At 44.5% G+C, this 144,179-nt stretch overlaps 2 protein-coding genes across 4 annotated transcripts; one reads left to right on the top strand and one right to left on the bottom strand.

The window, feature by feature from the left end:
- Window positions 1–248: 248 nt before the first annotated feature.
- IL12RB1 (interleukin 12 receptor subunit beta 1) lies at window positions 249–103,048 on the top strand. Of its 3 annotated transcripts, none has more exons than XM_069976667.1 (15): window positions 249–414; window positions 45,199–45,331; window positions 57,813–57,985; window positions 65,352–65,506; window positions 66,016–66,082; window positions 67,156–67,269; window positions 68,873–68,955; window positions 69,839–70,043; window positions 81,083–81,247; window positions 84,013–84,102; window positions 87,848–88,003; window positions 96,186–96,329; window positions 97,651–97,735; window positions 98,198–98,285; window positions 102,647–103,048. In XM_069976667.1, the coding sequence occupies exons 2-15, from the start codon at window positions 45,201–45,203 to the stop codon at window positions 102,998–103,000; spliced, it is 2,010 nt and encodes a 669-aa protein (XP_069832768.1). In that variant the 5' UTR covers window positions 249–414; window positions 45,199–45,200; the 3' UTR covers window positions 103,001–103,048. The 3 variants fall into 3 exon arrangements, with proteins under 3 accessions (XP_069832768.1, XP_069832766.1, XP_069832767.1); XM_069976665.1 differs by lacking the exon at window positions 249–414 and adding an exon at window positions 34,897–35,100; XM_069976666.1 differs by lacking the exon at window positions 249–414 and adding an exon at window positions 34,897–35,100 and having other exon boundaries at window positions 67,159–67,269.
- Window positions 103,049–118,287: 15,239 nt separating this feature from the next.
- RPL36 (ribosomal protein L36) lies at window positions 118,288–126,008 on the bottom strand. Its single transcript, XM_069977961.1, has 4 exons — window positions 125,910–126,008; window positions 122,918–123,011; window positions 120,736–120,870; window positions 118,288–118,418 (listed from the first exon to the last, which is right to left on the bottom strand). Exons 2-4 carry the CDS (start codon window positions 123,008–123,010, stop codon window positions 118,329–118,331), a joined length of 318 nt encoding a protein of 105 aa, XP_069834062.1. The 5' UTR covers window position 123,011; window positions 125,910–126,008; the 3' UTR covers window positions 118,288–118,328.
- Window positions 126,009–144,179: the final 18,171 nt, after the last annotated feature.

Below are 144,179 nucleotides of genomic sequence, written 5' to 3' on the forward strand. Positions count from 1 at the left end.
TTTTCTAGGCAAATATTGACTTTGCAAGTAATTGCTGTTAAGCTAATCACTCTTTATAACATTCTGGAGTATATGCAAACTAAATAAAAACTAAAGCAGTAGACTTTGTAAAAATTAATATTTGTATCATTCTCAAAACGTTTAGCCATGACTGTACTTATTTAATGAATCAGCCATGGCAACATCATGTGGCATAGAGTTCCATAGTCTCACTGCTCTTACACTGCTCTTTATTGAAGTGGAGTGACTGTGCCTGGAGGTTTGAGCGCCAAGGAATCCACCATTGTTGCAAGGTCATTTGGATTTCAGTCCTGATCCCACATCCAGGGATATCGGAAGGTGGAAGGCAGCAGCCCTCCTTATATACCTACAAGCCTACATTAGAGTCGTGCCTGATACGTACGACCTAACCAGGTGAGTGTGCATTTGTGTGAATTTACACATACACATCTCACAGGGTTAATCCGCCTGCACATGCAGCGCCACTGTGTTTCCTTTTCTTCTTTTTATGTACAATGCTCTTACAGTGAGGAATCCCTGTCTGTGTGGTGGTAAAACCTTCTTCACACTTGTCTTTCCTGTTCCATTATATTTATAAAGTAAAATCTGTGTGCTAAAAGACTGCGATTTTTAAAAAAATTTACCTAACTAAATGTGAAGCAATTCTTTACACTGTAGTAGACTAAGTTATTGTTGCTCAATAATGTAAAAATTGCATAAAGTTTTAAATTTAAGCTATTCACCGTCCCCTGGCCAGGTGTAAAATTTACTCATGATTTTATTTATGAGAGATGCACTTCTAAACCCACAGGAGGGGTCACCATCCTCTAGGGTACAACTTGTCCACTGCAGGGATCCTTCTCCACTATTCTCAGGACAGTTACCAAAGTCATTAAAGGGGAACTCCGGGTAGAGGTTAAAAAAAATGAAACTTCTGCAGAAGCATAATGCATTACTTACCTATCTATCCCAGTTTTGAAACTACCAAAAATCCATTTGTTTGGGGGGGGGGGGGGTTGCTCTGTATTGTGTTTCTGTTCTTCCTGGTTTGGCATTTCCCAGAATGCAATGCTTTCCCTCAGCTGACCATCACAGCCCTCACCTATTACAATCAGAAAAATTAGTGCTGCACCTGCTTCTGACTGGTCTGAGATGGTGAATCAGTCAGGGGATTGGGGGATCCAGCCAAGCCTCCTGTGAGATCACGCCCTGCCTCCTGTCTGCATCATCAGCCTGATCTCAGCAGACACACACAATGTGAGACAGAGTCATGGAAGATTTGTCTCCTAAGGGGGGATAGCAGAAGGAGCAGGAGACAATGTGAATTGGCACATAGGCCATTTTTTTCACTTCCTGAATTTCTATTAGCTACCAGTGTGACAGAACCGTACCGACAGAACCGCTGAGGCTGTTTTTCTCCTTTAAAGAGCACATGTAGAAAGCACCTCATGTTCATTATTGGATTCCATTATGGTCTGCATTAGCATCAGTGACATTGACAAAGCATCAGAAGAAAACTTGGCTGGAGCTTCTTATTGACTTCCTGGAGAAAGAAGATGCAGGCGGTGAATTGTTGTATCAGCCAGTGAGGGACACTGCATCCACTGTTGCTGAAGTTGTCACTAAGAGCCCTTTGATTTCATTCAGATCCAGGCGACACCATGTTGGTATCTTGGTAACCAAGACTCAACAAGTTTCTTGGTATACAATAAATGGCCACTCTTTTATGCAAGTTGTGATGTTGACATAATTCCTGGTTTGAACTCTATAAACTGAATATTACAAGGCTGTAGTTTTTATACTCTAAGAAAATGTAGGACATGCATAACCCTAGTATTAAAGTGGGTGCATATGCTGTATACAAATGCAAACCCCCCCAAAAAGAGACTGTATACTATCTAGGTGAATTGGCACACCAATCAAATGGAATGGTAAAATTACTTTATTCAAGCAGGTAAAAACCTAACAATGAGAAGGTCCCATATAAGTGTTTTTATATGGGACCTTCTCATAGTTAGTTTTTGTACCTGTTTGAATAAAGTACTGTATACTTTATTCCATTATAGTACTTTATAATTTATTCCAGTTTTATTGGTGTGCCAATACAGTATCTAGTCTCTTTTTTGGGGTTTTAAAGCGAATGTACCGTGGTATGGTCCCTTTTTTTCCCCGAGCATCAGCCAGGCATGAAGCACTGGGGGTGGGCCTGCCGGCCCCCAATGTTACAATCTCCCTTTCCCTCTGTGACACAACTCCTTTGATTCTAATGGAGCTGCATAATAGAGGGGAGGGGGTTTTGTCACACTAGGGGACGGCAGGCCCTCCCCCAGTGCTTCATGCCCGGCTGGTGTTCGGGAACCGGGCAGGGCATCCCTGCCCTGTTTTGAGTGCACCCATATACATATAGAGCCATGTAAAGTTTCAATGTTTATATAGTCCTGTGAGACCAACTGTGTGTATAAAGTGCCCAGTGTAAAGCAGAATGGTAATTTATAATTATATCTCTCCTATACTGTCCCAAATACATTACATGTTCCCCTAAAAAAATAAATAAATAAATCACGCACACACGGTACTCACAAAGAGTTAAGGGTATATGTCTTGTGGGTGAAATTAATGGAAAACATAAAGTTCACGCTAGAGTGATATGAAAGTGGGGCATTTAAAGGGAAACTCCAGTTAAAGGAGAAGTCCAGCAAAAAAATTTTATTAAAGTATTCAATTGCCCCCCCCAAGTTATACAAATTACCAATATACACTTATTATAGGAAATGCACATAAAGTGCTTTTTTCCCTGCACTTACTACTGCATCAAGGCTTCACTTTCTGGATAAAATGGTGATGTCACGACCCGACTCCCAGAGCTGTGCAGGCTGTGGCGGCTGGAGAGGATGATGGCAGAGGGATGCTCAGTGTCCCTGCAGTGCCCTGTGTCCCTCAGTGTTCCCCTGCCATCATCCTCTCCAGCAGCCACAGCCTGCACAGCTCTGGGAGTCGGGTCGTGACATCACCATTTTATCCAGGAAGTGAAGCCTTGATGCAGTAGTAAGTGCAGGGAAACAGTATTTTATCAGCATTTCCCATAATAAGTGTATTTTGGTGATTTTTATAACTTTTGGGGGGCAAAACAATACTTTAATAAAAAAAATTGCCGGACTTCTCCTTTAATCTAAGCTTGTGTGTAATAGGTTTCTATTACATGAATGGGGACATTTTTCTGTGGTGTAGAATCATTGTGCCACTACTGTGTAGAAGTTTCTTCCAGTCAGCACTGAAGGTAGTTTCTACAAGGTTCCTTGTACTCCCTTAGGGTGGGTTCACATTGAGGAATCCGAGTGGAGAAGTTTCGGCGGATTCCGTCACTCGTCCTTGCCCATCCCATACACTCAATTCTATGAGCAGGCGAATTCCGCTGTCCACCAAAAGAATTGACATGTCGCTGACATCACACAGTGATCGCGTGTCCAAGGGCTGAGAAACAACAGCCTCTCCTGAGTAGTATAGGAGAAAGGAGACACTGTTTCATCTCACACACATCTATCTATGTAGATGAATACTGTAGATAGATAGATAGATAGATAGATAGATAGATAGATAGATAGATAGATAGATACTGTGTTTACTGTTCAAAGCAGAACTGGAGGGAACCAGTGGTGGACAGATACTACAAGACAGAGTACCTGCTAGTTGGTTCTGAGGTGCAATGCATGCTGGGAGAGGTGGGAAAGGTGTCAAATAATTGGTGGGGGAGTTGGTGAGTGCACCTATATGCCTTTTGTGCATTTATTTATTTTTAACCTATCTCTGGAGTTCCCCTCTAAATAGAAGCAGCAGTGGTGACTTCCTCATTTAAAACAATTTATTGAAACAAAGGACAACACCAGTGGCAGGTATATCCCAACAAAACATCTCTATAACTTGTCATGTGCCCTTGAGCATCAATTACAGCTAACAATGACGTCTCATGCTGTTCATAAGTCTGTGATACAAAGAGATGCAAGCAAAAGCATCTCAGCAGATGTAGCTGCGCAGTGGAACTTCAAACGAAAACCACCAGCGTATTGCTATAAGAACTCTGGATGTATTTATGCAGTGTCCAGGAGCGGGGTCCACTGTCTTTTCTAGCAAGTATAGGTCGTATACGACCCTAAGTCGTTAATCGTTAAAAATTGCTCCGTGTAATAGGACCCTTACTTTACCCAGGTCCATAAAGACTTATTGGCACACCTGTCCTGGGACATTTTAAAAAGATCTCATGATATACTGTAAGCGCAATATGTTTATTATAGTATATTTATGCATATTTCCTACTTCAGTGCTGGAATTTATGAATGTACGCTATATTTATTCCAGACAGCTTGAAAATCATGAATGAAATCCACAGCCTACAATGACACAATTCATTGCATCTACTGTATTCTGTTTCCATTCTCTGTCTCTTGCTATTTATGTCAAGAGGAGCAGAAACCCTAGAGGCTTGGCTGTTCCCACCACTGCCGTTTCTAGTATGCTTTTTAAATTTGATGAGATATGTAGCTCTTAAAGGGGTTGAAATTCTACCTAGAAAATGGTCATTTTGATCATCATATAGTAATCAATAATAGGCTGCAAGTTCTATAACAGATTCTAGTGGCAGTACACCTTTCCAAATACATCTGTCGAAACCTTTGGTTGCTAGTGTGAGTTGTGTTGCAATGTCTGTAGATTTAATTAGGTGAAACATTTGAACTATCTGGGGCACTACTGTATGTATTTCAATACAAATGTAAACGTATCTGTGAAATGCGCACCTGTTCAGACTTCTGCGCCATCTTACGGACATAAGGTATGATGGAGAAGGCTTTTTCGGCCATGGTTTCTTGTTGTACACATGTCTGAACATGGCTCCAGGGGCGTAACTACCACTGTAGCAGACATAGCAGCTGCTATGGGGCCCACCACATCAGGGGGCCCCCCCATTGCCTGCTCTTGCAATATGCTGAGCCCCCTAAACTGTCATCATTTGCAGCACTAGGAGGCCAAGCAGGCTTCCGAGGTTTTGCAAATGTCCCTTTAACTGCAAGCACTCCTGATGAGCGCTTGCAGGTAGGACTAGACTTGACAGCTAAGTAGTCCGTCAGGAAGGAATGAAGGGGGGCCCAATTGAAAAGTTTGCTATGGGGCCCAGCCATGTCTAGTTACGCCCCTGCATGGCTCTATTCCCTCTGCTATGGTAACTGAATTTCCACCACATCCATCTCTTCTCCTGCTCAGTTTCCTCTGGCATTCTAACAGTTAACTTGGGTTAAGCTTCTCCTGTTCCTTCTGTGTGTGGCTGGGATGTCACAGTCTGGTCCAATCATGTCTTCATTGCTCACAAAATAAATAGTGACAAAAAGCAACAATCCTAAATATCCTACAGTTCCACGAACAGGACAAATTACGATATATATGCATTTATAGCTTTATTAACTATTAACTATTGCTGATGTCCCGCGCAGTAGGAATGTATATAAATGTTCCTGCTGTGAAGGAGTTTTACTAAGTAATCTATATTGATCGCAGCTTGACTGTGGGAGTTCCCGACCCATTTCTCTGACAGGTGGGGGTATAATACTTATTGCCATTCAGTCAAATTGGCGATCTTCTCAAATAGTGTGTTTACACAGGGAGGTTTGTAGTTATAAAGCACTATATAAAGACCAGAAGCGTAACTTACATGCCGGAAATTGCTAGCCAACTGCGCTGACAGACACCTTGATGAAGGAGGACAGAGTCAAAGAGCGCATGAGCAGGATGGGGGACGCTGGAGGGGGGAAGGAGGAGGCGTGGCTGAGCTGGGAGAAAGAAGGAGCGCCATAACATATAGGCCACAAGCACAACACAATCACCAGCCTCTCTTTACAGGAGATGGGACACAGCATCCAGCAACAGTAAGAGAAACCAGGAATGTCAGGGGATGCATTACTGGGGACCAGGGATGTCAGGGGTTGTCATGATGGGAACCACCAAAAGGAGAGATCGAGGCGCTTTCTAGTGTAGTATCCAAGCACATGTTAGTAGAGGCTACAAAAGGTGAACAGCAATATGCTCACCTGGGCGAGTTGTGCTAAGCATAGGCACAACTCTATTGTAGGCTTAGAGAAGCTCACCGCTGCCAGCTCTGGGTGTCTCAAGGTAAAACCAGGAGATGCAGGATAATGTAGAGGTTTCCCAGCAGTAGCCATCTGGGACAGGAAGAACTTGGATGAGTCCGGCGCAGGTGACATGCACAGTGGTAGCAAATGCCGCTTAGTATATAACCATAGGCGGTATATTACAGTGAAGAGTTATTACAAGCAACGCGTTTCGGCTCTGTAATAAGGCAGAGCCTTCCTAAGGTAGTCTCCTGCTGTGCCCCCCATAGTGTAGCTCACCCGAACCTCAGTAACCGAGGTAACCAGACAAGGACACAATACCTGATGCGTCCAACAAACAAACCATAGTAATTAAAACCAAAGTCTGCCCTGTAGGTCACAGAAGGAGTAGGTAAGAATTAAGTAGGTAAGAATTAATACTTCATAAACACCAATAACACCATTTAAATTACTGAAAACATATAAATGTATTAAAATTAAAACAATACAGAAATTAATATATATGAAAGTAATATACATGAAAGCTGCGCCGTCAGGTACCGCTGACTGAGGGCGGCCAATGCGAGGTGTGGGTCGGGCCAGGGGTCAGAGGCCGCGGCTTCTGCCAATCCGGCGCTGGCGGCAGCAAATTTCTTTCAGGGCTAGGCAGAATTCATTCAGGTCTTAGTCCCCGAATGATTATGCCTAGCGACGCCACTAGTGTGGCTCCTGCTGTTCAGTTGGTCACTGCTGTATATACATATATGGGTCCTGCTGGTCACTGCTGTGTGTGTATATATATCTTGATAAAGATTTTGTGAGGAAATCAAAACGCTGCTTCTCTGTACCCTGCACTTTTTTTTTTGCAATAAATAACACCTTTTTCACGTATGCTCGTGTTCTGTGTACCATTGCTTTGTATATTTTGGGATCTCAAGTCAAGGGACTAAGGGCCTTATTCCACCGGACAATTATCGTTCAGATTATCGTTAAATCGTTCGAATCTCAACGATAATCGTTCGTTTGAATGGCAGTTAACGATTAACTACCGAACAAGAAATCGTTGATCGCTTTATAAGACCTGGACCTATTTTTATCGTTGCTCGTTGCTGCAAACGTTTGCAAATCATTCGCATTGAATAAGACGTCGTTCGGTCGTTCGCAGTAGACACGAACGCAGTAGCGAAGAAATAGCGAAGAAAAAACTATCGCAAATACGATCATAAGTAACGATTATCGTTCCATGGAAATGAGTGAACGTTTTCAGGTATTTCGCAATAGCGTTCGTTTGAGATCGTTAATCGTTAACGATTATGCGAACGATAATCGTCTGGTGGAATAGGGCCCTTACTCTGTACAGCATCCGCTGCATTTGATCTGGAAGTGCAGCTTTCTCCTACCTCTCTGTCTATCTATCTATATATATGTGGCTCCTGCTGGTCACTTTGTGACTGCTGTATATATATCGTATATATATAGCAGTGACCAAGTGACCAGTAGGATATATATATATATATATATATATACAGCTCTGATATGCAACAGCTGGAGGGCCTGAGTGTGACATCCTTGCTGTAGTCAGTGTATAATGGAGGTCACCCAGCTTCTCTAATATTCTGTCGTCAGTGTCATGGAGGTCACCCAGCTTTCCCAGTATCTTGTAGTCAGTATGATGGAGGTCAACCAGCTTTTCCAGCATTTGTACTCAGTATGACGGAGACTGCACATGGGTCTGTACTAAACAGAGGAGGTAGGAGTGTACTACACATAGCAGGGCAATACAATACAATACACAATACAATACACTACAGAGAGGAGGGGAATACAACAGAGAGACCTATACTACACAGGGGCTGCCTAGAGAGGGGTACACTACAGCAGAGATATGTATAGAGTTTTGTATAGAGATGAGGATAATGCTGGAGCGAGGAGCTCTCTAGCAGATCCTGTGGAGACGATTCGTGGTCGGAGAAGTCTTCATGATGGCCGGACCCAGATGTAGGCCCAAGAAAAAGGGAACAACCTTGAATATCAAAAATATCGTCTGCAATTCATGCAGTGAAGCCGCCTCCTGTGAGTCACTGAATGATGCTGCTTCTTCCTAGTAACCCCAACCTTGATGAAAGCCCCCTTTCCTTCCCTAGAAACTGCCCTGCACCTCTGCCCCAATAGTGCCATTTCCAATGAGTTCAGCTCCCTTTCCCTGTCAGAGCGCTTGAAGTGTTTTACCTCCCTTTTGCCATTGCTGCTAGGGCCACACAACAATTGTGGCTAGGATAGGAGACACGTAGCCATTAATCATTGCAGGTATGCATGTATCATGCTGTAGCGGGGGTAAGGTGGGTCACTCTTGTGGGTCATAAAGCCAAAGGCCCACCACATCCACTAACTTGCTAACTTGTATCCACTTATAGAGCTCCTACCATGTTAAATGCTCTCCCACCCTCTACTGCTTAGCCCTTGCCACATTTTCACAAGTGCCACCAACACATTTGATTCCCTTGCTGTACCTGCACCATCATGTAGTTGCAATTGCAGATATCTATACACCTTATGCTAAAGTAAGTTAAAGAGGTACTCCAGCAATTTCTTTCTTTTTTTCCCCCCTCAATTAAAGTCACACGATATATATAGGTTAGTGTGGTCATTATCCCTGCTAAATTTCAATAACTCCAAAAGCGGAGAAGGGGGAAGCATATACAAAAGCTAAGATCGTGTGGAGTAACCCGCTGGGGAGGTAGATGTTAGCGGTACCCGGGCTGCCACTGTTAGATTTTATGTTCACGGTATTGGCACGAGGGTGCAGGGCTAGACCACGGGAACTTGAGCAAGCTGGACCCCAGGACAATTCTCTGTTGCCCTTAGTCAAGGCACCAATAACTAGACCAATGCCAGGGTTCAGAAACAAAGGGAGTTGTGCGTTTATTAACACAGTGGTTGTCAATAGCAACAGTCTCTGGATGCAACCAGTGACTTGAATACAAATGAGGAGATGGGTGATGTTGCAACAGGCCATAGTGTGATAGTGTCACTTTGAGAGGAATCTTAACGGAGGATGAGGGAAGTAGTTTCCTGAGAATGATGCTGGGTAAAATGATACTGAAGAGAATACTTGCTGTTGAGGACAGTAACTGTACTGGGACACTGCACGTGGTTACCCAACCCTTAATCTTGCAGGAAACAATAGCGAAAATTTTACCTCTGCTTGGTGCAGACGCTTTTTAACCTCTGCAAAACTTGCTCTCTGCATTTGCGTAAGTCTTGAGAAATCTGGGAAGACCGCTACCTTGTTACCATTGTATTGTAAGTCTCCCAGGTTCCTCAATTTCCTCAGAATCATGTCTCTATCCCCCGAGCACAACACTTTGGCAATGAGGGTACATGGCATCGCACCAGGGGGAGGAGCTTTTGCTGGGACCCTATGCACCCATTCTATCCCAAATAAAGCTGATAGTTTACCCTCTCCAAAGAGCCCCTTTATCCAATTCTGAACACATTCTGGCGCATTCTTTCCCTCTGACCCTTCCGGAAAACCAACAATCCTAAGGTTGCACCATCGGGATCTATCCTCTAGGTCTTGGAGTTTCATCCTAACTTCCAGATTATCTTTCCTTAAGGCATCTATTTCCTTCTTGGATTGTGAATAGATGGCATTTCTTTTTCTATACCAATTACCTTATCTCTTACTTTATTCAGGTCTTCTCTAATCAAAGTAATATCAGTGGAGACTTGTGCTAATTGTACCGATAACCCTGAGATTGCTTTCACGCAGTTTTGTACTTCATAACACTTAAACACCCCTAATCCTGGGCCTACAAGTAGAGTACCTTTCTTTAGGCCAGTAGTCTCAAGTTGTATGTAACTGTCCTACAGATGGGATCACATCCGCGGGAGGGATCGCAGCTGCGTTACGTTGTGCCGCTCATGCCGCCCGGTTTGCCGACATCAGTTAATTTGCTCCAGCAATTTCAATTTTCTAAATTAAATGGTTTCAGAAACTTATAAGAATTTGTAAATTACCTCTGTTTAAATTTTTTTTTAAGCCTTCCCATACTTATCAGCTAGATAGATAGATAGACAGACAGACAGACAGACATAGATAGATAGACAGACAAAGATAGATAGATAGATAGATAGATAGATAGATAGATAGATAGATAGATAGATAGATACGCCCCTTTTCTCTGTAGTACGATGACCGATTGTATCTGGGGGTCTTGTGTGCTGAATGGCTTTTTATAAAAGCTTGTTCTGTCCTCTGCAGGCATTCACCTGGTATTGCAGGGCTTCTAGGTTCACTGCATTCCCCAATGTGTTTCCCACAAAATAAACCTCCTGCTGGGTGCGTAGCTGCACCCCCAAATATGTTGCTTAAGAAGTAAACCCCCTGCTGGGTGCGTAGCTGCATCCCTAGGTATGTTACCCCAAAAAATAACCCCCCCCCTGGTGAGTGCGTCGCTGCACCCCTAAATATGTTGCTTAAGAAATAAACCCCCTGGTGGGTGCGTAGCGGCATCCCTAAATATGTTACCCCAAAAATTGAACCCCCTGTTGGGTGCGTAGCTGCACCCCCAGATATGTTGCTTAAGAAATAAACCCCCTGCAGGGTGCATAGCTGCATCCCCAGATATGTTGCTTAAGAAATAAACCCCCTGCTGGTTGCGTAGCTGCATCTTCAGATATGTTGCTTAGCAATAAACCCCCCTGGCGAGTGTGTAGCTGCACCCCCAAATATGTTGCTTAAGTAATAAACCCCCTGGTGGGTGCGTAGCTGCACCCCAAGATATGTTACCTAAAAAAATAAACCCCCTGGTGCGTGTGGAGCTGCACCCCCAGATATGTTGCCCCAAAGATAACTCAGCTGGGTGTGTAGCTGAGTTTGTGTTCCAGTCTGGGTGTCCTAAGCACCTCCATAGGGGAGTACGTAAGATGCTCGGCATTTCTAATGCACCTTTTATACAGCACTGTCCTGTCTTAGTTGCCATGTCAACATAGAGCCAAAAGTTTACAGCTAGCCAGCAAAAATGTTCTGTGATGATGTCATCAAGGCTGTGATGACATATATACAGTAGCTGCATACATAGACAAGCAGTTTAGTTGCAGCCAGGCAGCCAACCCGGTAGGTAACAAAGGTAGGTAGTTAGCAAGGAGATGCAGGTAGGTGCAGTTCAAACCGATTAATTTTGATATTTCGGAGACGAATCTATGCCTCTGCATACAGTTAACGTCGTGAGAAGTTACCAAATTTTTTTTTTTTTTTTGAATAGTTACTAATTTGTAGCTATCTATATGGATGGATGGATGGATGGACGGATATACAGACAGAGATAGATAGATAGATAGATAGATAGATAGATAGATAGATAGATAGATAGGCAGCTGCATGGGTTTATGAATCTATGGTAGAGAATTTGCAGTGTGAATGGGGGTGTGGTAAAAAAAAAAGGGGGCTGGTGTTGCTAGGTAGGTGAGACAAGCGAAGTAATATTAGATATGCAGTGAGAAGCGAGAGCCGCCCACCACCAGAGGAACTCAAGCGTGCCCGCCGTGCATTGTCTGATGTGGCTTGTGTGGCATCTCCTCAAGAAGTCGCAATAAGCATTGCTACTTGCCAGTAGCGAAATTAGGGGGGGTGGGGGGGGGGTGTCGCTCCCGGGCCCACTCAGGCTAGCTATTGCTTTTGCAGACAGCCTTAACACATGTCTGTAGTGGCCCCCAAGAAGGCAACTGCACATGGCAATAGTGGGTCCCCTGCTCCTGAGAGGCCTAATCAGCTGTCGGTCGCTGAGCTGGTTCTTCTCCCTGCTCTCTTCCTCCTACACGCTGCTGCTGGCCCCTCCTCTCCCTCACTGGCCTGCAGAGCGTTCTATGAGGAGGAGGGAAGACAGCAGCTGCAGGGATCCTGCCGCCTATGGCTGCCAGGCAGGGACTGTGAAGACATCCAGCAGCAGCTCTGACAGTGAGTGAGGCTAGTGAGTGAGGCTACTGAGTGCTGGAAGTTGGCAGGTACTAAGTGAGGGAGTGAGGACTGTGTAAGAGGAGTGACTCCAACCCCCCCCCCCCCCCCCCCCGCAGCCACCCACCCACATCACTGACACAGCAGCAATTTCTATTTAGCAGTGACCAAATGACCAGGAAGGGCCATATATGTGTGTGTGTGTGTGTGTGTGGCTCAGGGGTGTTGCTAGGGTCTAAAAACGGGCCCTCTAAGTGCCGTCGTAAGCGGTTAGAGACGGAGCCCAGTGCAGAAGCTAGTAACCCCCAGTGACCGCTCTATTAGCCCCGCTCTATTGCCGCCACTCATAATAACTGCGGCTAAGCAGACACAGGCAGCCACCTGCCCTAGGCCCTTGTATAGGTTACTGTCATCGGTAGTGGTGTACAACACTGCCCAGGCACCTCCTTCATAGCTCCCCCTGTACACACAGCCTCTGGGAGGTCTGCCCTAGCTCGTATCCTCTAGGCCAGTGTTTCCCAACCTTTTCTACCACAGGGAACTCCTATAAGATAACGTTCTACAAAATCCAAAAAACCTCATTTAATGACTCACAGGTGACGTCGTTTTTGATCTGAGTTGTTTTCTTTCCCTTTTCCTCTCCATCCGGCCCAGACCACCATGATGATTTCTTGTAGCTGCAATTTATCTCTTCAGAACCTGCCAGACAAACATATTTCCACAGTTTTCCTTCAACTTCCTTCCCTTTTCCCACCTATAGGCTCTTATACAGTAATAATTCCCCTGCTTCGTGTTAGTGAGTAGGTAGGTGTGTTGCCCCCTGTATGTAGGATTCTCTGCTGTGCCCCCATATAGTAATAATGTCTATTGTTGTGCCCCATAATAATGATGCCTTCTGCAGTGTTATCACACATTGTAAAATGCCCCCTGTGGTGCACCCTTATACAGTAATAATGCCCCCAGTGTGCCCTCCATAGTAATAATGCCTCCTGCTGTGCCCCTATATAGTAATAATGCCTCCTTCTGTACCCCAATATAGTAATAATACCTCCTGCTGTGCCCCTATATAGTAATAATGCCTCCTGTTGTGCCCTTATATAGTAATAATGCCCCCTGCTGTGCCCCTATATAGTAATAATGTGTTCTGCAGTGGTACCTCAGTTCTTGAACTGCTCGGTTCACAAACTGCTTGGAACTTAAACATTATTTTCAAGGAAAGTTTGCTTTGGTTCTCAAACTCTGCTCGGTTCTCAAACACTTTTTGGGCCCCCAGTCTTGAAGTACTCGGTATCTGAACGTTTTTGCCGCGTGGATGGTGGGTTGTGAGGTGGTGGGTGGGTGGTGGGTGTGGGTGGTGAGTTTAGCACTGGAGATGTTTCTCATACAGTACAGTACTGTATAAGATTCCTGGAGTGCATATAGTAGTAGTACAGTCAGTGCGCCACCATCTCCCATCGGTTACAGTGCTTGGATAGGGGAGACTCTATATAGTAAAGGATGAGTGAGGAGTTGGTGATTTCTGTACTATAATTGCTGATTTTGTTGAATGTTTCTTGTGTATAATGTCCTGTACAGTATAGTGGTGTTCTGTTATTTACTGTAGAGAATAAACTGGACACTTTTCAATATAATATATGGGTACTGTGGGTAATTATTGGTTGGTGCTGGAACCAATTAAACAAACTTACATTATTTCCTATGGGAAAACACTGCTCGGTTCTCAAACTGCTCGGTTCTCAAACTGCCTCCCGGAACCAATTAAGTTTGAGAACTGAGGTACCACTGTATATATGAAAGTACAGAATGAATTAGCAAGACAGCAAATATCACCCTTTAGCAGCATTGGAGTACAACTCCCATCATGGAAGTTGCTTCAGCAAATGATGGGAAAGTAGTCCAGAATCAGCTAATTCAGGATGGACCATGCACAGTAGTATCAGCGCACAGGATTAAAACAGTCCGATGTGCTGTTTGTTTGGTGAAGTTTATAACAAACAAAACAGCACATCGAACTGTTTTAATTCTGTGCGCTGATACTACTGTGCGCGGTCCATCCTGAATTAGCTGATTCTGGACTACTTCCCCATCATTTTCTGACAGCAACTACCATGATAGGAGTTGTACTCAAATGCTGCTAAAGGGTGATCTTTGCTCTCTTGTTAAATCATTCTGTACTTTCATATTTATTGTTTTTAATTTCTGTATTGTTATGATTACTTCTACTGCTTCTAAGAACTACACACACACTACCCCACCTGACCCTCACCCCCCCACAAACACACAACCTCACTAGACCCCCTCCATACAAGCATACTACATCACCTGACCCCCCCCCCCAACACACACACACTACCTCACCTGACCCCCCTTCACACACAGACACATATCTTAGTACATCTTAGCCCCATCTTAGCACACCCACCCCCTAAACACACACACGTTACCTCACTTGACCTAAGGTGAAGGAGCACTGCGGGGCAGGAGCTTGCCGGGAGACTTCCTGGAGAGAGGAGCGCGGCTGGGCTGGGCACAAGAGAGGCGGGGCCAGAGCGTGGCGCTGCGGCAGGTGGCCGTGCACGAGTGATGGGTGACGTCACTGAAGCTGCACCGTCAGGAACCACTGACTAAGGGCTGCCAATGCGAGGTGTGAGTCGGGCCAGGAGTCAGAGGCCGCGGCCACTGCCAATCCGTCGCTGGTGGATGATGGCAGCAAATTACTTTCGGGGCTAGGCAGAATTCATTCGGGGGTTATGCCACTAGTGTGGCTCCTGCTGTTCAGTTGGTCACTGCTGTGTATACATATGTGGGTCCTGCTGGTCACTGCTGTGTGTGTACAGTCATGGCCAAAAGTTTTGAGAATGACACAAATATTATATTTTCACATGATCTGCTGGCCTCTGGTTTTTATGTGTGTTTGTCAGATGTTTTTATCACATACAGAAATATAATTGCAATCATATTATGAGTAACAAAAGCTTATATTGACAGTTAGAATGAGTTCAGGACCTCTGCAATTCTCCCTGGCATGCTCTCAATCAACTTCTGGACCAAATCCTGACTGATAGCAGTCCATTCTTGCACAATCGATGCTTGCATTTTGTCAGAATTTGTTGGTTTTTGTTTGTTCACCCGTCTCTTGATGATTGACCACAAGTTCTCAATGGGATTGAGATCTGGGGAGTTTCCAGGCCATGGACCCAAAATCTCTCTGTTTTGTTCCCTGAGCCATTTAATTATCACCTTTGCTTTATGGCAAGGTGCTCCATCATGCTGGAAAAGGCATTGTTGATCGGCAAACTGCTCTTGGACAGTTGAGAGAAGTTGCTCTTGGAGGACATTCTGGTACCATTCTTTATTCATGGCTGTGTTTTTAGGCAAGACTGTGAGAGAGCTGATTCCCTTGGCTGAGAAGCAACCCCACACACGAATGGTTTCAGGATGCTTTACAGTTGGCATGAGACAAGAATGGTGGTAGCGCTGACCTCGTCTTGTACTGTATAAGATTCCTGGAGTGCATATAGAGTACAGTAGTAGTACAGTCAGTGCGCCACCATCTCCCATCGGTTACAGTGCTTGGATCGGGGGGACTCTATACAGTAAAGGATGAGTGAGGAGTTGGTGATTTCTGTACTATAATTGCTGGTTTTGTTGAATGTTTCTTGTGTATAATGTCCTGTACAGTATAGTGCTGTTCTGTTATTTACTGTAGAGAATAAACTGGACACTTTTCAATATAATATATGGGTACTGTGGGTAATTATTGGTTGGTGCTGGAACCAATTAAACAAACTTACACGGAGGGGGAAGACAGCGGGAATTATTACCGAGGGTTCGGTTTCATACAAACCCGAACCGAACTCGGTTCGGACCATCCCTAATCTCCGGCCCTGTCCTCATCAACACCCACACCTAAGTTAATGGAGCAATCACTGAAACAATGTTAGCTGGTCCTTTTAAGGCAGGGCTGCAATGATGTTGAAATGTGTTTTGGGGGATGAAGTTCATTTTCTAGGCAGATATTGACTTTGCAAGTAATTGCTGTTAAGCTGATCACTCTTTATAACATTCTGGAGTATATGCAAATTGCCATTTTAAAAACCGAAGCAGTAGACTTTGTAAAAATGTATATTTGTATCATTCTTAAAACTTTTGGCCATGACTGTAGTAGAAGTAACAGTAAGACTTTAACCTCTTAAGGACCCATGACATACCGGTACGTCATGGATCACTGTCACCTAAGGACCCATGACGTACCAATAAGCTTGTCCTTTAAGAGGGCACCGCGGACCGGCCGCATGCGATCAGGAGAGATGGCCTGCAGAAATACACTGCAGGCCATCTCTCCCTGTCGGCAAGGGGGGTTATTAAACCCCCCCCCCATGCCAACGATCGCTGCTAATGGCTGATCAGTTCAGATCAGCCAATAGCGGCGATCGGAACCTTTCCGGGCCATCGGTGACCCGATGACCCCGAATTACTGTTAAAAGTAATGGTGGCCACATCCCGATTACCGTGACCGATCACGGTGATCAAAGTCCCCAAAAATGATAAATACCTGCTCTGGACCCCTCAGCTAGGTAGCTAGGTAGCTAGGTATTTGGCCATACTCACCGGATCCCGGGGTCCCGATCGGTGTCTTCCGGGTTCCGTGACGTCATCTTCTTCCGTTAAGGTCTTCGGCCTTTTCCGTTGGCCCTCGGATGTCTTCGACTTTTTTTCGGCGCTCTGCTGCCCTCTAGCGGCTGAAAAGTGTGATACACTTATCAGCAGCTCGAGGGATGTTCAGCATGTATTAAATGTTTTGTTTTTTTTTTTAAAAAATTTTTTGTATTTTCCTCACCCTATCGCCGCTGAGTGCTGATCTGCATCGCACGTAAGTGCGCTGCTAATCAGCAACTCCTCCTTTTTGGCGTAGGGTGTTTTTTTCTATATCCTACTGCCACGGTCTGCTGATAAGTGCGGCATTTATCAGCAACACCATTTTTGGCGTAGGTTTTTTTTTATACTGAATGTTAAAAAAAAAACGTAAAAAACACTACATTACACTACACTACATTGAATAAAGTTTTACACTACACCACTACATACCCCATATACCAATCCCTATATAAAAATGGCCCCCAGGGCATTTTCTGTGTCGGACGCATACGCTATTATTGCCTCTGACAACGAAACAGCCAGTGAGGATGAATGGGGGGGATCCTTCTTTCATTCATCCTCACGCTGCCCCCCAGACACGTCTTTTCCGCCAGTACCGTCCCAATAAGAGATGACGGAAATTTTACAAACTCTGTGAGAGTATCTCAGGGTACACTAACAGATTTAGGGTACGTGCACACTGCGGAATGGCGAAGGATAACCCTTTGTGCATTCTGCAGCTGGCACCCGCCAGCGGACTGATGCAGGCTTGTGTCTCCACCCATGTCATAGACTCCATCCTATGCATGGGCGGATTCCATAGTCCGTCCAAAGAATGAACACATTGGACGGAGAGCGGAATCCGCTTGTGCATAGAATGGAGTCTATGACACGGATGGAGACACGCACCCGCATCAGTCTGCCGGTGGGTGCCAGCTGCGGAATGCACAACGGGTTATCCTTCGCCATTTCGCAGTGTGCACGTACCCTTAGAGTGTATGAAGGAAGGGACACCCGAATCCAGCCCCCAGATGCGCCCCCCCCCCTCCTCCGAGTTAGTGGGAAGATCGTTCGGGAACTGATCTTCCCACTGCTGGATAAAGGTTACCACCACCTGTACGGGGATAACTTTTATACCAGCTCCCCCTCTTCCGGTCCCTCAGTGCCCGAGCTAGTGTAGCTTGCGGCACGATCCGAACATATCAGAAGCAGTAATAAAGCCCTAATATTTAGCAGCCATGAAGCAGACCCAGCGCTTCTGGATATGAAGGACCCCGTATTGTACCAGGGCAACATTTTCCAGGTGACGTCCCCCACACTGGAAAACAGGAGACCCCAGAAGAAGTGCAGAGTGTGGCGTAACAGGGGGATCAGGAAGGACACCATTTTCCAGTGTGACACCTGTCCTGATCACCCCGGCCTCTGCATACTGGATTGCTTCAAGGCGTACCACACGTCATCTACATTTCTAAATTCTGTCCCTTATTCCTATTTCAGGGGTCACGTTGATCCGGGGATTATTCTGATCGCCATTATGGAGTCGGGAAGGAATTTTTCCCCTGTGATGAGGCTACTGTCTGCCTTACGAGGGGTTTTTTTGCCTTCCTCTGGATCAACACAGGTTGAATTTGATGGACTCCTGTCCTTTTTTCAACCTTATAAACTAATAATTGGCCTAATACCCCCAAATAAATTAGAATTGTCCCTTTTCCCCAGCTAAATAGGTATGGCCGCCATTCCCATTAGAGGATGCCATGATGCAATTACAAAGCCTCTGTGCGTCCAGGACAGTAGAAACCCCCCACAAGTGACCCCATTCTGGAAACGACACCCCATAAGGAATCTAACAAGGGGGGGCAGCGGGGATATGGCCCCCTGGTGACGGCCACATTTGGGACGTGAAAATGAAAAAAATGGTATTTTTTATTTTCACGGCACATGTTCTACATATGTGCCTGTTACCAGTGGGATCCATATGCTCACTGCACCCCTTATTAGATTCCTTATGGGGGGGTCACTTGTGGGGGGTTTCTACTGTTCTGGCAGCACAGGAGCTTTGTAATTGCGACATGGCCTCCATCCTCCATTCCAGCCTCTAAATGACGCTCTGTCCCTTTGGTGGCTTGCCCTGTGCCCATATGGCACATTATGTCCACATGTGGGGTATTTTCGTACTCAGGGGAAATTACCCTATACGTTTTGCGTTTATTTTCTTTTTTAACCCCTTGTGGAAATGGAAAAAAATCAAGGCTAGACCAACATTTAGTGTAATTTTTTTTTAATTTTTACTCTAAATCATTGATCTTGTCTTGATTTTTTCATTTTCACAAGGGGCTAAAAGATAAAAAAAAAACACAAAATGTGTAGAGCAATTTCCCCTGAGTATGGAAATACCCCACATGTGGACATAAAAGCGCCATGCGGGTGCAGGGTAAGCCTCCAAAGGGAAGGAGCGCCATTTGGTTTTTTGAGGCTGGATTGGATTTCGAGGGGCCATGTTGCATTTAAAAGGCCCCTGTGTTGCCAAGACGGGTTGAAACCCCCCACAAGTGACCCCATTGTGGAAACTACACCCCTCAAGGAATCTAACAAGGTGTGTAGTGAGCATATGGACCCCACTGGTGACGGGCACAAATGTGGAACAATGTGGCGTGAAAATGAAATATTAAATTTTTTACACTATAATGTTGGTCTAGCCTTAAATTTATCATTTTCACAAGGGGTTAAAATAGAAAAAAAACCCACAAAATGTGTAGAGCAATTTCCCCCGAGTCCGTAAATACCCCACATGTGGACATAAAGCTCCATGTGGGCGCTGGGCAAGCCTCCGAAGGGAAGGAGCGCCATTTGGATTTTGGAGGTTGGATTTGGCTAGAATGGATGATGAACGCCATGTTGCATTTACAGAGCCATCGTGCTGCCAAGACAGTGGAAACCCCCCACAATTGACCCCATTCTGGAAACTACACCCCTCAAGGAATCTAACAAGGGGTGCAATGAGGATATGGACCCCTTGATGACGGGCACATTTGTGCCGTGAAAGTGAAAAAATGAAAATTTTCACTTTCACGTCACATTTTTCCACATTTGTGCCCGTCACCAGTGGGGTCCATATGCTTACTGCACCCCTTGTTAGATTCCTTAAGGGGTGTAGTTTCCAGAATGGGGTCACTTGTGGGGGGTTTCCAGTGTTTTGGCAGCACAAGGGCTCTGTAAATGCGACGTGGCCCTTGAAATCCATTCCAGTGAAATCCAGCTTCCAAAAGCCAATTGGCGCTCCTTCCCTTTGGAGGCTTGTCCTGCGCCCGCTTGGCACTTTATGTCCACATGTGGGGTATTTCCGTACTCGGGAGAAACTGCGCTACATGTTTTGTGTTTTTTTTTTCCTTTTATCCCTTTGTGAAAATGAAAAATTGAAGGTTAGAACAATGTTTTAGTGTAAAAAATACTTTTGTCTTTTTTCATGCCATATTGTTCGGAAAATCTGTGAAGCACCTGTGGGGTCCAGATGCTCACCGCACCCCTTGTTACATTCCTTGAGGGGTTTCGTTTTCTAAATAGTGTCCCTTTAGGGGTGTTTTTTAGGTTTTGGCACCCCAGAGCCTTTGCCAACCTGAAGTGGTACAGTCAAAAAAGACCAAATATAACGGAGCCATTGAAATTCACTAGGCGCTCCTATATATCTGAGGCTTGTGGTTCCGTCAAACAATGCAATAGGGCCCCATATGGGGTATTTCTTTAAAGTGCAGAAACGGGGCAATCAATATTGGGGTGCATTTCTCTGGTAATAGGTTTATAATTATGAAAAATATTGGATTACAATAAAATCTCTGCACAGAAAATTAAAATTTTCAAATTTCTTACACACTTAGCTTTTATTTCTGTGACTCCCCTAAAGGGTTAAAAAAACTTTCTGGATGTGCTTTTGCAGAGTTTTGGGGGTGCAGTTTCCGAAATGGGGTGCTTTGTGGGACTTTCTAACATACAGTCCCCTCAAATACACTTTAAACCTGAACAGGTCCCTAAAAATATCTGATTTTGAAATTTTACTGAAAATTTGGAAATTTGCTGCTAATGTTTTACGCTTTCTATTGTCTAAAATTGCCAATGTTATTTAATATATAATTTATGTGGTATAACCATTTTCTGTATAAGCAGAAAAGTTTTAAAGTTGGAAAAATGCATTTTTTCACAATTTTTTTACGTTATTTTATTTATTTATTTTTTTAAAGATTCGTTATAAGTATCGACTCCAATTTACAAGAAATGTGAAGTACAATATGTCACGAGAAAACAATCTCAGAATCAGCCGGATAGGTAAAAGCATCCCGAAGTTATTAATGAATAAAGTGACACTGGTCATATTCATAAAATTTGCTCCGGTCCTTAAGGCGATTTCAGGCCCCGTCCTTAAGGGGTTAATCAATGGATGACATTTTTTGTAGAAAACCCTCAATAGATTTGACGAAGAGGGTTCCCCTCAAAACACCTCATTCATTGATGAAAGTCTTACTTATGTCTACTACAACTCCTATCATCCTACCATCACTCCTATAATCCTGGATTAGCCGATCAGCCCCTAAGTCTCAGGTATCTCCTGCACAACTGGACTGTGCAAACTTTTTCTCATCACATACATACATACATACATACACACAAAATGAGATACTGCAGAGATACACAAATATACACAACACACCTTGCATTTATACATACATCTAATCATACTAACACACACACAAATAGACACATGACAGACACACAAACATAGATACACAGATACAAAAGCATGCAGATTACATATATATACAGTATAATTGTAGAAGTTTCCCAGCAGTAGCCGTCTGGGACAGGAAGACCCTTTGATGAGTCCGGCGCAGATGGCTTGCACAATGGAAGCTGATACCGCTTAGTATATAGCCATAAGCAGTATATTGTATAGACAATTTATTACAAGCAACGCGTTTCGGCTCTATAATAAGGCAGAGCCTGAGGAAGGCTCTGCCTTGTTATAAAGCCGAAACGCGTTGCTTGTAATACATTTTCTATACAATTTACTGTGCATGCTGTTCTATACAATTTACTGTGCATACTGTTCTATACAATTTAATGTGCATGCCACCTGCGCCGGACTCATCAAAGGGTCTTCCTGTCCCAGACGGCTACTGCTGGGAAACTTCTTCAATTATCCTGCATCTCCTGGTTTTTCCTCGAGACACCCAGAGCTGGCAGCGGTGAGCTTCTCTAAGCCTACAATAGAGTTGTGCCTATGCTTAGTACAACTCTGAGCATATTGCTGTTCACTTTCTGTTGCCCATATTGACATGTGCTTGGATACTACACTAGAAAGCGCCCCGATCTCTCTTTTTGTCATATATATATATATATACAGTAAAATATCTATAGAACTACATTAGAACTCACATGTTAAGCAGGGCAGGAAGCTCTATGGAGTCCTCTTGTCTCCATCTTCCCTTCCTCTTCTCCCAGCCAGGCCGGCAGCCTGCAGCCCCTCCCCCTTCTCTTCTGCACCGACTACATACATAGGAGCAGGAGACAACAGACATCACTGCAGAGGGGAGGGGGCCCTGTTGCTGCTTCTCTTGGCATCTTCCTGGTGACAGGCAGGAAGAGAGCAGGGCCGAGGCTGGGAGCCAGGACACACAGAATGCAGGGGGAGGGGAGGGCCAATGATTAGTTCACAGAAACAAGGGGCCCTGATGCCACTTGTTCTTTACTCACCCAGGCCGTGTGGGAGCCAGCAGGGGGCCCCTTGAGCTCTCCATACTAGGCAGCATCAAACGATAGGACCCTCTCTGGCCATGGCCATGGCCATGGCCAGATGTTATCTGGGAAATATGAAATGCCATACCTACACTGCATTATTTGCCAGAAAAATGTGTGATGGGCATGGATGTTTTTTTTCTTCTATTTTATACTTCCATTCTTCAACAGAAACCCTTGAATCACACAGGGCTGTGGAGTCGGAGTCATAGAGTCGGAGCCAGAGCTAGTTTTAGCTGGAGTCAGAAAAAAATGTACCGACTCCAGCTTTAAAAAAAGAATCTTAGAACAATTTAAAATTGAGTTTTGATATGAATTTTTGCTCATCAATATATATTATGAGCAACATTCTAATAGGGCACTGGCCCTATTAGATAGGGATGATTAAGGAAAAGTTGTCAGTGACTATTTGGCAGTTTGTTTCTGAGCTGGAAGAGTCCATTGTGTGTGTGGGGGGAAGATCTGTGCTGTTCACTTCCTGGATGCTGGATGACTGTATATGAACAGCAGTGTAATATGAAGATATCGTGTGTAATATGGAGGAGGACAAGACATAAGTAGTGTAGCAGTAACCTCTCTCCTCAATGTGGTGTTTTTCTTCAGTGTTCTATGACTGCAGCTGTGTGTGTGTGTGTGTGTGCAGTGGCGTAGCGGCAGCGGTCGTGTGTGAGTGTGCGCTATGGCTGCAACAGGCTGTGTGTGTGTGTGTGTGTGCTATGGCTGCAGCAGGCTGTGTGTGTACTATGGCTGTAGCAGGCTGTGTGTGTATGCTATGGCTGCAGCCAGTACACAAGGGGAAATATTACCGCCACACCACAACTATCACCACCATATTGTTACTGACCAAATCCAGTATACTAAATCCAATAAAACACCGTACCTGATAACAAGTAACAAATAATTCCACCACATACTGACTAATACCACCACAAACTAACTAACACCCCGCTGCTACTGACTAATACCACCACATACTGACTAATGGTCTTTTTACATTGATAGTTCGTTTTTGCCCGATAGCGATCGAATTCGAACGATAATCGTACGTGTAAACGCAGCAAACGGCAAAAAATCGTTCATTTTGATCTTTCAACATGTTCTCAAATCACCGTTGATCGTTCGCAAAAAATTTGCAGATCGTTCAGTGTAAACAGTCTTTCAGCGATTTCACCTATGTGTGAGATAGGCTTAAACGATCGCAAAACGATCGCATAGTGAATTTTCCGTACGATGTATCGTTCCGTCTAAACGCTGATCATTATAAAAAACATTGTTCATTCAAAATCATTAATCGTGCGATCGGGCGAATTATGTAAAAGTACCATAACACCACCGCTGCTACTGAATAAAATCCTCTGTACATAGACCAATATCACTTCATACAGTCATATAGAGGTGGACGCACTGTACACAGGCTCTATACACCATATACATTACAGTGCAGTTATATCAAGTGACTCACAGGGGACGTCTTCTCTGATCGGAGTTCTTCCCTTTTCATCTTCTCCATCTGCCCTGGGCTGTTATGAGATTTTCTCCGAACCACGAATCCACAGAATCTGCCAGACAGACATATTAGGCTCCTCGCTTCTCACCATCCTCATCTTTCTACACACTGCACATCTGTATTGGCCCCTTTACACCCTCATTTAGTAGGTAGCCTTGACACTATGTGACCCCCTTATAGTACATGCCCCCCTCTGTGCATGCCCTATTGTATACACCCCTGTGTAGTCCACCTTATAGATGGCCCCCCAATGTTTAACCCTTATAGATGGCCCCCCTGTATTGTTCCTCTTATAGATGCCCCCCATGTTATCCCCCATATAAATGGCCCCCCATTTTATCCCCTTTACAGATGCCCCCCATGTTGTCCTCTCCTCCTGCGCCTCCATCACCATACTACTACCCCTTTCATCCTCCTGCCCCTCCATCATCATACTACAACCACCACCTCCATCATACTACTACCACCCCTTCATCGTCCTCTTGTTCTATCATCATACCATTACACCCTCCATCATCCTCTTGTTCCATCATCATATCACTACACCCCTCATCATCCCCTTGTTCCATCATCATACCACTACACCCCTCATCATCCTCTTGTTCCATCATCATACCACTACTCCCCTCATCATCCTCTTGTTCCATCATCATACCACTACACCCCTCATCATCCTCTTGTTCCATCATCATACCACTACTCCCCTCATCATCCTCGTTTCATCATCATCATACCACTACACCCCTCATCATCCTCTTATTCATCATCATACCACTACACCCCTCATCATCCTCTTGTTCCATCATCATCATACCACTACACCCCTCATCATCCTCTTGTTCCTTCATCATCATAGCACTACACCCCTCATCATCCTCTTGTTCCATCATCATCATACCATTACATCCCCCATCATCCTCTTGTTCCATCATCATACCACTACACCCCCATCATCCTCTTGTTCCATCATCATACCACTACACCCCTCATCATCTTCTTGTTCCTTCATCATCATACCACAACTCCCCTCATCATCCTCTTGTTCCATCATTATACCACTACACCCCCCATCATCCTCTTGTTCCATCATCAACATACCACTACACCCCTCATCATCCTCTTGTTCCATCATCATCATACCACTACACCCCTCATCATCCTCTTGTTCCATCATCATCATACCACTACACCCCTCATCATCTTCTTGTTCCTTCATCATCATACCACAACTCCCCTCATCATCCTCTTGTTCCATCATCATACCACTACACCCCTCATCATGCCCTTTAACCCTTAGGCGACCCTGGACGTACCCTTACGTCCAGGGCTGACTCCCTGCGTTCAGAGCGGGGCCGCGCGGCGGCCGCGCTCTGAACTGCCACGATTCCGGGTGCCTCATGTAGCCTGGGATCGCGGCTATTAGCGGGCACGGTCCGATCGCCGTGCCCGCTAATCAGGTAATCGGAGGCAGCTGTCAAAGATGACAGCTGCCTCCGATTACCGGCTGCATATGATCGGTGGTGGTATAGTGGGGAGATCGCTCCTCCGGGACGTTGTCCCGGAGGAGCGATCTCCGATACTGAAGCCGGCCGGGGACCGCTCCAAGATGGCGCCGTCCCCGGCTCGGCACTCGTTTGTTTCCGGCTGCAGCAGAGATCTTAATGAGAGATCACAGTGTATATACTAGAAGTCCCCCAGGGGGGCTTCTAGTATATGTTTAAAAAAAAAAAAAGTGTTGTTAATAGTAAAAAGCCCCCTCCCCTAATAAAAGTCTGAATCACCCCCCCTTTTCCCAGGTTTTAAGTAAAAGTAAACAAATAGATAAATAAACAAACATGTTTGCTATCGCCGCGTGCGTAATCGCCTGAACTATTAATTAATCACATTCCTGATCTCGCACGGTAAACGGCGTCAGCGCAAAAAAAAATACCAAAGTGCAAAATTGCGCATTTTTGGTCGCATCAAATCCAGAAAAATTGTAATAAAAAGCGATCAAAAAGTCGTATATGCGCAATCAAGGTACCGATAGAAAGAACACATTATGGCACAAAAAGTGACACCTGACACAGCCCCATAGACCAAAGGATAAAAGTGCTATAAGCCTGGGAATGGAGCGATTTTAAGTGACGTATATTTGTTAACAATGGTTTGAATTTTTTACAGGCCATCAGATACAATATAAGTTATACATGTTACATATCGTTTTAATTGTAACAACTTGAGGAACATATATAACAAGTCAGTTTTACCCCAAGGTGTAAAAACACATACCCCCCAAACAGTGGCGTCGCTAGGCAGTTTTATTCGGGGCTCATGCCCCGAATAAAATGCCTGCTGCCCCGGATCTCTTCTGCCCCGCTCTTGCGAGCCAGATGCGGCTCTTTTGGTGGCCGCATCCGGCTCGCAGATTGCAGCTGCTGCTGTCCTCCTCCTCACCTACTGGCCGCCCGCAGCGCCCGGACACGCTCCTCCATCCAATCAGCGGAGACCGGGAGTGTGGGGCCGCTGTGGTGGGCCGTGGTGCACGTATCCAATCAATGCGTGCGCTACGGCCCACCGCAGCGGCCCCACGCTCCCGCTCTGAGCTGATTGAGTTGTAGGAGCACCTCCGGCCGCTACGATAGGTGAGGCGGACAGCAGCAGCCGCGATCAAGAAGGAGGTGAGCAGGCACGGGGGGAGAGAAAGGGGCGAGAAGCACAGGGGGAAAGAAGCAAGGGGGGAGAGAAACGGGAGAAAAGCATGGGGGAGAGAAAGAGGGGAGAAAAGCATGGGGGAGAGAAAGAGGGGAGAAAAGCATGGGGGAGAGAAAGAGGGGAGAAAAGCATGGTGGAGAGAAAGAGGGGAGAAAAGCATGGGGGAGAGAAAGAGGGGAGAAAAGCATGGGGGAGAGAAAGGGGAGAAAAGCATGGGAGAGAGAAAGGGGAGAAAAGCATGGAGGAGAGAAAGAGGGGAGAAAGGGGAGAGAAACAGGGGAGAATGTAACAGAGAAGAGAAATGGGGGAGAGAAACAGGAGAGAAAAGCATGGGGGAGAGAAACAGGAGAGATAACCATGGGGGAGAGAAACAGGAGAGATAACCATGGGGGAGAGAAAGAGGGGATAAAAGCATGGGGGAGAGAAACAGGGGAGAAAGCATGGGGGAGAGAAACAGGGGAGAAAGTAACAGAGGAGAGTAACAGGGGAGAAAGCATGGGGGAGAGAAAAATGGGGGAGATAAGCATGGGGGAGAGAAACAGGGGAGAAAAGCATGGGGGAGAGAAACAGGGGAGAAAAGCATGGGGGAGAGAAAGAGGGGAGAAAAGCATGGGGGAGAGAAACAGGGGAGAAAAGCATGGAGGAGAGAAACAGGGGAGAAAGCATGGGGGAGAGAAAGGGGAGAAAGCATGGGGGAGAGAAAGAGGGGAGAAAAGCATGGGGGAGAGAAAAATGGGGGAGAGAAACAGGGGAGAAAAGCATGGGGGAGAGAAATGGGAGAAAGCATGGGGGAGAGAAACAGGGGAGAAAGCATGGAGGAGAGAAAAATGGAGGAGAGAAACAGGGGAGAAAAGCATGGGGGAGATAAACAGGGGAGAAAAGCATGGGGGAGAGAAAGGGGAGAAAAGCATGGGGGAGAGAAAGGGGAGAAAAGCATGGGGGAGAGAAACAGGGGAGAGAAACTCAGAGGGCCCGGGCCCCGGATGTTTTAGGACCCTAGCAACGCCCCTGCCCCCAAATAAAATAAATGCTTTTTTTAAATTTCAATTTCACCACACCTTGAATTTTTTTCTGGTTTTGTAGTGTTCTTTATGCAAAAATTCAGCCTGTTATTGCAAAGTACAATTAGTGACGCAAAAAATAAGGGCTCATATGGGTTTCTAGGTGGAAAAATGCAAGTGCTATGGCCTTTTAAACACAAGGAGGAAAAAACGAAAATGCAAAAATTTAAATTGGCCGGGTCCTCTAAGGGTTAAAACAAAAAAATCTATACTCACCTATATGGTTTCTGTAGTCACGCGCGCTGGCGGGGCTTCCCGTGGCAGGGGCGTGGCTTCCCGAAGCAGGGCTTCCCGGGACCTGGTTTATGGCGACAACGCGATGCTCCCGGCACCTGAAGTACTTCCCCGGCACACACACAGCTCCCTGGTGTGTGTGCTGCCGGGGACGGTAACGGGGAGCCGCAAGTCAGCCGGGGCCCGTCCCAGTCTGCCTCTTGTGATCGCAAGCAAAACATTGCTGGCGGTCACAAGAGGTAGTGGGAGGCGGCAGTGCAAGGGGGGGCCTCGGGGCCCCCCTTGGTAGCGGCCCAGTCGCAGCGGCGACCGCTGCAACCGCGGTAGCTATGCCACTGGCAGGCTGTAGGTGTGTGTGTTTGTGTGCTATGGCTGCAGCAGGCTGTGTGTGTGGGTGCTATGGCTGCAGCAGGCTGAGTGTGTGTGCTATGGCATGCCCCCACACCCACAGTGACCGTTCTATATCACTATGTGTGACTTTTCTATATCACTATGTGTGATCCCCTCTATATTACTATGGCTGACATCTATATTACAGGTATCTGGCATTGTTAGCAGTGTTTCTGTGTGTATGGTGAATATTTAGTTAGAAACATAGAAGATTGTCAGCAGAAAAAAGACCACCTGCTCCATCTAGTCTAGTTGTGAGTAGTTCAGGACATGGAGGCTGGAGACTGGCTGCATCCACTGTACACACACAGGAGAATCTGCTTTATATATTTTCTTATTCCCTCAGAAGTCGCCCCAGGATCATGTAGGACATTAGGGAGAAGCTGCTGAGCCAGTGTGATAAATAACTCCCCTGGTATATGACTGGCCATTTATGAAGGAGCAAGAGTCGGCATCGGAGTTGGGAGTCGGAGTTGGAGTCGGTCCTGATAAAATTCATGTGTCGGAGTCGAAGTTGGAGTCGGAGCTGCGGCTTACCGACTCCACAGCCCTGGAATCACATGATGAATGAAAAACAAGAAAAATTCAGGTAAAAAAGAATCAAAAAACACACAAAAAAACGGAATCATAAAGGCTGAAAAGGGGAAAATATTGTGCAATTTATTTTAGCCCCCCAAATTAAATAAACATGCTGAACAAAACTTGTCTGAAGGAATCCGTACAACTCAGATCATGATATAAAAGTTTTGACATATATAGGTAAAATGTTACATTAATGGTGCATCTAGCTTTAGTGTCAAAAATATAGGTTAAAACTGAAGAATGTATGATATTTTCCATTCAGATCGACTTTCTTTGTCAGGGTCTAGTGGTACCTTTTCTTGAGAACTAGGACAAGCAAACAGATACACAGCCAAGAACAGGAAAAATACAGACAGCACCTGCTGAAAGCATTTCCTTAGTTGGTTTATACTCTCCACATTGTGTTACAAAAACATCTGCTCTCCGGCTCGCTCTTTCCTTTTCTATGATTTCATCAACAATGATTGTGGAATACAAAAGTTAAAAGTTGGAGAACAGGGGCCAAAATTTTCTATGCCTTATGTGTCAGAATTAGCTCCACATGCACCAATATTGTGGCACATAAAATGTCAGATGCATTTATTATTGAGTGTGCACCAGAAAGAATGGTAAAAATCCATCACATTAGGCACTTTTCAGTTTTTCTTACCACAATTAGACCAGACACTCTTTTGGTGCCTAAAAATTGCACAGTATAAGCCAAGACAGAACTGGTGAAAAAAACGACACCTTATTAGCACATAAACTCCATGTATATGCACAAAACATAAACATCAGGTGGACCAAGTGCTGGAATACTGGAGATTTTTTTAATCAGATGGTTTTTTATGTTTTTTTTTTGTTTGTTTTTTTACATAATAAGGTTACATTTTCACCCTAACCACTTTTTTAAGCCTAATAATAGCAATCTAACAGTTAGCTCTGCAATTGTTGGCACTGTGGGTTGGATCCAACACCTCGCAATGAGCTTGCAAGCCTGATATAATATCGTACAAATAGCCAACTCCACTCCGGATGGTTCATCATCACTGGTAACGACAGTTCAGTGTCTCGGCACAGATAGTAATACCGTACACTAGAGATGAGCGAATACAAATTCAATCGAGTAGGTTTTCAATCGAATATTGCGGTATTGGAAAGATTCTAATACAATCGAGTAGTGTGTCGAATATGCGGCAAACATTCGAAAGCCCTCCCATCGCACTTGGTGCTTTTTTTAATCCAATCACCATGCAGGGAGGCTGTGAGGGACCCTGGGAGTACGCACACAGCGCAAAAACGGCGTCTACCCTCATTGGATGGCTGAACCACATGACCTAGAATATTTAAGACTTGACTTCCGCCTCTCGACCGCAGATGCACTTTCAACCTAGTCAGGGAGAGTTCTTCGAGCAGGGAGAGATAGGTTTTAATAGCGTTTTGGTTAGGCAGGCTTACTATAGAACCCAAAAGTCCTTTTCAGGGCTAATATCCAGCAAAAAAGTCATCTCTGGAGTCTGCATCCAAAGCACTTCTCAGTGCTATGAAATAGATGATATAACAGCAGCAGCAGGTGTATTCATTCCAGTACCCTGTTTGTACAAGTGACTTATAGTGTCCCTGGTTTAGCCCACTAAGGGCACGTTAACGTTATACCTATTGTGCCAGTAGCCCAGTAAAAGGCACGTGATACCTATTGTGCCAGTTGCCCAGTAAAAGGCAAGTGATACCTATTGTGCCAGTAGCCCAGTAAAAGGCACGTGATGCATATTGTTCCAGTAGCCCACAAAAAGGCACGTCATACATACTGTTCCATTAACGTTCGTGCAGCATGATGCATGATACGCACGAATAATATGACGCTCTACAGACGCACATTGGAATCATGTATGTAACGCTGTGCAAGAAATACGAACTAAGGCTATGTTCACACAGTGTTGTTTTCACCCGGCCGGACACATACGCCTGAAACTACGGCCGTAGAAATACGAGCATACGGGCTAGTCGTTAAACTACAGCCGTTGTTTAAATTTGCTTCCTAGCATGTTTCTAAGCAGGCTGACACAGGTCATTTAAATACTGCGCCCAGCCAAGGAAACCACCCAGAACATTTTTTACATTAAAATCAAGTTTAATTCGGAGGTATATGTTTTACGTTCGCGGCCGCATTGAAATCCACGGCCGTTGTTGGAGCATTACCGGCCGGAAATAATTGACATGTTCATTTTTCACGGGGCCGTATAAACAACGGCCATTGTCTGATACGTAGTGCTCATTGTACGACCCTAGTTCGTATATATTGCAGCCAAGTATATAAACCTCAAAACAACGGCCGTAGTTTTGCGGCGAGGACTACGGCCGTTGTTTTACGTAGTGTGAACATAGCCTAAATGTGTGAACATTGCCATAAAGCTTTCGCAAATATTTTTCCTTCACAACTGCGGAGAGTGGCATTATACTGCGTTTTTGGGTTGTTGGGTGCACCCAGGCATGCTCCCCCTAAAGTCCCAGTGTCATTCTGGAGGTGTTTGCATCGTTAAGGGAGGTTTCATGGGGACTTGGTGACCTCCAAGTGGTCGAATTTTGATTTCCAAGTGCTGAAAATTTTTTCCCCATAGACTATAATGGGATCGAAATTCGTTCAAATAGTCGAATCTCGCTGCCTATACGATTCGAATTCTCGAAATTCGAATATTTCACTACTCGCTCATCTCTACCGTACACCCTCCTGACATGTGAGACATGTGAAATCAGAATGTACGCTCATTCTGCAGAGGAATTTGGGTGTCCTGTATAGACAATTTATTAAGAATAACTAAGAAGTTCGATGTGATTCCAAAACCGCTAACTTGAGGGAGATTTTTTAAATAGAAGTAATTTACAAATCTGTATAACTTTCTGACACCAGTTAATATCCAGATTAACTGCTTTGTGCAGCACAAACAGCTGCTAGACGGACTGGGAGTGCTGGTTGGTTGTGTCAGGTATCTGATGAAGCCATGCTGACTGCAGCGTATACCAAAGCTGTTTGAGGTTGTGTGAAGAGGATCTGTGAAGTGAACATAATGATTGGGGGGTATGGGGAATTAGGCTAGGTTCACACTGCGTTTTCAGCATCCGTTTAACGGATCCGTTTTTTTTAACGTCCAGAAAAATAGGGTCAGCAACGTTTTTTGGTCCGTTTTGGTCCGCCAAAAAAAACGGATCCGTTTTTTTTTATAGTGGAAGTCAATGGAAAAACGGATGCACACAAATGAATCCGTTTTTTGCAATCCGTTTTTCATGCGTTTTTTGCAAAAAACGGATGCGTTAAACGGATGCTGAAAACGCAGTGTGAACCTAGCCTTAGGGGGCTTTGTGGTACCTGGAAGACTTGGTCATACTATTCCAACCAATGTCAGACTTTCCTAGACACATGTTGTATTGGCTTACTAGAAGATTCCATCTGAAAATAAGCATGTATGGGTGCACGTGCAAAGATTCTTACCCAAATGGGTTGAGAGTGCCTTCCACATGAAGATTGGGCCCGAATAATACCACAAAAAACATTTCCCAGACATAACACTGCCACCACCAGCTTGTGTTTTTTGCCTACCACACCAATGTCCATTGATTTGATGAAGCAGAACGTGACTCTGAGAAGAAAACCTTTTGCCAGTGTGTGATGGTCCAATTCTAATACTACCATGAAAATTGCCATTTCTGCTTATGCAAGTTTGATAGCAGAGGAGCAGCGCCCATCACTCTTCTTTGGAACCCCATTAGCTTTAAGGTTCAATGAATTGTTGTTTCAGTCCGCCCTCATGTTCTTTTGTAGCTGACGTTCACCTCACACATCAATGGCAAGTAATGTGCTGCAGTTTCCACATCGCTTATTCGTAATAGTGTCACTTCTGTGGTCATGATAAACTTTCAACAAAGCAGCACACAAACATTTTACAAACAGTGCAGTTTCAGTATATTTAAATTGTTTGTTTACCCCCATCCCTGGTGTCTAGTGGGGGGATCGTGAAGATCCCCTCATCTCACCCAGCCGGGCCCCAGCGTCGTACTGATGCTGATCCCAGTTTGGAAATCTATAGACCTGAGCTGCAGCAGCCCAGAGCAATACAGCACTTATCTAATTGATCAGTGCTGTATCGTGTATACTTCAAATGAATGTACATTTTTAGTAATAAAAAATCCCCTCCCCTAATAAAAGTTTTAATCACCCCCCTTTGCCCCATTTTATAAATAAATAACATATTTGGTATCGCTGTGTGCGTAATTAAATTATCACATTTCTGATCTTGCACAGTAAACAGCATAAGCGCAAAACCTGATTTTTGCTCACATCAAATCAAAAATTACCAGGGTTATAAGGATCAGAATAGAGCAATTTGAAGAACTTTTAGTTTTTTAAATAAAAGTTTTTTGTTTTGTTTTTTTAAATAAAATAAAAGTAACACAAGTTACATATCATTGTAAGTGTAACGACTTAAGGAACATAAATAATGTGCCAGTTTTACCATGGGTAAACGGCGTAAACACGAAATCCCTCTAAATAAAAAGAATTGCACTTTTTTTTAAATTTCACTGCACAAATATTTTTTCCCCCTGCATTTTATTTTTTATTTTTTGGAGCGTACTTTATGGAAAAAGTCTGTCATTGCAAAGTACAATTGGGGTCGTAAAAATTAAGGCCTTATGTGGGTCTGTAGGTGAAAAAATGCAAGCGCTATGGCCTTTTAAACACGGGGAGGAAAAAATGAAAGTGCAAAAATAAAAATGGTTTTTGTCTACTTTTTTTGAAGGCGGCCCTCAGGTAACTGATTGCTTTCCTTGTACGCTGGATGAGGGACCAGTGAGCCTCAGTGCTGTTTACTGATGAAAGTCGATTCATGTTTAGCAGAAATGATGGCCGCCAATGATGTTGGAAACATCAAGGAGAACGCTATGCATCAGCCACTGTTGTCTTTGGTGATGTTACAGGAAGGTGTTGTTACAATGTGAGCAGTTGTGTCTAGTGGTCGTGGTGTTACAGTGTGGGCAGCTGTATCTAGTGGTGGTGGTGGTACTGTGTGGGCAGGTGTGTCTAGTGGTGGTGTTACAGTGTGGGAAGGTGTGTCTAGTCCTTAAAAAATGCCATACACTGTGTGAATGGTAGAGGGACAGCTCATAGTATTCAAATAACATCAGTAATCAAGTCATTGTCCCTCTGCATTAACAACACAGGCCTAAGGTTGGATTATTATATTATTATATCCTTCAGGAAGTGGTGTATTCTTTCCAATCTGACACAGTGCTCTCTGCTGCCACTTCTGTCCATGTCAGGAACTGTCCAGAACAGGAGAGGTTTTCTATGGGGATTTGCTACTACTCTGGACAGTTCCTGACATGGACAGAGGTGGCAGCAGAGAGCACTGTGTCAACACTGGAAAGAATACACCACTTCCTGCAGGACATTAGCTGATAAGCTGGAAGACTGGAGATTTTTAAACAGAGGTAATTTACAAACCTATATAACTTACTGACGACAGTTGATTTGGAAGAAAAAAAACACACCGGAATACCCCTTTAAGGAATTTCCCACTTTTTACAAGTTTGACTATGACACAAATGAATTTCCTATATCTATAGCTGTGTGCTCTGTCATGAAGTAGCAATCCTATAATCATTCTGCAAATTATACCTGAAATGTCTTTTATGACTCAGAGTTTCTGTCATAAGAGAAGTAACATGTATCTTCTTATAAGATCATCAGGTGGATGACGCAGTGAATGAAGCCGCTTTCCTTTCACATCCCTGTTTGGATGGTTGTAGCATCCCACAGTTTGAAAGGTTTAATCGTCTTTGTGTACCTGTGGTTTTGAGTATGTGACAGCTGCCCTATATACACCTCCTCTCTCTGCAGAGACTTCATACTACAAACCACAGCTGTAAACTACCTATAGACTAACATCATTTTCTTACCTACATTCCCCAATCATAGTTTTAGTTGCAGTTTATGACAAATGCTGCGGCAGTGAATAGATGATCCTCTGGATCAGCACAATGTCTTATGGCAATATCACCAGAGCGTGAAGCTGGAAACAATGAAGTGGATTCAATTGCTGCCAACACATGCTGGTTCCAGAACTGGGATGAGTATTCTATATTGGCTGCTGTTACTTTGTTATACTACAGCGGGGCAACAGACAGGTAAGATAGTGTACAGACGCTACAGTGTACAGTCACTACAGTCTAAGTGTATGATATAAGTACATGTAAATGTATAATTTAAGTGCTAGAAAAGTATATTTATGTCATCCTAGTAGGATGTTGGGTGTTGGTCGTGATTCTGAGATAGTGTATGTATTTTTTTTAATCTGGCTTTGAAATATTGAATTCATAAAAAGTATCTGTCACTATAGGGAGTAGTAGATTGTGCATTGTTTACAGTAAATGTTCTACATCTGACCTAGATTTAAAATAACTTGCCTTCAATCGATGGCAAGTGTGATTCCTAACATATTTGTAAACCATTTAATTTACCCCTAAAAAAACGGTTCTAAAATCTTGGCCACTAGGTGTCTCCAATCTGCTGCCTCTCTGTTAGGGGAAATCTGTCTTTAGTAACAGCCTCAGCAAGACAGAACACAGAAAGTGGGGTTGGGGAATACCTTGTGCCCTGTGCAGTAGAGAGAGTGTGAGAGAGACAAAGAAGGCATGGGCTGTGTACCTGTAAAGGCCCTATTCCACCAACAGATCTGACGACAGATTATCTGCCAAAGATTTGAAGCCAAACCCAGGAACAGACTATAACCAGACAACAGGTCATAAAGGAAAGACTGAGATTTCTCCTCTTTTCAAATCCACTCCTGGGTTTGGCTTCAAATCTTTGGCAGATAATCTGTCGTCAGATCTGTTGGTGGAATAGGGCCATAAGCTTTAAGCTCCAGACTGAACTGCAAAGGCTTCCCTTTCCTCTGAGTAGCATCAGTAGAACTGTCCAAAGCAGGAGAGGTTTTCTATGGAGATTTACTACTGCTCTGGACAGTTCCTGACATGGACAGAGGTGGCAGCAGAGAGCACTGTGCCAGACTGAAAAGAACACACTACTTCCTGCAGGGCATACAGCAGTTCATAAGTACTGGGATATTTAAAATTTTAAAGAGAAATAATTTACAAATCTGTATAACTGGAAGACTGTATATACACATCTGTATAACTGATACCAGTTGATTTGGGGGGAAAAAATTCTCCCTTGAGCAGCTCCCATAGTGTCCTTGTCCACCATCCAGACACTAGAGGCAGCTTCATTACACAGCCCTGTGTCTACCTGGACCATTTTCTTAGCAGAAGGAAATTTGGTGTCACAGTAAGGGATTTTCACTAGTGGGTCAAGCCTATTAAATTATATTATACTATACTGCAGCTGCGAGTTTGCCTCATACAGCACAGTCATTTGAGCACCCCAGCTCCGCCGCGACTTCTTTAGTGAAGAAAATACACTGTGCAATCCCACTGGGAAGTTTGTATGTGGAAAAGCATCAATTAGCGCCACGTCACTAGGGACTGACATGTGGTTTTCCATTCAAATAGCATACATGTACTTCTCTTGCACAGGCTTCATGTGGATTTTGTTGCACTGATTTTCACCATGTTAACATGTCTTTAAAGCAAATGTACCAGTTTGATCCACATATTAGGCTTTTTATACACCTTTATGGGCACCATCGCAGTTTTCTAAATGTGTGAATGGGGTTGCTTGGTGCATCGGAGGCGGGTCCATCACCCCCAATGAACTAATATCCTCTCTACTGAGTGACTGAGGCAGAGCCAGGCCAGGGCCGAACTTGATTTAGAAGGGACATATCACCTAGTGGAGGGAAGGTCAGTGAAATGGGGGTACTGGGCCCTCCTCCACTGCACTGAGTGACGTCATTCGCAGATTTAGAAAATGGTGCAGATTGTACAAACTGGGTGGCTGATTGAAAAACGGTAAAACACCAGCAGAGTCAGTGCAGCAGTGACCATAGAGTTGTATCGAAAGCTTAGTATGTGTATTGCTGAGAAGGGGGTGGATGAAAAAAATGACATTGTCTTATCTCCCTGGCTTCAACGCTAGTGTCCGCATTATGTTGCTCCGGACCCTGGTCTCTGGCTGCATCCTCGCCTCAGACAGAACTTGAGATGTGACGTTGGCAGGATGTCCTGCATCTGCTGCTCAATGGCTGAGCGTGCCTGAGACATCATGTCCCAAGTCCTGTCTGAAACCAGGAAGTAGCCAGAGAATTGGGACTGGAGCAGCGTGATGCAGGAGCCAGGGAGGTAAGTGGACGTCATTGTTTTCATCCACCCCCTCCCTGGCGATACTGAAAAAATGCCTCCTGCTTGGAGTACCCCTTTAACCCTTTAAGGACATGGCCCATTTTCGTTTTTACGTTTTCGGTTTTTCCGCCTTGTGCATAAAAGGTCATAGCACTTGCATTTTTCCACCTAGAAACCCACATGAGCCCTTATTTTTTGCGTCACTAATTGTACTTTGCAATTACAGGCTGAATTTTTGCATAAAGTACACTGCGAAACCAGAAAAAAATTCAAAGTGTGGTGAAATTGAAAAAAAAAACGCATTTCTTTTATTTGGGGGAAATGTGTTTTTACGCCATTCGCCCTGGGGTAAAACTGACTTGTTATGCATGTTCCTCAAGTCGTTACGATTAAAACGATATATAACATGTATAACTTATATTGTATCTGATGGCCTGTAAAAAATGCAAACCGTTGTTAACCAATATACGTTCCTTAAAATCGCTCCATTCCCAGGCTTATAGCGCTTTTATCCTTTGGTCTATGGGGCTGTGCGAGGTGTCATTTTTTGCGCCATGATGTGATCTTTCTATCGGTACCTTGATTGCCCATATACGTCTTTTTGATCGCTTTTTATTACATTTTTTCTGGATTTGATGCGACCAAAAATGCGCAATTTTGCACTTTGGGATTTTTTTGCGCTGACTCCGTTTACCGTACGAGATCAGGAATGTGATTAATTAATAGTTCGGGCGATTACGCACGCGGCGATAGCAAACATGTTTATTTATTTATTTATTTGTTTACTTTTATTTAAAACCTGGGAAAAGGGGGGTGATTCAGACTTTTATTAGGGGAGGGGGCTTTTTACTATAAACAACACTTTATTTTTTTTTTTTACACATATACTAGAAGCCCCCCTGGGGGACTTCTAGTATATACACTTGGATCTCTCATTGAGATCTCTGCAGCATAGATATGCTGCAGAGATCCATGAGATCGGCACTCGTTTGCTTTCGGCTGCTGCAGCCGAAAACGAACGAGTGCCGAGCCGAGGACGGCGCCATCTTGGACGCGTCCCCGGCCGGCATCAGTAACGGAGATCGCTCCTCCGGGACAAGGTCCCGGAGGAGCGATCTCCCCCACTAGACACCAGGGAAACGTTGCCTCCGGTAATCGGAGGCAGCTGTCAACTTTGACAGCTGCCTCCGATTAGCTAATTAGCGGGCACGGCGATCAGACCGTGCCCGCTAATAGCGGCGGTCCCGGGCTACACGCGGCACCCGGGATCGCGGCACTTCAAAGCTTTGAAGTGCAAGTGAGGACATATGACGTACCGGTACGTCATATGTCCTTAAGAGGTTAAAGGGGTATTCCAGGAAAGAACAATCTAAAATAGTGGGTGGGTGATAGGCAGTGATTACCCTAAATCAGGCATTTCCAAAGTCAGGCCGGAGGGCCATTTGCGGCCCGCGTTCCGAACTTTTACGGCCCCCCAGGTATCCGGCTTGCTATTATCTGCCTGTGTTATAAAGCATATAGCATGTAGCATGTAAAATGGTCGGCCCTCGCACATGTTCACTTCATCAAATTTGGCACTCTTCGAAAAAAGTTTGGACATGCCTGCCCTAAATCAATAATGTCACAAAAGGAATAATGCAAAAGAGAAGCCTAGCCTAGAATCAAATTCTCCATTTTTGATATATGAGCCACTGAAGAGGGAACCCATGTGCAGTTCAAAAACGCGTTTGGCACTAAGATACAAGTCATAATTGCCATAACTCATAGGCTACAGTGCTGCACCAAGGGACTATTACAGAATATAGTTAAAATTGCCACGATGCATCCATTACTGCACTGTGACTCACCGGCATCAGGACCCAGTTCCATCACCGCTCACAAGTGGAAACGAGGCCGTGCAGGCGCACAAAGATACAGGAGGACCAAGAGGACGCGCTACCCATCATAGGAGAAGTGCCGTGCTGCAGAACGGAGGAGGATTCCGGAACCAATTTCGTAGAAGATCCCAGGAAGAGTGAGAAGTGCCAATGAGCACACAAGACTCCTGCATCCCCCCCTAGCACAACGAGCATATGTACGTAAATTACACAACTTATCCCCAAAGACCCGCTGTGACTTCTAGTCCGCCAGAGGCGGCACCACTGCTGCAGCAGGACTAAGGCAACACCGGGACATTGCAAACAGCGCTAGATTGCGCTCAGCACCACTCAGACCATTTCCCAGCTTCTTGATACAGAGAGCACAGCTCAGAGATCGTATTGTAACAATTTTTATTACAGCGATCTCTTTTTCATACGATGATTTGGAACTCATTTTATTTGTGATAACTTTAACATCATAACTCTCATGATAACAAGCAATTCATTACATATGGTGTATGCTTTATGTTTTATGTTTATCTATTATGTGCAACATATGAATTCTTCTATTTTTATCCATTAATTATTTGATTTAATGCCTAAATAAACCCTTTTGCACTAACAATATCATTCTCACCAATATATCCACACACGTATATTGCTTAGAGGTCTAGGCTTCTCTTTTGCAGTATTCCAGGAAAGATTAACTTTGGATAGGGGAAAAGTAAGAGATCACGGGAGGCACGACCTCTCTACCCTCTGCCGATTTCTTTTTTCTTTTTTAAACCCCAGCATTTAGGCATGAAATGATGGCCATCCCCCCAAAAAAGTATGTCAAATGGCCAAAAAAAAACATTGTGTGGTCTTAGCCTATGTTTCCGGTTGCTGCCTTTGATAGGATTTTTTATTTTTTTATGATACATACATAGCAAATGCATTCACTTTTCTCACATGTACCGCTAATGGTGTAATCTTCATTATCTAGAGCTACAACACAATAGTAAGTGTCATAATAACACCTTCTAATAATAGCAAGATAACCTGCTACCTTTTGTAAAAACACAAGCCAAAAGTTGAGATAATGAGAAGTGTGAAGATGGTGATCAGTGTGAAAAATCAATGTGAGGCGTATTTACACACACACACACACACACACACACACACATTTTAGTCCCATGGTAAATTTAAAAAAGTAAAAAATATAGTTCTAAAATAATAAGTATGAAGTGAGAGGGACTATGTACACCCGCATCCCATCTCAGGGGCATTTGCAGGATTTTCTAAAGGAGGAGGGGGTTCACAACAAATGATTCTGCCACACATATTATCATCCTACATTTACTAATTAAAAAAAAGACTATACACAACCAGGGGCCTTAATATAAGGGGTGCAGAAGGTGGGGTTGCACCTGGGCTGAGAAAGGATTAAAGCTGACAGGCTCCGTGCTTTGAGTTACACCTCTGTACACAGCCCAATATCCCCCCATACAGTGGTAGATACCAGTGCTACACAATCTTTAAAGGGTAACTATCAGCAGGTTTGTGCCCACAAACTGGCCGCTATCCCTCTTTAGCTCTTTTCCTGACATTTACAGCCCTGGTGTTCCTCTTTCTGTCCATCACGCCATTTCAGAGCGCAACACATATGCAAATAAGGTCCTTAAGAGCACAAGCCCCACAGAGCACCCCCTTGGCCTGTCCGCCACCCCTTATGCATGTTTATCTATGCATAATTATACCGGTCTCTGACAAGGGAAGACGGGGAGACATGTCAGAGACCGGAATAATTAGGCATATGCATGAACATGTGCCATGGCCTGGGATGCTTGGATGGTAACAGCAGGTAGGCTCTGGTGTTTTCACTGGGACACTTGTCACTTTGGCCAGGAGTGGCGTTACGTACCACCATACACTGGCACTGGGCTTTGTAAAGGGTAGCACAATATGTGGGTGCAGGTCCAGGTGCGACGGAGAATGAGTCAATGAGTCAACCAAACGATGAATTTACTTGAGAACTTCATTGTAATACACATTGTGGATAGGTTCACACTATGTAACTGTGCGGCTGTATTTTTTATGCGGCTGTAAATGTGCGGATGAAACTCCGGCCGTGGGAAAAAATAGACATGCGGCTCAAAACATACGGTCATTTACTTGGAAATCTGGTTCAACTAAAAATAACAAATAAAATCTTAAGAAAGTGATGCAAACACCTCTGGATGCATCTGGGAAAGCAGGGAACACAGTTTACATGAATTGCTATTACCGGGGTTTGCGATCCTCTGCACTAATGCCGATGTCTCTCATGGTTAATCTATTAATATAATAAAACACATTTTCGTTGTAATAAAGTGCCTTTCGTTGTTCAATAATTAAATTTAAACTAATCCATCATTTTGCAATTAAATATACTGTTAAAATAAATATATATATAAATAAATGTATATTTATATATACATATATTTTTTGACAGTATATTTAATTGCACAATGATGGACTCGTTAGAATTAAATTATTGAACAACGAAACTGAATTTATTTAATCGAAAATGTGTTTTATTAATTAAATATTAATTAGTACAGGAAGCTCCATAAGCCGTTAATTCATATTGCCGGCAAAAGAGCATTCTGTACTAATCATCACTTTACTTTAATGAAAACATCAAATGTTTCTTCTAATTATGTTATGACAATAGCATTATTAGAAGAAACATTTAGAATTATATGTGCGCTCAGCTGATTGGCTGATCGGCTCAGCGCACATATAATTAGCGGGTCCGCAGCACAGTGACTTCATTGTGCTGCGGACCAGCGAAGAGGACACATCGGGGTGAGTATAGAGCTCTCCCCACCCCCTCCCCAGCACTGCACCCCTCCCAGCAAGGAAGGGGGGGTCAGTTAACCCCTTCCTTGCTGGGATGGGTGCAGTCTGACATCAGTCTGGCCCCCAAGGGGTTAAGGGGGATGCAATACATCCTCCCTTAACCCCTTGGGGGCCAGACTGTAAGCAGCGATCTGTAAAGATGCTCCATACTGTAAAGAGCACAACACCGCTCACAATGATGGGTGTTGTGCTCCTGTTTGTGTGTTTTTTGTGTGTTTCTCCCTTTTTGTTTTTCAGATATCGGTATCCTGTGGATTACGTCGGATTCCGTGGACTACGTCGATGACCAGCGTTTTTTTTGTTTTTTTTTAATAAAATGGTCAATGAGGGGTGTGGGGGTGTTTTTATTTGAATAAAATTTTTTTTTTACTTGTGTCTTGTCTTTATTTCTTTACTTTATAGACTTAGTAGTGGAAACCGTCTAATAGACGGAATCCATTACTAAGTTGGGGCCTAGTGTTAGCCGGTATAAAATGGCTAACACTAACCCCCCATTATTACCCCAGTACCCAATGCCACCAGGGGTACTGGGAAGAGCCGGGTGCCAGTGGTCCCGGAGCGTCAAAATTGGCGCTCCTGGACCGGGCGGCAGCAGGCTGGTAAGATTTAGGCTGGGGAGGGCCTAAACCAATGGCTCTTCCCACCCTGGTGTTACCAGGCTGCTGTAGTTTGGTTTTTAACCCGGCTGGTTATAAAAATAGGGGGGACCCTATGCGTTTTTTTTTATTTATTTAAAAAAAAACGCATAGGGTCCCCCCTATTTTTATAACCAGCCGGGTTAAAAACCAAACTACAGCAGCCTGGTAACACCAGGGTGGGAAGAGCCATTGGTTTAGGCCCTCCCCAGCCTAAATCTTACCAGCCTGCTGCCGCCCGGTCCAGGAGCGCCAATTTTGACGCTCCGGGACCACTGGCACCCGGCTCTTCCCAGTACCCCTGGTGGCATTGGGTACTGGGGTAATAATGGGGGGTTAGTGTTAGCCATTTTATACCGGCTAACACTAGGCCCCAACTTAGTAATGGATTCCGTCTATTAGACGGCTTCCACTACTAAGTCTATAAAGTAAAGAAATAAAGACAAGACACAAGTTAAAAAAAAAATTTATTCAAATAAAAACACCCCCACACCCCTCATTGACCATTTTATTAAAAAAAAAAAAAAAAACGCTGGTCATCGACGTAGTCCACGGAATCCGACGTAATCCCCAGGATACCGATATCTGAAAAACAAAAAGGGAGAAACACACAAAAAACACACAAACAGGAGCACAACACCCATCATTGTGAGCGGTGTTGTGCTCCTTACAGTATGCAGCATCTTTACAGATCGCTGCTTACAGTCTGGCCCCCAAGGGGTTAAGGGAGGATGTATTGCATCCCCCTTAACCCCTTGGGGGCCAGACTGATGTCAGACTGCACCCATCCCAGCAAGGAAGGGGTTAAGTGACCCCCCTTCCTTGCTGGGAGGGGTGCAGTGCTGGGGAGGGGGTGTGGAGAGCTCTATACTCACCCCGATGTGTCCTCTTCGCTGGTCCGCAGCACAATGAAGTCACTGTACTGCGGACCGGCTCATTATATGTGCGCTCAGCCGAACAGCCAATCAGCTGAGCGCACATATAATTCTAAATGTTTCTTCTAATAATGCTATTGTCATAACATAATTAGAAGAAACATTTGATGTTTTGATTAAAGTAAAGTGATGATTAGTACAGAAAGCTCTTTTGCCGGCAATATGAATTAACGGCTTATGGAGCTTCCTGTAATAATTAATATTTAATTAATAAAACACATTTTCGATTAAATAAATTCAGTTTCGTTGTTCAATAATTTAATGCTAACGAATCCATCATTGTGCAATTAAATATACTGTCAAAAAATAAATATATATATAAATATACATTTATTTATATATATATTTATTTTAACAGTATATTTAATTGCAAAATGATGGATTCGTTAGAATTAAATTATTGACCAACGAAAGGGACTTTATTACAAAGAAAATGTGTTTTATTAATTTAATATATTAACTATTAGAGGCATCGGCATTCGGCATCATTGCCGGCCATTTTTTAAGTACTCCGTACGGACCGCCTGTCAATCCACAGCCGCGTTTCCAGCCGCAAACAATGGTCTAGTTCATTTTTTACGGGTCCGTTTACGATCGGGCCGTAGATTCATACATAGTGTGCACTGTGCAGCCGTATATCCTATACTTTCCAGCGTACGCATGAACCACCAAAAATACCGCCGCACAATTACAGCCACAAATACAGCCGCACACTTACATAGTCTGAACCTGGCCTTAAACTGTATGGGCATCTTTAGGATGCGCATGCAGTAAAGGGTCAGTTAAAACAATGAAACTGTCTAGATGAGTGCAGCCCTAGCCCGAATATTATTGTTTTATCAACGTGTCATAAAAGACTTTAGACACCTTAAAGGGGTACTCTGTAGAGATGAGCGAACCTCGAGCATGCTCGAGTCGATCCGAACGCTAACTTTCGGCATTTGATTAGCGGTGGCTGCTAAAGTTGGATAAATGTGGAAATCATGGATATAGTCATTGGCTGTATTCATGTTTTCCAGAAAACCTTAGAGCTTTATCCAAGTTCAGCAGCCCCAGCTAATCAAATACCGAACATTCAGGTTCAGATCGACTCGACCCCGAACCCGGTTCGCTCATCTCTAGTACTCTGGTAAAAAATATTTTTCTTTCAAATCAACTGATTTACTTCTATTTAAAAATTCCAAGTCTTCCAGTACTTATCAGCTGCTGCATGTCCTGCAGGAAGTGGTGTTTTCTTTTTAGTCTGACACAGTGCTCTCTGCTGACATCTCTGTCCGAGACAGAAACTGTCTAGAGCAGTAGCAAATCCCCATAGAAAACCTCTCCTACTTTTGACAGTTCCTGACATGGACAGAGGTGGCATCAGAGAGCATTGGAAAGAATACACCACTTCCTGCAGGACATACTGCACCTAATAAGTACTGGAAGGCTGGAGATTTTTAAATAGGAGTAAATTACAAATCTATATAACTTTCTGAAACCTGTTGATTTTAAAGAAAAAGAATTTCGCCGGAGTACCCCTTTGAACCTGGTGCACAAATTTATGATGGCAGACTATTGTACTAATAGATGAGCAGAGATATAACCATTTAATAAATGCATAATTTTCCCTGTTATCACACTATACTGTATAAGGTTCATGATAAAATAATCTAATTAGGTTTGTCTTTATAGGTATGAATAAAACAAAGAAGGCACCTGAAGATTTAATATGTTATCAGAATTACACATTGTATGATAACTTTTGTTACTGTAGTTGGAGAGCTGGAGAGGACTCACAGAATCCTACATACACATTGCAGTACTGGTATGTATTAATGACAGAGTAACCTTCATATCATTATATCCTCCTGCAATGTTTGCCTCCTTCACATTTACCTTTATTCATTTACGGCCAGTTCACACAGAGCAGAATTCCACGAAGGAACTCTCCGCCGCGGAATCTTACCAGCCTCAGTGTAATATAGTCTGTCTATGGGAGGGCTTGTGTGTCTCCACTCTCAGTGCCTCTCTGCTCAAAGAATTGACATGTCAATTCTTTGAGCGAAGAGGCGCGGAGAGATGTGGCGCATGAGCCCTTTCATAGAAAGACTTAATAAGGGTGCCTTCACACCTACCGGATCCACAGCAGATATCACGCTGCGGGTTTGCAGCGGAATCCGCTGCGGATCCAGGTAGTGTGAAGGTCTATGGGTTACATATCCGCAGCTGAATTTTCATTCCGCTGCGGATATGTAGCCTGGCCCCTTTAACCCCAGCAGCCCCGGCCCGGAGCATACATCACCTGCTCCAGGCTCCTGCTTGCTTAGGGGCCACCCAGCATCTCCCAGTGGTCAGCCAATCAGTGCGCTGCCTCACCGCAGCGCATTGATTGGCTGTCTGCCGGGAAATGCCGGGAGGCTCTGAAACAGGCAGGAGCCTGGAGCAGGTGATGTATGCTCTAGGGCTGCTCCCTTCCCGGAGCATACATCACCTGCTCGGCGCCGCAGCTGTGTAAAGCTCCCGGCTCCCCTCGCTCCTCATCAGCCAATCAGTGCATGGCAGCACTGATTGGCTGATGAGGAGGGAGGGGGGCTGGGAGCTTCACACAGCCGCCACGCCGAGCAGGTAATGTATGCTCCGGGCCGGGGCTGCGGGTGGCCGGGGGTTAAAGGGGCCAGGTCGCATATCTGCAGCGGAATTTAGCTGCAAACTCGCAGCGTGAAATCCGTTGCGGATCCGGTACGTGTGAAGCTACCCTTACACTTAAAGGGTAACTATTAGCAGGTTAGACAAATCTCTTACCTTCATCCTAGGTGCCGTTCCCATGCACTTAGTATAAATCCTATATAGACCAATATACTGTATATATATATATATATATATATATATATATATATATATATCTGCTTTATAACATATATATCTGCATATATATCATATATATCACATATATAGATACATATATATCTGCTCTATAACATATATATCTGCTCTATAACATATATATATCTGCTCTATAACATAGAGCAGTATAAGATGGCACTGTCTTGGTGTCTTGGTGGGGGTGTGGTGAACACGACAACCCCCCAAACTGTTAAAGAGCCTTATAGCCACAAAGCATCTGTCTTTTTGCCCAGGAAATGAAAATAAGTTCTGTTCTGTATTGTGCAACTGAAACAGGTTTGCAGTAAATTCTTAAAGGAGTACTGTCATTTATAAAATATTTGACATGTTATCCAGACATGCGAACATTTGAGATTGCACCAGGTCTCAGTCCTGAGCTCCGCTGCCATTTTAAACTATAACCAGGGGAAGCTCACGGCATCATGTTCCACTCCCCTGCATCTACACTTTTAAAATGTCTGGACAAGTCAAAAGTTTATAGAAATAAGAGTACCACTTTAAGATGTAATAGGTTTGGTGTACTGAGTCATTAAGACAGTAGCGCATGAAAGCTCATGAACTTTTCCAAATTTTTTACATTTCTGCATGAATTAAATTTATTAAGTAGATAATAGATCTAAACGGTTCTGGTAACTGCTATTTAGCCCTGCATAAATACGGGCTTGGAAGAATTGTAGCCCAAAACAGCTTCAATTCTGTTATATTAATGGGTTTCATCCCATGAACTGCCTGTGTCCCCCTCCCATCATCCTCTCCAGCAGCCACAGCCCGCACAGCTCTGGGAGTCGGGTCGTGACATCACCATTTTATCCAGGAAGTGAAGCCTTGATGCAGTAGTGTGCACTTTATGTGCATTTCCCGTGATAAGTGTATATTTGTTATTTGTATAACTTTTAGAGTACAATACAATACAATGCTTCAATAAAAATTTTCACCGGACGTCTGATTTTATTTTTCTTTTACCATTCCTTTGTAGAATTTTTATGCTTAAATACTGTGTTTTGGATTTTGGTCTAGTCTATTCACAAAATAGTGACTAAATAGCCTTCTGGCTTGTTCTGTTGATATTTAACAATCTGCAGATGGGCAGCAATGTTCTTTTTTGTGCAGCAGATTTTTTCTTGCAATCCTGCTATGCACACCATTGTTGTTGGGTTTCCTCCTAATGGTGTACTTATGAACATTATGTTAGGTAATTTAAGAAAGGCCTTTAATTGTTTAGAGGTCAGCTTGGATTTATTTGTAGCCTCATAGACCTGGCTCTTGACATAATCTTAGTTGGTTGCCCACTTCCAGGAAGGGGCACAATGGTCTTGGATTTCCTCCATTTATACACCATTGGTGGATTGGGATGTACTTGTGAAGTTTTTTAGAGATTGTTTTGTAACCTTTTTCAGCCTGTTGAGCATTTTCAGAACTCTCCAATGTTTTTGTTTATGATAGTTCCACACATGTTTTATCCATTTGACTTTGAGATATAGGGCGAGTATGTTTGTCCTGAGTAGTGGGTGCTTGCCGCATTAGGACTAGAAAACTTGTTGTGCTGTCAAACTGTGTAAACACTCTGTGACAGCAATGTGACAATAGCTATCATTGATAGCTCTAATGCTGTTTACACGATTACCGTGCGTATTTGATAATGGTACGATGATGATCAAATTCAAATGTTAATCGTACGTGTAAACGCAGCGAACGATCAAGTGACGAGCGAGAAATCGTTCATTTGATCTTACAACATGTTCTAAAATCGGCGTTCGTAAAAAGTTCGCAGATCGTTCCATGTAAACAGTTGTTCACCGATTTTACCTATGTGTGAGATAGGCTTAAGCGATCGCAAAACAATCGAAAAACGATTTTTCCGTACAATATATTGTTCCGTCTAAACGCTGATTGTTCTAAAGAAAACATCGTTCTTTCGATATCGTTAATCGTACGATCGGGCGAATTATAGCTCCGTGTAAACGCAGCATAATTCACATCCATCTGCCATGGGACGAACAGCTGTGATTGGTTAATCAATCCTAACTGTCACTAATGGTGCGTTTACACAGACAGATTTATCTGACAGATTTTTGAAGCCAAAACCAGGAACAGACTATAAACAGAGAACATAAAGGTCATAAAGGAAAGAGTGAGATTTCTTCTCTTCTCAAATCCATTCCTGGCTTTGGCTTCCAAAATCTGTCAGATAAATCTGTCTGTGTAAACGCACCATAAGCCCCACCTTAGTGACACTGTCCAACAATGATAAAAGCACACAGGAAAACCGGATTGTCCCATTGATTAAAAGGATGTAATTTGACCTTCAAATTAACTTCTACTCATATGGTTTCACATACTTTTGCCGCTCACAGATATATAATATTGGATCAGTTTCCTCAGTAAATAAATGACCAGATATCTTTCCCTCATTTGTTTGATTTAGTTCTCTGTATCTACTTTTAGTATATGTGTGAAATCCTGATGTAGTTTTAGATCTAATATATGCAAAATATTTTAAAAACATTCTAAGGGGGTTCACAAATTTTCTAGCACCACTGTATGTAGTATTGTGCATACATATGTGCATGTTGCATGCGCTCATTTCATTTGCTTGTCTCAGAAAGCTAAAACTGAAACAGTGGGTTGGTAAGAAAATGTATGAGTAGTTGTCGAAACAGAAAGAAATAGTAGAAATAGTTTAAAGGAAGTGGTTATAGGACTAAAGATTCAGTTTTTTTTTGTTCATGGTTCTTGTGGCTTCTAAATACATTTCTGAGAACAAACCTCACACATCTGCAGGCTGAACAAGCAAGAAAGACATATAGGGGTTTGTGCTACTAAACGTTTATAGCACTAACACATATAACACATGAATAATTTATACCAACCTAATCCATAACTGATACCTGATAAACTGATAAACGTAGTGTGGTTGGGGGCGCTCCAACATGCGCGATTAATTAGGAGTTCTATTTTAAAGTGACTGTCCAGTTTTGTCTGTGTCAGGGTTAGATGACAACCAGAAGAACTCAAAATAGCTACCAATATTCAACACCACTATGCTTAGCCGAGTCTAAGGGCCCTATTCCGATTAATAATGTAAACGAGAACCGATCTGCTAGATCACCGCTCGTTTACTGGGCCTATTCCATGGCCAGATGATCATTTAGTGACAGCTGCAGGGACATCGTTACCGATGTCCTTGCAGCCCTTGCAGCATACATTACCTAGCAGGGCTTCTCCTCCGCTCCATCTTCATACCGGTCCCGCTCGCAGCATCAACTCCGGAGTGGCCTGACTGAGCTGTCAGACCACTCAGCCAATCACTGACCGTGGCGAACCTGGCCTATGATTGGCTGAGCAGTCTGACAGCTCAGTCAGGCGGCACCGAAGCTGCTGCTGCGCGTGGGACCAGGATGAAGACAGATCTGAGGAGAAGCCCTGCTAGGTAATGTGTGTTGCTTGAATCGTCGGTCGCCCGCCGCGCATCACTATTCCACGCAGCGATGCGCGGTGGGTGACCGATGATTTTAGGTTTGGGCCTAAATAAACGATCAGCCGATGAAACGATCATTGGCTGATCTTTTTCTCTATTCCACCAAGCGATTATCGTTCGGTGGAATAGGCCCTAAGTCTCTTTGACTGCACCAGAGTCTACTGGCACAAGTCTAAAGTCCAAAAACAAACCCAAGGAACGTAGGAGGTCAGCAAAGACAAATTGACACACAGTCTACGAGGGGGTGCTGAAAAGTTCCTGGCTTTGGACAGAATTAATGGAGTCAAAGTTTTGAAAGTAACCACGTAAACGAGTGCCGATCTGCTAGATCAGCGCTCGTTTACTGGGCCTATTCCACGGCCCCGCTGATCGTGAAACAAGGGCTGCAGGGACATCGTTACCGATGTCCTTGCAGCCCTTGCTTTATACATTAACTGTCCGGGCGCAGGTCTTCTTCTCCCGGTCCCGCGAGCCGCAGCAGCTTCAGAGCAGGGCTGTCTGAACTGACAGACCGCTCAGCCAATCACTGGCCGCGGTGGTCCCGGGCAGTGATTGGCTTAGTGGTCTGTCAGTTCAGAGAGCCCTGCTCCGAAGCCGATGCTGCCGCGCAGGACCGGAAGAAGAAGACCTGCAGCCCGGACAGGTAATGTATGGTTCTGCTGAAATCGTTGATTGCCGCCGCGCACCGCTATTCAACCATGCAACCATTTGCCACCAGCAATGCGCTGGTGGCAAACGACGATTTTAGGTCTGAACCTAAATCACTGATCAGCCGATGACACGATTAACGGCTGATCGTTCTCTCTGTTCCACAGAGCGATAATCGGCCGAATCAGGCCGAATGGGGCCGATTCGGCCGATTATGGCTCCTGTGGAATAGGCCCCCAAGTGTGCTTCACTCATTTTTATTGGCATTGTCATCAAAATGACAACCTTTCAGGTGTTTCCTCAAGTTAGAAAACAGATAATGGGCCAGGTTAGATGAATAGGGAATGTGGACATACTTGAGACCTAGGGTCTTCAATTTGGCAGCCACAAATAAGGAGTTGTGCGAAGCTGCATTATCCTGCAAGAAAAGGATCCCTTTGGTCAACTTTCCGCAGCGTTTCATCCTAATTGCCTCAATCAGCTCTCCGGTTATACTGAAGCCCTGTTGTAGGTAGTCCACCAACAGAACTGCATTTTCGTCTCAGAAAACAGACGCTCTGACTTTTTTGCCTGATTTCTGGGTGCAGAACTTCTTATGTCGTAGGAACCCACTCTGGTGCCATTCCTTTGACTGTTCCTTGGTTTCTGGATAATAAATAAGGTTCAAATTAGATTATAAATTAGGTTTTCTCCTCAGTCATTAACCTATCCAAAAAGTCCTTTGTAGCATCAAATGGGCCCAAACAGCTCTGGACGCCTGAACTTGTGCCTCCTGTTCACTTTTCAAAAATGTCAACACCCTTTTTGCAGAAAGCAGCTCTAGGATATTGGTAATAATGAAACAAACACAGTCCCGGGAGATGCCCAGTATTTAGGATATATTTTTGGCTGATATTCAGTGGTCCTCAAGAATCAGTTTATAGACAGCATCTTGATGCTGGGTCTGTTAAGGGGTTCCCACTGCGGGGTTCATCTTTAATGGTGAAATACCAAGTCTTAAAATGAGAAACCCAGGCTTTAACAGTGCTATAGGAAGGACACTTCTCCCCCATTGTGACAGTGATAGTGCGAATGTCCCTTGCAGACTTTCCTTTGAGAAAAAGCTTTATGATTGGACCCCTAGCTAGAGCCTAGATTTGCTCAGCACCTGGGCTCACTTATTAGTCAGCCAGTCCTGGGTGCTGAGTGGCTGGTGACTGACAATAGTATGACAACAATAGTCAGCACCAACAGGATGGGCAGACCTGTGAGCATTAAGGGAGGTAAGCTTCAAGGAAAGCCCCAATGGGTAAGTACTTTACTTGCAACCAATACTAGAGAGAGCTTAGGAGCAGTGTTGAGTGGACTTGCTGTAATGTTGCCCAACTGTATGGGTTCAGCAACATTCTCCAAACCCAAACAATTGGGATTTCGAATCATGAATATAACCATCGGCCATAGGTTGTATCCATGTTTTCCAGGACTCCCTAGAGCACCATCCAACTTCTACAGCCTCCGAGAGTCCACTGCCGAGTGTTCGTGTTCAGAGAACGTTGCCAAACCCAAACAATTCAGCAAGTCCGCTCAACACTATTTAGAAGCTTTTCTGTATACAGTGGTCCCTCAGCATACAATATTAATTGGTTCCAGGATAACCATTGTATGTTGAAACCATTGTATGTTGAGACCAAAACTCTATGGAAAACTGGTAATTGGTTCTGAACCCCCAAAATGTCATCCCAAAATAAGAAACATATGAGAATAAGAAGCTAACTAAAATGGATAAAGCAAATACTTATATACAACAGTCAGAAAGTACTACTGGAAGCTGTAAATCACTTTCTTTGTAGAAAACGGGAGCATGTTTAGGGTCCTGTACAGATCACACAGGGTATCAGAAAAATAAAATAAAGCCACCCTTACCCGGTGCCCAAAGGAGCAACTCATCCTGGCGCAGGTAAAGAAGCAGTACAAGACATGTAGTATCACACCATACTGTAGGGAGGGGATACTAGACAGCCAGTCACTGCATCCACTTCAGTAAGGCTAGGTTCACACTGCGTTTTTGTAATCCGTTCTTTTCATCCGGTTTTTTGCAAAAAACGGATGAAAAACGGATGGAAATACCGGATGCATTAATGTGCATCCGTTTTGATCCTTTTTTCCATTGACTTCCATTGTAAAAAAAAAAAAACGGATCAAATCAGATCCGTTTTTTTTAACAGACACAAAAGTAGTGTCAGCTATGTTTTTGCGTCCGTCAAAAAAAAAAACGGATCCGCTTTGATCCGTTTTTTTTACAATGGAAGTCAATGGAAAAACGGATCAAAACGGATGGACACAAATGCATCCGTTTTTTTCATCCGTTTTTTTGCAAAAAATGGATGAAAAAAACGGATTGCAAAAACGTAGTGTGAACCCAGCCTAACACTGGGGTTTTACCAGTAAAATGGGCACTTTCATTGGTCTAGTCTCAAGTTATAATTGTCCAAAAGGGAACATTTTACATTGAAAGTTTTGTATCTTGAGGCCATTGTAAATTGGGGAACCACTGTATTATGAATTGCACTTAATTTAGAAAAAAAAAAAAATAAAAAAAAAAAAAAAAAAAATGTATATATATATATATATATATATATATATATATATATATATATATATATACATACATACACAGTTGTGCTCAAAAGTTTACATAACCTTGCAGAATTCTACCTTTTTTATGTCCTTTTTCAGAGAATATGAATAATAACACTCATAGTGGTTGGGTGAAGACATTTTTTGGTAAACTATTGTGTTTTCTCAAAAACATCCAAATGACCCTAAGTAAAAGTTTACATACCCTAGTTCATAATACTGTGTCACCTCTAACATCAATGGCAAAAAGCCTTCAAATCCTGTAAATTCCTGGAATGTCTTGGAATGAACTGCGTGCTTGAGATCTCCCTAGAGTGGCTCAATGATATTCTATCCAAGGACTTGATAATTCTAGTCAGCATTGTTCAAACTGTGATAAACAAATAAAAAAATCAGGGGCTCTGTAAAAACCAAACCACATTCAGGTAGAATAACAAAAAATTCGGCCACAACTGCCAGGAAAATTGTTCGGGATGTAAAGAAAAACTCACAAATAACAACAGCGGAAATAAAGGACTTTCTGAAAAAAGTGGTGTTGCTGTTTCAAGATGCACAATAAGGAGGCACTTAAAATGGGCTGCATGGTTGAGTCGCCAGAAGAAAGACATTAATGCTCAAACACAACAAAGTATCTTGAAGAAAAGATGAATGCAACACGTTATCAGCACATACTGAAGGCAAATTTGCACTCATCAGCCCAGAAGCTATGCATGCAATGTCCTTAGACATTCCAACATGACAACAATCCAAAACACAAGGCCAAGCTGACCAGTCATTGGCTACAGCAGAACAAAGTGAAGGTTCTGGAGTGGCCATCTTAGTCTCCTGACCTCAATATCATTGAGCCACTCTGGGAAGTTCTCAAGCAAGCAGTTCATGCAAGACAGCCCAGGAATTTACAGGAACTAGAGGCTTTTTGCCAAGAAGAATGGGCAATTTACCATCTGAAAAAATAAAGAGCCTCATCCACAACTACCACAAAAGACTTCAAGCTGTCATTGAAGTTAGAGGGGGCAATACACAGTATTCAGAACTTGGGTATGTAAACTTTTTTATTAGGGTCAATTTGATGTTTTTGGTTGTCATTATGATTTAAAAAGAGAAAACACAATCGTTTGACAATAAATAGCTTCACCAAACCACTAACCATGAATGACAAAAAAAAATCCGTCATTAATCATATTCTCCAAAAAAAGGACAAGAAAGCAAAAATTCTGCCAGGCTATGTAAACGTTTTAGCACAACTGTATATATATATATATGTATATATATATATATATATATATATATACATATACTCACCGGCCACTTTATTAGGTACACCATGCTAGTAACGGGTTGGACCCCCTTTTGCCTTCAGAACTGCCTCAATTCTTCGTGGCATAGATACAACAAGGTGCTGGAAGCATTCCTCAGAGATTTTGGTCCATATTGACATGATGGCATCACACAGTTGCCGCAGATTTGTCGGCTGCACATCCATGATGCGAATCTCCCGTTCCAACACATCCCAAAGATGCTCTATTGGATTGAGATCTGGTGACTGTGGAGGCCATTTGAAACCAGTCTGAGATGATTCTAGCTTTATGACATGGCGCATTATCCTGCTGAAAGTAGCCATCAGATGTTGGGTACATTGTGGTCATAAAGGGATGGACATGGTCAGCAACAATACTCAGGTAGGCTGTGGCGTTTCAACGATGCTCAATTGGTACAAGGGGCCCAAAGAGTGCCAAGAATATATTCCCCACACCATGACACCATCACCACCACCAGCCTGAACCGTTGATACAAGGCAGGATGGATCCATGCTTTCATGTTGTTGACGCCAAATTCTGACCCTACCATCCGAATGTCACAGCAGAAATCGAGACTCATCAGACCAGGCAACGTTTTTCCAATCTTCTACTGTCCAATTTCGATGAGCTTGTGCAAATTGTAGCCTCAGTTTCCTGTTCTTAGCTGAAAGGAGTGGCACCCGGTGTGGTCTTCTGCTGCTGTAGTCCATCTGCCTCAAAGTTGGCCGTACTGTGCGTTCAGAGATGCTCTTCTGCCTACCTTGGTTGTAACGGTTGGCTATTTGAGTCACTGTTGCCTTTCTATCAGCTCGAACCAGTCTGCCCATTCTCCTCTGACCTCTGGCATCAACAAGGCATTTCCGCCCACAGAACTGCCGCTCACTGGATGTTTTTTCTTTTTCGGACCATTCTCTGTAAACCCTAGAGATGATTGTGCGTGAAAATCCCAGTAGATCAGCAGTTTCTGAAATACTCAGACCAGCCCTTCTGGCACCAACAACCATGCCACGTTCAAAGGCACTCAAATCACCTTTCTTCCCCATACTGATGCTCGGTTTGAACTGCAGGAGATTGTCTTGACCATGTCTACATGCCTAAATGCACTGAGTTGTTGCCATGTGATTGGCTGATTAGAAATTAAGTGGTAACGTGCAGTTGGACAGGTGTACCTAATAAAGTGGCCTGTGAGTGTATATATATATATATATATATATATATATATATATATATGCAGTAAGTCCTCAAACTGCTCCTAGTGATAGCTACCAACAGTTTATGATTTAACTATTTAGCTGGTTACAAAGAGGCAGGGATTTAGAGATCGGTCTATGGATATATCATTGCATTATTCAGCACATTCAGCACTATGTGCAGCAGTCACTGTTTAATGAGAAAATGAGACATTTGGGAATAAAATGCAAGAAGTATAAATACAGTACAAGGTATATATGGTAAATAGAGATGAGCGAGTAGTAAAATATTCGACTTTTGAGAATTCGAATCGAATAGGCACCGAGATTCGACTATTCGAACGAATATTCAATCCCATTATCTATGGGAAAAAAATTATCGGCACTTGGAAATTCAAATTCGACCACTTGGAGGTCACTAAGTCCCCCATGAAACCTCCCTAGACGATACCAACACCTCCGGAATGACACTGGGACATTAGGGGGAGCATGCCTGGGTGCACCCAACACCCCAAAATTGCAGTATAATGCCACTCTCCGCAGTTGCGAAGGAAAAGTATTTTCAAACGCTTTATGAACGCTTACGGCAATGTTCACACATTTTGTTCGTTTTTCTTGTGCATCGTTACATACATGATTCCAATGTGCTGCTGCGATCTATGTAGTAGCACTGAGAAGTACTTTGGATTCAAAGTTTTTTTTTTTTGCTGTGTGGTATCACTTGCCCTCTGTGGGCTTCTGAAACAGTATGTATTGCGTGCCCTTAGTGGGCTTCTAAAACAGTATTATCACGTGCCCTTATTGGGCTACTGGAACAGTATGTATCACGTGACCTTAGTGGGCTACTTGAACAGTATGTATCACATACCCTCTGTGGCCTTCTGAAACAGTATGTATCACGTGTCCTTAGTGGGCTACTGGAACAGTATGTATCACGTGCCCTTAGTGGGCTATTTGAACAGTATGTATCACATGCCTTTTACTGGGCTTCTGGAACAGTATGTATCACATACCCTCTGTGGGCTTCTGAAACAGTATGTATCACGTGTCCTTAGTGGGCTACTGGAACAGTTTGTGTAACGTGCCCTTAGTGGGCTACACCAGGGACACTATGAGTTACCTGTACACACAGGGTACAGGAATGAATACACCTGCTGCTATCTCTGTCTAAGCACTGAGAAGTGCTTTGGATTCATAGATGACTTTTTGGCTCTATCTTGGGTTCTGTAGTAAGCCTGCCTGACCAAAACGCTACTAAAAACCTCTCTCTCCCTGCTCCAAGATCTTTCCCTGGCTGGGTTGAAAGCGCATCTGGGGTCGAGAAGCGGGAGCCAAATATTTAAGATTCGAGGTCATGTGGTTCAGCTATCCAATGAGGGTAGACGCCGTTCTCGCGATGCGTGCGTACTCCCAGGGTCCCTCATAGCCTCCCTGCATGGTGATTGGATTAACAAAAGCACCAACTGCGATGGGAGGGCTTTCAAATGTTTCCCGCATATTCGCCACACTATTCGATTGAATTTGAATCTTTCAAATACCGCAATATTCGATCGAATACCATCTTGATCGAATCGTATTTGCTCATCTCTAATGGTAAACTATGAAAGAAAAACCTCAATCATAGCATGCATGTCTTCCCTCTCTTAGTTTTAGGGTAAGGGGGAACTCACAGCATTTATGCTTTAAAATTTACAGCAAAAAAAACCCAGAGCAAAACCATGCAGATTGCGTTGCAGATTTCGTGATGCCATGTGTATTGTGCAAGTAAAATTAGCAATTTACCAGACAAATTTTTGAAGGCAAAGCCAGGAACAGACTATAAACAGAGAACATTTCATAAAATCCCGAATCCCATTCCTGGTTTTGGCTTCAAAAATCTGTCAGATAAATCTCTCTGTCTAAACACACCATAAAAGACATACGCTTAGTTCCATAACTTTATTATGGACTATAGTGCCTTTATATATGCACACCACAACTTTTCAAAACCATTCTGATCTTTATGCTTGCCCATTTTTCCTAGTTAGAATATATCAACTTCAAGAACTGACTGTTCACTTGCTGTCTTATTTATACAACCTTTTGAGTCAATGTTATTCACTTCACCAGTGGTTTTCATGTTCTGGATGACCATGCATATTGCATTTGTTTCCTAATTCTTCTCTCTTTCAGCCTCCACAGAGACGATACAGAATGTTCATATTTTAATGTGGGAAGTCTATCTTACATTAGTCTGAGTAATGACGTTGTGCACATGAGGGAAAATATTTCTATAGAAGTTATAGCTGAAGAAAACGGACAGAACTACATATCTAAACAGATTACTCTTATTTTGGACCAAGCAGGTAAGTACGACTAGTTTTTAGCATTTACCTGTAGTAAATAGAGAAGAAAGACCCACTCACTTTTATGTGATGAAAGTATATATCTATAGTCCTTAGTAATGAAAGGGGAAGCAGAATGTGGAACCAGCGATAGGAACAGCAGAAGTGCAGGCATGGTAAAGCCACATTAAACTGTTACCTGCCATATTCTATTAATAACACAGCTTTGTTATGTGGCAGAAGATTGATCCCCCTGTCTACATAACTATGAAATTACATAACAGAAGTACAAACGTTACAGACCCCTTAATGGGCCTATAAATATTAAAATAAAAGACAACAGACACTCCTTAACCCTTTGAGGACTAAGCCCAAAATGACCCAGTGGACCGCCTTAATTTTCATTTTTGCGTTTTCGTTTTTTCCTCCTCCCCTTCTAAGAGCTCTAGCATTTTTATTTTTATTTCTACAGGGCCATGTAAGGGCTTGTTTTTTTCAGGAATAGGTGTTATTGTAATGGTGCCTTTCATTCTACTATAACACGTATGACGGAACCCCCCAAATATTATTTATGAAAATATAAATTGGTGAAATTGTAAAAAAGAATGGAATATGGTAACTTTTGGGGGTTCCTGTGTCTACATAATGCCCTATACGGTAAAAGTGACATGATACCATTATTCTATAGGTCAGTCGGAACACAACCATATGCAGGTTTACACTAATTTATTAATGTTATATATTTTTTTTTTATGAATTCCTTTTTTTTGCAATTAATTATTAATAAAATGGCCCTACTGTGACTTTCATAACCGTTTTAGTTTTTCACCTACGGGGCTGTATGGGGTGTAATTTTTTTGTGCCATGATCTCTAGTTTTAACCCTTTCCCGCACGAGGACGGAACTGTACGTCCTCGCGCGGGCGCGGCGACCCCACTCCATACCGCGGCGGTCCCAGGTGCCGCTTGTAGCCCAGGACCGCCGGTATTAGCGGGCACGGTCCGATCGCCGTGCCCGCTAATACAGTAATCAGATGCAGCTGTCAAACATGACAGCTGCATCTGATTACCGGACGCAGCTTATCCCTGGTGTCTAGTGGCGGAGAGGAGCAATCTCCGTAACTGAAGCCGGCCGGGGACCGCTCCAAGATGGCGCCGTCCCTGTCTCGGCACTCGTTTACTTCCGGCTGAAGCAGCCGGAAGTAAACAAGCAGGGCCATATTTACCACTAGGCACCCGTGGTCCGGTGCCTAGGGCAGCACCTTGCAGGGGGGCAGCACCAGGGAGCAGGGGGACAGAAAAAAATATTTTTTTTGTTTTTATTTTTTTAGTTTCCCCCCTCCCGTTCAGACTTGCCAGTTAATCTGGTGTCTTTTCCAGGGGGGTGGGGGGGGGGGGGGTATGGTGGTATTGGTCAGGTCTGGAATCGCCAATAGGTGCGTGAAGATGGGGTGTCTTCAGGTTTAGTGCCTAGGGCAGCAGCAGCTGTTAATACAGCCCTGTAAACGAGTGCCTATCTCATGGATCTCTGCAGCATATCTATGCTGCAGAGATCTCTATGAGAGATCAAAGTGTATATACTAGAAGTCCCCCTGGGGGGCTTCTAGTATATGTGTATAAAAAAAAAAAAAAAAAAAGGATTGGTATTAGTAAAAAGCCCCCTCCACTAATAAAAGTCTGAATCACCCCCCTTTTCCCAGGTTTTAAATAAAAGTAAATAAATAAATAAACATGTTTGCTATCGCCGCGTGCGTAATCGCCCGAACTATTACTTAATCACATTCCTGATCTCGCACGGTAAATGGCGTCAGCACAAAAAAATCCCAAAGTGCAAAATTGCGCATTTTTGGTTGCATCAAATCCAGAAAAAATGTAATAGAAAGCGATCAAAAAGTCGTATATGTGCAATCAAGGTACCGATAGAAAGTAAACATCATGGTGCAAAAAATTACACCTCACACAGCCCCATAGACCAAAGGATAAAAGTGCTATAAGCCTGGGAATGGAGCGATTTTAAGGAACATATATTTGTTAACAATGGTTTGAATTTTTTACATGCCATCAGATACAATATAAGTTATACATATTATATATCGTTTTAATCGGAATGATTTGAGGAACATGCATAACAAGTCAGTTTTACCCCAGAGCGAATGGCGTAAAAACACATTTCCCCCAAATAAAAGAAATGCTTTCTTTTTTTCAATTTCACCACACTTTGAATTTTTTTCTGGTTTCGTAGTATACGTTATGCAAAAATTCAGCCTGTCATTGCAAAGTACAATTAGTGACGCAAAAAATAAGGGCTCATGTGGGTCTGTAGGTGTAAAAAATGCAAGTGCTATGGCCTTTTAAGCACAAGGAGGAAAAAACGAAAACGCAAAAATGAAAATTAGCCTGGTCCTGAAAGGGTTAAATAATACCATATTTGTGTAGATCGGACATTTAGATCATTTTTTTTCATAAATTTATATATATATATATATATATATATATATATATATATATATATATATATAATATAACAAAAAATCGTCAATCCTGGCACTTTTTTCCCTCTTTTCATTTACGCCGTTCGCCATTCGCAATGTCAATTGTTATATTTTAATCGGACAATTACGCACACTACAGTATATCAAATGTTTATTTATTTTTATATGTTTTATTTATATTATGGGATAGGGGGGTGATTTTAATCTTTATTGGGGGAGGGGCTGTGGGGTATTTTTTAGTTACACATTTTAAGTCCCCCTGGGGGACTTTTACCTTCAATCAATAGATTGCATACACTGATCATTGCTATGCCATGCTAAGTAATGTAGTTGGCTCGTCACTGAAGAGCCAAACAAAATAAAGAAATATAAGGATAGTACAAATACCTGTATCAATATCCGATAACATAATCAGTAACTTAAAACAGCAGCAAAACCATACTAGTTATGCCACATCCTGTGCCTTACTTCTCAGATGGTTTCTATAAGAAGAAAATAAAGGGATAAGAGCACAACACACCCAAACAGTTATGGGAGACTCGTCTTTTGGGGTCCGGCATTCTGGAGTATCTAGCCACTTTTCCCATATTTGTTCAAACTTATGTAGGCACTTCTTTTTAACATATACTCCTCTTTCCATTATAATTAAATTCATTCTGTTCAAGAACTCGGCTATTGTAGGAGCATCCTGTTGGATCCATTTAGAAGGTATAGTTTACCTAGCTTGAAAGAGCACTCTTTGTACCCCCAGAACAGTATAATTATTGAGTTGTAAGTCCTCCAGGAGCCCCAATACATAGCGCTATGGTGTCATTTTTATGGTAATGCCGAAGACTTGCTGTATTATATCTCTCACACCCCTCCAATAACTATCCAGTTCCCGGCATTCCCAAAACATGTGTAGTATGTGGGCCTCCTTCATATCACATTTTGGGCAATCAGAAGTTTGCCTATATCCTATCTTATGCATAATGTACGGGGTTTTGTATACCCTATGTAACATGAAAAGTTGTGGCATCCTCTGAGCTTCAGGGACCATTCCCAACGCCTCCTACCATTGTGAATCGTCAATGGGACCTAAGTCTTGTATCTATTTGTCTATATAGAGGTCAGAGAGCTCAACGGTGACTGTCAGAGGAGAGAGCCTGTGATGTTGCTGTAAATTAACTCTTTGTTGTCCTGTTTTGGTGCCTCTCTCCAAAGAAAAACCATGAAGACAGGGGGGAGAGCTTCAAACTGCTTTTTCATGATAAAAAAATCATTTTTCGGCTAATAAACCCAACTACAAAGTTTCTTAAAATCGCCTGGACTATTGATTTCTGGAAAAAAAATTTTTAATGACAGTCACACTTTAAGATAGTCAAATGAGACAATCGCTCCATCTTTCCAGACCTGTGCCAAAAAATAAATTCCCAAAGCTCTCCTCGGAGAAAATCCCTCCAACCGGAATAGTTCTGGTAGCCGTGGATTTCTCCAGAGAGGAGTAAAGTTAGTAAAGCCAGTTATCCCCAACAATAATTTTGTTTTATCCCAAACCCTGTTTAGCAATCTTAGAGTGGGCAATGGCCTGCCCTGTCCTTCAATGCAGGCTGCATCATCCGCAGTCAGCCAAGGTGTAAGACCACGGATTTATCCCAATTAATGGTCAATTAATGGTTAATGGTCATAATAGACAATATTGGGCCGATAGATTTGTCTAGCATGTATAGCATCATATCGTCTGCGTATAAGGAGATTTTTTTCCTCCCCACCCCCCAGGGAAACGCAATTATGTCTTTAGAGGAGCAAATAAGGGAAGCCAGAGGTTCCACGGCAATGGTGAATAAAAGGCCCGATAAAGGCCAACCTTGCCGTGTTCCCCTGTACAACCTAAAACTGTACTATGACCTCCTTACTGTCTTCCTAATCTAAATTTCTTAGCATCAATTATACCAGCATAGCTTATGTTGTTGGTCTGGATTAGGGATGGTACGAGCCGAGTTCGGTTCGGGGTCGTACGAACCCGAACCCTCGGTAGTGATTCCCGCTGTCTGCCCGCTCTGTGCAGCGGGTGGATCCAGCGGGAGGACCGCCTGGAAAACTGAGATACAGCCATAGCCATAGGCTGTATCCCAGTTTTCCAGGCGGTCCTCCCGCTGTATCCGCCCGCTGCACGGAGTCGGCAGACAGCGGGAATCCGATGCTGAGCGTTCGGGTTCATCCGAACCCGAACCTCGGCGGGTTCGGACCATCCCTAGTCTGGATGCTTACCTATTGAGCTAAGGATCCAGTTGCAACACTGACCCAGTCATTCTTTATGTTATTCACGAAGGACAGGAACCACTATGGTAAACAAACTAGTACTGTAATCAGAGTTCAAAGACTGCAATTTGTAAATACATTTTGATATTACTACAATGAGAGATTTGCCTCAGGCCCCTAACGTGTGTTTATTTATTCATAACTTTAGATTCTTTAGGATTTTTAGACAATGAGTTGTTTATTTATAATATCCTTTATTGTAAATATTTTTTTAATGGAAAACTTTTTATTGTTGCTCGTTTCTTTTTTTTAACTCGGTTTTATTAAGGATAAGTATAGCACATACGCATCATGTATAGTACAAAGTATAAAGCAGTATATCATAAGGCAATGTGGCTACATGAGGTAGTGCCATCAAACAACATGGGTAAGTCATACAAAAAAGCATACAAATCCATACAAAGAAAGTAGGAAAATATGAGGGCACTCACCCGTATGCTTGACTTCTTTTATTTCAATTCATATCGTGCATGCAGACGAGGACATGGTCTGCCCGCTGTAGTGAGGACGCCAACCCCTCCCCCGATGACACGTGACAGCTGTTTCGCACGTAGATCACGTGCTTCGACTGACGTCAGTCGAAGCACGTGATCTACGTGCGAAACAGCTGTCACGTGTCATCGGGGGAGGGGTTGGCGTCCTCACTACAGCGGGCAGACCATGTCCTCGTCTGCATGCACGATATGAATTGAAATAAAAGAAGTCAAGCATACGGGTGAGTGCCCTCATTTTTTCCTACTTTCTTTGTATGGATTGGTTTCTATTTGGACGACACTGTCCTTCATCTTGAGTGAGCACCACCCGTATTGACATAACACCAGTCCTTTCACTAAACGCCGGTATTATACCTCCTATAGACATAATAGCCTACAGCAGTGCCGACCACTCTATCTTCCAGAGGAATAAAAAAAAAAAGCATACAAAGCATAACCTAGCCCAACCAATGTAGGGCCCAGTGTCCATAACTGTGTGTTATCATAGTAAAGGAAAGGAAGTGCATACATACTTCAGCATTGATCCTTCCTCCACTGCCCACAAGAGATGGTAATACTATTGTACATATAGTTCGGGTGCCCGCGCATATGCATGCATGGTAGAGCTCATATTCCAGGTGGTACAGTCACTGTGGTTGGTGTCGTTAAAGGGGAACGACACCACAGGTCCCACACTTTATTGAATTTCTTAGGACTTTTACTGTGTATATAAAGAACTTTCTCATACGACATTATGCTGTTACCTGATTTTTCCAGATGGTAATATTAGGAATACGTGGGTCCATTCATCTGATCGCAATGGATTTTCACACTACAAACAAGGTTTCTCTTAAAAATATTCGGAGATGGTGCGTCTACTCCTCCCCATCCAAAACCCCAAAAAGACATATAGCATACTGGGATACTGGGACTGGAATTGAAATTATTAATGACAAACATTGTTTGAATTCTCCCTAGAAAGATGAGATGGATAGGTAGGTCCAAACCATATGCCAGAAGTCTGCTGGCTCAGCCTGACACTTAGGACATGTCGGTGCTGGGATGCGTCCCATGCGATGTAGACCCAGGGGAGTCAGATAAGCCTGATGAATAAAGTATAGTTGTGTGAGGCGGTTGTTGAAAGATGGGGATACAAATTTATGTGATTTCAAGATGGACTCTCAATCCTCCTCATCCAAACTGGGTATGAGGGCTTTCTATTCGTTGCTTGTTTCTATTTAACAAAACACAGAATTTTATCAAATATCATATCTATTTTATATTACTAGTGTGACGATAGTGCTGGGTTTTGACTTTTAAGATCCCATTCCAGACTTTCATCCATTTTTTCATTGTGAAATCTCTAATATATAAATATGTGATCTGTGTAGTGTGATCAGGACCTGATGAAGAGGGCACCAATAAGTCCCTTGAAACGCGTTGTCCATTTAACCAATAAAAGATTTGCTGTTCGCTTTCTGTTGGACTCCCTGCGTGAACAGCATCTGCCTACTCGGTCAATTACTGGTGGTGTTCTCCCTTGGACAGTAACTGGCTTGGTAGGAAGGTCTAGCTGAGACATATAGGCTCAGAGGTAGGAATAAGGCCACATGCACACGTTCCGTGAATCACTAAAGCTGCGGACCATGAAGCTGCGCAGTGGAATCACAGACCTCCTGGCATCATGTATCATTATGATGCTGGGAGCCCTGAAAGTGTTTAAATCTTTGCATGACTGTACTGATACAGCTGCGCAACTGTGTCAGTACAGTCCCTTTTGCGGCTCCCAGCATCATAATGATGCATGATGCCAGGAGGTCTGTGATTCCACCATGCAGCTTCACAGTGCACAGTTTTCGTGATCCACAGAAAGTGTGCATGTTGCCAAAGCAATGGAGACCAGAAAGCAATGGAATGGAATATGTGAAGGGCCAAGGTAGGCAAGTATCACTTTTTTAGGAGAGAGGAGCGCAACTGGAGCATGCTCCAGTTGCACTTATCCCTATTATTTAGTCTTACACTAGCGACGTATAATAAATGTGTTATATCTGAATATCCCTTTAATATATATGCTAGTCTGCAGTTTTAAACCATTATCCATATATATTTTTTAATCTGTTAGTGAAGTTGGACCCTCCAGACCACAGGAAAATCACTATTACTAGAAAGGGCAATAACATAACAGCTTCCTGGATAAGACCTGAATTCTTTTCAGTGACCTTAAATACCAAAAAGGAGGTGCGATACAAAAGATATAAAAGGCATTCATTGTATTCGGTAAGATGTCTAAGATAACCTACAGTACTAATGAATATAATATAGCGTTTAAAATTTTGTGAATACAAATGCTTTATTATTTATTATTTTTACCGTTTTTGTATAGTAGTGTGTATATACATATATATATATATATAACATATATATAACAAACATATGATTATAATAACTTGTATTTACCTAAATGCACTGGAATTACTACACATTCAATTCCAATTCAAAACAATAACAAATAAACAACAATAAAGAAAAATAAATTTTGGTCTGTTTTTTAAGGGTTTAAGGGTTTTCCTGGCAGAACAAGCTGATAAGCTATCCATCAGCTGTTCGGTGCCCGCACCACACAGTGAGCTGAGTTTGTCTTTGTTCACTGTATAGCGATGACAACTTGTGACTGCAGCTCAGCTACTATTTACCTTTAAGGCGATGGGTTTATGTGAACCTGTAACTATGTCTTGAGAAAATGTTATTATTAAAATTCTAATTATTAAAATCATTTGTATTTCCAGGATCCTTTACCCTGCAAAGTAAAGATTTCAACTACTTGCTCTGAGGACGGCATACCAACTTGCAAAGGTACGGCTATTTAAAATACCAAAAAGTTATCAATGTAGACTAATGCAATGTTATCAACGTGTCCCAGATTTACTGTTCCTATCCCGATACACTTGTGTTGGCTTTTGTGACACCATTTTATGCGCATGTTTTCAAGCACTAAAATTTACAAAACCTTAAAGATTTATTAATGAAACCTACACAGAAAACTTCCAACAGAATGTGTAGGAAGGGAAAATGACTGTAGGATTATTTTTGTTAATAGTTCATTCAAATCCAATTGGAGCACTTTTTATTGATGCACCACAAGGCATACTCCATATTTGTAAATCTGAGGGGAAAAATAACAGTTGGATAAAATCCAAACTGGCTGAAGAAAGGCCCAATAATTTGTTATGTATTCTTTCCACTCTGTGCTCTCTGCTTCCATTTCTGTCCATGTCAGGAACTGTCTAGAGCAGGAGAGGTTTTCTCTAGAGATTTGCTGGTACTGGTATGCTGGTACTTTAAAGCGACTCTGTAACCACAATCTGACCCTTCCAATCCACTTGTACCTTTGGATAGCTGCTTTTAATCCAAGATCTGTCCTGGGGTCCGTTTGGCAGGTGATGCAGTTATTGTCCTAAAAAACAACTTTTAAACTTGCAGCCCCAAGGCCAACGGCAGGGGCTTAGAATATCTGTGTCCTAACTTTGCACCACCCCTCCGTCCCTCCTCCCCACCCTCTTCATCATTAGGAATGCCACTGGAACATTTTCCCCATGCTGAACATTGCACAGGTGCCTTAACGATTCAGCCCATGTGCCGGGCTGACATAGGTGAGGAATAGTAGACAATCTGCCTGGAGCATTCCTAATGATGAGGAGGGCGGGGAGGAGGGACAGAGAGTGTGTGCCAGCCTAATGCATAGACATACTAAGCCACAGCCGTTGGGCATGGGGCTGCAAGTTTAAAATATGTTTTTAGGGCAATAACTGCATCACCTGCTGAATGGACACCAGGACAGATCTTGGATTAAAAGCAGCTTGTGGGAGGGGGGGGGGACATTTTCCATTTAAAGGGGAGACTCTGATGGAGTAAATGTTATTTCCCAGCAGAATATTGCATGTTTGCTCTTGATGGTGATCAGGGACACGACATTCAGATCCGACAGACATATGAAGAAGGTGTATGGAGTGAATGGAGCAGCCCAATCTTTGTACCTGCAGGTAAGCTTGATAATGAGTTATTTTTTTTGACATTGACATTCACTATTGATTTTCTGACCTCATATACTTTGTCTGTGTGTGACAATTGATGATCAAACATGTATTAGAAGAAATGCCAGCACCTTCTCTGCAACATCTTGTGCTTATAAAGAATGACAAAATCTTATCCCCATAAACTTAAAGGGGCAGTCTGGTGATTTTTTTCCCTTCAAATCAACTGGTGTCATAAAGTTATATAGATTTTAATTTAATTCTATTTAAAAATCTCCAGTCTTCCAGTACTTATCAGCTGCTGTAAGTCCTGCAGGAAGTGGCATATTCTTTCCAGTCTGATACAGTGCTCTCTGCTGCCACCTCAGTCCATGTCAGAAACTGTCCAGAGCAGAAGAGGTTTTCTATGGGGATTTGCTTCTCTGGACAGTTCCTGACATGGACAGAGGTGGCAGCAGAGAGCACTGTGTCGGACTGGAAAGAACAGACCACTTCCTGCAGGACATACAGACGGTAACACGTCACCATTTTTTACTTGTGGTGTTGTATTAATGACAGGGTAGAATACATCATAACGTTTTCGAATGAAAACACATAACTATAGGTAGCTGTGGGCAAATGACACCAGTTTGCATTTTACACACTTTGATAAATCTTCTCTATAGACATGAATATAAAACAACTTCCTGCGATTACTACTAGAGGAAGTATGGATGCATTAGTGTAGAGGGCATGTAGGGGGTATCAGGACACTGCACTACTGTCCCAAGTAAACTATCAGGACTTTCTCCCTTAAAGGAGAAGTCTGGCTAGTTTTAACATTTGGCAGCCGGCAGGGGCAGGGGGGAATTTGATCAGGAGTATGAACTTACCTCTCTCTGTGCCTGTGGTGAGTGGCAGGACTGGTCTCGGGACCCCCTCTGGGCTCTCCAACACTGACCCGTCACCCAGCCAGGACTGGCCTTTACATCATAACAACTCAGAGGAAAATGCCTTCTGTCGAAGGTCCCGAGACTGGTCCCGCCGTTCATCGTGGGCATGGGGAGAGGTAAGTTCATACACCTCATCAAGCACCCCCCTGCCCCTACCAGATTTTAAAAACGGCCGGACTTCTCCTTTAAAAGCTTTCAATTACAGACGTTATTTGCGTGATGACAGGCATTATTATGGAAGATGGCCATCATTTCTACATATTGTGAACCTAGCCTATAAGCTTGTTTCTCCATTAGAAGTAAGTTGCTTGACATATACTGTATTAGGCTATGTTTACACAACGTATATTTTTGTAAAACCACGACCGTTATACAACGCCCGTGATTATTACGAAAATATACATTATGTTGCTGTCTATGGGATCCCTAGCGGCGCGGCAAACAACTGACATGTCAGTTTTCTGGGGCCACTATTCATTGAATAGCGGGCGCAGAAAACCCTGTCAGTGTACACAGTGAAGCGAGCGGCTCCGGCCGCTCGCTCCATAGTGTGCAGTGGAGAGTTCTGATGCGGGCGCGCATGGATGCGCCCGCATCAGAACTCTGCGGCTGCAAAGATCATCCGTCCGGTCTCATATGTTGTGTGAACATAGCCTTAATGTGGTGTATTTTTTTTGCAGAAATTGGACCTGTACAAATAGAAAACATAACCACAAGAAGGTTAAACCATGCTGGCATCAGGACTGTCTTATTACTTTGGAAAGTAAGTATGAGCCTGGCCTGATCTTTTAGACAGAGCTGTTTAGCGGGATTTCTGTGGTTAAAGAGGAACTCCAGCGAAGAATTTTCTTTTAAAAATCAACTAGTGTCAGAAAGTGACAGAAACTGTCCAGAGCAGAGGAGATTTTCTGGTTCAATGTTTTTATTAGGTTTTTTAAGAACAAATTACAAAAGAGAAAATCTATAAGCACTGACTTTAGTGCCAAAAGTATAGTTAGCGTTTAGAAACAACAGGAATAACATTCGGTATTTTATATAAATATAAAATTGTGGTAACATACATTCAGCATGGTAGAATGACATTAGGTGTAGCACCAGAGGAGATTGTCTAAGGGGAATTGCTACTGCTCTGGACAGTTCCTCACATAGACAGAGGTGGCAGCACAGACTGAAAAGAACACACCACTTACTGCAGGACATATAGCAGCTGATAAACTGGAAGACTAGAGATTTTTTTTTTAATTTACAAATCTATATTACTTTCCTACACCAGCTGATTTTAATTTTTGTTTCCACCGAAGTACCCCTTTAAGCCCAGATCAGTTAAACATACTCAGACTAATAAATGCAGATGTATTTTCTTTGCTGATATTTTTTGTGCTGTTTTGGTTAATAGGAGAGTGAACTTTACATAGAGCAGCATAGACTGATGAGAGCTCCGCATTGACTTCCTTATGTAGCACATATAGATTGGACACTGTTTTATATTATTATCTGAAAGGTAGTATAAAATAATAAGAAAATATCTTGTTGAATATTAATAATACTAGGCATGCCTGCAAAAGCATAAATCATGCCAGAAACCAAATAGAAGAAATAATCTACTTCCAATAATTGTTTCTGTGATTCCTATTTTAAAATTACAGCCCAGCACTGAAGAAGAAGGTAATATGAAATTCCTCATACATTTCACATTTCTGCCTTGCTCTGGTGTAACCACAAATTATACAACAAATCAGAACTGGTTTCAAGCAAACATATCTGGAGCAGCTTATAATGTCACTATTATAGCTTCTAATCAAGCTCAAACTGCTTCACCTTGGTCTACGGTCATCGAAGAAGACTGTGCAGGTATGTTAAGTCAAGCCCCCTTTAGCCAGTAAAAATTTTCCCTCCCAGTAACTATGCCCCCTGTAGCCAGACATGGCCCTGTAGTCTGGTATGCTCCCTGTAGTCAGATTCAATGCCCCCTGTAGCCAAGGATGTCTCTTGTAGCCAGATATGCCCTATTAAGCCAGAAATGCCTTCTGTAACCAGATACAATTGTTGTGGTGCTCGACCAGTCACTGGCTAAATGGTACAGAGTGATGCCACTACTGTGGTGGTTGGTCGGTGGAGTATAGCTCAGCCAGATGGTAGCTTGTCGTGATGCCAGTGCTGAATCAGCACACAGGTATGGAGGCACACCTCCTTTTAGTTTTTTAAACTGGCTATACCCTTTCCCCAATGGTCGGTGACCTGCAAGGTTGTGATGGGTTCCTTTGGGCGCTTATCACGTTGGTCCGGAGTGGAGTGATGCCCACCTGGACTGTCGGTACCGCCACCCACAGAAAGGGGAGATTACCCAGGGACGGTGTAACCTGTGTGTAGGTGCTGGTGCAATAATTACTGAGTCCCAGTACAATAAATAAACTTTCTTTTACTTCAGTGATACAAGTGAGCAGTATGATACAATCTGGACTTGACTAGATCTGCACCAAGAACTGTGAGGTAGGAGCGGAACAGCAGTGCTGGCTTGGTTGTGTTCTTACAAGAGTAGAGAGGGTTGAGAGCAGTGGAGAAGAGTAGGTTGTGAATGTTCAGAGTGGTAGAGAGGAGTCTGTCTTGAGAGTCCCAACCCAATTTAGTACTTTGCTCTAAAAGAACTTAGAAGAAGTATAAGAAAAATACTTGAGCATACTTGTGCCCGTGTTTCGACCTTTGTTGTCGCTATACCACCTGTTGCCCTACATTGTCGGGTGACCCGTCCTACTAGGGTGACACAATCCCCAGTCCTGGTTACCTGAGTTGAACGAAGTGTCTGAGGGTGTCCCAGTGTCACCTGTGTTGCGAGATAGAGTACGTTGACTAGTAGCAATTTTGCTCTATTTGGATCAGTTCCTCTGCTATAGGTTACTGCACTTTAAGAGATGTTCACGTCGGGGGTTGGGGTGATTCCTGACTTGTCCTCTCTGTTAGATGTTTAGCACTGCATAGTAAGAAAAAGAGTTGCTTCGAAGAAAGTCTCTGTGTCTTCTATACGTCTGTCTAATACCACACTCCAGACTAGACTACACTGGACTTGGTACGGGACCTGTCAGAGCCAGGGCCCAGCTACACTACAGCAGGGACTGCCTTGTCTTGCGTCCTCTGTCTTGACTTGACTAGGGGTCCATTTACACAGAAAGATTATCTGACAGATTATCTGCCAAAGATTTGAAGCCAAAGCCAGGAATGGATTTGAAAAGAGGAGAAATCTCAAGCTTTCCTTTATGACCTGATCTCTGTTTATAGTCTATTTCTGGCTTTCGCTTCAAATCTTTGGCAGATAATCTGTCAGATTATCTTTCTGTGTAAATGGACCCTAAGACTGACTAAAGACTGACTAAGTGTGTAACTACACTTCCTTTCCCTATGTGTCAACTTCCTACAGGGTGTATAACAGCTCCTGTGAGTGGTGGAGAAGACAGTGCAAAGAGAAAGATAGAGATAGGCAGAAGGAAAGAGCAGTTCTTATTGGTGGTGCAGATCCTTAAAGGGAACCTGTCACCCTCCATGCCGGGGCAGAGCCCAGATGACCCCCCATTAGAGACCCTTATACTTATGCCGTGCACAAAGTCCTACTGCTGGAGCCGCTCCCGCTGCCGAGATATAACTGCTGGAAGCCTGGCGCGTGTGCATCAGAGATGAGTTCAATGCTCATAGAGAAAGACTAGAGTTTCCCTTAAACATCTCTTACAAAAACAGTAAGAGGATGGACGAGGTAAAGTGTTTTCCTGCGGCCTCCTGATAGCACTGATGCACATGTCAGTAAAAGAAGTGTAAGGACATGGGAGTCACTAATATCACAGGCTGCGGATATACATAAACCACCGCACAATGTACCCTAATGTACTGACACATTCATACCGCACACACATATACACATGTATGCTGCACACAGATATACACATGACTACTACACACACATATACACATGTATACTGCACACAGATATACACATGACTACTACATACATATACACATGACATTCATACTGTACACATACACACATATACTTCACACACATATACACATGTATACTGCACACAGATATACACATGACTACTACCCACACATATACACAACATGTATACTGCACACACATATACTCATGCCATTTCCACTGTACACATTTATACATAAAACCAGATAGTACACATTTATGTATGCATAACTGGATACTGCACACACATATACACAACATAATTACTATACACTTATATACACATGATAACTAAATACTACACACATATCAGTGGCGTATTATAATATGGGCGGTTTGGGCGGCCGCCCGGGGCCCGAGGCTCCGGGGGGGCCCACGCCGCTCACATTATAATCTGCCACTGACTCTCTGATGTGCAGCTGCCGATAGTGTCCCGTCCTATCCCCGGAAGCGCATGCATCAGAGAGCTCCCCGTGCGCCTGTTGCTGTGACTTCCGGCGCACGGGGAGCTCTCTGATGCGCACGCTGCCGGGGATAGGACGGGACACCCCCGGCAGCCGCACATCAGCTGGAGGCTGCAGAAGGAGAGAGGCTAGACGGGGAACGGACGGCAGGTGAGTTGTGTTGTTTTTTGTTTTTTTTGTGTTATCTGCTGGCAAGAGGGGGACCATCTATAAGGAGGGGGGGGGAGGGGGACCATCTATAAGGGGGGGAAGAGGGGGGGACCAGCTATGGGGGGGGGGAGAGGGGGACCAGCTATAAGGGAAGGGGAAGAGGGGGGACCAGCTCTAAGGGGGGGGAAGAGGGGGTACCAGCTATAAGGGAGGGGGAAGAGGGGGACCAGCTATAAGGGGGGGGGGAGGGGGACCAGCTATAATGGGGGGAAGAGGGGGGACCAGCTATAAGGGGGGGGGAGAGGGGGGACCAGCAATAAGGGGGGGGGGAAGATGGGGACCAGCTATAAGGGAGGTGGAAGAGGGGGGACCAGCTATAAGGTAGGGAAGAGGGGGGACCATCTATAAGGGGAGGGGAAGGGGGACAAGCTATAAGGGGGGGGGGAAGGGGGACCATCTATAAGAGGGGGACCATCTATAAGGGGGGAAGAGGGGGACCATCTATAAGGAGGGAAGTGGGGGAACATCTATAAGGGGGGGAAGAGGGGGACCATCTATAAGGAGGGAAGAGGGAGACCATCTCCTATAGGATTAGCACCCTCCTCTCCTGACATCCTCTCTGCTGCTGTGACCTCCCCTATAAGATCAGCACCCTCCTCTCCTGACATCCTCTGTGCTGCTGGGACGCTGTGACCTCCCCTATAAGATTAGCACCCTCCTTTCCTGACATCCTCTGTGCTGCTGGGACCCTGCGACCTCCCCTATAAGATCAGCACCCTCCTCTCCTGACATCCTCTGTGCTGCTGTGACCTCCCCTTTAAGATCAGCCCCCTCATCTCCTGACTTCCTCTGTGCTGCTGTGACCTCCCCTATAAGATCAGCCCCCTTCTCTCCTGACATCCTCTGTGTAGCAAGGGACCAAACATTATGTTTATTGGGGACAGCATTGGGGGGGGGGGGCAGTAGTGGATTATAATGTGGGTGGAATGACCGGGTGGGGCAGGGTGGGTGGACAGCCCGGGGCCCAGGGTACATTTAATCCGCCACTGACTCATATACACATAACATGCATATGGCGCACGTATATACTAACATACTGCACACACATATACACCAAAGATACATACTGCACACACACACACACACACACACATGACTTATAAGCTGCATACACAATAAACACCTATTATACAAATCACATACAAACTGAGCAGACATCACATTCACACACACTTACCTACACAAATACTGTGCTAGTCTAGACATAGCTGCAGCAGCCAAGCTATACACATATCCAGAGTACAGCTGGAGGAGTGAGCAGGGGACAGGGCTGAAATTTTCCTGCTTCTCCTTCACCTACAGCCTGCCCCACCCCCCCTCCTTCCATCTCTGTTTCCTTGACTGCTCAGCAGGGTCGGTCACAGATGACATGACCAGAGGCCCATACTGCTGAAGCCATGCAGAGAGCCGCACAGGCAGGAGAGAAGGGGGAGGAGTCTGTGTGAGGTCATATGTGCCATAAGGAAAGGGGAAGCAGTGTAGAAGAATTACTGCCTCTTCTCTCTGCAGAGGACCCTGGCTGGTGGGCGGGAACTCTCTCTCAGCAGAGGTAATTACATTAGGAGGTGGGGCTCATCAGAGGATCCTTTGTGGCCCAATCCGACACAGGATGTGGGTGTTGTGAGATGTAACTACCATGGTGGCAGGCCCGGGTCTTCAGTGTGCAGGGGCCCCATAGCAACTGGCTTTCCTGCCTCCATGGTAGCTACGCCACTGCCAGGGGCGTAGCTAGGATTTATGGGGACCCATAGCAAAAAAACTGTACGGGGCCCCTCTCCCCTATGCACACCACAAAGTACTGCATATATATATATATATATATATATATATATATACTCAGTGATGTGGAAAGTCCAATTTATTTAACTATAAGAGCCCATTAGGAGGGGTTATGGTTAAATACATAGGTGCAGGAGCAGACTACTTTCTTTTTAAAGGAGAAGTCCGGCTTAAAATATTTTTTAATATGTTATTACTTATGGAAAGGTAGACAAATTTCTAATGTACATTAATTATGGGAGATACACATATACTGCTATTTCCCTTAATTTATTAGATCATAGAAACATAGAAGATTGTCAGCAGAAAAAGACCACTGGGTCCATCTAGTCTGCCCTTTTAGTATTTCCTTTCTTATTATCTTAGGATAGATGTATGTTTATCACAGGCGTGTTTAAATTCTGTTATTGTAGATTTACCAACCACCCCTGCTGGAAGTTTGTTCCAGGTATCTACTACTCTTTCAGTAAAATAATATTTTCTCACATTGCTTCTGATCTTTCCCCCAACTAACCTCTCACTGTGTCCTTTTGTTCTTGAGCTCAGTTTTTTTTTTTTTTACTAAAAACACTTCCCTCTTGAACCTTATTTATTCCTTTAACATACTTAAAGGTTTCAATCATGTCCCCCCTTTCTCTTCTTTCCTCCAGACTATACAGATTCAAATCCTTAAGTCTTTCCTGATATGGCTTATGCCCTACACCCTCCACCATTTTCGTGGCCCGTCTTTGGACCCGTTGTATTTTATCAATGTCCTTTTTTTTTAGATTAGGTCTCCAGAACTGGACACAGTATTCCAGATGTGGCCTCACCAGAGCTCTATACAGCGGGATCACAATCTCTCTTCTTAATGGTTATACCTCTAGCTCAGTGGCGATCTTTGGCACCAGGCACCCCAAGCGATCGCTTGGGGCCCCCAACATCCAGGGGGGCCCCCACACCCTGCTCTTGTGCTCAAGACCACTGGACAGGGCTGCTGCCCCGCTCGCTGCTGCCATCTGAACTGTAACTATGAGCACTCGTAATGAGCCCTCATAGTTACATGCAGTAGCACTGACAGGGCAGGAGACATTGGCCCCCTTCCTGTCAGTCACTCTTGTGGCTGCAGGAAGGGTTTTCCCTGCGGTCACAAGTGGCAGCTTTGTCCTTGTGGTGCTGGCGCTCCAGTGACATCACTGGAGCATCGCGCCAGGACAAGGGGAGTGCTGCCTCTTGTAATCGCAGGGAAAACCCTTCCTGCGGCCAAAAGAGTGAAGAGAAGAGGAGACGCCCGGACCCAGGTGAGTATAAGTGTTTGTTTTATTGTGTTATATACTATATGGGAGGGGGAGCACACAGGGGTCTGTTTAACTGGGGGAGCGCACATTGGGGGTCTATATAAATGGGGGGGAGCACACAGGGGGGCTATATAACGGGAAAGACACAGGGGGCTATATATAACTGGGGGAGCACACAGGGGGGCTATAGACTACTGGGGTTTCACAGAGGGGTCTATATACTACTGGGGGCAGCACACAGGGGGTCTATATACTACTTAGGGCAGCAGAATGGGGTCTATATACAACTTGGAGAGCACACAGGAGGTCTATATCCAAGTGGTGGAGAACACAGGGGGGCTATATACTACTGGGGAGCACACAGGGGTCTATATACTACTGGGGGAACATACAAGGGGTCTATATACTACTTGTGAGGCACACAGGTGGTCTATATATAACTGGGGGAGCACACAGGGGTCTGTATACTACTGGGGCAGCACACAAGGGGTCTATATAATACTGGTGGGGCACACAGGGGGTCTATATACTACTGGGGGAACCACACAGGGGGTTTATATACTACTGGAGGAGCACACAGGGGTCTATATCCAAGTGGAGGAGCACACAGGAGGTCTATATCCAAGTGGGGGAGCACACAGGGGGTCTATATCCAAGTGGGGGAGCACACAGGGGACTAAATACTCCTGAGGGAGCACACAGGGGGCCTATATACTAGTGGGGGAGCACACAGGGGGTATACACAACTTGGGGCAGCACACAGGGGGTCTATATACAACTTGGGGCAGCAGAATAGGGTCTATATACAACTTGGAGAGCACACAGGAGGTCTATATCCAAGTGGTGGAGAACACAAGGGGTCTATATAATACTGGTGGGGCACACAGGGGGTCTATATACTACTGGGGGAACCACACAGGGGGTTTATATACTGCTGGAGGAGCACACAGGGGTCTATATCCAAGTGGAGGAGCACACAGGAGGTCTATATCCAAGTGGGGGAGCACACAGGGGAATAAATACTCCTGAGGGAGCACACAGGGGGCCTATATACTAGTGTGGGAGCACACAGGGGGTATACACAACTGGGGGCAGCACACAGGAGGTCTATATACTTCTGGGGGAGCACACGGGGGGGGCTATATATAACTGGGGGAACACACAGGGGTCTATATACTACTGGGGGAAGTAAACATGGGGTATATACCACTGGGGGCAGGACACAAGGGGTATATAATATTGGGGGCAGCACACAAGGAGTATATATTACTGGCGGTAGCGCACAAGGGGTATATACTACTGGGGGCAACACACAGCGGTCTATTGTTTTGGAACGTGTGTCGAGGGGGGGGGGCCCAGACATAACTTCGCTTGGGGCCCCAGAAATGCCAAGACCGCCCCTGCTCTAGCTATACCCCCAGCATACGATTTGCTTTCCACCACCGCCTGGTTGCACTGGTGACTCATTTTAAGGCTGTCAGAAATCACTACCCCTAAATCCTTCTCTTCTGAAGTCTTTTCCAACACAGTACTGCCGATGTGATACTCGGATAGAGGTTTCCTCCTCCCCAAGTGCATTATTTTACATTTGGAAACGTTGAACTTTAATTTCCACTGTTTGGACCACTTATCTAGCAAAGCTAAATCATTTTCCATATTACTGACACCTCCAGGAATATCAACAAACTTTACCTACCAAACCTTCTCCTATGTCATTTACGAACATATTAAAAAGAACAGGGCCCAGGACAGACCCTTGTGGCACACCACTTGTAACCAGTCTCTGCTCGGAATATACACCATTAATAACAACCCTCTGATATCTATCCTTCAGCCAACCACAAATCCACTGAACTATCCAGGGATTAAGTCCAATTTTCTTTAACTTCTCTATCAGCTCTTTATGGGGAACTGTATCAAAAGCTTTGCTGAAGTCCAGATAGGCAATGTCCACAGCACTACCTTCATCCAGCACTTTTGTGACATAATCAAAGAATGAGATTAGTCTGACATGATCGGCCCTCAGTAAAGCCATGCTGGTTTGGATCCATCAAATTGTTGATTCTTAGGTGATCCATTATCTTCTTTTTTAGAAGAGTTTCCATCATTTTCACTACTACAGATGTTAAGCTTACTGGCCTGTAGTTACTGGGCTCTTCTCTACTCCCCTTCTTATGGATTGGTATAACATTGGCTGTTCTCCAATCATCGGGGACATCTCCTGTTAGCAGGGATTGGTTATACAGATCTGTCAGGGGGGCAGCAATCACAGATCTGAGTTCTTTAAGAACCCTGGGATGGACGCCATCTGGACCCATCACCTTATTCAGCTTTAAACGCGCAAGTTCCTCTGCAACTTCAGTCTCTGAAAATACTGGAGCTGAACCCATATAGCTGGAGGCAATGCTGTGTCCAACCATCCTGTGATTGTGAAGGCCGCCTTCTGAAAACACTGAGCAGAAGTAACTATTTAAATAGTCAGGGACCGCCTTATCTCCATCAATAAACGTATTCTCCCCATTACTTATTTTAGTAGTGCTGCAGCCATTCTTCTTCTTCCTGTCACTTATATATCTGAAGAAGGTTTTATTCCCCGCAGTAACAGATTTTGCCATTTCTTCTTCTTTTGAGGCTTTAGCAGCATTTATAATCTGCTATGCCTCCTTCTGTATACTTTTATACGTCTCTCTGTCAGCTTCATTCCCAGTCTCCTTATACTTCCTATACGCTGCCTTTTTTCCTTTTACAATGGCCTTAACCTCTCTAGTAAACCATAATGGATTCTTCTTCCTTTTACTTTTGCTTCTCGTACATGTAGTCTAGTTGCCTTTAATATGAATTTTTTTAATTCTGCCCACTGAGTGCTCACTCCCGATGTTTTATTCCACCCTCTTAATTCTTTATCTAAATACTCCCCCATTTTTTTTAAATCTGTCTTCCTAAAATCCAATAATCTTGTTGTAGTATGGGATTGGACACAGTCAGTTTGTACGTCAAACCATAGACACTGGTGGTCACTGGAACCTAAATTTTCTTCCACTCTAACTTCAGCAACCCGATCCCCATTAGTAAATACTAAATCTAGAATGTTCTCTCCTCTGGTTGGTGACTTCACTAGCTGTTTTAGAGATGCCCCTGTAAGGGTCTCTATTATATTCTTGCTTTTCCATGTAAGTGCAGAAGGGATATTCCAATCCACATCTGGCATGTTGAAGTCACCCATAACTACAATGTCCCCCTTTAATGACATTTTAGTAATTTCATCCATCAGCATGTTATCATAGTCCTCACTTTGCCCCGGAGGCCTATAGATGACACCTATCCTAATAACAGATCCCTCTTTGGACTACATGCAAACCCAGAGAGTCTGCGCACCGGGAGCGGACCGGGAGCCGGTATGTAGGAGCAGAGAGCAGCGGCGGGATAGTGTGAGGAGCGGCGGCCGGCGGCGGGATAGTAACACGTTTGAAGCCGGGAGGAGGAGAGGGCATGATGAAGCGACCCCTTGTGTGAGGAGCGGCGCAAGCGGCGGCGATCTGATGGGGATAGCACAGGTACTACTCCCCCATTATCTGGGGAGAGAGGTGCCTTTGCATCTTCCTCCCCCCATTATTAGGGAGGGAGGGGGGAGGTAGATGCAAAGGCACCTCTCTCCCTCCCTCCTCGGTGCCCTCCTAATGTATTCATTGAATACATTTATGGGATACTTTGGGGAGCAAGTGTCCTTGCTCCCCAAAGTATTCCATAAATGTATTCAATCAAAATGTACTGTACATAACATTTTTACATACACATCCATTGATTCAATAGAGTGTCCAGCAGGGGCGCACTATATATAGAAGTCAATGGTACTCATTGACTTCTATATATAGTGCGCCCCTGCTGGACACACCATAGAAATTACACCCTTTATCATGACATCACGGTTTCAGAGAGTATTCTAATACTCCATGATCTAATAAATTAAGGGAAATAGCAGTATATGTGCATTTCCCATAATTAATGTACATTAGAAATTTGTCTAACTTTCCATAAGTAATAACATATTAAAAAATACTTTTGAACGGACTTCTCCTTTAACCCCTTATGTACTGCTGTGTGTAGGTGACAATGTTTTCTTACATGCTGCAACACAAAAAATGGTGAAAAAGGAAGACAAAGATATCTGCTTCACTGCTGGTGCACTGATCACCCCTGACCTCTGTTCTCCTAAGTTCCTGAAGAGGTCAGGGGTTATCAGAGGAGTGAGGCAGAGAGATCTCCTTGTCCTCTGCATATTAACCCTTTTTATATGTTGCAGCATGTAAGTGAGCAGTGGGTCACTTACACACAGGAGTACATAAGGGGTTATGCAGAAGGACACAGGAGGCTCTTATTTTTCCTGTGCATCCCAGGGCCCCCCTCCTGCATGGGCCCCATAGCAACTGACTACCTTGCCTCTATGGTAGCTACGCCACTGAGTAACCCTATAGTGACTAAAGCTATGTAATACATACATACAAAGTTATACATTGGGTTGGGACTCTCAAGACAAACTCCTCTCCACTCCTCTGAACTCCCTCTACTCTTCTCAGCACGCAACCAAGTCAGCACTGCTACTCTTCTCTCTACCTCAAACAGCTCTCGATGCAGATCTAGTAAAGTCAAGTCTGTATTATACAATTCACTTGTATCACAGAAGATTTATTAGTAAAGAAAGTGTTTATTTTACTGGGATTATTGCACCAGCAGCTACACAAAAGCTACACCGTCCTTGAGTCATCTCCCCTTTCTGTGGGTAGCGGTACCAATTGTCCGGGTGGGTCATATCTCCACTATGGACCACCGTGATAAGCGCCCAAGGGACCCATCACAACCCAGCAGGTCCCGACCATTGGGGAAGGGTACAGCCAGCCACAAAAAACTAAAAGCAGGTGTGCCGTTATACCTTTGTGCTGAGTTAGCACTGGTGTCATGACAACCTACCACCTGGCTGAGCTATATTCCACCGACCAACCACCACAGAAGTGGCGTCACCCGGAACAACTCACAGGTGACCGGTCGATTACAGGCATCACAAAAGCAGCTCCTAAGCATGACCACTACAACCCAAGTAGACAACCCCAAAACTGGATTAAATTGAAAGGGGTTCAGCATTCGCATATACCTAATTAATTTCCTCTTCTATGAATAACTCAGTATACTTCTTATTTTCAGCAATAGCCTTCAAAAAAGTAACATTCTCTGGAAATAACCTAACAATGAAGTGGAAAGGAAAGAAGACAGGAAAAACAAGATATTCCATCGTGTGGAAAACCAGTGATATGAAAGAAGAACATTTTATCAAAGAAAATCTTAACAATAATGCAACCATACAAACAGGTAAGACATTGATGATAATCTATAACAGGCATGTCAAACTATGGCCTGCAGTGTAAGTGTGGTGTCCCACCACTGGTGCTGTCTAAAGCACCTTAGTAGGTCATTCCCACAGGCTTTCCAAGAGTGGGAGATGTAGTACTGTGTTTTCCCCACTAGGTGTTACTACTGTTTTGTCTGACTTGTACAGCTGAAGTTACCAAAGGGTTAATTGTGTTATACCACATGTGTTATGCTGACCAATCTCAGGTGCTTGTTTTTTCTGACCTTTCTCTTCTTTTTTCTCTCTCACACACACTCAGCCCCACCACTTACTGGAGGGTTTAGTTCTAGCCCCTGTAGGAGGAGTTAGTTTTTGGTGGGGGGAGGGACTTAGTAGTAGTGAAGGTCCAAGCGGGTGGATGTGTGAAAGACTACCTCCTTACAAGGTTTTCTACTAGATACTAAAGCTAGTATGCAGTGCTAAGTTAGAGTAGAGAAACCACCTAGGAAAACCCTTGCCCACGCAAGGTACCATGCAAGATCTACGTATCCTACTGCACAGCGCCAGAAAACTGGGCAACCTTTGAAGTCTGCTACACCAAAATAACCGATTACTGAGGCTATTACCCTTCTAGGACGGGTAACTTTCAACTAGGGAGCATAAGGCGGTTCAGAGCCACTACTGGCATCCGTGAGTCTCTGGTCTACTTTTTCAGCACCTGCACCCACACACACACCATCATATACTTCGGTTATTCCCCTTTTCTGTGGGTGGCGGCACCAACAACCCGGGTGGGTCTGCTTAAGTGACCCTAAACACTCTCAGAGGTTACCGACCATTGGGGCAGCCGAGACCACCAACATCTGGTTCTACAAGCAGAGCAAAGTTAAACACATCGGCCCAGCTGAGCATCACGGAGCACCCTGGAACCTAGGGCCACTGTCGGGTATCCCTGATGTCACCTGGCAGGTAGAGCCTCATGAAGGGGAGGACCTGAAGCACGCTCATGCAGTACACTCATTGTAGACCTCCTGTAGCGTGCTCCTGGGGGTCAGGGCTGCACTTTAGCCGAGAAAGAAGACAATGCTGGAAAGCTGGAGGGTAAGGATATATCAGTACCATGTGTCTTTTTGACCTAACATCTGTCCACAGTTTGTATTCTCATTTGGGCTTGTTATCCTCTATCCATAGCAGCTGCCAGTATTACCTTTGTTTTCAATAGGCTGGTAGCTAATGATGCCATAAGCTGTCAGCCATTGGATGGAGAGAATGAAAGGGAATGTGGAGAAAAATAGTAGGTTGCTGCACAGAACCTTGACTTTATACAGCCTGTGGTATGTCTTTACAGGGTTTTCTGCCTCACTGTCCCTCCTGTTCTCTCCTGTCATATATCTTACAGTCCCTAAGGGCCCTATTCCACAGTAACGATAATCGTCCGGATCAGCCCCATTTGGCCCGATTCGGCCGATTATCGTTCGGTGAAATAGAAAGATCAATCGTGTCATCGGCTGATCGTTCATTTAGGGCCAGACCTAAAATCATTGTTCCCCCACTGCGCATCGCTACGGTTGAATAGCGGTGCGCTGTCTTCATCCCCGGGTCCTGCGCGCTCTATCTTCAGAATGGCCGGTCAGCTGACGGCTCAGCCAATCACAAGCCGGGACCGCCGCGACCTGTGAGTGGCTGAGTTTGGCCCGTCAGCTGACCGGCCATTCTGAAGATAGAGCGCGCGGGACCCGGTGATGAAGACAGCACCGAGAAGACCTGACAGGTAATGTATGATGCTGCAAGGGCTGCAAGGGCATCGGTAAAGATGTCCTTGCAGCCCTCGCTCAACGATCATCGGGCCGTGGAATAAGCCCAGTAAACGAGCGGCGATCGCCGCTCGTTTACATCGTTGATCGGGCCCTCCTCCGCCTGTGGAATAGGACCCTAATGCTTCCTTCTGTCACATCCTCACTGTCCCTACTGTACCCTCCTGTCATTGCCTCTCTGTCCCTACTTCCCCCTTCTGTGTCCCCTCCTTTCACATGTCTCACAGTCCCTACTGTCACATCCTCACTGTCACTACTGCACCCTCCTGTCATAGCCTCACTGCCCCTACTGCCCTTCTCCTGTCACATGCCTCACTGTCCCTACTGCCCCCTCCTGTCACACGACTCACTGTCCCTACTGCATCCCTTCTGTCACATGCCTCACTGTCCCTACTGCTCCCTCCTGCCACACGACTCACTGTCCCTACTGCATCCCTTCTGTCACATGACTGATTGCCCCTACTGGTCCTCCTCCTGTCACATTCTTCTTTCCCCCTATTGCCCCTTCTGCTGTCACATGCCTTACTGTCCCTACTGCCCCTCCACCTGTCACATGACTTATTGTCAGTACTGCCCTTCCTCCTGCCCCATAGCTCACTGTTCCAGCTCACGGTCTGGGCTGGAGAGTGAAGAAAAAGTGAACAACTCTAATCAGAGAAGACATTACCTGTCAGTCACTGGATGTAACTGCACAATAAACCATTGTATGGCTATTGTATGTGGGTAATGTTGGTTTGTATACAATGGTTTTTATTCAGTAACAGTATTATGATAATATTTTGTCAATATGTGGTGTTATAATCACATGCCTCCTAAGTAAATCCATCAGGACCTTGTACCTGCCACACGGCGGGCTCAAAAATCTACACCTGCTCCTGAGCAGGTGTAGATTTTTGCCATGGTTTAGGTCTGCTAGCCATGCCTCCTCCTTGCCTTGGTGGGGATTTATTAATTGCTGTTTTTTTCTGCAGATACTTTTCTACCAATGAGGTGTTACAAGATTTGCATTCACAATATCAGTGAAAACCACAATACTGTGGGGGCAGTGAATTACTTCAAGGGTAAGTCAGAATGAAGTACACATTTCTGGGTCTGTATATTAACCCTTTATTTCAATTATATTTTGTTCAGAAATGTGTTGTTTTTATTGGTGATATTATCACCACTGATACTCAAAACTGATCCTCTAAACTAAAGGCTCTATTCCACGGAATGATTATCGGATCGTTGCATCGTTTGTCTTTCAAACATGTTGAAAGACAAACAACTTTGATAGCAGCGATCTACTGCCGTCGCTCCACGGAATAGGAGCGGTGGCAGCAGACCGCCACTATCCTCTATGGGCTGCCCAGACGATCTAGCGATTTTTTCTGGCATGTGATAAATGTTTTTTTATTAATTCTGAAAAATAAATTATGTTAGTTAGTGCCCCAATATCTCTTCCCCATCTAGGACACTCCCATAAAGAGGAAAGAAGAGTGTCACAGATGGGGAGGAGATAGTGATGCATATCCAGAAAAGGGTGGATTTCACAGGTATTATGTAGTGGAATGAGAAGTCAATGGCAGCATTACAATCAAAGTGGCAGCGCTGAGTAGGTTGTACTGATAATTTTTCTTACTATACCTGCTTTAAAGATCTCCAAATGCCATGGCAACCATAATTGTGTTGTAGGGCTGTCAGTACTCTGACCACATGCCTTGGTCAATCCAACGTGTTGTGAGAGTCATAGTTAAAGGGGTATTCCCCTCAAAATTATTTTTGCATTAATACGTTGCCCACCCGTAGCTTTCCATCTTTCCAATATTAAATTATTATGGATTCTGCACAGTTTTGCTGTTATCTAAGTACATCCACCCCCACGGATTGCTTAGAATCATCAGCTCTCAGTCCAACCTGACACGCTCCCTGCTCCTGGCCCGCATCCTCCAAGACGGCATCACGTGTCCTCCTTCTCTTCAATGGGCCGGGCTAACGCTTCTAACCCAGCTCACTGAAGTGAGGGAGGACAGTGAGACGCCGACAGCTGCAGCTGATCACTGTCTCCCTATCTGACAGCAGAGTGTAACCCCATTCCCCCCCTTGCCCTGGAGCTCACCCGCCCCACACCCTGTATCCCCCCACCCAGAGCTCTTGTGAGTGCAGAATATCACCGGCACCCCCCACGCGATCTCCCGGTGGGCGTCCTCCATCCCCCCCTTAGTAGAGCTCGCAGCCACCGGTGTCTCCCAGTGGCCGCCCGCGCCCCCCCCCCCCCAAGGTGCAGCCGGACCGGAGCTCACCCGGTGAATGCAGGCCCTGCCAGTGCGATCTCCTGGTGCCGCCCGCAGCCCCCCATCCCTCCCTCATTAGCGCCTGCGGCGGCGTCCGCCCGCCGCTCACCGCGCAGCTCCCCCCCCCCACCCTGTGCGTGATCTCCCGCTGCCCGCCCCCCGGAGATCACACCACCACCTCCCGGACGCACAATCTCCCACCCACCCGCAGCGGCGGAGCTCTTGAATGCAGCCCCCCCATGCGTGATCTCCTGGAGGCCCTGATCTCCCAGCCCTGCAGCTGCTGCAACCCCCCCCCACTCACCGCTCACCCGGTAAGTGCAGCCCCCCCCCCCCCCCCCACAGCGCGATCTCCTGGTGTCAGCCCGCGTTCCCTCCTGCCCCTCTCAGTAGAGCCCATCGCTCACCCACCCGCAACTCACCTGGTGATTGCAGCCCCCCAGTCTGTGATCTCCCCGCGGCCCGACCACCATGAATCTGCCTCCCCATGCAGCTCACCCGGTGACTGCAGTACCCCCCCCCCCCCCCGGCCCACGATCTCGCGATTACCCCCACCCCAGTACAGCGCCCGGCCACCCGACATCCGCACCCCCCTGCAACTCACCCAGTACATCATCTTAGCTCTGCTACTTTGCCATCTCAGCTTTGCTTCTCTGCCATCTCAGCTCTGCTACATTGCCATCTCAGCTCTGCTACATCGCCATCATTGGTGAGTAAGAATAGCTAGGTTTGGGAGCATTTCATTTTTTTGCTCTTGGGGAGAATACCCCTTTAATAGACTTACAATGAAGCCTGGCACCAAGTTGGATCTAGCTGCGAGTCAGAAAGTAAGGGCAAAAAGCCGAAAACCGTTCTAGAGATTGGTGGGGGGGTCACACCACTCAGACCTTCGCCAATCTAAACCTTTGACATTTCTATGTGAGATCAAGAAGAAAGTAGTCCAACAGCATCCAGTAGTGTGAAAATTAGTGAGATTTATTCAAGCGACATACACAGAGGCTGTGGGTATATGCTGGGTGTGATTCGACATACCATATGGGGAGGACCCGACAGCACCAAAGAATCTTTTAGAGACACTTTATCTTATAGAAGCAATCAGACGCTCGCCAGATGGACTCCAATCCCTGAAGGAGTCCACCTGGATTCTCCTATGAGATAAGACATCTCTAAAAGATTTTTTTGGAGCTGTTGGATCCTCTCTGTATGGATGTGAGATGTCAAATACTTAAAGCGTAACTATAATTTCAGTAGCCAAAAAATGAAATTCCTCAAATAAAAAGCCCTCGTGTTACCCTTTAAAAAAGAGCCCTAAACTGCATTGATAGCGTGTACGCTCGCTGAGATATCCCCAGTTGTTTGGCTCAGAGGAATAAATGAATTTTTCTTCTGGCTGAGAGAAAGTGGGCGTGGCCTATCCCTCATCTCCCTGGCTGCAGCCCTCCATCCACAGAGCAGCAACTTAGCAGATGGTATCACACACAGTGGGATCAGATAGAGCCCCAGCATACAGTATTACAATGTAAGATTAGATACAAAGCACCAGCCGATGGTATCACACACAGTGGGATTAGATACAGTAATTTGCTCTCATTACACTGTAGGATAATGTCAGCCATGGAGGTGGGGGCACCTGCTGCAGACATCTGATAGTGAGTGTTATATGTACTATGGAAGGACTACAGCTGTGTTGTGCTGGGAGTTGTAGTCCTCCCCTCAGTGACTCACCCACTCTCCCTCATGCAGCACATTGGAGTCATGGCTGGGATGTCCCTCCTTGTTGAAGCACTGAGTACTTGTCCCTCCATCCAGCTCTTCCCCTGTGCTGATCCTCACACACAACACCCTCAGCTTTGCTATGTGATCTCTGTGAGGGGAGGGGGGAGAATGTGCTGCTAGGAGGGGGGGAGGAGGGTTTGTTTATGTTTCTCTCTGTGTCAGGGCTGTTATCTGATGCTGCTGTCAGAGTCTGTACTCTAAGTACGGATCTGCAGGGAGGGGGCGTGTCTAGCAGGAATGCAGAAATAACTCAGAGCCAGACAGAGCTGTAAGGGCATAATCAGCCTTATGTATTTAAAAAAACTGTTCATTTTAGGTTATTAGTGTATATTGCAAAAATTTTTATCATGCCCTAAGCTAACTAAAACGGAAAGGTCAAAATATTTTATAGTTACGCTTTAATAGAAGTTCTAAGATGGCAGACCTCGTGGTCTGGGGGTTCAGAGGTGTCTTAGTAACCCATAGAGATCACATCGTGTGATTTTCAGGGTAAATAATAATCATATGGGCACAGTACCTGGGCCTGTGCAATCAATGTGACATGCTATTATGACATGATATATTAACAGGCTTTTGCCTTGATATAATAGTACATCATGGCTGGGAGGGTGTTATTAGAGAAATATGAATACACCGCTGCTGAATCCTATAATGCCAAAGCTTTGCTGTCTCAGAAGGCTTGGTGCGACCTTGTCTCTGAGCTCCATAATATGTAAGTATGTTTTATAAATACCAAATTTGCTTTCCTTTATTTCAGCTGTATCCAGCGTAGGACCAAGAGATCTCACAGTGATGAATGTTACTGCCAACTCCATTCTCCTGAAATGGGAAGCATTTGATCTTCATGAATGTCAAATGATTTTACAAAACTGGATTATTAGCAGTATAGACCATGAAACCAATGTGTCAAATGGTAATTTTATAAATTTTATGCTAAAAGGGTATGTTTACAGTATTTATACAGAGGTGAATTTAAGTGATATTGTTGCCCAACCTTACTCTGTGTAATGGTTTGCTGTTTTCTACACCATTGACAAGCTTAGATGCTGCATATTCTATATCCTGTATAAGGGTAAATTCACACGGGTGGATCCGCAGCTAATCCGCAGCTAACTCGCAGCTAATCCAAAAAAGCTAACCAAACATGCTGCTAAAAACGCACTAAACCTAAAGGAATCATTATCACAGCTGAATCTTGTGTGGGAATACTCGCAGCTTGAAACTCCTGCGGATTCGCCCGTGTGAATTTACCCTAAGGGTAAATTCACACGGGCGTCTCGCATAAAAAAAACGCAGCTAATCCGCAATACATTTATTTTTCTTATTATTATTAATACGTGTATTGCGGATTAGCTGCGTTTTTTTATGCGAGACGCCCGTGTGAATTTACCCTTAAGCTTGTCTGTGTCTTCTTTCTTCATGGCAGTTGAACCATAATTCTCTTGGGAAATGGGCCCAACTGGTGTAAAGCCCCACCTAGGTGGCACTGTCCATTCACATGGAGTAAGTGGGATGAAAAATATCACTTTGAATTGTTAATTGTTCTGCAAATGTTATGTTTTGATTACATAGTTACTCCTTGAACAGTTGATTTCTGTTCATTCAGTTTAACCAGGGAGTGGAAGAACTGATGTACTGGAAGTGACATTTAAAGTGTCACGGTCATCATAAAAATCTTTTGACATGTCATAGAGACATGTCAAAAGTTTTGATTGGTCCGGGTCTAAGTGTTTTATCGCAAGAATGAGCTGGGAGAGGACCATTCTGAAGCACAGTCCTCTCCTGACTCTGTGTCACATGATGAGTCAGGCTCCTAATTATATATTAACCAAAAAAGAATTAATTGCTAAATTCAAAAAAATAGAAAAACAGAATTCAGATACATGCAGTAACGGAGAATACTGCAATCCTAGTCAACCTATACTACAGAAAGCCATTGTACCCTCAAGGAACTGCTTCTTATTTGATAAATGCCCAGTACAAGGTTTTTAAAACAGTGCCACAGATGTTTAAACACCCATGAGAAGTAACAGAATAGTTGCATTACCTGGAAACATCTTTCTTTTGCTAAAATTTGATGGGATCGTGACTTAATCTGGAGTAGGAATGTTTTACAGTTTTGTTTACACTAAAAGAAAACAGATAAAGGCCCAAAAAATACATAAAATGTGCTCATGTAATAACAATAAAAGAATTCCCTAGTTACTAGCTGCTACCAGTATTCTAGCAATCATTGGGGAACACAGCAGTTGGATTCCACCTGATTGGACACTTATAGGGGTGGTGTCACAAAGACATGTGCCCCATATATATATATATATATATATATATATATTGTGGGAGGATTTGCTCAGTAGAGTGCAGGATTGCAGTGTGAACAGCAGTCAACAGGCTCAAACGAATGAAGTCCAAGTACAGGCTTTGCCTGCGTTTATTATCCAATACAAGAAAACAAATAAACAGCCTTGGCTTTAGGCAGAACACAAAATAAACTCTGCTTGTCCAGCACTAACTAAACAGAAGACGGCCCTGTCTATACGCTACGACTCGCTGCAGTCGCACGAACATAACACATTAGATACAGTCCAGTGTTTTACCTTGGTCAGGTATATGGCTTCTCCTGAGGCTGCAGCCTTCCAGCTCACTCAGCTGCACCCAGCCTCCCTCTGTCCATGGCTCTACAACACTTTATGAAGCTGCTGATGATCCAGCCCGAGCACCTGTGGCGTCTGATGCCAAACAATATCTGGAGTGGAGGAAGTGGAATGGACAGCCCCACTACCAAGCCTGCCATCCATTCCTAAAAACCCGGCCCAAACACACTTTATCAATACATCCCCAGCAACTACCTTTGCTGGAGATCACACCACATCCCTGGTTTTTCCATGTCTCAGATAGTGAGACATGAACTTCCCTCAGTCCTAGTAGGTGTAATAGCTGAATCCAGGTGAAACATAGCGACCATCCAGGATTAACCCCTTCAGTGTCTCACATACCCTCCCCCTCTGTTCGAACCTGTGGGGGCGAACACCTTTAGCCAACAAACAGTGGGTTCTAGACAATGCATCAGCATTCCCTTGTAGTTTACCAGCCCTGTGCTCTACGGTAAACTTAAAGTTCTGCAGTGTGAGAAACCACCTTGTTACCCGTGCATTTCTCTCTTTAGTCTGGCTCATCCAGGTGAGAGGGGAATGGTCTGTTACCAACCTGAAGTGTCGACCCAGCAGGTAATATCTCAAGGACTCTAGCGCCCATTTTATCGCCAGACACTCACGTTCAACGATGCTGTAATTTCTCTCTGCGGGTGTAAGCTTCCTACTAAGATAGGTGACTGGGTGCTCCTCACCCCCAACCTCTTGGGACAGGACAGCCCCTAAACCCACATCGGAAGCATCTGTCTGTACCACAAACATTTTGGTGAAGTCGGGAGTAATTAGGACTGGTTCTCTGCAGAGGACTGACTTCAACTTTTGGAACGCCCGCTCAGCCTCTTCACTCCACCATAATGGATCTACTTCCCTTGGTTAGATCTGTCAGGGGAGCTGCAATGGTGGCAAAGTTAGGGATGAATCTGCGGTAGTAGCCCACAATACCTAAAAAAGCTCTCACCTGCTTCTTAGTGACTGGCTGGGGCCAGGTTTGGATTGCCTCTACTTTATTAACTTGGGGCTTTATGACACCTCTTCCTATAATGTACCCTAGGTAACGTGCCTCCTCCAAACCCAACGCACACTTTTTAGGGTTGGCCGTCAACCCTGCAGCCCTGAGGGAATCAATTACAGCCTGTACCTTTGCCAAGTGACTTTCCCAATCATCACTAAAAATAATGATGTCGTCTAGATATGCAGACGCATATCTACAGTGAGGTTTCAAGACAACATCCATCAATCTTTGGAAAGTGGCAGGAGCCCCATGTAGCCCAAAGGGAAGACAGACATACTGAAAAAGACCATCAGGGGTAACAAAAGCAGTCTTCTCTTTGGCACTGTCAGTGAGTGGTACCTGCCAATACCCTTTAGTCAAGTCTAATGTAGAGAAAAACCTAGCATGTCCCAGTCTCTCTATCAGTTCATCAACCCGTGGCATCGGGTAAGAGTCAAACTTTGAGACCTCATTCAGCTTTCTGAAGTCATTGCAGAACCTCAGTGTACCATCTGGTTTAGGAATCAGGACAATGGGACTTGACCAATCACTCTTTGACTCTTCAATAACCCCAAGGTCCAACATTTTTCGGACCTCCTCTGATATGGCTTGTCTACGAGCCTCGGGTACTCTGTACGGTTTCAAATGGACCCGTACCTGTGGCTCAGTGACAATGTCGTGTTTGATTACTGATGTACGCCCAGGGACTTCCGAAAACACATCACTGTTTCTAAGCACAAACTCTTTTGTTTCCTGCATTTGCACCTTAGACAGGGTCTCTGAGATACGCACCTCGGGTTCCTTCTCACTAGGGGTGTTCACCCCAGACTTTACTGAAACACCCCTATTTAGCACACCCACAGCTGAAAGAGATTCCCTATCTTTCCAGGGTTTGAGCAAGTTCACATGGTATATCTGCTCAGGCTTTCTCCTGCCAGGCTGGTACACTTTGTAATTAACCTCCCCCACTCTCTCAATTACCTCATAGGGCCCTTGCCACTTAGCCAGAAACTTACTTTCTACAGTGGGTACCAATACCAACACTCTGTCACCCGGGTTAAAGGTCCTGACTTTAGCTGCCCTGTTATAGACCCGACTCTGTGCCTCTTGTGCCTGCTCTAGGTGTTCCTTTACTAAGGGCATGACCGCTGCTATTCTGTCCTGCATCAGGGTAATGTGCTCTATGACACTTTTGTAGGGGGTGTGTTCATTTTCCCAGGTTTATTTGGCGATGTCAAGAAGGCCGCGTGGGTGCCTGCCATACACTAGTTCGAACGGGGAAAACCCTGTGGAAGACTGAGGTACCTCACGGATTGCAAACATCAAATATGGTAACAAACAATCCCAGTCCTTCCCATCCTTGCTGACCACCCTTTTTAACATGCCCTTCAAGGTTTTGTTAAATCTCTCCACCAGGCCATCAGTCTGGGGATGATACACTGATGTACGCAGATGCTTAATTTTTAGTAGCTTACACAACTCCTTCATGATCTTTGACATAAATGGCGTCCCCTGGTCTGTGAGGATCTCCTTGGGTATGCCTGTACGGGAAAACATATGGAATAGCTCCCTGGCAATAAGTTTCGAGGAGGTGTTTCGCAAGGGTACAGCCTCAGGATACCGTGTGGCATAGTCTAACACAACCAATATATATTGATGTCCCCTAGCAGACTTCACTACTGGGCCCACTAGATCCATAGCGATCCTGTCAAAAGGTACTTCTATAATCGGTAGGGGTACCAAAGGGCTCCTAAAATGAGACATGGGGGCAGTTAGCTGACACACAGGACATGAGCCACAGTATCTTTTAACATCCTCATGTACACCGGGCCAATAGAACCTTTGTAAGACCCGTTCTCTGGTCTTTTCACACCCCAGGTGACCACCTAGCACATGTTTATGAGCCAGCTCTAAGACTACACGGCGATATGGTTGGGGTACAACTAGCTGTTCCATCTCCTCCCCTCTTACCTTATCTACTCTGTACAGTAGGTCATTGTTAGTAGCCATGTAAGGGTATTCCTTATTTGCCCCTGGGACTTGAGATACACCATTTATCCATTTTACATTTTCCCGGGCCCTTAGTAATGTGGGATCACTAAGTTGAGCGGTCCCAAAATTGTCACGTGATACCTCTAGTTCTGGCATGTCCAGAACTTCCTCCTCATTCTGAGTGTCACCAGCCAGTACAGCTAGGGGAAGACTGTCATCTCCACTTGGGGTCACCCCTACAGCTGGTACCTCAGTATCTGGGTCATATGGTTCGGGGGTTACTCCCTGACACACATTATTACCATCAACATTAATATTTTCAGCAGACCATGTGTGCCTTCCCCTCCACAGGTCCCAAAATAACGGAAAGTCCCTTCCAAGTATCACCTTATGTATAAGAGATTTAACAACCCCCACTTCATGTGTAGTTGTACCACAAGGTGTGTCTACGCAAATAACAGCAGTGGGGTATTCCCGAGTGTCCCCATGTATGCATAGTACCCCAACTTTCCTTCCACTGTAGGCCCCCGAATTGACCAAAGTTCCATGCACTAGTGTCACAAGACTTCCAGAGTCCAGCAGAGCCGGGACGGGATATCCCCCAATGCACACGGTGCACATCTGTGGCTCAGTCTCGGTTATAGTCTCTGCGGCCAGAACGGGGTGTGCATATAGGGAGACACGTCTGGAGGCGGTGCAGTCCATGGGCTCGGTGGTAAGGGGACAGTGAGCGGCTATGTGACCCCAGTCATGGCACCGCCAACATTGTATGCGGCCTTGGTCTCGAGACCCACGTTGTGGCCCAACCGCAGACTCACCCTCTGAGCCACCTCCCTTTACAACTCGACTCCCACCGGTAGTAAATGGAGCAGTCTTACCAGTTCCTTTGGCCGACTTGGTCTCCTTGGCACTGCTCCGGCTGGTAGAGGTCTGTAGCAGCTCCTCTGTGGCACGATACCTCTCCACTAAGTTCACCAGCTGGTCTGCATCAGTAGGGCCGGCTTGTCCAACCCATCGCTGTATCCTAGGTGGCAAGGAACGGTTGAACTTATCCAGGACAACCCTCTCGACCACCTGGGCTGGAGTACACTTTTCCGGCTGTAGCCACTTTGTCACTAGGTGGATCAGGTCATGCATCTGGGACCGTGGGGGTAGGCTTTCTGAGAAAGTCCAGGCGTGCACTCGGCCTGCACGCACCTGCATGGTTACCCCCAGCCGAGCAAGGATCTCTGCCTTTAGCTTGGTGTAGTCCCGAGAGTCCAGCTCATTCAGGTCATAGTAGGCCTTTTGTGATTCGCCTGTGAGGAAAGGTGCCACTACATCTGCCCACTGGTCCACGGGTAGCCTTTCACGCGCAGCAACTCTCTCATAGATGGTGAGATATGCTTCTATGTCATCTGTAGGAGTCATCTTTTGCAGCGCAGCTTGCACTGTGGCCCTCACGGACGGTTGCACTCCTCGGGCCCCTTGCAGATTTGTGTTTTGCCCCTCAGCAGTTGCAGTCCGCTGTGAAGTTACTGCATCTCTCAGTGCAGCCACTTGTTCCATCAGTAGACGATTCGTCTCCTGCTGTTGTACATTAGCCTGGGCCTGTATTTGCTGCTGCTGCTGCAGAGCCTGAGCCTGTGCTTGCTGCTGCTGCTGCATGGCCTGAGCCTGTGCTTGCTGCTGCTGCTGCATGGCCTGAGCCTGTGCTTACTGCTGCTGCTGCATGGCCTGAATGATTGCTTTAGTCTCCTCTCGCTGTTGGAGATTAGTTTCTTTTTGCTGCAGATTAGTTTCTTTTTGCTGCAGATTGGCTTGGATCATTTGTTTGACCAGGTCCTCCATTGCAGTAGTCTTTTTTTTTTTTTCACTGCCCGCATCCTCCACCATATGTGGGAGGATTTGCTCAGTAGAGTGCAGGATTGCAGTGTGAACAGCAGTCAACAGGCTCAAACGAATGAAGTCCAAGTACAGGCTTTGCCTGCGTTTATTATCCAATACAAGAAAACAAATAAACAGCCTTGGCTTTAGGCAGAACACAAAATAAACTCTGCTTGTCCAGCACTAACTAAACAGAAGACAGCCCTGTCTATACGCTACGACTCGCTGCAGTCGCACGAACATAACACATTAGATACAGTCCAGTGTTTTACCTTGGTCAGGTATATGGCTTCTCCTGAGGCTGCAGCCTTCCAGCTCACTCAGCTGCACCCAGCCTCCCTCTGTCCATGGCTCTACAACACTTTATGAAGCTGCTGATGATCCAGCCCGAGCACCTGTGGCGTCTGATGCCAAACAATATCTGGAGTGGAGGAAGTGGAATGGACAGCCCCACTACCAAGCCTGCCATCCATTCCTAAAAACCCGGCCCAAACACACTTTATCAATACATCCCCAGCAACTACCTTTGCTGGAGATCACACCACATCCCTGGTTTTTCCATGTCTCAGATAGTGAGACATGAACTTCCCTCAGTCCTAGTAGGTGTAATAGCTGAATCCAGGTGAAACATAGCGACCATCCAGGATTAACCCCTTCAGTGTCTCACAATATGTACAGGAGAACAAAAGTGCTGTTTTTACTAAAGAAGCTTACATCCCTGTACCATTTTTCTTCCCCATGGATCTGATAACTTCCTGGTCTCCACTCTAACTGTACCCTGCTGTTGCCATGCATCAGTGCAGACACTTTCCCACAATCCCCCTTGCCGCGTGTGAAGTGAAAACCAACTGCCAGTATTAATGGGAATGATCATGTGTCTGCGATTCAACTGAGCATGAGTGATCCAGCCTTGTGAATGCCTGGTGGGCCTTAACCAACCCCTTTAAGACGATAATGATGGCTGATCTTGGTGATAAGCGCTCATTTGATAAGCCTTTAGAAGGCATGAACAATTGTACAGCCAGGTCACACATTCAAATGATCCTTCACTTCATCATTGTTGGCTACACATCTCGCTTACATAGTCAATAAAAATAATTTTATTTGCTGCACAAAATATGTGATCAGCCAACGAACAAGGATCTACTCATACATCAGCTGATTGCTGGTCCTTTTACACAGGTAAATTATCACTTTACGAAAGCTCATTTACCCAATAATCGTCCAGGGTAAAAGGGTCTTTATGGGTTTTTTTTTTTTTACTATTTACAACTGAACGTAAGGGTATTATTCCCAAATATGACCAATAGACCAAATTTTAAGCATTCTGGAACTGTTATTATGAAGAATAATATTGTATGTTGCAAAATAATAAGAGACATAGAAATATTTCCATTATTGGTATGCAGACCTGATCTAATAGCAACAAAGTACATATAGATAGCAGCCAGTTATAGCTCACCTTTTGTTTCTATTAGCGAGTTGTGGTCAGTTGTCATCTGCCAAAGATCAGCCCCATTGACAGATTAATAAATTGGACCCATTATGTTCAGCTGATTTGTTTTGATTCAAAATGTTTTATATAATTATTTTAGAGATCTATGAAAACTCCTCTGTGACACAGCATCTTGTGGAAGAATTGCCTCCTGGGTACAATTATACCTTTGCCGTTAAGGGAATTACTATCTATGGAGAGCAAACTGGGAACAGTTTTAAGTCTGTATCCAGCCCTTGGAAAGGTAACAAACAATACAGCAAAAATCAGACATGATGGTAGGAAAGTGTTTTTTTTTTTAAATGAACTTTACATAAATGTTATAACATTTTTGGAGACAGAACCTCCATTCTAGAGGGTCAAAACGATTGACTCTCATGGGTCTAGCAGTCATCTCCTATCCAGTGGCTAGCTGATTAACAAACACTGGAATACCCATTTAAGTAAAATGGTTTCTGGGGGTTGCAGGATACAGGACCCTTATTGTAGTTGTATGTATGGAGGTCCAAATGACCCCCTCCCCCCCCCCCACACACACACACACACGTGCACATATATTAAAGGGGTATTCCACTCAAACATAACTTTTCATATTTTTCTGCCCATTGTGAGACCCTGGAGACTAACAATTCATTCCATACTTGTTATTATCTATTCAGTCTCCTTCCCCCAGTTCCGAGTTGCTGCTTTCTGCTGAGGAGACAAAAAACTGTGTGTGAGCTTCTTTTTCGACTCCCCCTTCTTCCCCCTCCTGTCTGAGATGCTGATGTAAACAAGTCCCTATCTGCAACTCTGTAATGCCAGGAGGATTTATTAAAGTGAGTTCATCAGCTGGCCTCAGATGGCCTTAACTCTCCCAGCATTACAAAGCAGCTACAAAGTTGCAGATAAAGCCTGCCAGGCTTGCCTGACTACTACAATTTTCCAAAGTCTACAATGGTACTACAAAGCATCCACAACATGTGAACACACCCTAAAATGATTACTTATTCATTAGTTTGATAAAGTACAAGGAGAACAATATTAACTGTCATTTAAGTCAGCTTATGGCATGCTGAACAGACACCAGAAGGTCCAACAACATTCGCAGTGCGATACAATTCTAGTTTAATTCATATGATGTTAAAAGTTGAAGGTTTCCTGTTAGGTAAAATATGTTGAATTATACCCCCCTCCTGGAGACTAACAATTCATTCTATACACGTGAATATCTTTTCAGTCTCCTTCCCCCAGTTTCTTGCTGCTTTCTGCTAAAAACTAGAGATGATCAAACATCGAGAATTTTTAGGTTCGATCGAAGTCGAACCTTATCGAACCTTCATCATTTGATTCCCAATGCCTTCCCGTTCCGTGGGGAAGGTGGAGACAGCTCAAGTACCGCCTGGAAAACAGGGATACAGAATCTATGGGGAAATTGTTGTTTTTGTTTGTTAGTTTTCAATTCTAAAATAAGTACAATACAATAATAAATATATGTATTTAGATGTGCCGATAGCCTTTAAAAAATTTAAGTGTTGCAGATAAATGTGGACAATATCACAAACTATTCATTTATTTTGTTACAGCTGAAAATACTAGTAAGAGGCATATTGAGAATATAGGGATCCCTGTTGCATCACTGATTGCTTTAGGTCTCATTGTGCTTGCATGGTAAGTACTTCCATCAGTATTCTCCTGATGTATTTCTATGTGTTCTTTCTGTAAAACTCGCAGGCTCGCAGGCGTAAATCATGGCAGAAATCTACACCGCATTCACTAAATGGCGTCTGTGGTTGTGTGAGGTACAAACAAGGGGAAGTACAAAAGGCGGTCCTGGAAGGATCGGAGATTGTGTGAAGGACAGTAGGGGGATATCTGTCCAGAGATATATGAAGGGGACAAGGTTGTGGATGACCCTGTTTGTCATGGACAGTCAACAATTAACAATGAATTTGTTGGCAATGGGGAGCCAGTGAAGGAATTGGGGAGAGGCGGATTAGTCGGGCAGCAGAGTAGAGTTTTAGATTGGTATCAAATTTGCATATGTGCTTTATCATTTAATATTACAACATGTTTAATATAAATTAAATAGCTCTTTATAAGCAATATAATTAACCTGATGTTATATTTCAGGTGCAAAATAAAAGAATGCGTATGCCAAGACCTGCCGAATCCCAGCAACAGTATTGCAGCAACATTTCCTCTTAATGAAAATAAAAGTGTAAGTATTTATGTGTTCAATTCACAATCATTTTTTAGAAATATAGCTTCACTTAGGGGGGAAATTTATCAAGAGTGGTGTTTCATATGCTGCTGTAATCCGAAATTCCCCTGTGTCCACTCCACTGAATTTATCAAGATAAGCACACCACTTATCAATCCAGCGCATCTCAGGCTGGGGGCAGAACTAAGTCACAATTATTGCATACAGGCAAAACTAGCTCACATGCAATGTCCAATAGCTGCACAGTGTCTGCAATATCGGAGACACTGTTTAGCTATTGGACATATCACCTGGTGTAGTTTCACCTGCACTTGATATTCGTGTCTTAGCCCCGCCGCTCAATGTGAAAGCTCAGAAAGTAAGCACTGGGAAAAAGAATACTTCAGTCATCTTCCCCTCCCTGGATAACCCCTTACAATCTCTGAAAAAACAGCCGTGCACAGTGTGCACAGAGTGATATTTCTATATAGACTTTATTGTAGCATTAGTAGATTCTAAAAACAGCTGCGTATATTTTACTGCCTTTTTTTTACTGTGTATTTTCCTTTCCCTTTCAATCCTCTTCTGGCTTTAGCTAAAAAAAAAACTATTGAAAAAGTGTCCCAAAAGGCTGTGTGTGGCAGCCTTAACCTCTTAATGATGACTGATCTGCATTTTTATGGCACTCAGCAGTCATTGTATGGAGCCTACCCTATATATGGCTGGTGCTTGCTGTAACTTAGGGTCCATTTACACAGAAAGATTATCTGACAGATTATCTGCCAAAGCCAGAAACAGACTATAAACAGATATCAGGTCATAAAGGAAAGCCTGAGATTTTTCCTCTTTTCAAACCCATTCCTGGCTTTGGCTTCAAATCTTTGGCAGATAATCTGTCAGATAATCTTTCTGTGTAAAAGGACCCTTATGCTGGGTTTACACGGAGCAATAATTCGGCCGATCGTACGATTAACGATTTTGTAGTAACGATTTTTTTTTTTATAACGATCAGCGTTTAGACTGTACCATATATCGTACAGAAAATTCGTTTTGCCATCGCTTAAGCCTATCTCACATATAGGGAAAATCAGTGAACGACTGTTTACACGGAACGATCGGTGAATTTTTTGCGAACACCGGACAACGATTTAAGAACCTGTTAAAAGATCAAAATGAACGATTTTTTCGATCGTTCGCCGCGTTTACACGTACAATTATCGTTCGAATTCCATCGTTATCGCGAAATTTCGCCCGATAATCGCCCCGTGTAAACCCAGTATTAGAGCCAACACCTGCCTGCAACTACTGATAGCAGACTTCAGTCCAATCCCAGCAGTTTGTTAGTGATTGCAACAGGTAAAGAGTGAACTCACACCTAGGAGAAGTCAGATTGGCATCCCTGCAACATAATTATGGGCAGGGTGCTGATAGGTCCCCATGGAAAAAAAGAGACGTATAAGGGGAGATATGATTAGATTATTTGAATATATAAAAGTCTCCCTACAAGAAATATGGGGAAAAGATGTTCCAGTTAAAACCTCAAAAGACATGGGGACCCTGCCTCCGTCTGGAGAAAAAAAGGTTCAACTTCCGGAGGTGACAAGCCTTCTTTACCATGAGAACAGTGAATCTGTCGAATAGCCTACCTCAGGATCTGGTCACAGCAAAAACTGTGGAAGCTTCAGCTCTTTGCAGTGGGTCCCATGATACTCTGTGGTGACCTTAATGTTACCCTAAATCCTGTTATGGACTCGGTGATATCGCAAAAAGCTCTAGGGATATTGCAGGCTAAATTGCAGGACCGCCACTTAAAACATTGGAGGCTTCACTACATCGGAGACAAGTTCTTAGACCAGTATAACATAAATGCATATGTATAGAATCTACCCATCATCCATCCCCTCCTTGGTTGAACTTGATGGACGTGTCTTTTTTTAACCATACTATATAACTTCTAAAGGCCTCCATGCCTGCAATAGCTAATAATTAGATTGCTTATAAATTTTCCCTAGAGGGTTAAAAAAAAAAGTGTAAATTTTGTATCATGTCAGATAGTCATATGTGGTGGTCCACCGGGTCATGTTATTACTGGTGGTGGTGTCAGCTCAGCAGAAGTTTGTCCAGCACACAAGTGTGATGTTGGTACCTGCTTTGTTTGTGTGGCTAACTGTATTCCCCAATGGTCGGTAACTTGCCAGTTTGTATTGGGTCCCTTGGGCTCTTGTCACGGTAGTCCTTAGTGGCAACTGACCTGCCCGGACTATCGGCACTGCCACCCACAGTCCAGGGAGAAATAACCCTGTGATGTAAAAATAAAACAGCTTTAGGGTGCCTTCACACCTACCGACTCGCAGCGTTAATAACGCTGCGAGTCGGCTAGGTCCTGGCAGATCACTGTCAGTACATACACGCAGCGGTCTGAACGACCGCTGCGTGTATTTAAATCTGCCGGCCACTTAACCCCTTCTGATGCCGGCCGCCTCCCGCTCTGTATACATTACCTCCTCGCTCCACGGGGTCCCGATGTCCTGCTCTCCCGCCCGGCCAATCAGTGGCTGCGGCAGGGCAACACACTGATTGGCCGGGCGCGAGAGCAGGACGCCGGGACCCCGTGGAGCGAGGAGGTAATGTATACAGAGCGGGAGGCGGCCGGCATCAGAAGGGGTTAAGTGGCCGGCAGATTTACATACACGCAGCGGTCGTTCAGACCGCTGCGTGTATGTACTGACAGTGATCTGCCAGGACCTAGCCGACTCGCAGCGTTATTAACGCTGCGAGTCGGTAGGTGTAAAGGCACCCTTACTGTCAAGTTCTTCAGTAATACAACAAACTTTTGCAGAATAGATAAATGTTTGACACAGACTTTAGTGCTCAAACTTGTTGTGCTTAAGGAGGTGCTTGGGTAGTAAAATAGAAGAGAGGCAGTTGTAGCGGTGCTTAAGGAGTAGAGGAGTTTGTCAGAAGAGCCCAAACTCAATGTAGCAATGTACTCTGCTGGAACTTGAAAATATACCTTATAGTGAGATACTTTACTTGTAGTTGTGTTTAGACTTTAGTCTGACCACCTTCTGCCCTACAGTGTCGAGCTACTCTTCCTGTCAAGGTACTACAAGCCCTAGCTGTGGTTATTGGGGTGTATCTAAGTATCCGGGGGTGTCCCAGTTACCTGCACTGCGAGACAGGATACGTAGACCTTCTTTATGGTAGCTTTGTCCTATACAGGCTAGTTCCTCTTGTGTTCAGGATACTGCCCTGCTCTTTATAGATGTGTTCTCGGCGTTGGTTAGGGTGTTCCTTGATTTCTCTCCCTGTAAAGTGCTTAGCACTGCATAGTGGATATAGTAGAAATACTGAAAGAACTGGTTGTCTCTAACTGCATCTATTCACTCTGGTGTCTTAGACTAGACTGCACTGTTGTCCCTGTCAGGGGTCCTAGCATCAGCCAGGCCCTGGCTTAACTACTAGAGATGAGCGAACCTCGAGCATGCTCAAGTCCATCCAAACCTGATCATTCGGCATTTGATTAGAGGTGGCTACTGAAGTTGGATAAAGCTCTAAGGTTGTCTGGAAAACATGGATACAGCCAATGGCTATATCCATGTTTTCTACATAGCCTTAGGGCTTTATCCAACTTCAGCAGCCATCGCTAATCAAATGCCGAACAATCGGGTTCGGATGGACTCGAGCATGCTTGAGGTTCGCTCATCTCTATTAACTACTGCAGGAACAGCTGTCTTCCCTCTCTGAGAATCTGGATAAGACTGTCCACTTCCTCCACTATGTAACTCCTCCTACAGGGGCCTAAAGTGAGCTTCCCTGTGAGTGGTGGGGATGAGTGTGTGCAAAAGAAAAAAAAGAAAAGTAGAGAGCACCTCCTATTGGTCAATAATAACACATGGTACAAAACAGTAAACCCATTAACTACAGTAGTGCATAGAAATACATAGACAATACTGACACCTAGTGGTAAAACTTTAGAATACCTTATTCACCACTTAACCTGAAAGAGGAGCTTTTTGAGAGGTCCACAAGAGAGATAAAAATACTTGTGGTGAGACACCACACATACAGATCTAAACTATAAAAATGGTCAAACTATGGAGATTCAAAGCCTTGGGGAGTTAATTTGACCCCAAAAATAACTAAGGAGTGTCTTCAAAATGTAGTATGGTCGTGTGCTGCAATGTGTCCTGGCCACACAGGGCTAGATATCCAATGCAAGGCAGAATTTACAAAGGTGTCAGGCAGATGGGTGTGGGCCCAGGGCCCTATTTTTGAGCCAGGTTTTTTGGAAAACTTTTACTGTTTTACTAGTAAAAACTTTGTATTTATTCCTTCCAGTGGGAGTCACTAATACTGTTTTCTTAATATATTTGTAGAATTTGAGCCGACCGCACCTTGTGCACACCAGCTATGAGGAAAAGACGACAGAACCATTGATAATAGAGACCAGTATGATGATCAAAACTGTAAAGGAAACGGTGACGCCAGATATGGTTAGCACCAAAAGGATATTTGACAATGACATTGTAATGGCTGACATGGATACAGAAGTGGAGACAGATCTGCAGTTTGAATACAGGAAGCAAGTGACTCCAATGACCCCCATAAATGAAAATACTCATTTCTTTGACAAAATGAAAGATGATTTACCTTGCCATGTAGATTGCCCAAAAGAAAATGATGCCCTACTAAGCCCCAATGCTGTAAACATATCCACTCATGAGTCTTAGGTCTGTTTTTTGTAATATACTATGGATCTCTGTTAAATATTAAACTAAAACCACTTTTTCTATCCCATGCAATTTATGTCTCAGAAATGTACAGGTTCACAATGCTATGGCTAAGATGCCATGGAACATATTATTAGACGAACTGGAGAGAATGGAACGGCTGCACATCCCATCTATGGCTGATACTAATGCCGCTAGGCCTATATTAAAAATCAACACCAAAAATCAACACCAGAGTGTCTGTATGTGAATTGATCAAGCCATATTGCCCCGTGTACCACCGCGCAGGTCCTCTGGTCCACACGGGTCCCTACGCTAACTTCACACCGTGTCGGTCAGCGACCGCCAACCCCGCAAAGCGTGCACGTGCAGGGGAGGGAGGCCATGGAACGGCCCTGCAACCCCAATGTCACAGGACCAGACCCAAAAAGCCCCACCAAAACCCAGCCAGCACCACCGGCGGGGAAGGCTGCCCCCAAACGACACAAGTATGGAAATGGTATTACACCTACCATTGCTGCTCTCACAGAATGGGGAAGACATAGGGTCCAGACATGTGAGCACAGGCATATCCTGCTAATTTTTGTCATGTGGGTCTTATAAAGGAGTGCTAGCTGTTCAGAGAGGGAGAACTGTGAAATACGAACTGGAGAGAATGGAACGGCTGCATATCCCATCTATGGCTGATACTAATGCCGCTAGGCCTATATTAAAAATCAACACCAGAGTGTCTGTATGTGAATTGATCTAGCCATATTGCCCCGTGTACCACCGCGCAGGTCCTCTGGTCCACACGGGTCCCTACGCTAACTTCACACCGTGTCGGTCAGCGACCGCCAACCCCGCAAAGCGTGCACGTGCAGAGGAGGGAGGCCATGGAACGGCCCTGCAACCCCAATGTCACAGGACCAGACCCAAAAAGCCCCACCAAAACCCGGCCAGCACCACCGGCGGGGAAGGCTGCCCCCAAACGACACAAGTATGGAAATGGTATTACACCTACCATTGCTGCTCTCACAGAATGGGGAAGACGTAGGGTCCAGACATGTGAGCACAGGCATATCCTGCTAATTTTGGTCATGTGGGTCTTACAAAGGAGTGCTAGCTGTTCAGAGAGGGAGAACTGTGAAATACGAACTGGAGAGAATGGAACGGCTGCACATCCCATCTATGGCTGATACTAATGCCGCTAGGCCTATATTAAAAATCAACACCAGAGTGTCTGTATGTGAATTGATCAAGCCATATTGCCCCGTGTACCACCGCGCAGGCCCCCGTTCCCTGACTGTGCGTGCCTGCGGGGTTGGTGGCCACTGACTGGCACTGTGTGGACTTAGTGTAGGGACCCATGTGTATCAGATACCGGCACGAGGTACATGGGGCAGTATGGCTTGATCAATTCATACACAAAATTCTGATGTTATTTATTTAGCCTAGGGGCACTAGTATCAGCCATAGTTGTGAGGTGCAGCACTCTGTTTCTTCCCTGAACCGCATTTTGTTTCTCTCTTTTCTCCGTGTTTTGCACTCCTCCTGGTGAGATCCACATGACCGCAATTAGCAGGAGACACCTGAGTGCACATGGTTTTAATCCCTCCTGTTTTTTCCCATTCTGTCTGCTGCAGCTATGGTGAGCGCAATACCTCATCCAGACTTGTGCTGATTGGGGGCGACCTTCTCCGCCGGCGGTGCTGGCCGGGTTCTGGTGTGGTGTTTGTGGGTCTGGTCCTGTGGCATGGGGGTCGCAGGGCCGTCCCATGGCCCCCGTTCCCTGACTGTGCGTGCCTGCGGGGTTGGTGGCCACTGACTGGCACGGTGTGGACTTAGTGTAGGGACCCATGTGTATCAGATACCGGCACGAGGTACATGGGGCAGTATGGCTTGATCAATTCATACACAAAATTCTGATGTTTTTTATTTAGCCTAGGGGCACTAGTATCAGCCATAGGTGTGAGGTGCAGCACTCTGTTTCTTCCCTGAACAACATATTATTAGAAATGCTCCTATTCATCGCTTGTCTAAACAGTGCACATGTGCCATAGCGACACAGGTGCAGTTTAGACGAGTGATGAATAGAAATCCTGCCTTGGGGCGTTGCTAATGATTAAGAGGGGAGGGGAGTAAGAAGGAGAGGCGTCACAGACCTGGGGCACAGACACTCCAGGCCACACCTGTTTGACACAGCGCTGCAGATTAAAAGATAATTTTTTCTCTACACAACTGGTAGAGCTTACTCTCATCAAACCAGCGGTTTGGGGGGGTGGGTTGGTGGATACATAGTCGCTTTAATACTAACATTAGGAGTTAGTTCCAATTTGATAAAAATGTATAAGCCCACACGTGGCTTCATGGTTCCTTATTCATGTTGCTATTATAAGTGGGGGATGATAGGGGGATTATTGGGGGGGTGATAGGGGTTAACAAACAGTAACATTAAAAGATCAAAACACATTACATAAAGGTAAATGGCAGAGTAGTACATTGGGAAAGAGCACCCTGCCCGCGAGGGCTTACAATCTAAGAGGTTGGCCCCTAACTTAAAATGGCACAGTGCCGCAGGGCGATCACCAATGCCACAACAACAGCGCTCGAGGAGGGAGCAGCCCAGTGATCCAGCAGCTTCACTGCTGCCAGACTTGACCCCCTGGCTCCATCACCCCACAGACACCGCACTGCAAAAACAATGGCCACAGACTTCTACTGGCACATTTTCCTGACTCGTTCTTGTGACAATGCCCAATTAAATTATAATTAATGATTCCTGTTGTGTCTGATTTATATTCCAACAGCCACAATGGAACACATCTGGTAATTTGTTTAATAATGCTACTTGTGAATTAAAGACTAGAAATCCCTGGAGATGGCAGTAATGGCTGGATCCTTCCCCTGACAAATATATTGTGTCACATGTGCATTTCATATGTGTGACAATATAAATGGAAGATTAGCTCAGTTCTACAAGTTTGCTTCCTTCTGCAAGATGAGATGAGTGCACTGCGCCATAGTCATCAATGTTACTTATTTGCTTCCTGTTGCGGTTATGGCTGCTTAGAAATTATCCTTCACAAGCAAAGACCAGAGCACTTTGGTAAATCTAATCCTTTCTGCATTTCCAAGGGATATACATAGTAGTAATGATATGTGATAGGGTATTGTTGGTCACACTAGGAAACCATAATACTGAGTAATATGGTGTATTAGTATGGCAGTACTATGGCACCCATTATTTTTATCCATCCAGTCTCTTCCACAAAGAACAATATATGTTGTTTGTAGGTGAATAATGGACATTTTTAGGATACACTAAATGCAGGTTTAAAAGCAAATAAAAAAAAAAGGTAAAACTTGAAGCATATAGGCTTCAATACAAAATAACCCTCTCTAATGGTTCGCCTACTATTATAGTGCTGCTGTCCTCTTATGGCCACTCTTAGGGTACGTGCACACTACAGAATCCCGACGGAAAACCTGTTGCGGATTCTGCAGCTCGCACCCACTTGCGTCTGCGCCCGTGCCATAGACTCCATTCTATGGTCGGGCAGATTCCGCCGTCCATCCAAAGAAAGTACCTTTGACTGGGTGCGAGCTGCGTAATTCGCGACAGGTTTTCTGTTGGGATTCCGTAGTGGGCACATACCCTTAGGGCCCATTACATGGAAAGATTATCTGCTGAATCAGGCTTATTTGGGCAGATATTGCTCTGTGTAATGAAGACAACGATCAGCCGAAGAGCTGATCATCGGCTGATTTTTGTCTTTCAACATGTTTAAAAATCATTGGCTGCCTACTGTGCATCGCTCTGTGTAATAGGAGCTGCGCTGCCATCAGCTAATGACAGAGTAGAGTAAAATAATAAATATTATACTCACCCATCCACACTCCCCGTTGTCCTCGCTCGCCACTGAAGCTTGTAAACCTGTCTATTAAGCGCAGCACTTTCTTGTGATTAGCTAAGCAGCCTGTCACTTCAGAGAGGTTCATAAGTGGCAGCTGCAGTTATCTGAAAACAGGCCTGTTTAGGTAAGTTTAATGTTTATTATTTTACACTTAGAGGGTCCCTGTCATTATAACTTTCATAATCTAAATAAATAGTAGATATAATTTAAAGCAAGTTTGCAATTTACATTCATTTTTTTTTTTTTTTTAGTTATCATGGAAAACACGGCACTTCCTGTTTTCTGACTGTTTTTTTTCTCACGTAACATGAAACAGTCAGAAAAGTCCAGTGTATTTCAGGCCATCTGAGCGCTCACAAAGAGAGGGAAGTCATGTGATTGATGAACATATTGAGCCGGAATTCTTTGTACTGGCCGGAATTTCTGCGTTTAGTCTGTTTTTTGTTTTTTCCAACCAGCACAAGTCAGAAAATACTACTACACATCTACTTTTGTTTTAAATTTTGAAAGTTATAACGAGTGACACTTTAAACACTTTCTTCAGCAAGGGCTGCACGGACATCACTAATAATATATACAGCCCAGTAATAGGCTCTGTAAGCAAGCACCGATCTCACAGATCACAGCATCACACACCGTGCATAGGGCTGTGTAATATGGCCCTTACACTAAGTCATATCTGTAGTGTTTTCATAGTAATTAAGGAAAAACACAAATGGATTTTACAAATTTTTCAGAATTGGACAGAATATAAAGTATTTTGCAGTTTGATGTTTTTACATATGTTAAGATGAATGGTGATTAAAATGTTTACTTCATTTGATCTAATACATTAGCCAATATGTTTTTATAAAAGCTATTAACATCCAAGGCAGATACTGAGCTCAAAAAACAACAACTATAACAAATAAAAAAGGTAGTAATTGCTTGTGAAACATCTAAGGCTAGGTTCACACACAGAAAAATGTTTACAATGTTTGAACAGGTGGACATCATTCCAGTGTTATAAACTCACCTCACGACTGTCCTGATGATGGTTGTGGCTGTTTAGCCAATCAGAAAGCGGGAGATGTGGTTGTCTCACTATCACAGAGGGATGCTGACTCCAGGTGCCCATAATCGATCAATGGCGTTCTTCCCTGAAGATGTGAGGAAGGAAGATATGGAAGGAAAGAATATGACCACATCTAATGAGCGCTGCTCATGACTTTATAAGTTTCATCCCAATCATTGGTTCCCAATCAAATAAACATCATTTTTCCCAAAATAGGTGCTCATCACTAATATTCTGGAAAGACAGTTAAGAAGATCAAAGAAAAATCCAAAGGAACATGGTTAGAACAAGGGGTAGGAAGATGCTTGGAGCTCCATAGAAGTAGGGAAAAAATGATTGGTACTGGGTCAAAATAACTTGTATAAGGTTGATTGATGATTTATGAATATTTTGTTCATTGTTTAACAGTTTAGCCAAAGAACCAATGATGGACAATAACAAAACCCTGAACTGGGAATTTTATCTTCAAGGATTTCAAGAAATTCATAATGGCAAGATGTTCATTTTCCTTCTCTTCCTAGTAATGTATCTTACAGCATTAGCAGGAAATGCATTGATTATTGCCGCTGTAGTCACCAGCCCCATCCTTCACTCTCCAATGTATACCTTCATATGTAACCTCTCATGTGGGGAAATTATATTTACATCTAACATTATCCCAAACCTACTCAATGCCGTGTTGAGTGAAGATGGCACAATATCTGTGGAAGGATGTTTCACCCAGATATTCCTGTTTGGATGCCTCTCTGTAACAGAATGCCTTCTTCTCACTATAATGTCCTTTGATCGCTACCTAGCTATCTGCCTTCCACTGCAATACTACACAATTATGAACGTCAAACTTTGCAGTGGGCTCTCCATGGGGGCATGGGTCGGAGGGTTCATATTATCCATGGCATCAAGCTCCCTTGTATATATGCTTACCTTCTGTGGCCCATTTATAATTGACCATTATTTTTGTGATTTTCTACTGGTTTTAAAATTATCTTGTTTCGATACTACAGTAGTTGATCTTGAAACGAAAATACTCTCTGTGGTGGTCACAGTGCCATCTTTGATATTCATTTGTTTCACTTATTTCTCTATTATCAAAACCATTATTAAAATTCCCTCAAGTACAGGCAAACAGAAAGCCATATCTACATGCGGTTCACACCTGACAGTTGTATCTATGTATTATGGGTCACTGATCGCAATATATGTTGCGCCACAACGGGGACATTTGTACAACATAAATAAAATTATTTCACTGCTCTATACTGTAGTGACGCCAATATCCAACCCAATTATATACAGCCTACGGAATCAAGAGATGAAAAATTCCTTTTCCAAGGTAATCGGATGGCTATTCTTCAATGCCCAGAACAAGGTTGTCTAAATCGAGTGAGAATTTACAGTATTTGCAGCATACTCAGTGAGCACAGGGTAAGGACATTGTGATTTCTTTTAAGGCTATGTTCACACTACGTATCTTTCCGGCCGTAGTGCGAACCGCGAATATACACACGTTTTGACGTTGATGCGTTCGCTTGAAAGTATACGATATATGGCCGCACAGTGCACACTACGTATGAGCTTATGGCCGGATCGCATACGGCGCCGTGAAAAATGAACAAGACCATTGTTTGAGGATGGAAATGTTCCAACTCACGGCCGTGGATTTCCATGCGGGAGCTGGATGAAATGGGTGTCACTCCTTTCATTGGAACACTCCTGTAAGGCCCTGTGTTTTATGCTGAAATAAAGAACATTTGCAGCTACTGCTGCTGACTCTTTGGTGTGAATTAATACCTGTTAAACTGTCTAACTACATTAGGAGCACCACCTGTTTTTTGCACTTGAGCATTCATTTGCTGCACACGTGCCCACCCTAGTAGTATCAGCATTTTCTAACCTGTGTTGGATGTTGATGTATACTTACCTGTCCCACTCCTCCGCAGCTGTCAGGTGCGTCCGTCGATGTCAATGATTCAGTAGCATCCACTGAATGTATGGAATCTATGCTGAGCAGCCATTTCCATTGAGAGCCCATGTTTCTGTAACGCTGACATTGTATCTATGTATTATGGGTCACTGATCCAACCCAATTATATACAGCCTAAGGAATCAAGAGACGAAAAATTCCTTTTCCAAGGTAATCGGATGGCTATTCTTCAATGTGCAGAAAAAGGTTGTCTAAATCGAGTGAGAATTTACAGTATTTGCAGCATACTCAGTGATCCGTATGACAGCTGTCTTGGGCTGTTGAGCGACCAACGATGTCCCCCTCAGGCTAATAAGGGTCCCACGACAGCCCTCTCTGGCTGAAGGGCGTCCTACGATGGCCCTCTCGGTATGATGAGGATTCCACATCGGCCCTCTCAGTCTGATGAAGTTCCCATAACGGCCCTCTTGAACTGAGGTAGGTCCCATGAAGACCTTCTCGGGCTGATCATAGGATCACAAAAGCATATAAGCTCCCTCACCATGTCAAGGTGAAGGCACCTAGAGGGAGCTCTAACCCCCTTTAAAATACCTATACTTTTTGATTTATATTTTATGTCCCACCTCAACAGTTATCTGTCCCACATGACCCTCACAGGCTCATGAGGCTCCCACAACAGCCCTCACGTACTCATGACTGTCCCATGTTAGAGGCCTCTGAAATATAAAATAAGTAAATATATTGATATTAACCGCTTAACGACAAAGGGCGTATATTTACCGGGTGCAGTATGAAGCCCGGCACTACGGCTGTTAGCGGGCACGGTCCGATTGTTAATAAGGTTATTGTTATTGTTAATAAGCTAATAAGGTAATCAGATGCAGCTGTCAAAGTTGACAGCTGCATCCGATTACCGGATCCAGCGCTTCTCTGGTGTCTAGTGGCGGAGATTGCTCCTCCAGGACGTTGTCCCAGAGGAGCGATCTCCGTATCTATTACCTGCCGGGGACCGCTCCAAGATGGCGCTGACCCCGGCTTGGCACTCGTTTGTTTTCGGCTGCAGCAGCCGAAAGCAAACGAGTGCCGATCTCACTGATCTTTGCCATATAAGTATACAGCAAAGATCTCAACGAAAGATCAAAGTGTATATTCTAAAAAAATAAAGTGTTGTCAATAAAAATCCCCCTCCCCTAATAAAAGTCTGAATCACCCCCCTTTTCCCAGGTTATAAAAATAAATAAACATGTTTGGGCGATTACGCACACAGTGATACCAAACTCTTAATCACATTACTGATCTCGTACGGTAAACGGCGTAAGCGCAAAAAAATCCCAAAGTGCAAAATTGCGCATTTTTGGTTGCATCAAATCCAGAAAACTTGTAATAAAAAGTGATCAAAAAGTCGCATATACGCAATCAAGGTACCGATAGAAAGTAAACATCATGGCGCAAAAAATGACACCTCACACAGCCCCATAGACCAAAGGATAAAAGCCTTATAAGCCTGGGAATAGAGCGATTTTAAGGAACATATATTTGTGAACAATGGTTTGAATTTTTTACAGGCCATCAGATAAAAGAAAAGTTATAAAATAGTTTTAATCGTAACGACTTGAGGAACATATATAACAAGTCAGTTTTACCCCAGGGCGAATGGCGTAAAAACAAATACCCCCCAAATAAACAAAATGTGTTTTTTTTTTCAATTTCACCACATTTTTTTTTCTGGTTTCGCAGTGTACTTTATGAAAAAATTCAGCCTGTCATTGCAAAGTACAATTAGTGGCGCAAAAAATAAGGGCTCATGTGGGTTTCTAGGTGGAAAAATGTAAGTGCTATGGCCTTTTAAGCACAAGGAGGAGAAAAAAAAAAAAAACGAAAAAAATCAAAATTGGCTCTGTCCTCAAGGGGTTAAGGACGCATGACGTAGCCGTACGTCATGCGTCCGCAAGAAGTGTTCAGAGCGGGGCCGCACGGCGACCCCGCTCTGAACCGCCACGATCCCGGGTGCCGCGTGTAGCTCGGGACCGCGGCTATTAGCTGGCACGGTCCGATCGCCGTGCCCGCTAATAAGGTAATCAGATGCAGCTGTCAAAGTTGACAGCTGCATCCGATTACCTTCTGCAGCTCTTGCCAGGTGTCTATTGGCGGAGATCGCCCCCCTGGGACGTTGTCCCGGAGGAGCGATCTCCGTGTCTGGTGCCGGCCGGGGTCTCCGCCAAGATGGCGCTGATCCCGGCTCGGCACTCGTTTGTCTTCGGCTGCAGCAGCCAAAAGCAAACAAGTGCCGATCTCATTGATCTTTGCTGTATTACTATACAGCAAAGATTTCAATGAGAGATCAGTGAGTATATACTAGAAGTCCCCCAGGGGGGCTTCTAGTATAAGTGTGTTAAAAAAAAAAAAAAGTGTTCTCATTAGTAAAAAGCCCCCTCCCCTAATAAAAGTTTGAATCACCGCCCTTTTCCCATGTTTTAAATAAAAGTAAATAAATAAACAAACATGTTTGGTATCGCCGCGTGCGTAATGGCATAAGCACCAAAAAATTCCAAAGTGCAAAATTGCGCATTTGTGGTCGCCTTAAATCCAGAAAAATTGTAATAAAAAACGATCAAAAAGTCATATGCGCAATCAAGGTACCGATAGAAAGAACACATCATGGCGCAAAAAATGACACCATACACAGCCCCATAGACCAAAGGATAAAAGCGCTATTAGCATGGGAATAGAGTGATTTTAAGGAACGTATATTTGTTAACAATGGTTTGAATTTTTTACAGGCCATCAGATAATATAAAAGTTATACATGTTATATATCGTTGTAATCGTAACGACTTGAGGAACATGCATAACAAGTCAGTTTTACCCCAGGGCGAATGGCGTAAAAACTAAATACCCCCCTAATAAAAGAAATGCGTTTTTTTGTTCAATTTCACCACACATTGGCTTTTCTTCTGGTTTCGCAGTGTACTTTATGCAAAAATTCAGCCTGTCATTGCAAAGTACAATTAGTGCCGCAAAAAATAAGGGCTCATATGGGTTTCTAGGTGGAAAAATGCAAGTGCTATAGCCTTTTAAACACAAGAAGGAAAAAACGAAAACTGGCTCCGTCCTGTCACTGTTGTTATTTTTAATTTTTTTCCAGAAATCAATAGTCTAGGCGATTTTAAGAAACTATGTTATTGGGTTCATTAGCCGAAAAATGCATTTTTATTATGAAAAAGCAGTTTGAAACTCTCACCCCCGTCTTCATGATTGTCTATGGAGAGGGGAGGATTTGAGGGAGATAAGGCACCAAAACAGAACAAAGAGTTAATTTACAGCTACATCACAGAGCTATCTCCTCTGATGTCAGCACTGACCTCTGAATATCAGCTTCACACAGCTCCCTTGTAATCCTTTGTTCTCTGCTGCCGACTAATCTCCCTCCTCCCTCTTCATAGAACAGACAGGATCCGACTATGTAAACTAGTCGAGATTTCCTGATAAGTAGTGGATGAGCGACAAGAGGGGGGGCCTGGGGAAAGTCTTTTTGAATGCAGATAATGGCATATTTGCCTAATAAAGCCAATTACAAAATTTCTTAAAATCACCTGAACTATTGATTTCTGCAAAAAAAAAAAAAAAAAAAATTGACAGTGACACTTTAAGGACAAAGCCAACTAAAATGTTTGCATTTTTCTCGTTATGTTTATAATGCCATAGTGTTTTTTCACCTACAGACCCACATGCGCCACTAATTGTACTTTGCAATGATAGACTTGATTGTCCCATAAAATAGGCTGCAAAACCGGAAAAAAATTGCCGTCAAATTGAAAAAAAAAAAAAAAAAAAAAAAGGAATGTGTTTTAATTTTAGGGCGTTTCTTGTTTACACCGTTCACCCTATGGTAAAACTGACATGTAATCTATATTCCTCAAATCGGTACGATTACAATAATAAGCAACTTGTATAATTTTTATTTTAGTGTCTGTTAAAAAATTAAAACCTTCATTAAAAAAAACTGTTTAAAATTGTTCTATTACCATACTTATAATGCTTTTATTTTTTTGGTCAATTGGGCTGTGAGAGGTGTCGATTATTGCGCTATGATCTGTACTTTCTATTGGTACCTTGTTTTTTGATCACTTATTACAATTTTTCTAGATTTAATGAGACAAAAAAAAATGGGTAATTTGGCACGTAGCAATTATTTTGCACTTACGCTGTTAACCACGAGTGATCAGGAATGTAATAAATTAATAGTTTGGGCAATTACACCTGCCGCAATACCAAATGTGGGAATCATAAGTTGATGCCTCTGAAATATAAAATAAGTTAAAGTGTTGACATTAGAAGATAAGCTGAAGACACAAGCCCAAAACCCCATATTGGTTCTAAACTTACCTCATTGAGTTCTGACCTTCAATATGTCAGCCCCTCAGGCTGATGAGGATCCCACATCAGAACTGTTGGGCTAAAGGCAGTCCTATCACTGGCGCCTTGGGCTGTTGAGGGTCCCACAAAAGGTCCCCTTGGGCCGAAGAAGGTCCCATGATGGTCCTCTCAAGCTGATGAAGGTCCCATGACGGCCCTCTCTGGCTGATCAGGGTACCGCTATGTCCCTCTTGGACTTATGAGGGTGATGTTCTTAGTCTAGCCTCTCTCCTTTCACTACAAGGGCATCTGTCCTAGACACTAAAAGGATACAGCCCCAACTAAATACGGAGGTATATGCACTGAATAGGATGCTGTAACTGTTATTCTCTTACCCTAAATACCCTGCATAAACCAGCTGTAAACCTCTGATAAACCAGCCACCCTAGGTCAACTATAACCCAGGACACCTAGGACAGGACAGCATGGACAACATTACCTCCTATCAGGTGTTTCCACTGCCCTGATGAACCCACACTTTTTTTTAAACTTGTTTTATTGAAGGAGATACATAATACAGACAATGTGTATATGAATAATCATCATACAGTAATATGACTCGTCTCTCAACATAGAAACAATTTTGAGATAATTAAATAACCTCACTTAGAACATTGTCTGCTAAATAATAAGTGTAGCCAACTGTAACCACCATTCGTAAGGAGACAGAAAAGTACAGGCAATAATGTTATCACATGTAAAAAACAAACAAAAAATAAACACATTTTAGTGGAAGAAATGCGTCAGATGACATGGGACCACTAAGATACCAGATAACATTATCATTGACTTGATCATCATAAATATCAAACTTTTTTTTCTTGACTAGTAGATTTGTAGGAACCCTGTACAAACCTACTGCACAACAACCACACCCCTCCTGACATACACTCGTCCAGTGTAAGGATAGATATCCTGCGTGGGGACACCCACACTAAGGATTGACATAGTGGTCAGGCAGGGTGTAACTGGATTCACGATTTCCTCAATACCTTTTCCCACTTCCGAGTGGCGCTTTTATTTAAATGATAAATAAAAACTAAGCTTGACTAAACTTGGGGTTGTATTGCAATTTTTCTCTAGGTTTAACCCTTTGAGGACCAGGCCCAAAATGACCCAGTGGACCGCGCAAATTTTGATCTTAGTGTTTTCGTTTTTCCCTCCTCCCCTTCTAAGAGCTCTAGCACTCTCAGTTTTCTATCTACAAGCCATGTAAGTGCTTGTTTTTTACAGGAATAGTTGTACTGTGTAATGGCATCATTCATTTTACCATAACATGTATGATGGAATCCCAAATATATTATTTATGAAGATATAAATAGGTGAAATCGCAAAAAAAGAATGCAATATGGTAACGTTTGGGGGGTTCCTGTGTCTACGTAATGAACTATATGGTAACAGCGACATAAAACAATTATTCTATAGGTCAGTCCGAACACAACCATATGCAGGTTACACAGATTCTCTAATGTTATATATATTTTTTAAATGAAATCCTTTTTTTTGGCAATTAATTATAAATAAAATGGGACTATTGTGACGCTTATAACGTTTTTATTTTTTCACCTACGGGGCTGTATGGGGTGTCATTTTTTTCTGCCATGATCTCTAGTTTTTATTAATACCATATTTGTGAAGATCGGACGTTTTGATCACTTAATTTTTTTATATATATAATGTAACAAAATCGGTAATCCGCGCACTTTTTTCCCTCTTTTAGTGTACGCCGTTTACCATTCGCAATGACACTTGTTATATTTTAATAGATCGGACAATTACGCACGCTACGGTATGTTATATGTTTATCTATTTATTTATTTTTATATGTTTTATTTATATAATGGGAAAGGGGGGTGATTTCAACTTTTATTGGGGGAGGGGTTTTGGGGTTGTGTGTGTTTTTAACTTTTTTTTTTTTTTTACACATTTGAAGTCCCTTTGGGGGACTTGTACATACATTAGTCTGATTTTTACACTGACCATTGCTATGCCATAGGCATAGCATTGATCAGTGTTATCGGCGATCTGCTCATTGAGCCTGCCTGTGCAGGCTTAGAGTAGCAGATCGCCGATCGGACCGCATGGAGGCAGGTGAGAGACCTCCTGCAGTCCGTTTTACCGATCGGGACCCCCGCAGTCACACTGCAGGGGTCCCGATCGGTAAGTGACAGGGTAAGTGACAGGTGACGGCGTTTAAGGGGTTAATGACACGCGGCAGCGCGATCGCTGCAGCGTGTCATTACCGGTGAGGTCCCGGCTGCTCACTGCAGCCGGCCCCCACCTGCTATGAAGCGCGCTCCGCTCCGGAGCACGCTTCATAGCGGGAGAAACACCCAGGGCGTACAGTTACGCCCTAGGTCGTCTGGGGACAGATTTCCATGGCGTAACTATACGCCCTGGGTCGTCTAGGGGTTAAATTGTCACTACCCCTATTGCAGACACAAGAACATTAAAGTCCGGAGGATTATAAAATCCTGCAGCTGAAAAATTGATTACAAGTACTAACTTACCTCTCCTAGTGCCTGCGGTAAGCTGTGGGGGTGGCCGCAGGACCCCGCTGGGCTCTGGGATCTCTGGAGCAAACACATCATGACCCAGCTGATGAACTGGTCGCTCAGCCGCTCCAGTCACTGATTGGCTGAGTAGCTAGTCTATCAGCTAATGGTGTGTTAGCGGATTTCTACTGTCTTGTTTCAGACTTCACTTCCACTGCGGTGTACAACCCCTGTATACCTTTTTGTTAGATAGGTTGATGTGATGCAGACTTACTGCTGATCACTACTTGTATTTGGCCACTCATTTTAATGTTTATTTTTTTGATGATTATGTAATTTGTAGATACTTTTATATGTCTTTACCCTGTCCTTTTCTTGTCCACTTGGTGGACTTTAGAGTTGCACCACATACTCCCCATAGGTAACTACATCCTCCAAAAGGGTGTGTGCCTGGATACATGAAAGGTAGGGGTGTATATAACACTCCATTTTCACACACATGCCATTTTACCCAGTGCTCCACACGTCCATTTTTAGTTGTTTTTGTGTGTTTTGTTTTAGTATGTACTTACGCAAGTACATTCTTAATTCGCTATCCATGTCATCACCAATTATTTTGCACTATATTGCACTCTTCACATGTATTGTTTGATATTTATATGACTTTACACATTACTAGGAGAGTACTGTACATTGGACTTTAGTGTTAATTTTGTATATATTTTGCCCATTACATATAGGTATTAGATACATTAGCTTTATTTGTATCACTAACTTTATTTTGAAACATGACAAGGGTGCAATAACACTATTACCTGCAGTTTATATTACTCCCCCTTACACAATAGCAGGTTATGATTGCTGTCATACATTCCTTTTACTATAGGTCAGTAGAAAGCAGCATTTATTTAATTTCCCTGCCTGCAAGCAGACCCCAGCCTCTATCATGTTATTGTACATGCAGCATCACATGCTGCCTGGATCCAGAAGCGCTGGGACTCTGCAACTGAAAACTATGTGCCGGAACTTACAGTGGTAATTGTACTTTATTCAACACATTTGTGTTAAATCGCTTCTGGCACATAGCGTACATGGGCCCAGATAAATAGTCAGACCTCAAGCTATGCCAGTAAATCTCAAAGGTAGTCGCTGAAAAGTACAGCGGGGGATGTGTGGACCTATAACATTTACCCTATACAAGGAAACAATGATAAGTAGGGATGAGCTAATTTACAGTCTCTGTGATCAGCTTATCAGCCTGCTGCCTTTGGACTCCATGCAGCTCCAGGTGCCTGAAAAAGCTGGATCCAGCTCTGGGAAACTTCCCCCAGTTTCCCAGGATTGGATCCAGATTTTCTTAGAGCAGAGCAGCATGGAGTACAAAGGCAAGCCAAGCGCTTAGCTATTACTGTAAATTCACTTATCCCTAATGATAAGGAATATATTACATGCACCCACTGGTACATCAATCCACCACACATTCATAAAACATGGACAGTTAGTGTTTTCTGGAAATATTTATTTGCAGCAGAACTTTTACAGTTTAATCTTTCTTGGCTGCAGCCTTTCTCATGGCAGCCAACACATTGCTGAGTTCTTCTCGCTTTCTCTTGGCCCGGATGTGAGTTCCAATCTAAAAAGAGGGGGAAAAATGTATGTGTCACCGAGTGTGGGATATTCAATCTTTTGTATGTCGGCTGCACCATTAGACAATTTAGATATCAATTAGTGGAACAACTTAAAGGTGTACTCCTAAGACAAAACATTTTGCCAATATTGCTTTAATAAAGTTATATTTGTAATATAACCATTAAAATGTTTAGTTTTTCTGTATTACTCTACTTCTAATGCTACGCTGCCAGCACAGTCTGTCAGGACCCTTCAGTTCCCAGAACCCTGCTCTGATCAAGCACTGCCACACAGCACTATACAGAACAGTGTCCCGTTCCCCCCATGTATTCTATATTTGTATATAAACTCAATGGAGACCGGCTGCTGCTACTTCCTGGAGGCTGCAGTTGAACTGAGCATTAGAGACGAGCAAACCTAGAGCATGCTTGAGTTCATCCGAACCCGATCGTTCGGCATTTGATTAGCGGTGGCTGCTGAAGTTAGATAAAGCTCTCAGGATATAGTCATTGGCTGTATCCATGTTTTCCACATAGCCTTAGGGCTTTATCCAATTTCAGCAGCCACCGCTAATCAAATGCCGAACGTTCGGGTTCGGATGAACTCTCGAGCATGCTCTAGGTTCACTCATCTCTGAGCATACATTGCCCACCTTAGGGTATATTCACACTATGGAATACAGAGACATCAATTCTTGGGGTGGACGGTGGATTGAGCTAGACTGTGAACCCTCGTGGGCAGGGTCCTCTTCCCCATGTATCAGTCTGCCATCTGCCTTCATGTAATGTGTTTTGATCTTGTAATGTTCTTGTTTGTTACCCCTGTCGCTTGTATAGCGCTCTGGAATTAAGTGCGCTTTATAAAAAAATAAAATAAATAAATGCACTCAATGGGACAGGTGAAACTTCAAGCGGAGTCCGCTTGAAATTTCCGCCTGTATTTGGTAGTGTGAACATACCCTTACTGGGTTATAACCAAGGGCAACAGGTTATCAAAAAGCAGGCACATAGGATTAGTGTCTCTCAAACTGTAGTTTCAGAAATGCTTATACATGTGTTATGTAAATGTTTAATTTCTCATACTACATAAATTTTAGACCTAGTAAAGAATATTAAAAGTAGGAAAATAAAGCACAAGCTATATAATTTGGTTAATCGCACCATTGTAATCGCACAGACCACACAATACAGAGCCCAGGTTATTTTTACTGTAAAGTGTGCTGGGGCTGGGCTCCATCTCAGCAGTCACCATGGCCAAGACTGAGCAGAATATCTTTCTATTAATATACCACCTTACCTGCAATGCAGTCTATCCCAATGACTGCTCAGCTGAATAGCCACTTTGAAATGAATAGTGGTTTTTACGATAATAGTGCAATTATGTCCGTGCTACTGATATTTCCCATGTTGTTGTCTTGTTGGTGCTGTTAATGTATTGGGGCCCTTCTTACACATTCAGGATTATAATGATGTACCTTTTTAATCTTATACATAAAATTGGCTTGTAAACTATGAACATTTTTTAAAATTGCACAAAAAAAATGTTCACCTCTTGACTAGGTGTAAAGGTTACCCATGTTTCAGTTTTATGTACAAGTGGTCTGCTTTCATGAAAAGATAAGACTAGTCAGACCACATATGGAATACAGTGAAGAGTTATTGGCCATTAGTATAGGACACAGCTGAGGCAGGTGCAGACACTTGCTTACTATGCCTAATTTACACAAACAGCCCTTGCTGCATGATTATTAAACTGTGTAACTTTGTTTTTTATTTTTTTTTACACATTCAGCAGTTAGTTGATTTATAGGCAGGATTAAGTGTCATGATCAACCGATGATCGTTTTATCAGCTGATTGTCGTCTTTAGTACATGGAGCGATAATCTGCCAAATTGGCCTGATTCGGCAGATTATTGTTCCGTGTAATAGCCCCAAAACAAAAGAGATTTCATGATCCTATCTACTCTAAGAGCAGTGACAATATGAAACACTGCCCCTTGGTGTAATGACCAAATCATCAAATAAGTTTAAAGGAAACCTACTACTTGGGTCACACTTACAGCCACAAATATATGTGGGATGTAATATAGCATGAAAATGTCAAGCTGGATTAGACACTGCCAGGAGGTCTACTCAGAATACATATGAATGTAGGCATTTAGTACAATCTGGGGTTTAGGTTTTATTTGTACATGTCATGTGAAAATGTCCCAGCTACCAGTGCTGCAAAATGCCCAACACATTGGCAGCGAGTTTAGATTATGTAGATTACTGCATTCTGATAAAATATTCTGCTAGCATATACTGCTCATATTACATACCCTTTTCTTGATGAACTTAAGAGCTCTTTTGTCCTTAGACACTTTCAGCAACTCCATGGCACGTCTCTCATAAGGAGCAAAGCCGCACACTTCACGGATCATGTCACGGACAAATTTGGTGTGCTTTGTCAGGCGCTAAAACAAAAGGAAAATACAATTTTTAGCATCTCAGTTACATTTATAAGGAAAGTTGATATTGCCCACCTGTAGACCTAAATAGGACTGAACTGCGGCACTAGGTACATTACAAAGACAATCATGGCTCAGCCTCTCCTTCCTGTAGTTACAAAAAGCTTTGATCAGTCAGGGCCTGGGTGTTCAGACGGCAAGTGATCAGGAGAACGAGCCAGGAGAAGTCTGTGCTCAGCACGTTCTCCTGGCGCTGCATCATGTGACCTTAAAGAATGCATAGTGTAAGAATATGGAGCAATCTCCTCACAGAGACCGGGCAGGGAGCGAAGCGCACAGCCGTCTCCCCACTGCTTCTCTGAAACCGCTATGCTCTGAAAACTCAGAACTCAACTGATCAAATATGACATCTAATGACAGCTACTCTAAGGGAATTTCCTTACCTTCATCCTCATTAAAGTGACACTGTACCCACAATCTGACCCCCTAAACAGCTTGTACCTACAGATAGCTGCTTTTAATCTAAGATCTGTCCTGGGGTCCATTTGGCAGGTGATGCAGTTATTGTCCTAAAAAAACAACTTTTAAACTGGCAGCCCTGTGCCAAACAGGCGTGGCCAAGATTGTGTATGCATTAGGCTGGCAAACCCTCTCTGTCCCTCCTCCCCACCCTCTTCATTAGGAATGCCACAGACAGATTGTCTACTATTCGTCACCTGTGTGAATACTGAACATGGGCTGGATCGTTAAGGCACCTATCAAATGTTCAGACAGGAGAAAATGTTCTAGGGGCATTCCTAATGATGAAGAAGGTGGGGAGGAAGGACGGAGGGGTGGTGCAAAGTTAGGGCACAGATATTCTAGGCCACAGCCATTTGACTCAGAGCTGCAAGTTAAACCCCTTAAGGTCAATGGCAATTTTTGTTTTTGCACTTTCGCTTTTTCCACTTTGTTTAAAAGGCCATAGAGCTTGCATTTTTCACCTAGAGACCCATATGAGCCTTTTTTGCAATACCAATTGTACTTTGCAATGACAGACTTTATTTTCCCATAAAATATGCTGCAAAATCGGGAAAAAAAATCATTTGCGCTGTCAAATTGGAAAAAAAATTGTGGGTACAGAGTCACTTTAAGTGTTTAGTTTAATATTTAAATCAGGTGGGTCCATTTAATTTTTGTAGCGCCCCATAAAAACCGTACAGGAGCCTGAAATCACTTTTTCTTACTTCGGGGTTATATTCTGGGGGCTTCTGAATCAAATTAGAGCTTTTTTCACAGTTTCAGCCTCAAGATATAATATTTTCAACAATGGTTCTTCTGGGAACCAACTAATGTTATAGTTTAAAGGACAACTCCGGCGGGACCCCCCCCCCCCCCCCCCCAAAAAAAAAAAAACACAGACACACACAGACACCATACTCACCATCCCTCCGGTGACGATCGCCACTCCATTCGCCCGCCGTCCGCCTCACCGTCACCTGCCTCCGCCGTCCAGCGATGTCTCCTTCTTCCGGGTCCATGAGAGAGAAAAGGCTGCCAGCGCGCTTGCGCACCGGCAGCCTTTTCATTGGCTGGAGCGCATCACATGGCTTCCAGCAAGCTCAGCCAATCAGGGCTGAGCAAGCTGGAAGCCATGTGATGCGCTCCAGCCAATGAAAAGGCTGCTGGTGCGCATGTGCACCAGCAGCCTTTTCTCTCCCATTCACTCTCAATGAAGACGCCGAGGAGGAAGAAGACCCGGACCGCCCCCAGCTCTGACATCACCCGACACCAGAGAAGAGGACCGTGACGACCGTAATAGGTAATGTATATATTCTTTAACTTCCGGGGTGGGGGGTCGGGGGTCGGAAAGTGGGGGAAGGGGGCCAGACCGGGTATTTAACCACATTACAAAGTTATATAACTTTGTAATGTGTGTTAAATAAGCCAAAAAAAATTTTCGCCGGAGTTGTCCTTTAAGAAACCACTGTAATTGGTGCGGATCCCTGAAGTTAGACTATAAAGACTACAAACATTGCCTTAAAGCAGTACTCGCACATTAGTGTCTACTCACCCCTCTCCTACGCGAGTGCCTGGGCTTTGTGACATTCTTGGTCACTTTATGGCCTTTATTAAGGCCCACGGCCATGGGATACCTGATAGCCATTCTGTAAATAAAGAGGATATACCCAGTGTTAAACATGTTATATGAAGCATTCTGCAGCACGGCATGTCACTGCTGGGACGTTTCATATGAGCTACAGATACTCAATATAAAAAGCCACAAATAGAACACAAACTAAAGATGTCTCCCAAATAATTAAAGAGGTTTTCTGAGTGAAATAAACCTATAGAGTTATCCAAAGGAAAGCTCAATCAGCCAACTACTGGTCAAGACGGAACAGCGCTGAGCGACTGTCACCCCAGACAAGTCCATTTCGAAAGTGGAAGCAGGATTGTTCATCCGGGGGACACACAAATGACGACACCAGAGGTAAAAAGAGGCTGTTACCGCCTTTATGCAGTAATTTTTTAATGCCCCTTTACAGAAGTCCGACAAATTTTTTTTTATAAAGTAGTGTATTGCCCCCCAAAAGTTTTGTATACAAATCACCAATATACACTTATTATAGGAAATTCTTATTAAGTGCTTTTTCCCCTGCACTTACTACTGCATCAAGGCTTCACTTCCTGGATAAAATGGTGATGTCACGACCCAACTCCCAGAGCTGTGCGGGCTGTGGCTGCTGGATAGGATGATGGCAGGGGGACACTGAGGGACACAGGGCACTGGAGGGACACTGAGCATCCCTATTCCAGCATCCTCTCCAGCAGCCATAGCCCGCACAGCTCTGGGAGTTGGGTCGTGACATCACCATTTTATCCAGGAAGTGAAGCCTTGATGCAGTAGTAAGTGCAGGGAAAAAGCACTTTATAGGCATTTCCGGTAATAAGTGCATATTGGGGATTTGTATGACTTTTGGGAGGCAATAAAAAACTAATAAAATTTTCACCAGACTTTTCCTTTAAACTAGATTATAAAATATCTGTGTAGCACTGCATCCTCACTTGTACAAGTGACACACATGCATACACACAGGACACACTGCGGCTATGTACAGGCACGCACACACACAGGACACACTGCGGCTATGTACAGGCACGCACACACACAGGACACACTGCGGCTATGTACAGGCACGCACACACACAGGACACACTGCGGCTATGTACAGGCACGCACACACACACACAGGACACACTGCGGCTATGTACAGGCACGCACACACACACACAGGACACACTGCGGCTATGTACAGGCACGCACACACACACACAGGACACACTGCGGCTATGTACAGGCACGCACACACACACACAGGACACACTGCGGCTATGTACAGGCACGCACACACACACACAGGACACACTGCGGCTATGTACAGGCACGCACACACACACACAGGACACACTGCGGCTATGTACAGGCACGCACACACACACACAGGACACACTGCGGCTATGTACAGGCACGCACACACACACACAGGACACACTGCGGCTATGTACAGGCACGCACACACACACACAGGACACACTGCGGCTATGTACAGGCACGCACACACACAGGACACACTGCGGCTATGTACAGGCACGCACACACACAGGACACACTGCGGCTATGTACAGGCACGCACACACACAGGACACACTGCGGCTATGTACAGGCACGCACACACACAGGACACACTGCGGCTATGTACAGGCACGCACACACACAGGACACACTGCGGCTATGTACAGGCACGCACACACACAGGACACACTGCGGCTATGTACAGGCACGCACACACACAGGACACACTGCGGCTATGTACAGGCACGCACACACACAGGACACACTGCGGCTATGTACAGGCACGCACACACACAGGACACACTGCGGCTATGTACAGGCACGCACACACACAGGACACACTGCGGCTATGTACAGGCACGCACACACACAGGACACACTGCGGCTATGTACAGACACACTGCGGCTATGTACAGACACACTGCGGCTATGTACAGACACACTGCGGCTATGTACAGACACACTGCGGCTATGTACAGACACACTGCGGCTATGTACAGACACACTGCGGCTATGTACAGACACACTGCGGCTATGTACAGACACACTGCGGCTATGTACAGACACACTGCGGCTATGTACAGACACACTGCGGCTATGTACAGACACACTGCGGCTATGTACAGACACACTGCGGCTATGTACAGACACACTGCGGCTATGTACAGACACACTGCGGCTATGTACAGACACACTGCGGCTATGTACAGACACACTGCGGCTATGTACAGACACACTGCGGCTATGTACAGACACACTGCGGCTATGTACAGACACACTGCGGCTATGTACAGACACACTGCGGCTATGTACAGACACACTGCGGCTATGTACAGACACACTGCGGCTATGTACAGACACACTGCGGCTATGTACAGACACACTGCGGCTATGTACAGACACACTGCGGCTATGTACAGACACACTGCGGCTATGTACAGACACACTGCGGCTATGTACACACACACAGGACACACTGCGGCTATGTACATGCGCACACACACACAGGACACACACAGTCCAATGAGTTCTTGGGAATAATCTACACTAGACTTATGCACCAGGAGCTCCTGCAGTCCCGGTACCGGTCTTATCCCAATAACATCGGGTGCAGCACACACACGGCGGCAGTAACGCACACCCCGGTAACACGTAATACACAGCGCCGTGCAAGTGACTGGCGGATTGGGACAACGTGAGGACACAACAGCCGCACACAACCCCGAGCGTGAGAAGACCTGTCACCACCACACAGGCGGCCATGGCGCTTTATCCTGCACAAGAGCGGATTCTATGATCACTGCCAAGAAATAACCGCGTGACTAGACGGCAGGGACTCTCCTGGTCTCATCCAACACAAAACCGGCTGCTAAGAACAAGGATGGCAGAGATATTACTAAGATTACACCCGACACGTCCACTGAGATACCTGTGAGGTCTGATGGCGAACACACCGGAAGGAAGGAGCGGGACCGGAAGTTCTTTATTTCATGCGTCTGCCGAGTCCTCCAGAGCCTGTGAGAGGAGCTAGAGCGGCCCCGCTCTATCAGTGTGCGCGTCATCACCTCGCGCCTGTGAAGCACGTTTATTATTCACATAACTTTGGGTTTATCTGCTCTATGTCCGGGGTTGGTCACCATGACTGTGATTCTTATAGTAGGGCCCAGTATTTGGGGACACCATAGGAACATTGGCCAGGGTTCACACAGTTCACGTTTACAGAGGAGCTACAGAAATGTTCTGTGCATGACAACCGCATGTAGATTGGTTATATGACTCCCTAGTGCAGCCTGTACAGCCTCTCAGTGCTCCCAGCAGCAGCCTGTACAGCCTCCCAGTGCTCCCTCAGGTGTGCTATCGCTATGGCTGTATCCACCTTCTCCAGGACTCCCTAGTGCAGCCTGTACAGCCTCCCAGTGCTTCCAGCAGTAGCCTGTACAGCCTCCCAGTGCTCCCTCAGGTGTGCTATCGCTATGGCTGTATCCACCTTCTCCAGGACTCCCTAGTGCAGCCTGTGCAGCCTGTACAGCCTCCCAGTGCTTCCAGCAGTAGCCTGTACAGCCTCCCAGTGCTCCCTCAGGTGTGCTATCGCTATGGCTGTATCCACCTTCTCCAGGACTCCCTAGTGCAGCCTGTACAGCCTCCCAGTGCTCCCTCAGGTGTGCTATGGCTGTATCCACCTTCTCCAGGACTCCTTAGTGCAGCCTGTACAGCCTCCCAGTGCTCCCTCAGGTGTGCTATGGCTGTATCCACCTTCTCCAGGCCTCCTTAGTGCAGCCTGTACAGCCTCCCAGTGCTCCCTCAGGTGTGCTATCGCTATGGCTGTATCCACCTTTTCCAGGATTCCCTAGTGCAGCATCCAAATAATGCAGCTGCCGGAAATCAAATGCTGAGACCAAACATTTTTAGAAATCTCCCCAATGCTATTTATTGGATATATTTATGTGTATTATATCCTCTTCAATCATGTAATCCAGTGTTTGGGTATGGTCACCTGCAGATCTTCTTCTGATTGTTTATACACACTTTTAGTGCAGAATCTGCAGGTTTTCTGCAGCAAATCTGCACCTGTGAAAAGAGCCTTGTCTGTCATTATAAATTTCAAAATGTAAATTGGCAGGGGATGAAATATAAAGCGTGTCGGTAATTTACATTATTTTTTAGTTATCATACTTTATTGCTCTAAACCAGTATTTATCTGGGCATTAATAGCCAGATTTAGGACTTATCTTGGCAGCAATAGCCAGAGCCTGCTGACCCTGTTGAAGTATTTGTTGGTGCTACTATGCAAACAAGGTTTTTTACACAGAGAGGTGTTTTATGCTTATCCTCTACCGCAGTGCTTCTCAAACTTTTTCTTCTGGAGCCTCACCCAACAGACAGAATGATGCCGGGGCTTGGTCAGTCACCAGACTGACCAAGAGCATGCTGGGGCCTCACCATCTATGGTAGAAGTCCATGCAAACATAAAAACTATAGCTCAGTGTACCCTTTATATGTCTCCTAATCTCTGTAAAACATAAAATAAGTATAAAATGAGTCAATAATGTTCCTAAAGCAGAGATTGTTGGGAAAGGATTGTGCAGCTTAGGGTCACTTTTGTGAGAACTGCCTCCTAAGCTGCGCCTCACCAACAATTAGGGGGCGCCTTACAGTTTGAGAAGCACTGCTCTACCGTGTAGTTTTTTCAATTTTAATATAATATTGGCCATTGAATCCTTGTTGCTACACCGACTGGTGTTGTGATGATGCACGGAATCACTCCAATAACTTGACTATTATGCCTTCAATGTGCATGCTGCACGGCACTCTCAGTAGTAGGTTCTTTGTATGGCATCATTCGACCATCTTTAAAGGAGATGTCCGGCAAAAATTTTTATTAAATTATTGTATTGCCCCCCAAAAGTTATACAAATTACCAATATACACTTATTATGGGAAATGTTTATAAAGTGCGTTTCTCCCTGCACTTACTACTGCATCAAGGCTTCACTTCCTGGATAAAATGATGATGTCACGACCCAACTCCCAGGGCTGTGTGGGCTGTGGCTGCTGGAGAGGATGATGGCAGAGGGACACTGAGGGACACAGGGCACTGGAGGGACACTGAGCATCCCTCTGCCATTATCTTCTCCAGCAGCCACAGCCCGCACAGCTCTGGGAGTTGGGTTGTAACATCACCATTTTATCCAGGAAGTGAAGCCTTGATGCAGTAGTAAGTGCAGGGAGAAAAGCCCTTTATAAGCATTTCCCATAATAAGTGTATATTGGTCATTTGTATAACTTTAGGGGGGCAATACAATACTTTAATAAAAAAATTTGCCGGACTTCTCCTTTAAGACATTTTAATTTGCAATCTCACATAGCGTTGTATAACATTTTAATTGAATTATTAAAAGTTACGTTTTAAGCCGCTTGAAAATCAGGTATACACTCTACTTTCTAGAAATTGATCCTAAACTATCTATACCTCCCGGCTTGACAAGGGTTCACTATCCTGTCAAGCTTCAAGAGTTAACCCTCTATATCTTTACCCTTCCCCCGGAATTATTCAGGGCCTAACTGAGATCTCCACACTATGGCAAGTTTTCTATCAGCTCCTATAAATACTGACAGCAGCTAAGCAAGTGTTCTCTACAGCGGACCTTCCACTCAATGCATTTGACATCAATCTAGCATTTAGGGAATTACATAAGGCATAAGAATTTTTATCAGATCTTGGTGGGAAATAAGTAGTCTCGAGTAGTGATGTCACGATACCAGAATTTTGACTTCAATACCAATACTAGATTTTTTATTTCGATACTCGATACCAATTCGATACTTAATAAAGTATGAAAAAAAGCTACAATGATAGAAATATAATGCCCCCTAGACAGCGAATATAATAACCCCACCCTCCAACTGTTTTGACGCTGTTAAGGTCTTCAGGTCTGCACTATTACGGTGACACCGGTTTATTTTTTTATTTAATTTTTTACTGCAGTTTTATTTGGTATCACGTTTGTATATATGTGACCCTTTTGATCACTTTTTAATGAATTTTTTGGGGGGATGTGAGGTGATCAAAAATCAGCAAATTGGTACTTGGTTTTTTCAGTGATTACATTGTTTAATGTGCGAGACCAGGAATGTGATCATTTTATAGTTTGGGCAATAACACTTCAACTATCAGGCTATGCTGCGGCTGTAGTCTAGTAATATTTCAACTATCAGGCTATGCTGGGGCTGTAGTCTAGTAATATTTCAGCTATCAGGCTATGCTGGGGCTGTAGTCTAGTAATATTTCAACTATCAGGCTATGCTGGGGCTGTAGTCTAGTAATATTTCAGCTATCAGGCTATGCTGGGGCTGTAGTCTAGTAATATTTCAACTATCAGGCTATGCTGGGGCTGTAGTCTAGTAATATTTCAGCTATCAGGCTATGCTGGGGCTGTAGTCTAGTAATATTTCAGCTATCAGGCTATGCTGGGGCTGTAGTCTAGTAATATTTCAACTATCAGGGTATGCTGGGGGCTGTAGTCTAGTAATATTTCAACTATCAGGCTATGCTGGGGCTGTAGTCTAGTAATATTTCAACTATCAGGCTATGCTGGGGGCTGTAGTCTAGTAGTATTTCAGCTATCAGGCTATGCTGGGGGCTGTAGTCTAGTAATATTTCAGCTATCAGGGTATGCTGGGGCTGTAGTCTAGTAATATTTCAGCTATCAGGCTAAGATGGGGGCTGTAGTCTAGTAATATTTCAGCTATCAGGGTATGCTGGGGCTGTAGTCTAGTAATATTTCAGCTATCAGGCTATGCTGGGGCTGTAGTCTAGTAATATTTCAGCTATCAGGCTATGCTGGGGCTGTAGTCTAGTAATATTTCAGCTATCAGGGTATGCTGGGGCTGTAGTCTAGTAATATTTCAGCTATCAGGCTAAGCTGGGGGCTGTAGTCTAGTAATATTTCAGCTATCAGGGTATGCTGGGGCTGTAGTCTAGTAATATTTCAGCTATCAGGCTATGCTGGGGCTGTAGTCTAGTAATATTTCAGCTATCAGGCTATGCTGGGGCTGTAGTCTAGTAATATTTCAGCTATCAGGCTATGCTGGGGCTGTAGTCTAGTAATATTTCAGCTATCAGGCTATGCTGGGGCTGTAGTCTAGTAATATTTCAACTATCAGGCTATGCTGGGGCTGTAGTCTAGTAATATTTCAACTATCAGGCTATGCTGGGGCTGTAGTCTAGTAATATTTCAGCTATCAGGCTATGCTGGGGGCTGTAGTCTAGTAATATTTCAGCTATCAGGGTATGCTGGGGCTGTAGTCTAGTAATATTTCAACTATCAGGCTATGCTGGGGCTGTAGTCTAGTAATATTTCAGCTATCAGGCTAAGCTGGGGGCTGTAGTCTAGTAATATTTCAGCTATCAGGGTGTGCTGGGGGCTGTAGTCTAGTAACATTTCAGCTATCAGGCTATGCTGGGGGTAGTGACTATATTCAGGTTGTTTTGACTTGGACTCAAAAGTGCACATATGGGAAATTAGCCAATCATTATCTGACTGCGTTCGGCCAATTAACCCCTTGCCGCAAAATGACGTTTGGGAAACGTCATGTAAAGCAGGTAGTTCCCGCAACATGACGTTTCCCAAACGTCATGTGTTCCCTGCCTCCCCCCGCTGTCCCGAGGTGAGATCGGGCAGCGGGAGGAGGCTATGTCACATAGCCTCCTCCCGCTGCCTCTGCTCGGAGGGGAGCCGCGCTCCCCCCGGGCAGTTAACCCCATAGACGCCGCGGTCAATGCGACCGCAGCGTCTATGGGGATATGTTTGCATTGGGAGGCGATCGGGCGGCGGGAGGGGGCTGTTGCATGTTGCCTCCTCCCGCCGCCACTACAGATCCTCCCCCGGCAGTTCCCTGTCCCCTCCGGTACTGGCGGATCGCCGCTATTACCGTTATAGCGGCGATCCGCCAGTACCGGCGCCGCCGCTGCATTTCATCTCCCCCCACCGTGAATCCACGGTGGGGGGAGATGAAATAAGTATTAATCAGACCTCAGATCAGCCCCCTTGTGGCCGATCTCTACCCCCCCCCTCCCCGGGCGGCCATCAAATCCAAGATGGCCGCCCCCATCGCTGCGAATAAACGATGTTTGTTCGCAGCGATGGAAATAAAAAATGAATGAAAACCCCATGCTCTCCGCCACCGGAGGTAGCGGAGAGCATGGGGCAGTGATCGGGGACCCCCCTGTGGGGTCCCGGAACAGGCGATCGGCGGTATATACTATATACCGCCGATCGCCTGTTCCCATTGCTGCCTGGCACTTTTTATCCCCTGTCACCATAAATCATTGGTGACAGGGGATAAAAAGTGTCACCGTGCCCCCCCCCCCAAGTCGCCCCCCACCCCCCCAGTCACCCCCGTCCCCCAGTCACCCCCCCTTCCCCACATACGTTACCTGATCCTGGAGCTCCGTCCTCCTCGACGTCCTGACTGCTTCTGATGTGCGCATGCGCGTCAGAAGCAGTTAGCTCTGAAAATTTAAAGTGACAGAGACCAATTTGGTCTCTGTCACTAAACTATGATTACTGTGATAGAAAATATCACAGTAATCATAGTAATACAGTGAAAATGAAAGTGAAAAAAGTACAAGTGAAAAAGTGTAAATGTGAAAAAGTGAAAAACATACAAACAAAATAAAACACACTTTTTATTATAGTAATAATTGCGTTTTACTCCCAGATTACCCGTAACCACCGCAGGTTGCCCGTATCCGCCCCAGTTTGCCCGTAACCGCCGCAGGTTACCCGTAAACACGCCAGATTACATGTAACTACCGCACGTTGCCCATAACCACCACATCTTGACCGTAACCACCCCAAATTGCCAGTGACCCCCTCCAGATTGCCCGTAACTACCGCACGCTGCCTCTGACCACGGCACGTTGCCTCTGACCACGGCACGTTGTCCCTGACCACCGCACGCTGCCTCTGACCACCGCACGTTGCCATTGACCACCGCACGCTGCCTCTGACCACCGCACGCTGCCTCTGACCACCGCACGCTGCCTCTGACCACCGCACGCTGCCTCTGACCACCGCACGCTGCCTCTGACCACCGCACGTTGCCTCTAACCACCGCACGTTGCCTCTCACCACCGCACGTTGCCTCTGACCACCGCACGTTGCCCCTGACCACCGCACGTTGCCTCTGACCACCGCACGTTGCCCCTGACCACCGCACGTTGCCCCTGACCACCGCACGTTGCCCCTGACCACCGCACGTTGCCCCTGACCACCGCACGTTGCCCCTGACCACCGCACGTTGCCTCTGACCACCCCAAATTGCCAGTGACCCTCTCCAGATTGCCCGTAACCACGCCAGATTGCCTGTAACGACCCCAAATTACAGGTACCCATCCCAGATTACCTATAAGCACTTCAGTTTATCCGTAACCACCCCGCGTTGCCCGTAACCACCCCGCGTTGCCCGTAACCACCCCGCGTTGCCCGTAACCACCTCGCGTTGCCCGTAACCACCCCGCGTTGCCCGTAACCACCCCATGTTGCCCGTGACCACCCCAGGTTGCCCGTGACCACCCCAGGTTGCCCGTGACCACCCTAGGTTGCCCGTGACCACCCCACGTTACCTGTAATCTCATTTTTTATTGTATTTTAGTAACTGCGCTATTCTAATAACTATTACTAGCTGCGGTTTTGCTCCAGCAAATTGGCGCTCCCTTCTGAGCCCTGCTGTGTGCCCATACTGAGGTTTATGCCCACATATGGGATACCGTTTTACTCAGAAGAAGCTGCGTTACAGATTTTGGGGTACGTTTTCTCTCCTGTTCCTCGTGAAATTAAGAAATTTTTAACTAAACAAACATATTATTAGAAAAATTCGAGTTTTTCATTTTTACTGTCTTATTTTGAATACTTTCCTCTAATACCTGTGGGGTCAAACCGCTCACTGCACCCCAAGATGAGTTCTTTCAGGGGTGTACTTTCCTAAATGGGGTGACTTTTGGGGGGGTTCTCTTCTGCTGACACTACAGGGGCGCTGCAAACGCACCTGGCACTCAGAAACTTCTTCGGAAAAATCTGCACTGAAAATGCTAATTGGCGCTCCTTCCCTTCTGAGCCCGGCTGTGTGCCCATACAGTGGTTTATGCCCACATATGGGATACCATTCTACTCAGGAGAACCTGCGTTACAGATTTGGGCATGCAGCCTTTCCCCTGTTCCTAGTGAAATTGAGAAATTTCAAACTAAACGAACATATTATTGGAAAAATTCTAGTTTTTCAATTTTACTGTCTTATTTTGAATACTTTCCTCTAATACCTTTGGGGTCAAAATGGTCACCACACCCCAAGATGAATTCTTTGAGGGGTGTACTTTCCAAAATGGGGGGACTTTTGGGGGGGTTCTCTTCTGCGGACACTACAGGGGCTCTGCAAACGCACCTGGCGCTCAGAAACTTCTTCAGCAAAATCTCAACTGAAAATGCTAATTGGCGCTCCCTTCTTTCTGAGCCCGGCTGTGTGGCCATGCAGTGGTTTATGCCCAAATATGGGGTACCGTTGTATTCAGGAGAACCTTCTTTACAAATTTGGTGGTACTTTTTTTCTCTTGTTCCTCGTGAAATTGAGAAATTTCAAACTAAACAAACATATTATAGGAAAAATTCAAGTTTTTCATTTTTACTGTCTAATTTTAAATACTTTCCTCTAATACCTGTGGGGTCAAAATGGTCACCACACCCCAAGATGAATTCTTTGAGGGGTGTACTTTCCAAAATGGGGTGACTTTTGGGGGGTTTCTCTTCTGCGGACACTACAGGGGCGCTGCAAATGCACTTGGCGCTCAGAAACTTCTTCAGCAAAATCTGCATTGAAAAAGCTAATTGGCGCTCCTTTTCTTCTGAGCCCGGCTGTGTGCCCATAGAGTGGTTTACACCCACATATGGGGTACCGTTGTATTCAGGAGAACATTCTTTACAAATTTTGGGGTACTTTTTTTCTCTTGTTCCTCGTGAAATTGAGAAATTTCAAACTAAACAAACATATTATTGGAAAAATTCGTGTTTTTCATTTTTACTGTCTAATTTTGAATACTTTCCTCTAATGCATGTGGGGTCAAAATGCTCATCCTACCCAAAGATGATTTCTTTGAGGGGTGTACTTTCGAAAATGGGGTGACTTTTGGGGGGATTCTATTCTGCGGACACTACAGGGGCTCTGCAAATGCACCTGGCGCTCAGAAACTTCTTCAGCAAAATCTGCATTAAAAAAGCTAATTGGCGCTCCTTCCCTTCTGAGCCCGGCTGTGTGCCCATACAGTGGTTTACGCCCACATCTGGGGTACCGTTGTATTCAGGAGAACCTGCGTTACAAATTTTGGCATGCTTTTTTTCTCATGTTCCTTTTGAAAATGAGAAACTTTAATCTAAACGTATATATTATTTGAAAATTTAAATTTTCTATTTTTTTGCGGCCTAATTGTAAATACTTTCCTCCAGCCCCTGTAGGGTTAAAATGCTCATTATACCCCTAGATTAATTCTTTAAGGTGTCTAGTTTCCAAAATGGGGTCACTTATGGGGGTTTTCAGTATACAAGCCTTCTAAATCCATTTAAAAAAAGAACTGGTCCCTAAAAAAAAATCAGTTTTGGAAATTTTCACAAAATGTGATAATTTGCTCATAAATTTCTAAGCCCCGTAACACCCTAAAAAAGTAAAATATGTTTCCCAAATTATGCCAGAATAAAGAGGACATATTGGTAATGTGATTTAGTAACTAATTTATGTGCTATGACTTCCTTTTTTAGAAGCAGAGAATTTCAGAAGTTCATAAAATGCTAAATTTTCAAATTTTTCTTGATATTTTGATGTTTTTCACAAAAAATACACAAAGTAGTGACCAAATTTTGCTACTAATATAAAGTGCCATATGTGACGAAAAAACAATCTCAGAATCGCTAGCATACGTTAAAGCATCACTGAGCTATAAGCGCATAAAGTGAGACAGGTCAGATTTTGAAAAATGAGCCTGGTCATTAAGGCCAAAACAGGCTTTAGAGGCAAGGGGTTAAAGCATCTTTCTATGCACCTAATGGTGCGTTTACACAGACAGATTTATCTGACAGATCTTTGAAGCCAAAACTAGGAGCAGACTATAAACAGGGATCAGGTCATAAAGGAAAGACTGGGATCTATCCCCTTTTTTAATCCATTCCTGGCTTTGGCTTCCAAAATCTGTCAGATAAATCTTTCTGTGTAAACGCACCCTAAATTGCAGTAAACTGAGTAAATTTCCATTAGTGAGAATATTAGTACATTTATTATTTTTCTATTTAAACTTCAAGGGACTTACTTGCAATGAGAAATCTCCCTTTAAGGGAGTCAGATGAACATTGCTATTGCCTCTTTTCATTATACTGGTTATGTACATAGATCTTTCTGCACACAGGAGTTTCACCCAGCTGATATCAGGGCTGGACACGAAGTACAGTATAAGAAAGTTCTTGTCACTCGGGTCCTATAGTTCTAATAAACAACTGAAGGACCCGAGAATTCAATAGCACTAAGAGATTTCCATCATATAACCAATGATGTGTACAGTGACAGAACAGTCCTCACTGTATGACAACCCACAGCAAGACAATGACAGTGAGTCTAATAATGTGGCACCCCACAACTTGTCTATGAATTCTATGTCTCAGCCTAAGGGTATAAACACACACACCGTATACGCAGCGTATTTACTGCTGCGATACGCAGCAAATACGCAACAAATACGCAGCAGATTTGATCTAAATAACTGAACACAGCATCAAATCTGCACCATCAAATCTGCTGCAGATTTGCTGCGTATATGGTGTGTGTGTTTGTACCCTAAGAATACATTGCACAACCTTCCCCTAACCTGGAAAAAACGCACATACAGCAACCAGGGGGTACAGACTATAACTCCCACAGCAGATAGCTGTACACACTGTAGGGAGCTGATGAAGCCTGCCAGGTCTGGACAGACAGGAAAGGGTTACTCTCCGGGCAGGTCAGTTCCTCAATGTAGCTTCTCACACTGGCTGCTGCATTCCAGGAAGGAGAAGAGGCTGAGGTGGGACGGACTGCGGTGGGTTGAGGGTCATTAGCATCGGGGGTCTGCTACACATAGTAGCCGACCCCACTGCTTCTGGAACGGATCAGGAGAGGTCAGATGCCGCTGTCAGGTGTGACAGCGGCATCTACAAAGATAGCCGGCACAAGCGATGGCTGTGTGCCGGCTATAACTTATCCCTGCAGTGAGCGGAGGGAGGGGGCCGGGTCAAGGAGGTGACGCCAGGGGGCAGCACTCAGAGAACATGGCCGGCGCTCAGCTAGCCGCCAGCCGTGTTCTCTGCGCTATACCTTATGTTAACCTGCGTTATTAGGCAGCTTAACATAAAGTATCGATACCAGGAAATCCTGGTACCGAACCGTTTTTTTGCCCGAAATATCGATTGTAGTATCGATTTTCGGTGCATCGTGCATCCCTAGTCTCGAGACATACATTCAACAAAAAATCATTTACTGTGATTTAAGGGTCAACATTAAACCCAATTCACATCAGGATGACCCTGAATTCATCAAGGGTTGGCAAAACCCGTCTAACCGAAAACTATATACAAATGCTAGAATATCTGCTCACTTACAAAAAAACATTTTTTTCTCAATTCAAAGCACAACTTGACAACCAAATTAAGCAAATTCAGTTCTTTAGTACTAATCCAGAATACAGTGATTTTGAAACAAGACTGCAAATGAACCTTGAAACCTTTTAATCTGAAATTAAGGAGCGCAAACACAGGAAATATATATATGGGAGAAAAAGGATTTGACTCAGGTGAGATTTACAAAAACATCAGCCCCAATACATACTCAGACTACTCAGAATCTGATTACTCGAGTGCTGACGAGCGTAACTATCCGAATTACGCAGATAATCCATACAGGCAAAAACCTAAACCCAAACGAACAAATAGGAGACAAAAGAAAACTAATTATCCACAAACACAGACCACAAAAACATTCCATCCCAATTCACAACAGATCCAACCATGTACTTCTACTACCTTCTCAGTTACACAGATAGCTCCATTACTATCTGCACCGATATCAATGACAGCGGCCCCCGGCCATAGTGTTCTCAGGTACATCAAATGTACAAATGGCATCCCTACTGATGGCATCTCAAACAAATTCTCCTTTTTTAGGGCAATCCAACACACAGCTCACCACCTTCCAGACTCAACCATTTCCAGGGCAACAAGGTTCACAACTACGGGCCAGGGCCAGGTGGGTTTACAATGGGAATTTCATGAACGGCCACAGGTAATGCCTCCCAAAAAGTCACAAATAGTCAATCTCACGAACCAAACCTTCACCCACACCGAATTAACACTACTTGAAAAGGGACTGTCTTTCACACCTACATCTCCATTCAATCAATTTGAATGGATTAAAGACATACATTTGTTTGCCAGGAAGCTAGCATTGCATAAATTCTTCAAGAATAGACCCAACATCGAGCTAAACCTTCAGAAAAAGGAGAGAGAAGCTTTTGAGGCTGTTGTAGATTTACAGTCCGAAAATGAGACTGGCATTCGAACCTTCATGGCCCCCCAATCATCACTTCGACCCAAATCGGAATTTACTCCATCCCTTGCAGTATACCATAATATTGAGAAATTTGTCAGTCTAACATGCAATGAGATTGAGAAACTAAACTGTCGAATGAAACAACACAATTCTAACATTTCGACCATAGAATATATGGCGGTTCAGGGAAGAAACAGAGTGCTGCACCTCACACCTATGGCTGATACTAGTGCCGCTTGGCTAAATAAAAAACACATCAGAATTTTGTGTATGAATTGATCAAGCCATACTGCCCCATGTACCTCGTGCCGGTATCTGATACACATGGGTCCCTACACTAAGTCCACACCGTGCCAGTCAGTGGCCACCAACCCCGCAGGCGTGCACAGCCAGGGAACGGGGGCCATGGGACGGCCCTGCGACTCAGGAGACACCTGAGTGCACATGGTTTTAATCCCTCCTGTTTTTTTCCCATTCTGTTTGCTGCAGCTATGGTGAGCGCAATACCTTATCCAGACTTGTGCTGCTTGGGGGCGACCTTCTCCGCCGGCGGTGCTGGCCGGGTTCTGGTGTGGTGTTTTTGGGTCTGGTCCTGTGGCATGGGGGTCGCAGGGCCGTCCCATGGCCCCCGTTCCCTGGCTGTGCACGCCTGCGGGGTTGGTGGCCACTGACTGGCACGGTGTGGACTTAGTGTAGGGACCCATGTGTATCAGATACCGGCACGAGGTACATGGGGCAGTATGGCTTGATCAATTCATACACAAAATTCTGATGTTTTTTATTTAGCCAAGCGGCACTAGTATCAGCCATAGGTGTGAGGTGCAGCACTCTGTTTCTTCCCTGAACCGCATTTTGTTTCTCTCTTTTCTCCGTGTATTGCACTCCTCCTGGTGAGACCCACATGACCGCAATTAGCAGGAGACACCTGAGTGCACATGGTTTTAATCCCTCCTGTTTTTTTCCCATTCTGTTTGCTGCAGCTATGGTGAGCGCAATTCCTTATCCAGACTTGTGCTGCTTGGGGGCGACCTTCTCCGCCGGCGGTGCTGGCCGGGTTCTGGTGTGGTGTTTTTGGGTCTGGTCCTGTGGCATGGGGGTCGCAGGGCCGTCCCATGGCCCCCGTTCCCTGGCTGTGCACGCCTGCGGGGTTGGTGGCCACTGACTGGCACGGTGTGGACTTAGTGTAGGGACCCATGTGTATCAGATACCGGCACGAGGTACATGGGGCAGTATGGCTTGATCAATTCATACACAAAATTCTGATGTGTTTTTTATTTAGCCAAGTGGCACTAGTATCAGCCATAGGTGTGAGGTGCAGCACTCTGTTTCTTCCCTGAACCGCATTTTGTTTCTCTCTTTTCTCCGTGTATTGCACTCCTCCTGGTGAGACCCACATGACCGCAATTAGCAGGAGACACCTGAGTGCACATGGTTTTAATCCCTCCTGTTTTTTTCCCATTCTGTTTGCTGCAGCTATGGTGAGCGCAATACCTTATCCAGACTTGTGCTGCTTGGGGGCGACCTTCTCCGCCGGCGGTGCTGGCCGGGTTCTGGTGTGGTGTTTTTGGGTCTGGTCCTGTGGCATGGGGGTCGCAGGGCCGTCCCATGGCCCCCGTTCCCTGGCTGTGCACGCCTGCGGGGTTGGTGGCCACTGACTGGCACGGTGTGGACTTAGTGTAGGGACCCATGTGTATCAGATACCGGCACGAGGTACATGGGGCAGTATGGCTTGATCAATTCATACACAAAATTCTGATGTGTTTTTTATTTAGCCAAGCGGCACTAGTATCAGCCATAGGTGTGAGGTGCAGCACTCTGTTTCTTCCCTGAACCGCATTTTGTTTCTCTCTTTTCTCCGTGTATTGCACTCCTCCTGGTGAGACCCACATGACCGCAATTAGCAGGAGACACCTGAGTGCACATGGTTTTAATCCCTCCTGTTTTTTTCCCATTCTGTTTGCTGCAGCTATGGTGAGCGCAATACCTTATCCAGACTTGTGCTGCTTGGGGGCGACCTTCTCCGCCGGCGGTGCTGGCCGGGTTCTGGTGTGGTGTTTTTGGGTCTGGTCCTGTGGCATGGGGGTCGCAGGGCCGTCCCATGGCCCCCGTTACCTGGCTGTGCACGCCTGCGGGGTTGGTGGCCACTGACTGGCACGGTGTGGACTTAGTGTAGGGACCCATGTGTATCAGATACCGGCACGAGGTACATGGGGCAGTATGGCTTGATCAATTCATACACAAAATTCTGATGTGTTTTTTATTTAGCCAAGCGGCACTAGTATCAGCCATAGGTGTGAGGTGCAGCACTCTGTTTCTTCCCTGAACCGCATTTTGTTTCTCTCTTTTCTCCGTGTATTGCACTCCTCCTGGTGAGACCCACATGACCGCAATTAGCAGGAGACACCTGAGTGCACATGGTTTTAATCCCTCCTGTTTTTTTCCCATTCTGTTTGCTGCAGCTATGGTGAGCGCAATACCTTATCCAGACTTGTGCTGCTTGGGGGCGACCTTCTCCGCCGGCGGTGCTGGCCGGGTTCTGGTGTGGTGTTTTTGGGTCTGGTCCTGTGGCATGGGGGTCGCAGGGCCGTCCCATGGCCCCCGTTCCCTGGCTGTGCACGCCTGCGGGGTTGGTGGCCACTGACTGGCACGGTGTGGACTTAGTGTAGGGACCCATGTGTATCAGATACCGGCACGAGGTACATGGGGCAGTATGGCTTGATCAATTCATACACAAAATTCTGATGTGTTTTTTATTTAGCCAAGCGGCACTAGTATCAGCCATAGGTGTGAGGTGCAGCACTCTGTTTCTTCCCTGAACCGCATTTTGTTTCTCTCTTTTCTCCGTGTATTGCACTCCTCCTGGTGAGACCCACATGACCGCAATTAGCAGGAGACACCTGAGTGCACATGGTTTTAATCCCTCCTGTTTTTTTCCCATTCTGTTTGCTGCAGCTATGGTGAGCGCAATACCTTATCCAGACTTGTGCTGCTTGGGGGCGACCTTCTCCGCCGGCGGTGCTGGCCGGGTTCTGGTGTGGTGTTTTTGGGTCTGGTCCTGTGGCATGGGGGTCGCAGGGCCGTCCCATGGCCCTTGTTCCCTGGCTGTGCACGCCTGCGGGGTTGGTGGCCACTGACTGGCACGGTGTGGACTTAGTGTAGGGACCCATGTGTATCAGATACCGGCACGAGGTACATGGGGCAGTATGGCTTGATCAATTCATACACAAAATTCTGATGTGTTTTTTATTTAGCCAAGCGGCACTAGTATCAGCCATAGGTGTGAGGTGCAGCACTCTGTTTCTTCCCTGAACCGCATTTTGTTTCTCTCTTTTCTCCGTGTATTGCACTCCTCCTGGTGAGACCCACATGACCGCAATTAGCAGGAGACACCTGAGTGCACATGGTTTTAATCCCTCCTGTTTTTTTCCCATTCTGTTTGCTGCAGCTATGGTGAGCGCAATACCTTATCCAGACTTGTGCTGCTTGGGGGCGACCTTCTCCGCCGGCGGTGCTGGCCGGGTTCTGGTGTGGTGTTTTTGGGTCTGGTCCTGTGGCATGGGGGTCGCAGGGCCGTCCCATGGCCCCCGTTCCCTGGCTGTGCACGCCTGCGGGGTTGGTGGCCACTGACTGGCACGGTGTGGACTTAGTGTAGGGACCCATGTGTATCAGATACCGGCACGAGGTACATGGGGCAGTATGGCTTGATCAATTCATACACAAAATTCTGATGTGTTTTTTATTTAGCCAAGCGGCACTAGTATCAGCCATAGGTGTGAGGTGCAGCACTCTGTTTCTTCCCTGAACCGCATAGAATATATGGCACTAAAGAAGCTAACAAAGAAAGCCAATATTGTCATCAGACAAACAAAGGGGGAAATTTAGTTATCATGCAAGAGGAGGACTATAAAGCAATGGTCCTAAGACTCTTAGAGGACAAATCGACCTATCAACTTCTAAAAAACAGGATTCCGGGTCAGTAACAGTCGAGCGGCGAGGTACAAAAACACGAGTCCAAAGGGTAGTCAGTAATACAAGCAGGAGGTCAGGTAACGAGAATAGCAAGGTCAGGGAAAAGATTGCGAGGTCAAGAAAACACTAGGGATACTAGGCTCTATCGCAGGCAAGGACTGAGACACAGGGGAAGGAACTTATACAGCCTGGAGTCTCAGCCCCCTGAACACAATTGGAGCCGAGACTCCAGGCTAACACAGAGGGATGAATTGACTGGAGCAATCTGCTGTCAGTCACCTATCCCTAACGCCGCTCAGCTGGGTGGGATGAGCCCAGCCGTGGCTAGTAGTGTGGGCGTACCCAGCAGGCTGACTGCCAGGGACGCCGCCGACGCGCCCCTAGCAACCAGCCCTGCACTAAGGACGCCGTCGGCGTCTCCTGAGCCTGGCCGCGCGCACCGCAGAGCGAGAGCCGGGAGCGCGGCCGGCCGTAACAATAATAACAGTGGGCCGGCTGCTAGGGACGCCGGCGGCGCGCCCCCAGCAACCGGCCCTGCACGTTACCAGGGACGCCGGCGGCTCTGCTCAGAGTCCGGCCGCGCGCCCCGGCAGAGCCAGGAGCCGAGCTCGCGGCCCGGACCCTGACAGTATAAGCCTGTATACCAAGGAAATCTTAGCACCTTTCGTAGAAACTCTCCCATGGTTACTCAAGGACTCAAAAGCAACGGTCACCAAGCTGCAAGAAATCTCAGTCACCTCCAATGTGAAATTAGTGAGCCTAGATGTGGAACAATAATAACAGCCGGCCGTAACAATAATAACAGTGGGCCGGCTGCTAGGGACGCCGGCGGCGCGCCCCCAGCAACCGGCCCTGCACGTTACCAGGGATGCCGGCCGGTCTGCTCAGAGTCCGCCCCGGACCCTGACAGAACCCCCCCCTTGAGGAGGGGCCTCCGGACCCTCACAAGAGCCTCCAGGTTTGGTAGGATGTTCTTCATGAAATTTTTTGATCAACACTGGGGCATGAAGATCCTGTGAAGCGACCCATGTGCGCTCCTCTGGCCCGTACCCCTTCCAATGTACGAGATATTGTATGGTTTTGCGGATTCTCCTAGAATCTAAGATTCTTTCGACTTCATACTCTAGCTCGCCTTGAACCACCACTGGAAGAGGAGGGGAACTGGTATTAGTTGGAGGAGTATATTTTTTAAGGAGGCATTTGTGAAACACAGGATGGGCTTTCAAAGATTGAGGCAATTGTAACCTAAAAGACACAGGACTTATAATGTCTACAATGGAAAATGGACCAATATACCTCGGGGTGAGTTTATACGAAGGAACTCGGAGACGCAGGTTTTTTGTAGATAGCCATACTTTTTCACCCACCACATACTGGGGACCGAGGCGGCGTTTCCGATTAGCGTATTTAGTTTGTTTTTCTTGGGAAACGGTTAGAGTCGCCAGACTCTCCGCCCAAACTGTGCACAGTTTTTTTGTAAGTTCTTTAATAAAAGAAAAGTGTGTTTCTTGATTTGGGATAGCAGAAAACCTGGGATGGTAACCATAATTGGAAAAGAACGGAGTTAGTTGCGTGGAAGTATTTACGTGATTGTTTAAAGCGAATTTTGCCATTGGTAAGTATTCTGACCATGTAAGCTGATTATCGGAAACAAAACACCTTAGATATTGCTCAAGGGATTGATTGGTCCGTTCCGTCTGGCCGTTGGTTTCGGGGTGAAATGCTGAGGAAAAAGACAGTGATATATTTAACAGTTTACAGAAAGCTCTCCAGAATTTTGAAACAAATTGTACCCCTCGGTCTGAAACTATGTTGGTAGGTATTCCATGTAGACGAAGGATATGCCTAACAAACAACTTGGCGAGAGACCTGGCATTAGGAAGTTTTTTCAAAGCAATAAAATGACACATCAACACATTAGGAAGTTTTTTCAAAGCAATAAAATGAGTAATCAACAACTACCCAGATTACTGTCTTTCCTAGAGAAGGAGGAAGATCCGTAATGAAATCCATAGACAGGTGAGACCATGGGCGACCAGGTAACGGTAGTGGTTGGAGTAGACCTTCAGGCAATGACCTCGGGGTTTTTGCCCGGGCACACGCCTCACAAGACTTTACATATTCCCTTACGTCCCTCTGCCATGAGGGCCACCAGCAGGAACGGGACAAGAGATAAGCCGTACCGGCAATACCAGGGTGGCCCGCAAGTGTAGATGCATGAACTTCTTTCAAAACTGCCAACCTAAGGTGTACAGGGATGAACAGCTTTTCAGGGGGTACATTAGCAGGCGCATCATTTTGAGATCTCAAAATTTTTTCTTTTAAGTCAATGGATACACTAGCGACCACAATACCTGGGGTAAGGATATTTTTGGGTTCCTCCTCAGGCATATTATTAGTTCCAAAGCTCCGAGATAAGGCGTCAGCCTTTACATTTTTGGACCCTGGACGGTATGTAACCACAAAATTGAACCGGGTGAAAAACAGGGCCCAACGCGCTTGACGTGGGTTCAACCTTTTGGCTTTATCCAGATATAACAGGTTCTTATGGTCAGTTAGAACCGTTATCTGGTGTTTAGCACCCTCCAGGAAATGCCTCCACTCCTCAAAA

The sequence above is a fragment of the Dendropsophus ebraccatus genome, chromosome 7 (assembly GCF_027789765.1).
Source record: "Dendropsophus ebraccatus isolate aDenEbr1 chromosome 7, aDenEbr1.pat, whole genome shotgun sequence".
In the NCBI taxonomy this organism is placed as follows: Eukaryota; Metazoa; Chordata; class Amphibia; order Anura; family Hylidae; genus Dendropsophus; species Dendropsophus ebraccatus.

What these genes read in the sequence shown, in the direction of transcription:
- RPL36 (XM_069977961.1), bottom strand. Translation starts at nt 123,010, where the DNA reads ATGGCTATCAGGTATCCCATGGCCGTGGGCCTTAATAAAGGCCATAAA. An exon ending in GGCACTCGCGTAGGAGAGGG is followed by an intron (nt 120,871 to 122,917) that starts GTGAGTAGACAC and finishes CTTTTGTTTTAG; the next exon opens with CGCCTGACAAAGCACACCAA. An exon ending in TTAAGTTCATCAAGAAAAGG is followed by an intron (nt 118,419 to 120,735) that starts GTATGTAATATG and finishes CCCTCTTTTTAG; the next exon opens with ATTGGAACTCACATCCGGGC.
- IL12RB1 (XM_069976665.1), top strand. Translation starts at nt 34,995, where the DNA reads ATGAAGTGGATTCAATTGCTGCCAACACATGCTGGTTCCAGAACTGGG. An exon ending in TACAGCGGGGCAACAGACAG is followed by an intron (nt 35,101 to 45,198) that starts GTAAGATAGTGT and finishes TTGTCTTTATAG; the next exon opens with GTATGAATAAAACAAAGAAG. An exon ending in GGTCTCATTGTGCTTGCATG is followed by an intron (nt 97,736 to 98,197) that starts GTAAGTACTTCC and finishes GTTATATTTCAG; the next exon opens with GTGCAAAATAAAAGAATGCG.